This window comes from Lycium barbarum, chromosome 7 (assembly GCF_019175385.1).
Source record: "Lycium barbarum isolate Lr01 chromosome 7, ASM1917538v2, whole genome shotgun sequence".
Classification (NCBI taxonomy): Eukaryota; Viridiplantae; Streptophyta; class Magnoliopsida; order Solanales; family Solanaceae; genus Lycium; species Lycium barbarum.
In genome coordinates this window covers 107,107,842-107,252,020 of record NC_083343.1, presented here as the reverse complement: position 1 = coordinate 107,252,020, position 144,179 = coordinate 107,107,842, and the positions used below count along the sequence as shown (strand labels likewise).

The window sequence follows — 144,179 nt, the reverse complement described above, 5'->3', positions numbered from 1 at the left end:
TTTGTTATAACATACTTACTCAGGCTGGCTTTGTTGCTTTTCAGGCTGCTGCAAGTTACTGGCTAGCAATCGCGATTCAAAGTCCTAAAATTAGCCATATCATGGTTATTGGTGTCTATACTTCAGTGTCATTAATTAGCGCACTTTTCGTGTATCTCAGATCTCTATTCGCAGCTCTCTTGGGCTTAAAAGCATCTAGAGCCTTCTTTTCTGGTTTCACAAATTCTATTTTCAACGCTCCCATGTTGTTCTTCGACTCTACTCCAGTTGGACGAATATTGACCCGGGTAACATTTTTTTTTTTTTTTGCACTTGTAACTACCACTATTTAAAAAAACACTGGAATTAGTTATAAACTTAGTCACTAAATGCTCGAGGTAACAGAATATTTTGAAAATTCGTTGCTAATCCATCGCTAAATAGGATTAGCGACGGATTTTGTTGTTTAGCTACGGAATTTGTCATGTCTCTAATTCCTTTGTTTTAGTAGTGTACGGAAAACAATGTCGTTTCCTTTGAACAACTTATAGCATGTGACATAAACAGGTCTCACTGATTGCTGCCTACTAATTGAATTTTCAGGCTTCATCAGATTTGAGTGTGTTAGATTTCGACATCCCATTCTCCTATGCATTTGTGATGGCTGCTGGAATAGAATTGCTTGCAACAATCGGCATTATGGCCTCAGTGACATGGCAGGTTCTCCTTGTGGGCATCATTGCTACAGTGGGCTCAAAATATGTCCAGGTGAAAATTAGTTACGGGCGCTGGCCAAAATAAACAACACATATACACTGATTATGTATATTTATACTAAAATCATTTCTTATATTCTGTTGAATTGTATCGAATTAATATACAAAACATATACAATTTGCCGACTATTAATTTTTAGAGCGGTCCAAAAATATAAGTATCCCATTTTTTCCTCTGAATATGTCTACTCCTATCCAAAAGAAAAAACAAGTTACTAATTTGAAATATTTGTTCTTTATCTGAAGGGACATTATCAACCCACTGCCAAGGAGTTGATGAGAATCAATGGGACAACAAAGGCTCCTGTTATGAATTATGCAACTGAGACATCACTTGGAGTTGCCACAATAAGAGCGTTTGGCGCAGTAGACAGATTCTTTCAAAACTACCTAAAACTTGTTGATGCAGATGCAAAAGTCTTTCTTTGTTCCAATGGGGCAATCGAGTGGTTAGTTTTTAGAACCGAAGCACTTCAAAACCTCACCCTATTCATGGCAGCTTTTCTCATAGTTTCGATCCCAAAGGGTTACGTCTCTACAGGTAGTCATTCTGTTTCTTGCTCCAGTTGATTTTAATATATTTAGGTGTTTCGAGATTTTTCTAAGTTCGAGTTGTTGATAGCTTTTTTCTTGTTTTTGTTCAGGGCTTATCGGACTCTCTCTTTCTTATGCATTGGCACTTACGAATACTCAAGTTTTCTTAAGCCGATGGTATAGCAACTTAGCTAACTATGTCATTTCAGCTGAAAGGATCAAACAGTTCATGCGTATACCTCCTGAGCCTCCAGCAATCGTTGAAGACAATAGGCCACCATCGTCGTGGCCTACCAAGGGTAGAATAGAATTGTTGGATCTAAAGGTGGAGTAATTACAACTTGTAATCTTACATACATTTAACATATATCCATATATATGTTAATAATGCACAGTCAAATCTCTCTATAACAGACACATTTGTTTGGATATCTTTTGGCTACTACAGCGAAATGTTGTTACAGAGCTAATGATAAGAAAGATTAGTTCCACATAAAACGTGGTTGTTAAGTGAAATGTTATTATAAAATATGACTGTTATAGAAAGGATTGATTGTATATCCAATTATTAACCCCTCAAGCAAGAGTTATCATCTGATGTCTCTATGCTTACAGTTCCTGAACACTCGTTATAAAACTTTGTAAATATTGTTATATCTAACCACTGTAGTTCTTGTCCAATTGCAGATTAAATATCGTCCAAATGCTCCATTAGTTCTCAAAGGGATAACTTGCACTTTCTGCGAGGGGACTAGAGTAGGAGTTGTAGGAAGGACAGGAAGTGGCAAAACAACACTTATAAGCACTCTATTTCGCCTAGTAGAGCCTTATAGCGGGCAAGTTACCATAGACGACGTTAACATTTGTTCTATAGGTCTCAAGGATTTGAGGTCAAAACTCAGCATCATCTCTCAAGAACCAACGCTTTTCAAGGGGAGCGTTCGAACAAATTTGGACCCTTTAGGTCTCTACTCTGATGAAGAGATATGGAAGGTAAAGTCTCTGGCTCATCGACACAATTCTATCAAACTTCATACTCTTGACAATTCATTATTATATGGTTTACTTTACAGGCTCTAGAGAAATGCCAGCTTAAGGCTACAATTAGTACACTGCCAAACCTACTAGACTCCTCAGGTGAGTTAATTTTCAACAAATGTAACAATTATTTTTCTTTTTTGAATGTGTGATATATCATGTATTATGTTTGAGTTTGCATTTGACAGTGAGTGATGAAGGCGAAAATTGGAGTATGGGGCAACGACAACTCTTCTGTTTAGGCAGGGTCCTTTTGAGGAGGAACAGAATACTAGTGTTGGATGAAGCAACTGCTTCTATCGATTCGGCTACTGATGCAATTCTGCAGAGAATTATTCGAGAAGAATTCTGTAACTGCACAGTAATAACAGTTGCTCACAGAGTTCCTACTGTCATAGACAGTGACATGGTCATGGTCCTCTCTTTTGGTATGTTTATTTAAGGCGGAATACATCGACAACCCTTAAACTTGTCAGTATATTTCATTTAGACATTCTAACTATGACTTGTTCTGATTGATCACATGAACATATGATAAAGTGTTCATATTAGACACTTACGCCTCACATTTTAACTTTGTGCGTGTTTTCAATTACCGCCCGTTACGTAGTCAGATAAAATATGTCACCTTTTTTAATTGTCTACATCGGCCTCAATTGGAACAGACTTGGGTTTTCCACTTATGAAGGCTAATGTGTATAATTAAATGACGTGATGTATTTTAAATTGTTAACCTATCTACGTAATGGATACTTGAGAACCTGCACCAAAGCTTTCCAAAATTTGAGTCAGAAATGTCTAATAAGAACACTTTATCATGTGTTCAGGTGATTAATTGGACATGTCGTAGTTCGAATTTCTAAATGAAATATGCTGGCAAGTTTAAGGGGTCGTCGTCGATGTATTCAACCTTTATTTACCATTGTAAACGTGGAGCATCAGTTTCAGTAACAAGATGTTTAAAGCAAAATTTGGCAATTATTATTGTAGGGGAGCTTGTGGAGTATGATCAGCCCTCAAGACTCATGCAAACCAATTCTTCTTTTGCTAAGCTTGTGGCAGAATATTGGTCCAGCTGCAGAAGAAGTTCTCTTCAGAAACTAGATCGCTACACCATTAGCTAGTTTTTTGGGGGTTTCCTGTTCGGTGTCTAGTATCTGTATTGGGGCCCAATTAAATTTGAAATCACGCCGAAAAGTCTCACATTAGGGGTAAAGTGCTCCCTAACAAAGTCCCACATTGGAAATCTGATGCCTTATAAATGAGGAAAAGGGATGTTTTTATAGCCTAACCTTAAGCAACGCTAATCCGGACTTGACGCCCCACTTCGTTGATCAATTTATGCACGTCTCCCATACGGTTGGTTATCCTTGAGACTTATCTTGACCGGCTAGTCCCATAATCACAGGTCACCTACCCCCGGGTTTTGGCAAGCACACTTTACGAACCTGGGCCCTCGATAAGTACGACATACCTCTTGGTACAGATATGTGGGTCGAGCCCTAGGTCGCCTCTACTGAGTCAAATCTGGTTTCTCTCTATTTTCCACGCGTCGATCTTTGATTCAGACAGCTATTAAAACCGAATTTGCCCATACAAGTATATTAGCTAAATCCTAAACATAGTTAATTCCTTAAACATTCAGTCAAGATGGCAAAAATAGTTCAGTAAGTTTTTTCAACTTTAGTGCCGTATACATGAAGTGGTTTTAAAGTGGATATTAAGAAAAAATTGAAGTTTTTGCAGGGATTGTCCTTCCAACGCACTGATCTTTAATTTTTTTGCCCCTCGTATTTGTGGTCTTTAATATTTGTCCCACATATCTGTGGTCTTTAATTTTTGCACATGTTGCTCGTTTAATGAAAATGTCCAGACTTGCTTCGCTCAGTAAGTTCTGTAAGATTTATCTATAGAAACAGAACTTTTGCTTCGCTCGGCAGAAGTTATGTAGGAACTAAATTATGTGGCATAAGTTATATAGTATTTTTCAGATTTTATTGAGTGTTGAAAGTTTTGCCCTGTCCAGCATAACTACTGGGATATTATGATACATATGTTGGACGAAATCTAAACTTCTGTCGAGCGAAATCTAAACTTCTGCCTAGCGAAGTCTAAATATATGCGAGCGAAATCCAATCTTATGCCGAAAAGTGCTGAAAGGCAAAAGTTAGACCACAAATTTGAGGGACGAATATTAAAAATCACCCTGAAATTGGGACACTTGTGCGAATGACCCAAAAAAAAATCATTTTTTTGTGCGGAGTGCCCTTCAAATGCACTGGTCTTTAATTTTTGTCCCTTAAATTGTTGGTCTTTAATTTTTGTCATTCGCCTAAAACTCTTAGGTTCCGGGTTCGAACCCCCGCTCAATCAAAAATTTAAAAAAAATGTCAAGTCTTAAGGCAAAATTTCGCATGCAAAACTCCTTCAAAATTCTGCGTGAAGGTAAAATTTTGTAGGCAAAGGTAGAGTTTGAAACTCTTCCTGACGCAGGCAAAATTCTGCCTGCAGGCCTAATTTTGGCCCGAATAGGTCTAAGTTTGCTATAAAATTCTGTCTTGCGAATATTTTTTTATTTTTTTACTGAACCGGGGTTCGAACCTCAAACCTCATGATATTAAGCGAAGGACAAAAATTAAAGACCATCTAAAATAACGGCATTCCTGCGGATTGCCCTAATTAGCTTCGGCTACCACTTAAATGACAGGTCCCAAAATTGAGTATTTGTGCACTTCGCCCCTTGCTAGTGTATGAAGTCGGATATGAGTAACTTTACTTTGATTTAGCTGACATTGCAAAGCCAATATTTTAGTCATTTTCTTTTGCAAATAATAAAATAATTAGTCTTCTAGTAAGTTGTAATTTTCAGGATGACTTAACGATGGCAACTTGGATCTAGAGGAAGTATTATTCAATTGGAAAGATAACCTTTTCCCCACCTTTTAGTTTTTTATATATTAAGTTTCTCTCCCCTTTTTCAGTCGATTTGTTGAATATTAAATTAATCCACTTTTAAAATTAAGTAGTCGTTTGGCCATAAAAATCACATATTTTTTTACTTTATTTGTTTGAATGTAAGTTGTTGTGTTTGGTTATAGTTTTTGCAAAGAATATTTTATTATTTGAATGTATTGAAAGTGAAACAGTGAAAATAAGATTTTTAGGTGTTTTTCAAATTTCAAATACAACTTGAAGGTGTATTGAAATTTTCATGGTCAAACATATTTTCAAATAAAGTGAAATAATTTTTCGGAAGTGAAAAATTCTCATGACCAAACGGGTCCTAAATTTATAAAAATTTTGCCATTATCTACTATGACATATGTCCAAGTGGGATAAAAAAGTAGTTAGTTAAACTGTACAATTTATATAACTTTTGGTACAAATTTTCATTGTTATTGTTCGTCCTCTCCAATAAATACATTCTAATCAAAATTGGCAATTTTCAAGAACATTTATTACTACGGGTAAGATGGGAAAGATGTAATTAATTTTATCTTGATTTTGTAAATGAACAAGTAATTTGAACATATATTTTTAGTAATGTGGTCAAGTAATATGGGAAGAGAAATTTTTGTTCTTATTATTAATTTTACCCTTCACATAATTACTCATTTTCAAAGGCTATTGAGACTTACACCAATAAATATTAATATTATGGTAAAATATATACTCCCTTCGTCCCATATTACTTGTCATTTTTCCTTTTGCACGCCTCTTAAGAAATCATAAATAAAAGATGTATTTTACTATCTTACCACTATCTCTCCAATAAATACATTCTAATCAAAATTGACTATTTTCAAGAATATTTATTACTAAAGGTAAGATGAGAAAGATTTAATTAATTTTATCTTGGTTTTGTAAATGAACAAGTAATTTGGACATATATATATTTTAGTAATGTTAAGTACTTTATTTATGAACAAGTAAAAGTGCACGAAGGGAATAAATATGTGTCAGAGAATTAAAATTAAAGGGCATATGTGTATACATGAGAAGAGAAAAAATATTCAGTACTATGTCATATGTCCACGTGGATAAAAAAGTAGTTGGTTAAGAACAAATAAAAGTGCACCGAGGAAATAAATATATATCGGAGAATTAAATTTGGGGTGCATACGTATATACATGAGGATAGAATAAATATTCAGTACAATGACATATGTCTACGTGCCATAAAAGTACAATTTATATAGCTTATGGTATAAGCATTCATTGCGGGTACAATTTTTAAAGCTTTTGGTACAAGCAAATGTTAAGTACTTCATTTATGAATAAGTAAAAGTGCACGGAGGAAATAAATATGTGTCAGAGAATTAAAATTAAAGTGCATATGTGTATACATGAGGAGGGAATAAATATTCAAAAAGTAACGTTGAGTACTTCATTTACGAACAAATAAAAGTACACGGAGAAAATAAATATGTCGGAGAATTAAATTTGAGGTGCATACATGTATACATAAGGATAGAATAAATATTCAGTACAATGACATATGTCCACGTGGGATAAAAAAGTAATTGGTTAGATTGTACAATTTATATAGCTTATGGTACAAGCATTCATTGCGGGTACATTTTTTAAAGCTTTTGGTACAAGCAGGGGTAGCTATGTTCTTACCCCCACCGCACTTATATATATTAGAAATTTGTCCAAAAATATAAACACAATTATATAAAATATTATTTTGAAAAAAGTTTGTCTCTGTTTAGTTAGATAGTGCAGATATTTTTTGAAAAAATATATTTGTTGAGATCAATGATAATGTTAGTAAATTAGATAGCGACTTGATGAAGTTTTTTAATATTAAAAACTGCTAATAATGTCTAGAGCCCGTTTGGACGGGCTTATGCTTATAAGCTGCGAACAGCTTATAAGCTAAAAAAAATAAGTTAGGGTAGTCTAACTTTTTTTTTTTTTTTGGCTTATAAGCTGTTTTCAGCTTATAAGCTACTTTAGATAAGCTAAGTCAAATAGGCTCAATTATTTTTTTGAGCTTAGTTTAAGCACAAAATGACTTTAAGCTGGCCAGCCAAACACTCAAAAAAACTGAAAGCAACTTATAAGTCGATCCAAACGGGCTCTAAGTGTTGGTTTGAGCAGTAATATAAAGTTAAAATTGATATAATTGTGAAGAAAATGACTTTTGACTAAAAATAAGAGAAATCATTTTCCTTCATTTGGTAAAAAAGGTTTTCCTTAAAAAAACTCTATCCACCAATCAAATAATATGATTAATTTCTTAGAAAATATTTACTCAAAAAGAGAATCAAACGCACAAAGATAAAGATAAGAAAGCATTCATTGTGCTTGTAATTACCATACGGAAGTAAATCAAGGCTTTGATATATTATTCTGTGATTTCATTCCACTATTTAATTAATTTCATGTCAAATAGTTGCATATGCTAATATTTTCAAGTAATAAAAGAAACTACCAAAAGGCATTTGGAGTTTGTAGTAAGACTAGGATTGGTTCGAAAACGTAACAATCTCTTCATTCCAAAATACTTGTTATGTTTCTTTTCCTCAAAATCAATTTAACTAATCTTTGGAGCTAAATTGAATTAGATTAATTAAATATTTCAAAATTAAAATGTAGATATTCAAAAACTATACGAAAATATTGTAAGTTGTAATTTTTCTCATTTCAATAAGATGAAAAAACATATTTTAAAATATTTGATCAAAGATCATATAATTTGAATCTCGCGAAACGAAAATGACAAATATTTGGAATGCAAGGAATATCATTCAATCTTATTTAGTCTACTCAATTTATCAAGGCATTTTAGATGTGGAGTGACTTCTAGCTAAGTGGTAGAGCTCTCAGTCTCCACATTATTGAAACCTCGATTTTATTATTTAAGCAAATGTTCATTATTAACAAAATTGAAAGTCGCAATTGTAATGCACCAGAACCTAGCTACACCAAAGTCAATTTCTACAATGTGGTTACAGATCCATGAGAGATTATAACTCGCTGCAGATAGGCTGATAAGTTGGGCATGTCAGTTGAACCTTTATGTAGCTTATGCAAACAGTTACCTGAAATTAGAAGGCTAAAGTCATAAACAGACCCTCAAACTTGTCCATATTTTCCACTTGGACCCCTCAACAGCGTACCGTACGAACCCTTCAAGACAACCTTTATTGTGTCACTTGGACACGTCGGGCCAGCTTGGCACAACGCGTGCACTTGATGATTTTTGGACGCGTGAGCCTCTTAAACACGCTGAGTTGGACTAAATATAACGGCCAAATGGACCCTTCAACGGTAATATTTTCCCCACCCACTTTTAAATATATCTTCTTCTTCCAAAATTATTAATTTTCAGTCAAATTAATTGTTGTGTCACTATTTTTTCTACTCTATCTCTCTTGTTTGCTTTTAATCTTGCTTCAACAATGGCTAACACTTCAAGAATTGAGTTTTGTCGATGTGGGCGTATTTGCGAATTAAAAATTTCATGGAGTCCAAATAATCCCGGAAGGAGATTTTTTTTCGTGCCCAATTGATGAGGTAAGCGTATACTATTTATGGGTTATTTCATTACTTAATTCTTCCTCTAATTGATTCAAAAAGCTTCTTCTTTTTATTCTTTGAAGACTAGAGGTGGATGTAATTACTTTTGGTACGAACCAAGGCATCCCAAGCAAGCAAATAAAGTCATTTATGGGTTGTTGAAGAGGGTTAAAGCTTTTGAGGAAGAAAAAGGCTTGTGCAAGACGAACTAGGAAAAAGTTGGTGTTTGGTCTAATGTTGTTGTTTGCAATTTGGTTCCAATTTTGGAATTGTACTCGATGATGTTTAGTTTTAGTAATTATAGTAGGTTAAATTGTACTGCTTTTTGACTGTTTTAAGTAGTATATTTGATTGTTTTAGGTAGTATATTATGGTATAGGTTAGTCTCACAAAGTAGGCCAAATTTTGTGATTTTGTGTAATTGTAAATGGCCACACTTTTATGAATCGAATGAATATATATTGGTTAAAATGCACTGCATATTGTGTCTATTTTTTTTGTTCAATATTCTGGGAAAAGTATAAAGTACTAAAATTTGGATACTAACATAAATCAAAACCATACTTTATTAAGTAAACAAAAACAAAACAAACCAAACCAAACCAAACATCATTTTTCATAAATAAAAAGACACGACTTAATCAATATCTATGATCTCCGTCTTCTCCACTTTAGTAACAATGAAGTGGAGGCGATTCTCTAGATCACAAACTTGAAAACGCAACTCATCCCCTTCCCTTAGGCCTTTTGCATCAACAAACTCTTTCCATCCGTTGTTAAGGCGCGCCTTTCAACCGATCTTGTATTTCATGAAGAAAGCGCCTTTGTCGTATAAAACAACGGCTTCTTTGTCAACTTGTGGAAGAACATCCATAGTTGGAAGAATCTGTACAAACACATCCATAGTTGGAAGAATCTGTACAAACAAGTAGTATTAGAAGCAATAACAAAACAATGATAAACAAAAACTAAGAATTAAAGACTTACGAAATCATCGTCTTGTATATAGGATTTGGTCAATGTTTTCTCAAACCAAGCAATAGTGTAATGTTGGATAGGTGGCATTTTGTTTGAGAGACTATTGAGTGAAGTCGTTTGTGAGCATGTGATAAAATAAAATGGAAGACTATGGGGATTTATATAGGTGATAATACAACCATCCAACTACTCTTATTTAATTCATTCAACTCATCTCTTTAATTTATTCAACCATTCAATTACTCTTCATTCAACCATTCAACTCATCTATTTAATTCATACAACCATTCAACCACTCTAATTAATCCATTCAACCATTCTCCTTCCCCATCCAACTACCATTTAACTAATCAAAATAACAGTTATATTCAATAGAAGTACTTGGTTACAACTGCCAAATCGTTACTAATCAAAATAGGCTGGCCGTCAAAATAACAGTTACATGCAAAGGACATAAAACACATAAAAGTACTTGGCTACAACTGCCAAGTTGTTTCACAATACATTCAGAACTGCCAAATTATTTCAAAAGACATTCAGAACTGCCAAATTGGCTTCTTCCTTGCTTCTGGTTTCTTGCCAAAGGATGCATGGGCTGGACCTATAGTGGAACTGTTGCCTGCTGCTGATGGAGTTGATTGGGTAGAAGGCTTGTTGGTGATTATATTTCTCCTGTTTCTAGACTGCTGTTGTAGCTGTGCAGTTGTGACAGCACTTTTACCTTTGAACTTCAGACCAGGAGGTTTAAATCCAAGATCAATATTGACTGCACTGGTGTCCCTCGTAGTCCCATGCCTCACAACTCTCTCACTTGAACTACCAGGCTATAATTGACATAAAAATAAATTAGATTAACTTAACAAAGTGCTAAATGCTAGATTGTAAACTTTGAATCCTTACATTAATGACAGTTCTTCCAGTTGTTGGGTTTATGTAGCATCGAAGGCCTAAATTTTTAGGCCTTTTCTGTGCAGAACTTGATTGACCACTTCCTCTACCCTTTTTCAACCCAACTGATTCACCACTTCCTCTAGGCCTTTTCTGTGCAGAGCTTGATTCACCACTTCCTCTACCACTTCCACCCTAGAAGTAAAATCAAATGTTAGGAGCCGTTCTCAATAATAATGTATTAAAACTGAAATAATCAACAAAAGCATACCCTTGTTACTGGACAAGACTTTTTGTTATGGCCTAGTTGGTGACATGTTGAACATGTCATCTTCACACCTTTTTTGGACACCTTGCCATACTTCTTTCTTGGTTCATCTTTATCCTTTCTTCTTTTTTTCTTTGGTCTGCCAGGCATTACTTTTGGTGCTGGAAGTTCAATCTTCATGTTATTAGTCTTAGGCCATATCTTCATATTGGGCAGTGCGTCAAGAAAGTATGAATATGCCTTCATAAATGTCTCCTTTCTATACCAATGTTCCACATGATTATATGGTTCATCCCCTAGATGGTAGAATGCACATATTGCATGTTGGCAGGGGATTCCTGTTAACTGCCACAGCCTACAAGTGCATGTTTTGTTCCATAAGTGTACAATGAACCTATATTCATATTCCGTAATCTAAAACCCTTTTTGCCCATTCCACAACACTTCACATTTGTTAGACAGCTTCTTGTTTTCTTCCAACATCACCCATGCCATAGGTGAAATATCAGTAATTCATGTCTCAACAAATCTTCTCATTGCAACATGCCTAGTCATTACTTTATGCCTAATCTCTTCTAGCATGGTAATGATAGACTTATGCCTAGCTGCTAATATCCAGGAATTAAAGGTCTCACACATATTGTATTCAACTATATCACACTTAGAGTGTTCCCTAAAATAGGCTCTACACCAGTGCTCTTTGTTAAATTACAATAAATCTTCACAGATGTCTTTTCCAAGTCTATCTAATTTTGTAAGTTCTTCTCTCAACTTTACCTCAAATGATGCTTTAGAGACCCTCCAGAACTGTTTTCTTCTTTCTTCACTTTTCCAATATTTCTGCCAATAAGCCCATATGTGTCTAGCACACTTCCTATGCTCAGCATTTGGCAAAAGATTTAGAAGGGCGCTCAACAATCTCTACAATATAACACAACAAGTGCAGTTAGTATATATGCAAAAAAAAAAAAAAAAGGTAAACAATGCAAAAACAGTTAGTAAAATTACCTTTTACATGTCTGACATTACTGTAATTCCATCTCCAATTCCCAACCCCAAATCATTGATTAAGTTCTGAATAAACCATGTCCATGACTCTTTTGACTCATTGTCAATGACAACCCAAGTAATGGGAAACATCTGTTGATTCCCATTTTTTCCAACAGCCACCAGAAGTTCACCCTTACATGCACCTTTTAGGAAGCAACCATCAAACCCAATAATTTTCATGCATCCCTCCAACCAGCCCCTTTTCATTGCATCAAAACAAATATAAAAATACTTAAACAAATTCACTCCAGGCTGACTTTCTCTGTCTGTTTTCACTATGCAAATGTTGCCAGGATTACTCAAAATGATTTGTTCTGCATAATCATATAGTCTTGCAAACTCCTCCCTCCAATCCCCCATAAACTTATTAAGCACTATTTGTTTTGCCCTATAACATATAGTTCTACCAACATACAACCCTCAATGGTCTCTAACCAAGTCCTGAATTTCCCAAATTCTAATATTAGGTTGAGAAGTGATCATATCCCTAAATCTGTTGGATATGAACTTAGCATTGCATATCTTATTCTTGTTAAGTGGAGTGCACTTGTGAATTGGATGGTAAGTTTTCACCATAAAATCCCCTGATTTTTTATCAACACTAGCATACAACCTCTAATTACAAATCTTGGACTTACACCTACACCTCACCTTCTTGTGCTCATTTGGTTTAAGTTTTAACTGAACATGGTATTCAACAGCATAATTAGCTACTGCCTTTCTAGATACTTCAATATTCTCAAATACCATGCCTAGCTCAAAAATACTAACCACACAATCTGGATCATACCTTAATTTGTTGCTCTTCCTTCTACTTGGCAAGTCAACACCCGGTTCAGCATCCACATCCAGCTTATCATCTGAATCTTCACTATACTCTTCAGTAGAACTATCAATATACTGCTCATCTCCTACTAAGCATCCATTGTATTTGGAGGCCTTGTTCTTTCCAATATCTTCAAAACCCCATTCTATTTTTCCCTCACCTAGGGGTACCTCAATAGTGACAGTAAGTTCCTTTCTCCTTGGTATTTGCTTCTTCAATTTACTTCTCCTTTCATTCCTCAAAGAAATTAACTCTTCATCAGCTTCACTATCATCTTTATCTGGTATTTTATCCAGATCTGACTCTCTACTAGCCAAAAATAAGTCTCTATCATCATTCACTTCCTATTCAACTTCAACAGTTGACCCTCTCTCTTCAACATTAGGAACATTTACAGACCCTCTCTCTTCAACCTCTTCAACACTAGGAGCATTTACAACAGCTTTTTCTCTTTCTTTAAGGTTTTCTATGTTTTCTCCAACCCCAGTATTTACATCAGTGTCAAAAGCCACATCTGTGTCCCTAGATGCATCATTTTCCTCTAACCCACAAATAAGACTAGTAGGGACCACATCTTCCACCACCTCAGGGTTTTCACACATATGTGAAATATAAAAATGTAACAAATCACCAAGTTTCAAACCACTCACAACATTAACCAATTCTCCATCAGTCATCACTTGGACAAAAGTTTTACTTATCAAGTCTTGGTAAAAGAAACCACCCACTAAATTATATCCAAATTTTTTTATATAAAACAGTAGCTCGAATAAAGAGAAATGGTCTTTATCAATATCAGCAATTGCAACATCCCCCTCATCTACATATTTGGGGTTAGGGCCCATTGTAAAGTTACCACCATGTGAAAATGGACCTCAATAATATCTGATATATCTACTATTTAATATTGCAAATCGTTTAAACAAAACCCTAATTTTGCACGAAATAACAATAATACCATCCACTAAATATTTCGACAATAATAAAAGGCTAAAGCAAAAATTACCTTTTTAAAGAAATGGAATGAACAGAATACACAGAATAACCTTCAAAACCCACAGAAAACTAAGACACCAACACACAAAATCAACCAACTAAAAAGAATGAATTTAGGGTTTATTTTGGGGGTAACTAACAATGTATGCGTTAGAATTGGGTGGAAGTTTAAACACTATGAAGATTTCTATAGTGGTAATAGATAAATTTAGGGTTTGAATTAGGATGAATTTAGGGTGTGATAATGTTTGGAAGAGAAATGGATTTTGACCGAGGGACTATGATCGGGTATTGATATGTTTGGGTAAAAAAATAAACGGGTTCAATGGGTTCAAAACGGGTTAGCCCGTGCGTATGTGGCGTATTAATTGACGTGGCAAAATGTAATTAGAAGGCTTATACACGTAGACGGCACATACTAACACGCATAATTCTTATTTTAACGAATTGGCCCGATGTGTCCAAGTGGCACAATAAAGGTTGTCTTGAAGGGTTCATATGGTACGGCGCTCAGTTAAGGGGTCCAAGTGGAAAATATGGACATGTTTGAGAGTCTATCTATGACTTTAGCCAAACCAGAAACTAGAGTTTTGCAGAATGTATCTTCACTAGGCAACAATGGGCAAGGATTAGTTTCTGGCTTCAAATATGTCACTACCCAACTTGTTAGTCGAGCAGGCACCCACACTAACCCTCCTGGTGGGTGAGTCCTTCCCTTTACTTAACCGTTTTTAGTTATCGCATGGGAAGTTAACTAATAAAAAGAAGTCTCAATATCATAGATAAACGCTAAGTACGAAAATACAACGATACCCCAAAGATCTAGTCAAGGCGTAGTAAAAGAGCCACTACAAAACTACATAAGTCTAAAATGATAAAGTACATTAGTGTCTGAAGTACTGTCACGAAACAGAAAGACAGATATCATAAGAGAAGAGTTTTTCGAGCCACGAATTTGGAACATGGCTCACCCTGAAAACTCGAATAAGAAGCCGCGGGAATCACCCACGGGTAGGGGTGGGCATAGTACTGTATGGTATGGTATTTGAAACTTCGGTACGATAATTTCAGTTTTCTGTTTCTAAAAATACTATACCATTACCGTACCAAATTAATTTGGTATGGTTCGGTATTTTACAGTACAGTAAATCGTTACCATAATTTGTCCGACTTCAACTTAATTTGGTACGGTTCGGTATTTTACAGTACAGTAAATCGTTACCATAATTTGTCCGACTTCAACTTACATATACTCATATCATGGAGAATTATAACTTCCGCTACTCAAGAAACGTCTCAATTATTACGTACTAAACACCTTACACATGTAAAAATATTCAAAAGAAAGTACAAGAAATCCCTTTTGTAAATCAATTACACAAAATATACATTTAAACCAAGATAGAGTAGTCAAAGTTTCAACATTTAAACAATTAGTTTTCTAATAATACTAGTTTACATATTTGTTGGTATTATAATACTAAGATATATGAATTGTATATGTAATTATATACATCGGTATGATATTCGGTATTTCGGTAATTTCTTTATGAATACCGAATACCGTACCTGTCATAACCCAAACGGATGAGCCGTGATGGGAGTCTGACCTCTAGCGACCAAACACCCCTAAACACTTATCTGAAACATACTGAACATCAAAGGCCCATAAATGGCATAAACTGATCTCATAGGAAGGAAACATCAGAACTCTGTACAATCAACATACACATACGCAACATGCAGAAGAACAGTGAAAGCAAGCTAGGCTGCTACATAAACTGTACACAAAAGAATAGAAGCCGATAAGGCTACATCGTCTGACTACTACATACAACTGTCTACAGACCTCTACTGGAATAAAAGCTTTAGAAAAGACGGGACAGGGCCTCGTCATACCCATATGCATACACATCTCAAAAGGGGCATACCAAAACTGACTGTAGCTCGGAATCAAATGGAGCGTACTGACCACTGCTAGATCTAGAGGTCCTACTGAGCTGGACCACATGTCTGTCTCCCTGTACCTGCGGGTATGAATGCAACCCCCCGAGAAACGGGGAGTCAGTACGGATAATGTACCGAGTATGTAAGGCATAAGAACAACATATATATACACATGAGAATCATGGATAAGATCTGAACTCATAACCTGAAATGACTGACTGCATGTACTTGTATGAACTTGTATCTGCATAAATATGCGTAACTGACAATGCCTCTGTGGGCACATAATATGCATGCTCATACATATAAATGATGGTCGTGCATCTATATGAGTGCGTATATAACACCTGATGTATGTGCGTATATAACAGTTGTAAGCCTCTATGTGCGTATGTAACGGTTGTAAGCCTCTATGGCATCTCGTCATATCATATTGGCTCCTCTGTGGCCATAATCAATATCATCATCATAGTAGTAATGTGTATATAACGTCTGATATATGTGCGTATATAACGCTTTCTAGTCACGGGTCAATGTACATAAATATATAATGAATGTAATGCATGACTAAGTTGTATGCACAGAACTGGCTACATAAGACCGGACCCATGAACAAAAGGATTACTCATAAATGGGGTACATGAACATCAAAGACCGAGGTACTCCTAATACTTCTAAGAGTAGAGTAGTATGGAAAATCGCTTACTCGCTTGCTGGATCATATCATAGAATCATGCCAAAAAGAAGGAAGGAATGGCCTTAACATACCTTGGAGTATACGCAATCGCCTAACTTCTACCTCTTGAACTTGTAAATCTACAATTTAGGTAACATAGGGCTTAATTAGGCTATTTACTTCGCTTACTAACCATCCTCAAATGCGTATAAAGCTTAACGAACTATAGACAATAATTTCCTTTGTAAGCTTACAACTCTCCAACTTCTCATTCGATCCCACATCAACTACAATACTCACATCAACAATGACAACACACACACACACACACACACACACACACACACACATATATATATATCAAAATATACGTAAACCTGTTTCCAATCATCTATTAAAATAACCCTAAGTCACTATCTTGTCTTTCATCCACTCACCACTTCCACAATTATCCCCTCTTTACTTAGAATCACTAAAACTCTTGATACTCAACTTAAATATAAGGGTAGAAATCATTTAAATACCTTGAGGGATCAAGAATCACTTCAACTTCAACTCCCTAAACTCCACAACTTGAAGAAACCCTAGAAGCAACCTTCTTCTTTACTATCTCAGGTTTACGGGGTCCGGGTCTTGTCAAATCTTCACTAATATGATGAAAAATATTGGGAGAGAATATCTTAGGGTTTTTCTGATTTTGGAAGGAGGAAAATATGAAATAGGGTCGTGGACCACCTATTTATACTTGGAATTAAAAAGGCTACAACGGTCCGGTTCGACGAGCGGGTCGATGGCCTGTCGACATGTCGACGGTCCGTTGACTTGCTCCGTTGACCTACGCCTGCTGATCCATGGCTGCGGGATCCTGTCGACGCCGCACGTCGACGGTCTGTCGAACAGGTCGACGACCCGTCGACGATGACTGGTGTTCTGCAGATTTTTCTGATCCAGCTCAGATCGCGTCGATTCGATTCATTCAACTTCTGACTCTATAAATTGCCAGGAATATCTGCTAGTACCCTCGTACACGGGGTAAGGCACTTTCTACCTCCAAACTCGGGCTCGGATCTCTATTCTAAGGGCATACCCGACTAGGAAACCATAGGTTCTACTACTATGAACATGAGGGGTGTAACAGTACTGAAAGCCAAACTTTTTAAAAATGCATACCAAATACCATAACAAATAAACCGCGGTATAAAATTTTTTAGTTTCGGTATGGTAATCGGTATCTACCATACCATGTCCACCCCTACCCACGAGGTGCTGACATGGATCCTGTGATGAACTCTGCACTCAAAAAAGAGTACAGCAAGGTAGTATCAGTAAAAACACTATGTACTGGTAAATATTATAGGCCGACAATAATTAATTTACATATATAAATGACGTAAATTAATGAGTAGGCAGATAAGCAATCGAGCATAATCACTAAGGAATAGGAACCACAATATATCTCTATAATCTCAAGTCATAGCCTAGAAGAAAGTCCCTAATCCTCGAGTTCCCACTAGTCTCTAAGTAACACCTTACAAGCAAGCATCAACTCAATGAATTACCAACCAAGAAATTAATGCGGAAACGTACCATGCAATGATATAAATGAAAATAACAGAATCCATGATATGAGTGGATGTAATATGGATGCATGTGCGATACAATTCATTGCACTGGCCAACTGTCTCATACCGTACACACATGCTACAGATGGATGTCCTCCACTCTCGATAGTCATGACCCATAGGGGACCCGTGAAGTCCAAGTACCAGTCACTCCGCACATAGCCCAGAGGTGACTTCCACAATACTAGTCATTCCGCACACAGCCCAGAGGTGACTTCCACAATACTAGCCACTCCGCACACAGCCCAAAGGTGACTTTCATCTTTCATTTTCTTATCATACGTTTCCATAATATTTTTCCATCAATTTTCTCCATTGGAACCACATCACATTATCATGAGAAATGCAAGATGAAATGCATGCAAGAATGTCGAATTCAACAATAATCATGGGGGTGAATAACCATAACTACATCCGTAAATTAACTGCCAATACACAATTATTCCCAACCCTGTGCAATGCCACGTCCGGAACAATTTCCCTTCGGACTACATAGGTAACATCAAATAATATATGCATGAGATGCCATATGAAATATGCATGTAGCAAACACCACCATAAGAAGCCTCCGATATTTTACTTCCTCACTTCTCATCATTAGTATCAATCGCAGTTCATATCCATGTATCATGTAAAAATGGGTATGAATGCTATGCATGATATCAATAGCAAGTTTAATCATATCAAACGTCATTCGTGCCTCTACATGAGTATACATCACAATAACAATATTGAATCCAGTTCTTCCTTTATCAATGATAAATGACAAGATAAGTGAGAGACGAATGTATCACAACCACAACATAGCAAATAAGCAACAAGCCCAACACCACACACATGGCAACAAGACAAATAACAATAAACGAGGCGACAAGCCCATAAAGTTATTAACAATACCAACTTAAGAATATCCATCCCAACTTCATACCCGAAGGTTTAACATGTCTTCTCTGTCAATAACTAACTTCTACATATGCTTCGCTAACTAAAGTCTAACCGAAAGGTAAGCCGTAACCTACCTCGATGCCGAGCTGGTGCCACGAACCTTCAAATGTGAGCCTTTCCCTTCTGAAGAGCTTCTGAGTACTCAAAAGTCTAGTCATTATCGGAATCTAAGTGAGAAACGGGAATAACGATACCCATATTTCTATACATTCATTCAAACCATATTTCTATACATTCATTCAAATCCAACTCAACTACGGAAAATAGGGAAAACGGGCCCACAAGGGTAAAACGGGTATTTCAAGATTGGAAATGGTAACCCAATGTTCTAGAAATTCAATTCTACTCTCCAATTGCTAATTAAGCTCAATTATTGATCAATTTCATCATTCAAGAGAAAACCCTCAATTTAGGACAAACCCTAATTTTCCATGATCAATTGCTCAACCCAAGTTAGAGATTTAAGCTTATTATTTACTAACTGAAAAGATTCCATGATTAGAATAGCAATATTCATCAATTAAACTCATATTCATTGCTTAAAATTCAATTAACAAACTTAAGGTTAGGACTCATCCTCTCCAACTAGCCTTTCTAGATTCCACCATAGATTTAAGTTTAAGAGGATAGATAATAATAATAATAATAATAATAATAATAATAATAATAATAATAATAATAATAATAATAATAATAATAATAATAATAAGCTAAGATAAAAGAGCTTACCCCCCAAGATGAAACAACTTCAAAGACTCTTCAATTCGTCCTTAATGCTCTCTAGACCAAAGATTTAGTGAATACGAGGGATGGGTTCGAAGTTAGAAATAAAAAGGGATTTCTGATTCAGCGTCCCCGCTCCTGCAAGCAAAGGACCGGCTACAGCGATCTCGCATCGGTGGAGAATCGTCCGTTGGGACGGACCTCATTAACAAACCAAGAACTCGCCACAGCAGGCCAGGATCCACTGAAGCGAACCCGCTGCGACTTAAATAGTCTCACTGGGGCGAGACAACAGAATCAGCAGAATTATATTCTAGTTTTTCACCAAGTTTCACCCTAAATCTCGACCTCCACCCGAGACCTCCTAGATACAAACAGATATGCATATATACGTAAAAACAGGCTACAAACTCACTCATGGCCTCGAAATTCTCATCAGAGGTTTATTTGACCGGGTCAACCCCCAAACGGCCAAAATCAACTTTCCAACCAATGGTACAAAACGATCCCGAATGCCTAGAGAACCAAACTGAATACCCCACCAAGTCATACTCAACCCTTCGGACCTCACGAAGTCGACGAATTTCTGAAAAGAGTCTGTTTACCCAAAAGTCAACTATTGGTCAAAGGTTTTTCACTTTAAAGTTTTCATTCTCGCAAGTCACAATAAAACTCGCCCGATTACCCCGGGAACCACGCCGCTCATAGCCGCAGATTAAAATCATACCAACAGGGCTGGGGGAAGGTTCAACGGGGGTAAATGGGTCAAAAGTGCAATAACTACCAAACGGGTCGTTACGAAATACCTACTTCACCTGCCAGATCTTGGAATGAAATGTGCCAGTAGATCATCAGTTCAACCAAAGCTAGGATCTTTCAGGATAAACTGTACAAATTCACATATGCTGAGTTCATTCACACTGTGTGGCTTCAGAGAAATGCGAGACTTTTTTAGAAGGAGTCATCTGTAGAGGTGTTGGCAAGACAAGTAGCATATTTCAGCAATATCAGGGAAGAAGGTTACTTGAAGGTGCTGCTTAGTAAATGTAAATTCTAGTACATGTGCTAGCTTTAGTTTTCTGAGTAAAGATTAGCTTTGATTTGTCTGTTTGTAGTCATTAGCCCAGGAGAGATAGTTTGGTATGAGATCAAGCAGATTGAGTTGAATCTTCTTTGCTTTATAATTATTCCACTTTGGTGATTAATGAAATGGTTACTTAATTACCAAAAACAAATTGCAATTAACAATTACAGCTCCATGGATATGCTAAAATTCATAAGTTTAAGTTATGTGTCAATGTAAAATATATTAGGAATTTAGGATGCAACTTTAAAAAAAATGGGGGTAGGGAAAGGGGAAATGGGGTAAGAGATTACAAGGTGGGGAATCGAACCCACATTAACAAGGTGAAAATTCAAGTAGTCAACTAACTGAGTTACTAAGATCCCCTTTAAGATGCAACTTGCAACCCTTATAGGGAGAGGGAGCGGATAAATAAAAACAAACATATCATATTGTTATTTATAGTATGGGAAGCGGATATTATTATTTGACCTTTGCACAGACAACCACTGAAACTTGACACCACTTTTTATATTGACACTCCAACTTAGCCTTGTTTCTATCAGACCCTTTAACCTCATAAAAATGTGCCTATTAAGCACAATATGTTGACATGGTAAGAAAGTGTTTCTCACTTTCCTTGAGTATGAATCCAATATAATACTTTTTTTTTGTTACTCCCGTTAAAGTTTCATATTTTCTCTCCCTATTGTTGGCACCATTTATTCGCCACTGCCACTGGCCCATCATTATTGTTTGGCCATTGCCATCACATCTTTTTTTTCAAATCTAGCCATTACCATCACCAACTTCTCCTTCAATTTCGACTGTAGCGGCAACATTTCGATCAGACCAATAGATTTTTGCCGCAGTTCAATAGGAGGCATTGATGATGATGGAGTGTCAAAAATGATCGAGCTTAGGGTGTCTGTCAGGTCCCTGAGAAATTCGAATAATAGAAAATTTTGGCATCTTAAGGCCATGTTTGATATATTTTGTAAAAATGATTTTTAAGAAGATGAAAAAAAAATTAAGGGATGATTAAGGAAAACCTTAACATCTTCATATTGGTTGGCTTGAAAATCGATTTAATTAGTTGATTCTTCTTAAGCATCTTTATTTGTGATTGTATTTCAAGTGACCTTTGTTATCAAAAGATGGGCATTATTCCATCACTATTTTTTTCCTTTCAGTTTTTGTTTCTTTTTTTCCAAAGCTTGTTTTTAATTCTTTTTGTTGAAGTTGGACTTTTTCTCATTGACTGTTTTAGTCACAATGTTGGGTACTTGTTTGTTGTTGCAGAATTATTGTTGTTGTTACTTCTCTCCCATCCCAGCTCTCTCGTGTGAACTATTGGCTATATCTATTATCCATGTTTTCTTAAATTTATTGGTTTTAATCGTACAAATATGATATGGAAAATAATTACTTTTAGTCCTGTTATCCGTGTGTCCTTAAAATTATTGATTTTAAGCTTACAAATATGATATGAAAAAGAATTGTAAGACTTAAGAGTCCACTTTGAATTTCTTATCTGTAAAAAAAAAAAAAATCCCATAGCAAATTGGAATACGTAGTCAATTGATTGAAAAAGCTATGTGGTTGCCAACTAATTTGAATAGCTTAGAATATTGAGAATATATGTTTCAATACAATAAGGAATGAACAAAGTTTATTTAGAGAAAAATTATATGATAAAACTTACTTAGAAGATTTGGGGAGCTCTCTGAGTATTAGGCTAACTTACACTACTACAATTTTATCCAACGTATAATTACTTCTTTCAATATAATTTAGCTTTTGAAGGATATCAAAGTCGTTCACTATTTGAAGGATATGTTTTTCAACCAATATTTATATTCATAATTTTATAATAATATAAAAATAAATATAGAGATAGATAAGTCAATCTCTTCTAGGTTATAATTGTTCTATCTAATAAGTTAAACAATGTTCAATAATTTTGAGTTTAACTATCAAGTCGCAACAATATATATGTAAGTTTCTTTAGAATGTTTACACATTGAAACGGGCTGCAGTGTGACGCACGAGATGCACGTGTAACGCACGGAATGCACGTGTCACGCACGAGATGCATGTGCAACGCGCAGAATGCACATGTCACGCACGAGATGCATGTGTAACGAGCAGAATGCACATGTCATGCACTGGATGAATGATATGCACGTGAGAGGCACGCGGAAGCTAATTTAAGTTTTATGTCTTAATTTCTATCTTATATTACTTTTCACTTACGTTGGATATGAGAAAATTCTAACTTGTTTTCTGTCTTAATTTCTATCTTATAATACTTTTTTTGGTAAAGATGATAGTAGTATAAATAATCCTAATGCATCTGCGTAGGTTCCCATAAACTAATTGAAGTTTCCTTACTTGTTGATTTCTCCTGTCAAGTCTTGCAATATGGTGACCAGAAATTTTGTATCTCATAGCCACCTTTCGCTGTCATTCGTCTGTGTTGAGAAACTACCCCAATAAGAAATTCCTCCTAATGCTAATTCAACTGATCTTATTGTTTAAGAATTCACTTTAACATTCAAGAACAATTTTGCTATATACGACCCAATGATCTTCAGCACATACTCGTTTGTAGAGAATAACGATGTCCAACCAAGTCGTCCCATATCCTTCCCTTTGTCCCATGAGAGATTGTATTGCGCTATCTCAGAGATGATTAGAAATTTGAATGACAAATTTGAAGATCGTGATCACACTATAGTTGAAGATACGATTTTTCAATTGCTTGGAATCACTAAGAAGGAATCTAACAAGGTTGCAAAATCTCGTAGCTATCTGTGGATGTAACATTAGTGATTGATAACATTTGTGATGAGAGAACTCTGTCAGCATCAGACGGGATGGTGCCGATTAGTAAATCATCAATAAAGTTTCTAGAGCCGATGAAAAATTGATGAAAGAAATATCACGGATGAGTGTATGGTATGTTTAGATGAGATATGGAAGGAAACTGAAGTACCGTGCTTGCGTTGCTTTCATAACAAGAGGCTCGCTTTCACATTCAAAATGAAGAGAAGTAAGAATTAAAGAGAGAGATATTTGACCATTCCCACCTTTTTTATCCCCGAGTGAAAATATTTATGTTTTTATTCAGAATTTCAATCTCAGTTATTATTACAATTATTTGTATTGATATGCGTTTAAAAGAGAGAATACAAAAGCGCAAACAAGTCCTGAAGTTGCTTCAACAGCTTCCTCAGCTGTGGGGAAAAATAAAAATAAAGAACATATTTCCAAGTTGTTACAACAATTCAAACGACTTCATCTGTTGTTTGGAATAATTTGTTACGATAAGCTCAGCAACTGTTTGATTTTGTCAAACAAGTGCAACTGCTTCCTCAGCTGTTGGAAAAAATCAAAACAAGTGCAAGCCCCTTTTTCCTTAACCATAGGACAAGAAGAACAAGAACAACAGTAAAAACGTAAATTTCACTACTAGTTTATGCTATTTAAAAACACACAACCACAACAAGAACAACATATACTCCAAATAAGGGTTTCTTATGCATGCAACAACAAGAGAAACACTTTGAAGACAAAATCATGTTTTCTTCTTCTTCTTTAACCAAAATCATCATTTTTAGTAATTGGTTTCAAAATCCTAGTTGTTCAACGGAGTTGTTTGACAGAAGTAAAAGAAAAAAAACTACCTGAGATGTAATCTTTTTAAAAGAATTACTCCCTCCGCCCCAAAAAAGATTGTCTTAGTTTGACTTAGCACGAAATTTAAGAAATAAAGAAAGACTTTTGAAATGTGCGGTCCAAAACAAGCCTTAGATATTTTTGTGGCTGTAATCATCTCATAAAGTTAAATTATTTCTAGATATAGAAAAGAGTCAATCTTTTTGGGACAAACTAATAAGGAAAGTAAGACAATCTTTTTGGGACAAAGGAAATACTAATTAATATGGACTGCACATGTGACGCACGAGATGCACATGTCATACATGGGATGCACGTGTGACACGTAGAATGCATGTATCATGCATAGGATGCACGTATCATGCATAGGATGCACGTATCACGCACGGGGTGACCGAAATGTGCGTGCTATGCATGCAAAAGCTAATTTTATTGTATGCATCATGAAATTGACTAGTTTACGTTGGCAACGAATCGATCACAATCCTCCTTTTTTATTGGGACTTGAGACCAACAATGTAATTAAGCTTACACATGCAGAGGTATAGTTCAATTAGTGATAAATAAATAAATACTACATACGATTACAATCTTTTATAGTAAATATAATCTAAATCCAAAAAGGGATAAAAGACAAACATGAAAAACGATAAATGAGAAATTCTACACAAATATAGTGATGTTATCTTTGTTTTTAATATATTTAAAAAACCCTTATAAAATGAAAATCATACACAAAATAACGTCCATCTAAGCACACAAAAATAAAGTGATAAATTCTTATATTTATTTTTTAAAATTTATTCACATTATTATATACGAATATTTTACTCGTGACTTTAATTTATCTTTTATTAGTTATATATATATATATTCTAATATAGTTATTATTTAGTTGTATATAAACCTCATGTTTTCTTTAAAATTAAACACTTAACATCCTAGTAAAATGAAACGTTACTCTAAATTAGTATACTTATGTAGAATTTTTAAAGTTTAAATAGTGTCAGTGTTTACTTTCTACTATCTTTTAGGAGGGGATAACTAGGCAGCAGGTCAACATGTCTGCTTAATATATTTGGGGCATTTTGGTCATTTCAGTTAATTCTTATGCAGTGTCTGATTGTTGCCAAGCCTGTCCCACGTATGGGCCTAGAAGGATATTTCTGTAAATATGTTATAATAGAGCAGTATCATTGGCCCAAAAACTGCATAGCTATTGTATAAATGTTTTGGTACATTAACCAATTTAGCCCTTTACTCATGTCATCAACAATCAGCTCCTGATTTCCAGATTGACATATTAGCTTTATTTTACATCCAACAAAATAGATATTAAGTTTCTTGCCTTTTAGCTCTTTTGGAACTCCTATGTTAGGATAAGCTAATGATTAAAAAAATAAACGAGTAGAAAACAGACCCAAAAGATTGTTAAAGATGCAGACCAAATTCTCTTGTTTAACTTGAATTTACAGTAGAAATTTATAAAGTTGAAATGCAGCTAACAAATTCGCATGATCCAAATTACAACTCTAAACACACATTTATTTAGAAAAGGGATAATCATATTTTTCATCTCTCAATTATTGATAAACTTTTATTTCATTATTGTGATATTTGATTAAACATATTGACCTTCAATCAATTGAAAGGTGTAGTTTGATTTTTTTTTTTTTTTGGCTTGTGATATCACAATTTTATCATGATTGTTATTTGTTCTACCACTTAATTTATCTATGTGTATCATGTTAAGCTTGTATCGTTACTCCATATCTAACAGTAATATAATATAGATGTAAAATAGTTTAAATATGTCATATTTTCTACATAAAAGGATAAAAACATGCATTTCAATATACTCAAATAGGTATCACAAGTATTAAATTCGAGATATACCAAGAGACCAAAATATTAACCCTTGAGAAAATATGAAGGAAACCCTTTTCACTTATATTGCTAAGAAAAAATAATGAAATTTTCATATTAGTTCTGCAAAGTTCATATATGAATTGAAATTTGTAATCGTCATGCTCGTGCTGAGCACGGTTGCTGCCCCATGTAGTAGTTTTAATATAAGAGGACGTCTTTGAAATTAATGTTGAATGTGATTTAGAGCCTGTTTGGCATAGCGACTTAAAACTGCTTATTTTGAGAAGTGCTTTTTTAAAAAGTGTTTTTCAAAATAGTACTTGTGTTGAAAAGTAGTTTGTATTTGGCTAATTCATTTGAAAAAAGGTTTTTGGCTGCTTTTAATAAGCTCATTGTGTTTGACTAATCTTCTTAAAAAAGTGTTTTTGAGTGTCAAATTAAGAAAAAAGACAAGTATCAATGAACGGTTACTATCAAGATTATTTTACAGAGAGAAATTATTTTAAATATCTATTATGAAAAACATTAATTAAGTTTTACTTTTATTTAATTAAAATTTAAAAGTATATGTTAAAATTTTCAACTAATATAATACATAGATAAATTAAAAAATATTAAATATTGATATAATATCAACACGATGATTTAAATATACTAAAAAATAAAATAAATTTCAAAATCATTCCAAAAATTAAAATTCGACACAAAAAATTATTAATTAGAAATTAATGAATTAATGAGGGATATAGTCGGTAAATATGTATTTATGGTAGGGATATTTTGGTCTTGAAAAAAAAAAATCTGCTTCTGTTTTTTTCAAGACACCCCAACCGCAAATAAACTGCTTCTGCTTCTACTTAAAATCAGTTTTACTAATTGGTCAAACACCTCAAATATTTAAAAAAAAAAGTGTTTTTTTTCTTAGGAAAAAAATGCTTTGGGCCTCAAAACCGCTAGGCCAAACTAGGCTTGTGCACAAATCAGTTCAATCCGAATTTTGGAACCGATTCGAAACAATTCAGATAATTCAATTTGGATAATACAATTCGATTTCGATTTATAAATGCAATTGTAAATTATTACGGTTTAACAGTTCGGATACGATTGACTTCGATTATCAACTGAACCGACCCGAACAAACTGAATTTGTATGCCACTAATGACTAATATGACCAATACTCTAACTATATATACGCTTAATACTTAATACTGAAGTAATATTTATTTAACTTCAGAAGTGGTGCAAATGAATGTGTGCATGCACACCTTGCATTGGATATTAATGGCCTTCTTGTTGGCCTCAAGCTGACTTCCCTTTTGGTCATTCATCTTTTCAGCGTTCTTCTCACGAGCCATCTTTGCCTTTTCGCCATTGCCTCCATCCATGGCTTTGTGTTCTTTGATCTTAGCCTGTACAAATTAGAGTTTTTTTGTTTTTTTGGAGGATGCAAACTGAGTTATTATGCTTGTCTGCTTGCAAGTTGCAAGATGCTGAATTATTAATTTGGTATACGTAATATGGTATTGGCGGATTTGTATGCTTGCACAAGTTGTCAAGCTCTTTTTTTGCTATTTATATGATATTATGTTTGCAAGTTTATAGTTTTTTCTTGGTTAATGTCTTGGTTATAAGGCTGCAAATTTAGGATTTATTATTTTTGGCTATGTTTACTCTAAAACTGAAATGAAAATAGTTGTTTGTTTAAATTTCGAACAAATCGATTTGTGTAACCGAACCGAAATAATAAAAAATGAATTGAATTGAACCTAGAATGGATCGAGTTTGGTAGAGAATTTTAGAAAGTCAAAATTCAAAATTTCAACTAGATAATGGCCAAAACCGAACCAAACCGATTCGTGCGCAGGCCTAGGCCAAACATGCTCTTACTCTTTGTTATTTTTTTTAATAAAAAAGCAGATAAAGCCGAGGACATAAACGTCAATTCAATAATTCAGACAACCTTTATCTTCGTGTCCTTCAATAGCATAACTTCCCAATTACCTCTTTTTTTTTTTTTTTTTTTACTATTCTCACCTCCTCATCACGGCCACTTAGACAATTGATAGAACTTCAACCAATTAAAAATACTATTTCACCAAATTATATCACCACATGTAAGATTAACATGGCTTCTGCAAAAATATAAAATGAAGAGAGAGAAAGAGAAAAATGGACTACACAGAGAAAATGACAAAAATGGTCCCTTATGTTTGAGGGTATGTTGAAAACAATCCCTAAGTATGCACTTAACAGTTTTGGTCAGTTAAGTTTACTAAAAGATAACACTTTTAGTCTCCATCAAATATTTATAGAACTTTGTCGGTTAGATTTGACAAAAAAATGAAAAAAAAAGGATTTAATTATGCACCAAGAAATGCAACAATGACAACAAACTGCACTAGACATTAAAAGATACTGCATCTGTTTCAATTTATTTATCTTACTTTCCATTTTAGTTCGTTTAAAAAGTACGAGTCTTTCCTTATTTGAGAATACTTTAATTATGACATGATTAAATATATTTTGATACATTTTATGTAACTTTGTTATTAAATGTTTTTCTTTACTTTCTCAAACTTATTGCCAAGTCAAATCCAGATAAACACATCGAAATGAAGGGAGTATAACAAATTACATCTCAAAAAGTTGCACAATAAATAAATATTTAACCTGAGACTAAAAGGATCCAAACTGTCCAGGACTATTCTGAACTTACTGTCGAACATAAGGGACCATTTTTGTGATTTTGTCATTATAGATAGAACATAGAGAAAAAAGAATGCATATTTGTTATTCCGATGGCAAAAAACGGTTCACTACTACTCCATTAGAGAGAGAATCTCAAATCTCAATCTGTGTTTAAGGCTTATATAAATATATACGTCGTCGTTTTATAATGGTTGATGAATCTGAATCCAACATGTTCTTCTTCTTTGAACCTTTTCCGATCTTCTTCTGACATCGGCGATTCTTCTAGAACCTTCTACCGGAGATCGCTTCTCATGAATTGACCATTTTGTCCTTCTATTCTAGAATCTTCGATTTGATCGCCGATTTTTTTTCACTTATTTATTTGATTTATTTATTGGGAAGAAGAAAATAAAAAAGAAATTCGATGAAAGGTGGTGGAGAAGTTACGGCGGGTCCGTTAGAGTGGAAATTTTCACAGGTTTTTGGTGAACGGACAGCTGGCGAAGAAGTACAGGAAGGTAATCCTGTTACCGCGAACACTGGATCCATGCTCATTTTTGTGATAGTGTAATTAATTAGGGTTTTCGTATGGGATATTGATGTTTTATTTGGTTAATTTGTGAGGAATTTAAGTTATTAAATTGCAAGTAGGACAAGAATGAAAAAAAAAACTGAATTTTATTTTATCCATGGATCCATACTCATTTTAGTGTCAATTAGGGTTTTCGTGATGTTTTATTTGGTTAATTTGCGAGAAATTGAAGTTATTAAATTGCGAGTAGGACGAATCTGTTGCTTTTTTCGATACTGGATCTGATTGATTGATTGATTTGCATGTTGTTTTTGGTCAATTGACTGTATGGAAGTGAAGTGTAACAAGTATATGGAACTGTAGTGTGTTGTGTATTCTTTTGTGAACTTTACTCGCAAGCATCAGATGAAATGTTAATCTTGGTCATGTATTGCTATAGAGCAAATGTGTTGAAGCATGTCTACCCAAATGTGTATCATAAGGGTGTAATTGCTTGTTTGGCCAAGCTTTTGGGAGGCCAAAAGTGTTTTTTTTTTCCCTTCTGAAAAGTGCTTATTTTAAAAAAAGCGAGGTGTTTGGCCAAGGAAGGGGAGCCTTGGTGTAACGGGTAGAGTTGCTGACTTGTGACCAGGAGGTTACGGGTTCGAGCCGTGGAAACAACCTCTTGCTGAAATGCAAGGTAAGGCTGCGTATATTAAACCTTTGTGGTCCGGACTTTCCTCGGATCCCGCACATCGTGGGAGCTTAGTGCACCGGGTTGCTCTTTTTAGGTGTTTGGCAAGCTTTTAGGAGAAAAAAGTGTTTTTGTAGAGTAGCAGAAGCTGTTTTTCAGAAGCTAAAAAAGTAGTTTTTCCCCAAAAGCACTTCTATGAAAAGCACTTTTGAGAAAATACACTAAGAAGCACTTTCTAAAAGTTTAGCCAAACATTAACTGCTGCTCAAAAAGTGCTTTTCAAATTATTTGGCCAAATATAGACTGCTTCTCACCAAAAGCACTTTTTTGGAAAGTAGTTTTGAAAAAGCACTTTTCAAAATAAGTTGATTTTACAAGCTTGGCCAAACAGGCTATAAGTCTCTATGCGAGACTAGATTTTCTTTGTGCATTTGTATGTAATGTTACTTCCTACTTCTATTTTGGCAAAGGCCGTTATTGACGTTCACTGGACATTCTATAGTTCCATGCCTTGAGCTTCTTGAGATTGAGAGGGATGTTGCAAAAAAGGATGATTGGAAACCAATTTGTATCGTCTAAGGTGGGAGTTGAAGTCGGGACCGATAATGGTCAAGGTCGGACTAACACCTTGTGTGACTTGTGAAAAGACTCAAGATTTCCGTGGAGATGTAGGCTTGAGTAGGCCAAGTTATTCATTATAAGCTGCACTATTTGTGAAGAAGATTTGGGTTTTCTGTTCTGCTGTAAATAAGATTATCCTTTTCACAAGAAGCACTTAAAATTTGTTCAGTGGAGTATTGTAGCATGTTATATAGGCTCCCGCATAAGTACTTCTCACCAAACTAGAGTGCTAAAGTTAAGGTTGTCCAACTGTGAACTCGGTTGAAGAAGGCTCCCGGCTAAGTAGGAAAGGCTGAATGCTTCTTGCTCAATTATTGCTAGCATTGTGTAGAAAATTTCTGATTTTATTGCCAAAGGACTAGTATCAGTATGAAGGTATGACCTTCACTGTAAGGCTAAAATAGGGCGTAGGATTAATGTAATTCAATTATGTATTAGTACTAAAACCACATGAAGTACAAGCTCTTAGGAAGTTTTGGTTTTAATTGATGTGTTATTGCTAATTTGCTTAGACGAGGCTTGAATTATAGTCTGCCGGAGGATGAAATTGAATTTAGGATTTTACTTGTGAACTAATAGAACTTGTCATAGAATAGTGTCATCCAAGTCCATCTACTAAAGTTTAAATTGCACTTAAAGATGGTTTTATTTGTTTACATTTTCTTCCTTCTCTTTTGCCTCATGGTTTTATTGGTTACATATATCGAGACTGTGGTCACTGCTATTAAAGGAGGTATGAATACTAAACAGATTGCTGAGGTTTTCCAAAGAGTGTTAAATATCAACACCGACCGCAAGTCAGAGAAGTCCTTGTACATGAAATTAGTTTTCTTGACTCGTGGGCGTCTTCTTTTTGTGTCTACAGCCTTGTTCATCTATAATATGTGCTTATAGTATGTGTGGCTTTCTGGATAGCCATGTCTGTGGCAACACCAAATTCAGATTCACTGTAGTTCTTACTAACTCTGTTCCAATATAGGCGTTGTATTTTCCTTTTAGTCTCTTGAAAAAGAGTGCCACTTTCTATATTTAGTAATTCTTTAATTTAAAATGTCCTACATGCCATGTTCAAAGCACAAGAAAACAACAGATACAGAAATCAAAGGACAACAAACTACAAGAGTAATACTATCACTACCAGTGCTATCAAAAGCGAAAAGCGCAAAGCGCAAAAAAGCTGCAAGGTCAGCAGGGGCTTTAAGCGCTAAGCACAAATAATGCGTGGGCTTTAATGGAAAAAGGCGCAATGGTGCAAAAATAAAAAACATATATATGTTTAGCCCAAGACTAATAATAATAAGCATGAATAACAAATATATAGACAAACAAATTGTAAAAACATAACAATAAAGTGAAATATCAATTAAACCTTAATGGAAAAAGGCGCAATGGTGCAAAAATAAAAAACATATATATGTTTAGCCCAAGACTAATAATAATAAGCATGAATAACAAATATATAGACAAACAAATTGTAAAAACATAACAATAAAGTGAAATATCAATTAAACCCTCAGGGGTTGGCCTGGTGGTAATTGGCTTGAGCCTTGGGGTTTGCTCCCTTTCAAGGTCTCAAGTTCGAAACCCATTGGGTGCAAACAATTTCTGAGGGCCATCGGACTGGGGTAAAACCCTGAATTACCCGTGGTGCACTTGCGGGAAACTCCTTGCCGAGGGCCTGTGCACCCCCGGGATTAGTCGGGGCTCAAAGAGACCCGGACACCCGGTGCTTAATCAAAAAAAATAAAGTGAAATATCAATTATCTAGTGTCATCTTTTCAAGAGAGGCTCATTGGCAAGGAAAAGTATGTCTTAGAGCGTTGATGATGACACTGAAGCTCACATAAAGCGAGGCGAAGCGCTCAACATGTTTTGAGCATCGGTTCAGGGCTTAAGCGCGCCTTTGACAACACTCACTACTAGTATGAAGAATAAGTAGAACGACGCTACCTACCTACTAACCTTCTACCCTAATCCGTGTCCTCCATAACCTCCTATCTAAGGTCATGTCCTCGGTAAGCTGGACGATATGTAGATGGCTCATATAAAAAAACTGCATTAGAAATGCAATTAATGTTCTTGAATTTATACAGGGTTCCACAGTTGTGGAAGGCTCACTATATTTAGATGCTTTATGACCCCCTTCTTTGACTCTCAGGATGTATGTATTTGTCTTCGTGATTGCAGTTGATATAATCTCAGCCATTGAGTTTGATAGAACTGGTGACCATCTTGCCACTGGGGATCGTGGGGGTAGGGTGGTATTATTTGAAAGGACCGATACCAAGGAGGTAGGTTTCTTCTGTTTACTTTTAGAATATTTAATTACTTTAAAATTGATTGTTTTCATGATCATGTATTTTGTGTGCATTGTTTTCATTAGCATGGTGGAAGTCAACGAGAGTTAGAGAGAGTGGACTATCCAGTTGGTCGGCATCCAGAGTTCCGCTACAAGACAGAATTTCAAAGCCACGAGCCTGAGGTACGCACCTCTTCTCTGCTCTTTGCACTTCCTTTTCTCCCGATCCTTCTTTTCTGGTGTAATTTCTCTCTAGGAACTCATGAATGATGAACTTTCCTGGAAACATACAAAAGAACATCAGGATGATGTTATTATTCTACCTTCATGACTTTTGGACAGAAAGGGTCCTTTGAGCTGCCTGATCCTCTATCAAAATGCAACTATAGACTTAGGATTGATTGCCTCGGCCTCTATGCTATGCCGCATTCCTCCATCTGCTGTGCTTTCTGTCTTTTTATGGCTTCAAAAAGAAGTATAATTTCTTCTGCCGTATCTTTCCATTCAGTTTGATTATTTGAAGAGTTTGGAGATTGAGGAGAAAATCAACAAGATCCGGTGGTGCCAAACAGCAAATGGTGCCCTCTTTCTTCTATCTACTAATGACAAAACTATTAAGTATTGGAAGGTAAGTTATTTTTTTGACTCACTTCTCCATTGATTCTTTGGGGTAATAATGCATTGTAGATGATTGACCCATAAAAAATGCATTGTGGAAGATTGGTTGCTTGCACAGTTTATTTAGTTAAATAAAAATGAGTTCTAATCTTTTCTAAATTATTTTCCTAGGCTTAAGATACATAACAGTTTTTTATGAAGTAGATTATTATTAACAAAAGTATCAAGATGCATAAATTACAAAAGAGAGGAAATACCAGTTCAGAGATGCAACCGCTTTATTGGGGAGCGATATTAATAGTTATTTCAGGGTTGTAGTGTGACATGATCTCCTCTTTAAACGTTGTGGTATTGTTGTGGTAAATGGAATGTTGATACTGGATATGAATTTGTTTTTTGGTTGGAATGCGATTGAACAGTTTGCACGAATTGCTTGCAAAACATCTTTTTGTCTCATAGTTTTATATCAGCCATGTATCAACTCTTCCATTTGTAATAGTCAAGATATGATGTATTTCTTAAACTATCTACTTCTGAATGTGGCTATCTTATGTCATGGCTGTGTATCAATTTACTTGATTTCCTTTCAAATCGCTTTTGCCTTAATATTTCAGGTCCAAGAGAAGAAAGTTAAGAAAATATCTGAAATGAATATTGACTATTCCAAAGCTGCTGGAAATGGCAGTGTAGCCAATTCGAGTTTATGTTCCAGCCCAAAGCAGTGTCTTGCAAATGGGGGCTATGGAGATAAAGCTTACAGTTCTTTGAGCAATGATTTGTCATTTCCACCTGAAGGGATTTCCTCACTACGTCTGCCTGTGGTAGCTGTTCTTGCTTAACCTATTATGTTATGTTTGTTTATGATGTTGATGATATGTCAAGTTTGTCAATCTATAGCCTATCGATGATGTGCACTTGTGCCCTTTGATTTCTTTGAACTCTATCTAATCTTACCTGTCAAAAACGATTTGTTCAGTTTTATAAAATACATGTTGGGGACTGCAGTAGTTTAGATAAAAAGTTGGACTGCAGTTCAAGTGGATTGATGTAATGATCATTTTATAATCCTGGTCGTTTGAAAGATATTTTGTATTATGTCTGTAACAGTGTAACTTAGTTAATAAGTTTCTTTTAACATTTGAGGCCGAGTGCAACAGAAAGACTAGGTATTTGTGTATATGTCTATTCATTAAAAGTTCGAATTGAACATACAAGCTAGCCTTTATCTGCATATGCCTTTACATGACTTGTACATGCCACTATGAGCTTGCATGAATATTGGCCCGCACTTAGGTGCTATAATTCTTGACATGTCTGGCTTGGATTATCTAAACATTCACCTGACTTGTGCCTTGAATTTTTTCTTCGAGGGTATTAGGAATTTCCAATGAATGTAGCCTGCTTCATCCTCCCTAGGACTAATGTCGTTTGATAAATTTGACTTGAATCTCTTTTTAAATCTTGCATTATGTGAACTTTAGGTGACGAGCAATGAGACCAGCCTTCTTGCACGGTGTAGAAGAGTGTATGCACATGCTCATGACTACCATATTAATTCTATATCAAATAACAGGTGAAGATCCTGGTTACAGTTGTAAATATGCTTCACCATCTTTTGAGTTCTAGTCTATGAGAGCTTATGAAAATTTCTCTCCTCTTTTCCACTTAGTGATGGTGAAACGTTCATATCAGCCGATGATCTTCGAATAAACCTTTGGAACTTGGAAATAAGTAATCAAAGTTTCAATATTGTCGATGTCAAGCCAACAAACATGGAAGATCTTACTGGTACATTTTTCGTGCAATGATTTCAATTTAGGTCATAGCGCCCCCGCCCCCCCTGCCCCACCCCGACTTTTACTACTATAAAATATGCTTGTGCTTTCCGATAGATACTAAGCTTTAACTAGATACTATTTGATACTGCAGAGGTGATAACATCAGCAGAATTCCATCCTACACATTGTAACACATTAGCTTATAGTAGTTCAAAAGGATCAGTTCGTCTAATAGATTTGCGGCAGTCAGCTTTGTGCGATTCACATTCTAAATTGTGAGTATCGCATTAATAGCTTTTATTATTTCTGTTCTCATGTTATTTCTTCTTATGTTGGCTCTACATTGAAGCAAACTCTTAACTGTGCATGATAATATCCGGGAAGATGTAGGTGCTATCAGCGGGGAACACTGGAAATGTATTTTTCAAGTTCGAAGTTTGTATTTTAAATTACTTTTTCATAACTTTAATAAATTGGGAATTCTGGCGTTCCCTGTATGCAGGTTTGAGGAACAGGAAGCACCTGGTTCAAGATCTTTTTTCACTGAGATAATTGCTTCAATTTCAGATATTAAATTTGCGAAGGATGGAAGATACATACTTAGTCGTGACTACATGACCCTTAAGGTTGGTTTACTTTGTTTGTCTATGCTGGATCTGCATATTTCAGTTGCTTGATTGGAGAGGCGCACATCATAATTTTTTTGTACTTCACGTTCATATTATTAAATCAGTAGAAGGGCATGCCTTGTTCTGTAAAAGGTGCATATGTGAAACCGAGTGCTGAGAAGGTGATGTCAGAATGGGTCATGTCCGTCCTTCCTTGGACACATTACCCGCAACCCCCCCCCCCCCCCCCCCCCCTCTTTGAAGCTATCACTTTTTTGCAAATGTCATACTCAAACTATCCTTGTTTCCATTACCCCCGAACTATAACTTTATAGGGTTACCCCCCCTCCCCCGGCTCAATATTTGTTGGTGCGTGTATTTCATGCTCCTATATGCTTAAAAAAAATGTACCAAGTGGTGCAATATCACTGTTTTGCAAGTTTTAAAAACTATCGATGTTTCTGTTACCCCCTGAACTATATTTTTTGAAGGTTAAAAACCCCCGGAAGAATATTGTTCAATGCACCTAGTGGCACTACACGTGGCATTATATTTTCAGTTCAAATGAAAACTTCATTAAAGTTAATACAGAAAATCAGATAAACTAGTTAATTATTAAAAGTGAAAACCCGAATAAAAGAACCAAAAAAAGAAAGGGATTGGTCGTTGGTTTTGCCGTAAGGTTGAAGAACACTAGCTCTTTACTGTATTCTCTCTCTTTTTTTTTTTTTGTGTGTGTGTGGGGGGGGGGGGGGGGGGGGGTTGAAATTAGGGATTGTCAAAAAAGTAGGACCTTCTTTTGGAGGGGTTTCAATTAGGGTTTTTTCTTTCAAAAATTAATATTTTCCTAGGTTTGAGCGGGCTGCCCACAACCTCGTTTTTCAAGAAGATATGAAATCAAGGAATGGAGTGTTGAAGAAGGTGTTCTTTCAATAATATGGGGAAAAATGGAAGAAGAAAGGGATAAGTAAATCAAGATGAAACCCAAATACACAAATCCAGATCAATTCGGTTAAAGAAGATGAAGAATAACTAAAGAATATATAGGAAATAAAGAAGAGGAAAAATAATAAAAACTGTAAAAAATATTAATCTTCAGCTTAATTAGCCGTTAAAACCAGCGTGGCATCATTTTCTCATCTCCAAACGTGCCATTCAGAAAGTCGTTACAAACTCTTTGCTATCTGTCCCTTCGGGGGTTTAATGTTCAAAAATTATAGTTCGGCAGTAACAGAAACACCCAGTAGTTCAAGTATGAAACTTGTGAAACGATGATAATTTTGTGGTTTTTTTTAGCCATTCACTCTTTATTTATGACACTCATGATTAAAACTCCATAAAACTTCAATTGCATTTAAAATGCAAATATACTCTGTGCTTTTGGAGGTTTTCTTGGGGTACTATTTTAAATGAATGTCTCTGGGGTTTCCGGAGAGATTGAATTACGTCCTGGTGGATGTTTTTCTGTTCTTCCGCTTATTTTAATAAGATGACACATTATGCATATCTATGATGCTTGAGTTTACCTTTGCAAATTGCTGCATAAAGCTTAAACTCAGTATTTCTGCGGTCTGGTTTAAGATCTGTTAAGTTTCAGTGTTTTATGCATAGATTTTGGTTCATGAGGAGAAATGCTCTTTTCATATTAATGATATTAACAATTGTGGTGATGAATAAGACCGCCTGGCTTGCAAAATGTACCATTCCTGCTGCTTCCATTTTGCAATTATATGCGACTAATCTATCCCAATCCACTTGCTTTAGTTCTTCCTGATTGAAGATGTCGAAAGCTTTTGTATATCATCAGAAGATTTGAATTTATTTTATAATATAATTTTGGGTTAGTTGAACTTCCACGGGTACATTTCATCTTTACGTATCAATGAAATTTCAACAACAACCACCCAGTGTGATCCCACAAGTCGGGTATCAATGAAAATTCAACGAGTATTTTTGCTTTCATACTGTTGTCGTTATGACTTGAAATCTCACCCTCTTTACTCAAACAATTCTTGCAAAAGGTAATTTTCTATCGATTGTTGTCCGTGGTAAGAGATGGAGACTGCAAAAAAAATTCATACTAATTTGATTGCAGAGATGTCCCGAAGCTGCAGTCAAATGTATTGAATGTGTTATCTGGCATGGGTCTATCTCTAAAACAGGTGAAGTAGTCTTGAGTTTGATGAAGATAAAGGAGGGATCTGATTGATTATTCGAATTGTTCCATAGATATAATTGGCTGGTTTTGTGGAGTCATTGCACATTGAAGAATTGAATTAGGGTTTAATCTTTATGGTTTGTCTTATCTTAGGAACTACTCCGCCTGTATTTTTACTTTTTGATAAGTAAATGTTTACTGCATAAAAAGGGGAGCGTTGAATGAGGTTTATTTTAAACAATAGGTTATTTTGGTTTAAAAGCACTTGACAAAAACAATTTTGATGTTTTGCAAGCACTAAACTAGCCAAAAAATGCTTTTAAGCTCGTTTGACTAGCTTTAAGGCAATCTAAACACCCTCTTAAAAGCAGTCTCTGCTGTTTGTGCGCATGTAGCACACCTACTCGGACATACAGACTCTTTCTCTATCCGGCACAACTCGAACTTCCAAATTCCTGCTAGGTCTAGTTTTTTCCAGCGCGATATAGGAAGTTTATATTCTTTCCATGTTGTCAGTGAAATTTCTTTTTCTGCCAACAAAAGAATTGTTCCTTTTGTTACTGAACAAAGCTTCACTTTTTCAGCTATGGGACATAAACATGGATTCTGGTCCAGTTTCAACATTCCAGGTTCATGAATATTTAAGACCAAAGGTGAATTACTCTTGCTATCAGAGTGTTATGTGAACTTGGTTATCCTTTTGCGTGTTGAGCTGATCAGCAATGCATTTTCCATCTTCTGCAGCTTTGTGACTTGTACGAGAATGATTCCATCTTTGATAAATTCGAGTGTTGCCTTAGTGGTGATGGTACGCGAGTAGCAACGGGATCTTACAGGTCTGTAGAGTTTCTTTTCAGCTTTTGTTTTACATATTATTTCTCCACCTCTTCTTCATTTTCAACAAATGATTACTATCATATCAGCAATCTTTTCCGCGTGTTTGGTTGTGCTGCGGGGAGCACTGAAGCAACTACCTTGGAAGCAAGCAAAAACCCTATGAGGTACATAATCAAAATATTTTTGGCATGTAAACACATTTTGAGTGTGTTGTAATATGCCTTAGTCTGATGACTTTGATTGTGCTCCTCCAGAAGGCAAGTCCAGACTCCTTCAAGGCCTTCCAGGTCCCTGAGCAGCAGTATAACACGTGTTGTCAGGAGAGGTCTGCATTTTCACACATTATATTCATGTATTTTATGTAAATAATATTTTATGCATGAACATTTTGCCCACTGATCTTAATTATACTGTCGTATGTGGTGGTACACATTGCAGGAGCAGATAGTTCAGGTGTTGATGCAAATGGAAACTCATTCGATTTCACAACAAAACTGCTTCATCTGGCATGGCATCCGACTGAAAATTCCATAGCCTGTGCTGCCGCAAACAGCTTGTATATGTATTACGCATAAGTCATAAGAGGAGATTTGTAGTTTTCTTGGTTAGCATTTTTGGGTTGCTTTTCGGGAAAGGCTTTCTTTCGGAGCAACTTGAGGGTTCTACAATTTCTCCCTTCCAGGTGCCTCAAAAAGGTGTATTCCATGCTTTTGACGTCAGGGTCCACATGTCGCTGAAAGGATCACCAATTGAGCGACTTAGTCGTTCGTGAGTAGACAGATGGCCTGGGATTCTTGCTCCCTTCTCCCTGTTTCCGCTTCACCCTTTCCCAAATCTCCTATTTTATTGGGTTGAAGTCAGGAAAGAATGTCATTGTTGGTTCCCTACAGGAAAAACTGTTGGATGTGCTAATTTGCCACTAGTGCTGAGGTAAATGTAGCTTTACTCGGAATCTTGCTGAAAAGGAGCAGCTGCTAACTGGCAATGGCGTTAAGCTTATTTTCTTGGATAGCATTATTTTTTGTAGGATAACTTAGTGTGCTTTTTGTTATAGATTATTAACTAAAGTGATTTTTTTTTTTCTGTAAAAGAAGTTGAAGAGCACCTGTATTTGTTGACCTGTATTTTTTCCTTCGGTAAAGTCTGGCTGGTACTGAACTTCTGTCACTTCATAATCTCAGGTTTTAATAGTTTGTTGGATAAAAATTTGCTAGTTTTACTTTGCTTCTGGACCAATGTAATGGAATAAATTCTGGGAAAACATTTTCTGACTATTGGGAAGAGATATTTGTATTCATGTGATGTGCATATAGCTCGTGTTTTTTTACTTCTTAAGTGTATCAAAAGCTCAATATGACATTCTTATTCTTTTGCAAGATCATTGTGGATAAGGAAAAAAATTTAGAGATTCAAACTTGTGAAATACTTCCTGATTTTTACTCTTGAGTGGAATCAAATTGGCTTTAGAAATTAGACACAAGCATAAAGAAGCTCTTTGGGGGAGAGAGGAAAAGGTTTTATCGTAGCATCACTGCAGTATAGTTTAACTAAAAGACTTGAGAGTTCATGGTCAAAAACACGTTTGAGCTATTATTTCTTCGCTAGTTTCACACCTCAACTATCAGCTGTTTCTTTTTCCTACCTGAACTATTGCCATCTATGTATTAAAACACGCCTCAATTATCAGATGTTCCTTTTTTCTATTTGAAATATGGTGATAGTTCAGGTTAGAAAGGGAACAACTGATAGTTGAGGTGTGTTTTTATACATAGATGGTGATAGTTCAGGTAGGAAAAAGGAACGGAAAAGGATCAAATATACCCCTGTACTATCAGAAAAGGGTTAAATGTATCCCTCGTTATACTTTGAGTCCAAATATACCCCTCTCATTATACTTTGTGCTCAAATATACCCCTCTATTATACTTTGGGTCCAAATATACCCCTCCTCCGTTAAAATTGTTCATGGTGGACATGAGATATGACGTGGCACTGACAACTCGATGAGCTGGACACCACATGGCATGCCACCTCACCACCCCAACCCATTACCCCTCTCTTCCCTTTCTTCTTCCACCACTACCATCTCCTCCCTTCCACAACCTTTGCCACCATTAGCACCGCCACACCACCATCTCCACTTTCATCATATTTCAGTTTGACATGATATTATGCTACAGTATACTTTCTAATTCGCTTTTAAAGCACTACAGCACCACTACCCCTAAAATAGCTTCTCATGATTTATCACATTGAGGGTCGTTCAAACTTACCTAATCTAATCATCAAAAGCAAAGTATTCAAAATGGAGAAAAGAAACTTTTTAACAATGCAACGGTGTAACAATGCATGTGTATGATTTTAAACATAAATACTGCAACAAGATGAGCTGAAACCTAAAACAAATAGGCCCAGCCCAGTATTATCAATAAAGTCTTTATAGCAAGATTTAAATCGTTGCAGTCAATGAAGGACTGAACTAGATGAATTTTCCCTCTTAAGCAATTGTGTGAATAAATGAACCAACTTTACACACGATTTCAATGCCCACAACAACGAGATATTCTGGTTCATTCAACCCACATAATTTTGCCCGCATTGTATTTCCATAATCTTTCATCAGTTGGACCAATTCTCTGCCCATTACTTATGAATCGTTCAGTTTGACATGATATTATGCTACAATATTACTTTCTAATTGTGGTGTGGTGGTGCTAATGGTGGCAAAGTTTGTGAAGGGGAGGAGATGGTAGTGGTGTAAGAAGAAAGGGAAAAGAAGGGTAATGGGTTGGGGTGGTGAGGTGGCATGCCATGTGGTGTCCACCTCACCAAGTTGTCAGTGTCATGTCATATCTCATGTCTACCATGGACAATTTTAACGGAGGAGGGGTATATTTTGATCCAAAGTATAACAGAGGGGTATATTTGAACTCAAAGTATAACGGGAAGGGTATATTTGGACCCAAAGTATAACGGGAAGGGTATATTTAACCTTTTTCTGAAAGTACAGGGGTATATTTGACCCTTTTCCGAAAAAGGAATAACTGATAGTTGAGGTGTGAAACTAGTAAAAAAGATCATTATCTCAAAGACTTATGGTCAATTGCGTAAAATGTTCACACAATAAGGTAGAAACTGTAGCCCACGCAAAAGACTAGAATGCTCAATATGTTTGATATCATTTCCTTTAAATATAAATTTTTTGATAATTCAAATTTTGAATTTCAAATACATTAAGCTATTCAAATGTATGCCTTAATCTAATGTTATGTCTATCAATTTAACTTTTCAGCTGTCAGAATTTAGTTATTCTCGCAATCATATTAACATTTAAATGTCCGTATCAAGCTAAATAAGGTCATATGAGATGAAAAGAATGGAGTAGTAGTTTAGATACTTAGAAAATTGAATCTCACTGCTTAAAAGCGCAAATAAATATATCTTCACAACTTCGAGCTAAATGTGATCCAGGAAGCAATTAATTCAGACTCTTTCAAAGAGTTGGTTTCGAATATTCTGATACTCATCGTAGTTGAATGAAACTAGAAATTTGTTTTTTTGTTACATTTACAACTATTTAATAGTGAGTAATAAAGTTCTTTAGGCGTTTTACAAGTAAAAATAGGGGATTAATTACAAATATATATATTTATGATTTTGGCGATCTTTTGAGCTATTTACTAAGTTCTAACTTTACATCAAGATCCACGTGTAAGTATTGAAGCCAATGTAGTTAAAACACACGTAGCATTGGTGTCTAGTTAAGGCATTGAGCGAAAAAATATATACATATAAGGTACTCCCTCCGGATAAGTGTCTACTTAGCTATTTACATACCCCTTAAAAAAATACTAACTCCTAGAAAAAAATAAGTAATTTGACTAAATTGCCCCTAATTAAATAGGTATTTGAATTTGATCACATAGCACTTAATATGGGCAAATCTGAAAAATAAGAAAAATTCTTTCTTGATTTGATAAGTGAACACTCTTTTTGACCCGAGAAAAAAAGGCTAATTGAACTTTTTTTTTTTATCCGAAGGGAGTACTACTTTATTTAGCTTATTTTCCATTAAACTTCTGAGAGACACAACAGACCAAGTGTCTTTTTGGCTTTTTCAAATAGAGATACAAGAACTGAATGGGTGAGGAATAACGTTTACTATATTTATTTATTTTTCGAGGGTTTACTATTTTTATATAATGTGTAAATATAGAAACCCTACTATATTTACGTTAATGTATAAATATAGTAAACTCTATTCCTCTTCCATCCAATTTCTTATTTATTTTTACCAAAACGTCCTCATCCATCACAAACTAACAAACAAATTTCATGTATAAAATACCTCCAATCACCCTTTCACTTTCCAATTAAAAGCATCCAAAACCTTTTGAGTTTTGGCCAAAACACATAAAAGTTCAAAACGTAATTCTCCAAGAAAATGATGAAAACTTACAAGCCTTCATATTTCATATCAACTCTTCTATTTACTATAATAATAACAACTTCAAGTACAAGTTTTGTGCATGGATTTAACGTGATTGATAAATGTTGGAGGACAGATCCAAATTGGAGGAGTCATAGGCAACAATTAGCTAAATGTTCTGTTGGTTATGCTGGAAAGATGACTAATAATATTGGACCCGATGTCGTTAAATACAAGGTTACAGATAATAGTGACGACCCCTTAAACCCTAAACCCGGAACCCTAAGATATGCGATGACGCATATTAAAGGAAAGATTTGGGTAACGTTTGAAAGAGACATGAAAATTAGGCTCCAAAAACCCCTTTTAGTTAGCAGCTTTACCACCATTGATGGCCGTGGAGTTAATGTTAACATTGCTGATGGTGCTTGTCTAATGCTCCAAAGGGTATGTAACACTAACACAATTTTTCTAAGAGTTTAACTTTTAATTTTTGCACCTGAAAAATAAGATAGAATACAACATGTTAAGATATACTAATAGTACAACCAAATTACACTGTCAGGTATATATGTTGCGTCAATCATTTTCCTAATAGATTACACATGCGAATCTAGCCCTTCCGAGTGGATCCTACTACTTTTATCTCGAATTTACGCACACTTGGATACCTACAATATTATATACCTCTGATCCATTTTAAATGTCATTTTATAAAATTGAAAAAAAAAAAAAAACTATTGGTCTAAAAAAGTGTAAGATAATAATTGGATACATATCCTACCTCCAATCCATTTGAAATGTCGTATTAGCCAAACAAATGTGGTCCAAAATAAGTACCATCACTTTCAGAAACCAAGAAGGCTATAGTTATCGATCTTTTATCACATCTATCCTAGCTCCAGTAAATCTATACAATTTTCTTAGTCTCAACGATAATTATTTATTTTGAGGAGAGATAAAGGGTGATTTAATCAAACGACCCTTATGATATAATGCTACTAAGTGATTTTCATGATGGGAGAGTCAAAACTTTAAATGACATTTAAAATGGACTGAAGGGACTAATAAATTGGACGCACTCTAAACTTACAATGCAACTTCTATATCCAGGATCCACTTCTGACTACTAGACATTTCCTTCGTCTCAAATTATCTGTCGTGTTTTTTAAAAATAGTTATCTAAAATTATTTGTCATTTTAGAAGTTCAAGACAAAATTCATAATTCTTTTTTCATTTTACCCTTAGTAGAAATCGTTCGTGAAGACCACAAATACCTCAATTATGGGGAAATGACACATAGAATAAATATGAAATGAAGAGTGATTATATATTTAGACATAGGTAAAATAGTCAAAACTCCCTAATTGATATTTTCTTAAGGGGTGCGTAAGAGAGAAACACGACAAATAATTTGAGACAAAGGGAGTATGTATCTATAGTTAACTATCATGTTTTTTTTAATTAAATAATAATGACTTTGGACATGATATTTTAGGTGACAAATGTGATTATTCATGGACTAAGAATCCACCATTGCAAGGCACAAACAGCATCAACAGTCTTGGGACCTGATAGAAAAATTGTAAATGTTGGTCCAGTTGATGGAGATGCAATTAGAATGTTGACTTCTTCCAAGATTTGGATTGATCACAACACCCTTTTTGAGAGTGAAGATGGTTTGATTGATGTCACTCGTGGTTCTACAGATATTACTATTTCCAACAATTGGTTTAGGACACAAGACAAGGTTATGTTGTTAGGTCATGATGATGGATTCCTTCGAGACAAGAACATGAAAGTTACTGTGGCATTCAACTATTTTGGTCCTAATTGCAACCAGAGAATGCCAAGGTACTTTACAAATCACTCCCTCCGTCCATTTTTATTTATCCTATATACTTAAAATAGTTGTCCGTTTTTATTTGTTTAGTTTGAAAAAACAAGAGATAATTTACCATTTCATACTTATTTTACCCTTATTATTAATTATTGGGTTGAAAAGTTCAAGGATTTCTTAGTGGCTGCACAACTTTTAAAGTATGTTTATTTCAATCATTAGATGACTTACTAATAATTAGTGTGATATAGTAAAATTGTCATTCAATTTTAGGCTCCTTAATAAGCGTGTCAAGTCAATACATGGCAAGTAAATATAGACGGAGGGAGTAATTAATTGCATTGAATTCGGAGATTTTTTAGCTTTTCGAAACTTCAAAATAAATTACTACATGATGTGCTACTCACGGATTATTGTGGGCAACTTAAGAGACATCTTTATTTTTCTTCTAACCTTTTCCCTTAGAATTAGCATTGTTTAACTTTTAATTCGTTTCTAACTATCAAATGAAATGTGAACAACCCGTCTATTTCTTTCAACTCTTTTCTACTGGAAAAAGGGGTTCGGAAACTCAGTAGCTTTTGCTCATATCCTGTATATTTATAAAAAAAATCATTCAAATATTTGATTGTGAACTCAGTTATCATTATAAATTAATTTGAGATTACTATAAGAACTTATAAACTTCAAATCTTGAATCCACTTCTGAATGGACTATAGTGTAGGAACTAAGGAAAGAAGAATTTATGCATATATATAGTACGCAGTTTTTCCCCCTTATATTTTACTAACTAAAATATTATTTCACGCCTCAAATCCGTAACCTATACTTGACCAAATGCAACTCAACCATTTTAATCCCTGGTCTACATGAACTTTTGTTTTTATTTTTGAATTTCCATTGATTAATTATCTTGCAGGGTTCGTCATGGATATGCCCATGTAGTTAACAATAAATACAAGGGATGGGGTAACTATGCAATAGGAGGAAGCATGAACCCAAGCATTAAGAGCCAGGCCAATTATTTCTTTGCACCAACAGAAGGAAAGAAAGAGGTAAATACTTTAACATGTTTTCCTCATTCTCTTGTCATTGTCTCGAATCTTGAAGGGTTTGTTATTAATTGATTCACTTAAACGTTATATATAAATCGAAAATGATGGTACATTTAGTAATAATTCATGCATGTTCGAAACGTGAATCATAGTATTCATTCTTATAAAAATGAAAATGAAACTCAAGATATGATTTTTCTCAAAAATTGAATTGAGGAAGAAACACTTCATAAAAATAAAGCATCCAAAAATTTGATTAGTTCGTTTATTCCATCCTTTTACATATGGAGGAAGACAACTCTTTCTTGGGCCTAATTATACTAATAAAAGATTTAGCTTGTATCAATTGTTATTGTACCACACACCTATGGTGTATTTAGGCTATTACAAGGACAACTCGTTATATTCATTTATAATGAAAACTTATTTGATATCAGGGTTGTACCCAACTCTAATAACTTAATCTTTCAGATAAGACTGTTATGCTTGTTTATTTATGAAATGAGTCTGAATAGCACGAAACACATTCAAACGGTTGTTTAGAAATGAGTGGTAATTCATTGACTGGATAAAAATGATATATGGTACAGATTACATGGACAAAGGAGGGTGCAGTTGGTGAAGTGATAGGGAATTTCCAGTCAGTTGAAGATGTATTTGCGAACGGAGCGTCTTTCGTTGGATCGGGTTCTGGTCGTGAGGCTGTGAAGCCAAACTATACGCCGGGGCAAGCTTTTCAGGTTGAAGATGGAAATAAAGTCAAGGACTTGACAAGAAATGCAGGTGCTTTAAAATGTTCTAGCTCTTCTACCTGCTGAACATGAATGGCTAATTGGAGATAAATGATGATCAATACTATACTATACTGGAAAATGGACATGCTTGCTCCATATAACATCTCTTTCTAAGAATAATGAAGGGAAAATTGATGTTGCAGTTATAGTAGTAGTATAGCCTGAATGTAGTAATAATATGCAAGTCATAAGCTATGTTGCGTGGTTCTATTTACCAATATGTACTTGTTACAGAGTGATAGTTTGTAGTGACCCGGCAATTTCCGACCAACAAAGGCGTGGGGCTTTTGAGCATTGGGTCGAGTTAGGCTACCTAGTGATCTATAAGTACCCTAACCGCACACTTATTACATATCTGTATCCATCCAATCAAAGACGTCCATGCCCTAGAAAATCAGATCGGCAAAAACAAGACTAGGGACCATGCTCCCTAGTTTCTTCCTGTTATTACTATTAGAACACAAGCAAAGTAGCGACCCACTAAGAAAGAGCTCCCCTTTATGTTTGGGGGAGCACTCAAATGCAATTTCGATTAGATGCGGGTATCAAATCCTGCCATTAATTTAATGAATAGATTAAAATATTTAAAATAAATTGATACATTTCATGCAGTTTTTTCATAATACACGAAAAGTAGCAAAAACTTTTCCTTCTATTATTTTTTCTCCGAAAGGGACCTACTTCGCTCTCGCTTTTCCATAAAAGGACATCTCCGCAGCCAAAAATATGTTTTGTATCATAATATATGTGAAGTAAACATCCAAGCTTCACGAATCTGACACATTTATATACTAGGCAAGGAAGAGTTCTGTGTAAAAAATCCGGCAGAGAACAGTAAGCTAAAATAACAAAAGTCAGAGAAGTAATAATATATTCACCAGACAGAAAACTTCCAAAACTCATATTTAAAGAAAAGGTTTTCTATACTCCTAAAATGTAAGTTTTGTAACATGGTAAATCTGTTTATCTACACAAATTTAGATTTAACAGTTAGTCTGCCATAGCCCATTTATATAAACAGGCGAACACCGTATAGCTGCCCAAAAATGTGATCATGAACCTAAGACCCCATTAGGATTTGTTTTACATTTAGTTTGTCAAAATTATTTTTACAGCAATTTCAGGAAAGCACCAATAACCAACAAAGCATCTTGAAGAACTAAAGCACTTTTATCAGAGAAAGTAGTGAGATGTAACAGTCTATATTGTGTATAAATCCACCATTCAGTAAGCCTGGAAAGTTCTCCTGCTGAATTTCCAAGGCAGCTCCAGTGCAACTCAATTCTAAATGTAATAAATTACATTTAAAGTAAAAGTAACAGAATAATCATGTGTAACGTGACCAACTCAAAACACATCAATGTCAATGAGTGAAACAAACCCAACGAACTAACTTAAATCACATGGGAACAACACGGGCCTTGTACATGCAAATATAAGCCATATGCCAATCACCTGAAACCAAATAAGGCACTTTTATCAATGAACTGGCAAAAAGATCAACACATTCAGGCTGCATAAGCAACTAAATATTCCGTCTGGTATATATCTTTGACGTTACAAGAACAGATACGCTTGCTAGGCATAGCAAAATTCAACAATGGCCTGCTAATGAACAAGTAATTCACTTACCGCCTCCTGAAAGTTTAGTGATGTCCTCTTCTCGCTGCGGGATTGGATTGTCATCATCGAATTGAACCCACTTTCCTGTTGTTTACAATGAGATTTTCAACATATTATATCAGACAGCAGTCCAAAGCAACGATTTCTAGAAGAAAATATCTTCCTAGTGAACTGACCATTTTCTTGCTTGACCCAGGCAACATAATGCCCTGAGTCGGCACTTCTTCCCTTGTGAGTCAGCACAGCCACCAAATCATATATTCCAGTCAACTGGTGTTCCTTCTCAGGCAGAACACCTGAAATGGAGTTTATGTAATTGGAGCATCATTTGACAAAAAAGAACTAATCACTGCACTTCCTCATTCATAACTGAATTCCAAAATTAAGCTATTAGACTAGCTTCCCTTCTATATTAGATACACTAAATTGTTGATAAAAGGGATCACTCACAGCTACTGAGTCCCAACCTGGAACTAGTGAGTCACTTGCATAAACCCTCGATATTTATTCTGCTCCATTTGGGCCTATTTCATTCCAACACTCAGAGATTTGTCTTTTAAGAAAAGTTATGGGGTTGCCTATTGCTAGAACTTCTCTACATTTTCCACATACAAATAAATGTATAAACATTCTAAAGCACTCCAAGAAAACACCAATTTAATATTAGGCATACCAACAGAGCTAAACCTTAAGGGTCTTTCATGGCTCTAAAAATTCAAAGGTGTCCCCTTCAAAGAAACTTGTGAAAACGCCCTAAGACATCAAGGCCTCAAGGGACATATAGTAATTCAAAAAGGAACAAATCTGATCCAGTTAATAATCTTTATCGGATCCCAAATTATTAATGGAAAGTCGCTTGCTCGAAATCAAAGATATTAATAGTGACCGTGCAAAAAGAAGTTTGCATACCCAAGGCTGAACATTGTTGTCATAAGAACCACGAAACCTTACTAAAACTCTAACATTACTGCAGGATTATAACCGACAATTAACGAATAGAGTTTTCTTCAAAGCAATGAACAGACTATGTGAGTTGGAAGAGATCATGATAATGATTGCTCCCCAAAATACTACAGTTTTTACATCAGCCATTGTTACCAATTTAAATACAGCAGCACCATATGTTTATTACATCATCAAATTATTATGGAAAGAAAGTGTTTCTTCTACCTTCTTGGGATGCAGATTTAGATGCTTCTCCACTTCCACTAGATGATTCCTGTATAAACAATAGAAAAGAAAAAGAAGCAGAAGTTACTTCTAGACATTCCAAGTACCTCGTTTAAGACATCTTGTAAAGCCCGCCATAAGAGGGCCCAAAAGGTCCCCCGTTATCCGCTTGAGTCATTCCTACAGTAGAAAGATCAATTTCATACCTCAGCCTCGGTCATCTTAGTGTCGCCGTCAATTGAAACTGAAGTTTTCGCACTAGTTTTTAAACCAGCCTTCTTACCTTCTGCATCCCTCAAAACCTAGCAGCAAATTTAGAGTCAACAGGGCAAGAGAGAGAAAGAGGGGCCCAAGAGGGTCTTTCCCTCATTTCTTAAAGACAAATGATCAATATTGGGCAAAAGGCAATACCTTGCGAGGACCTTCCAGTTTCTTGCGAAGGTTATCCGAACAAAGATCATATACATCCAATGACAATGGGTAATCCACTTTCTGATCGGAATAGACATAATTTAAGATTACCATTTCTTAGATCTTAGAGCAATAAGAGATCCAATACATGCAAAATCTATAAACGAAAAATCTATAAACGATTTTGAAATATTAGCAAACTTATAATACTAAAGAAAGCAAAAACTACTGAGTTTTAACATGAGACATGACTATTGTTTGAAGCGTAGATAAATTTTAGTTTTCTAGATTGTCATTCTTTTTCAAAGTGCTTCCTACATTATCACTTAAGTTCCTGATATCACTAAAAGCAATCATGTACCATTTACAACTCTTTGTTGTCACGTAACTACTACCGCAGTGGGTGGAAATGGAATATATTTGTGCACAAAGATATATGTGTGGTCTAGGTTGGATATGGGTGGGATTAACACGAACCTTAATTAATACATCCTCTATTACCTTTCTCCCAAAAAAATAAAAATTAGCCAGAACCCATCCCAGCCAATATTGGCTAAAAATGGTTGTGATCTATCATCCAATGCTTTCCTCCTTTTCTTTTTTTGACCCATCCCATATTCAATGTATTCTTAATATCGTCTTCCTGAAAGCATTACCCAAGGAAGTTTTTTAGCTGTTTATATAAGTTATAAGGAAATGACCCTACTGCTCAATGCATCCGCTACCAAGAAAAGGAGAGACAATAAAAAAAATACCATCAGGTGAGATTCCATGCTTAAATATAGCACTCTCTCCGTTTCATTTTATGTGACCCCTTTTGACAGGGCATGGAGTTTAAGAAAGAAAATGAATAAACTTAAGGCTTTAAATATGCCATAACATTTGTGTAGCTATATAAGACTTGTGAAACTTGTGGTTTTAAACATGCCATTACATATGTAAGGCTATAAAAACTTGTCATTAAGCACCCAAAGGTGCGGCCTAATGGTCAATGAGGTGGGTTGAGAAACCTAAGGTCATTACTTTCCTATCAACCATTTAATGAGTAAAGATAAAGGGCAGTACATCGCAATATATGCATACAAAAGGTCAGGACATATCAGAATTCAGATGGAGAAAAACGTGGAACATGACAAATCCATACCTCGAACTCTACTCCATAAGTATTATCCCACTAGAATACCAAAGGCATTAATATCACATCCTTGAGCCCGTTTGGATTGGCTTATAAGTTGCTTATAAGATGTTTTCAGCTTTTTTGAGTGTTTGGCTGGCCAACTTAAAGTCATTTTGTGCTTAAAATAAGCTCAAAAAAATAATTGGGCCCATTTGACTTAGCTTATCTAAAGCAGCTTATAAGCTGAAAACAGCTTATAAGCCAAAAAAAATAAGTTGGCCTACCCCAACTTATTTTTTTTAGCTTATAAGCTGTTTGCAGCTTATAGGCATAAGCCCATCCAAACAGGCTCCTTGTCTTACTTCTTATTTCTAGTTGCTGAAATGTAGTCATTGAAGCATAAAATCTCTTCTTACACCTACTCCAAGATCAAAACATAAACTTAATAGAGGTTTCAGTTATTTTTCCATTGGAAGGGCAATTATAATCAAGGCTCCCACACCTACACCACCGCAAACAAGTCTAAAGTTAAAATATACAGTTCAGAATTGGCAATCCAGAGATCAGGCAAGACTTGAAAGCACTAAACGCGACAGAACTGATCACCCTCACATAACAAAGTAAAACATGGAACTTCCTCTTCCCAGTTTATGCCATGGTAAATATGATCTTTTTCCCTCTTCCACCTACTTGTTGATTATTTTCAAGGAGGAGACCAACTATCTGAACAATGTGAAACCGAAGACGAGCAAGTCAACATACCCGTAAAATCTTTGCCTTTTGATTTGATTCCCTTTTCCAGAAAAAACGGACGAACTGAATGGTCAAGTATCTATTCATCAAAAGAAATATACCAGTCAATAATGAGCACTAAATAGTAAAGAAAATATCCAGAAAAGTGTGAGCATGAAAAGGCCCCCCAAGAAAGGAGAATGTGAAAGAATATTATGCAAGAAATAAGAACTACTTCGACACATCAGAAGACATTTTTGTAAGGTGAAGGACGTGGATTCAGATAGCCTAAGGATCATACCTAAGTTGCTACATGCAATGGAATTTAATCAAGCCAGCTTATACCTTGGCAAGCCATTGATTCGGGAGTCTTTCACATAAACTGCACTACGTCCAAGTGAAGGAGACGCCTTCTCCAGTTCCGATTTCAGACCCTGTTCAGATAAAGCAATGACCATATGAGTGCCAATCAAATCATTTCAGAGGGGAAAATACCAGATTTCCAGTTTTCCACTATAAACATCATCAAAGATTGGTAGCACCAACTTAAACAAAATCTCCAAAGCATCTTTTCCCACCCTAGAGCATTATGAGTAGGCATGGTACTGAAATTTTGCTCTCTCCAATGGTTCAGCCCATATCCGACATGAAACTATTGAATGAACCTCAACATGCAGGCCCCACAACGGGATAAGAGGGCGGTAAAAAATTCTAAAGGCAATCCTTGCCGGTTACAGATACCAAATAAATTTCTATGAATTAGATATGGCATCTTTCACTTGGGGACTGTGCTCTCGTTCAACTTGAATGAAGACCACATTGGCACAATGGAAAAACTTGAGACAGAACTTAGCAGTAATATGAAACGCTAATTAACAAGACTAAGTTAGAGATTAGAGCATACAAAGAAGGAAAGAACCAAACTTACACGTTTCAAACCCTCATGCAAATGGTTCACTTCCTGTGAAATGTGGCATTTAAGGGAATATACGGTTTCTGTTTCTGTGCTTTCTTCACCACTTTCAGCACAATGAATCCTGGTCCATATCAGTGCCATAAGAATAAGGGACAGAGTCAGCCATTTTCTTCTGTATCTAGCACAATTAATATCAGATATGCAGCATAGGTGCATGCAAGAGTGGCCACTAGCACACACCAAAATCCCAATCAAAACCGTAGAGTAAAGACACCACAGGTTAGATATGAAACATAAACAGCTTCTGTACTAATTGAAATTAAATTTTGTATATCGGTTAGATGAGTTAGAACACGTGATATCTCTTGGACGGGCATTCAGATCTTTCCCAACTTCACTGCAGTGGGTAAGAGCCTGTCAAGAGATATTAGCCCACAGGTCTAAGCAACAGCAGAAAAGCGTAGCTTACTGAAAATACCCTAGAATGGTATAGACCAGCCAGACCTTTAATTATTATTATTAATACAATACAACTATACACACTAGAACTGCTAATTTGAGTGTCGGAATGTGTAAATATACAAGTCAACAAAGATCTCCTATCGGTGGCATGCCTCTTGGGTCGAGGCTTGTACTTCCTGTAGATCTCATAGAGGCCAAAAGATTTAGATCGTAAAAAATACACTGCAGTAACTTAACCCGGTGGTGCAAAACACTTTATATTAATGAAACATGATATTATACAAGGATTGGTAGATGTCTGTACACTGACAAAAATCTCAATTGTTTCGGTGTTATTATACTTAATAGTAGTAAAAGAGGATGTTTAGTATATTTAATATTAGTAAATACGGTCACAAAGCATCTAAGAGTTGCACCCAAGGTGCGACCTATAGGTTCATGAATTATCCTAAAACCTTCTCTCTAGTCTTTAGAACATTTGGTCATAATTCAAGCTTTTGGTTTACACGTTGATGATTCCATCAATTAGTACATTATCTTCAAAAAGGCATACACCATCGGATCTCATCTTGTATTGTGTATGTTAGTGCAACCATAACTAGGGTAAACAAATGCGGGCTCTGTGTCGATCCCTAGTGTAATCTCACGGTTACTTTGTATCTTCTATTATTCTCATACTCACGATGGCTCCTTTAAACATATTTATTACGGCATTTTATATATTTAATATGGATTCCCTTCTTCTTCAACACCCACCAAAAGATCTTTTTAGGAAATCCAGCATATGCTTTATTTAGATCAATGAACACCATATGTGGATCTTTCTTCCTCTTGCGATAGACCTCCATCAATCTTCTTAACAGGACTATAACCTCTGTTGTAAATCTATTATGCATGAACCTAAATCCATTCTCTGTCACTCTTGTAATGTCACGAAATCAACGCCCTCGCATGCTTTAGTGCCATGATGGGTCGCACAACTTTGGGTCTCTCTGTTGTTTTTATATATTGGAATTAGGGTATTCTTTCTCCACTCTTTCGACATCCACCACTTCTTTGCATAGCATCAAACAACTTAGTAAGTCATCTTTACCTTTCCAAAACATTTACAAACCTCTATGGAAAACTATCTAAATCACAAGCTTTTTTACTCTTCACAATTTACACGACATCTTTTACATCTGTCAGCCTAATTATACGAGTGTAACTGAAGTTTATATTATTCACAAATGTATGAGATCTATAAAACTATTCTCATCGTTCGAGTTGAAAATACTTGTTCAAAATAGTCTTCAATACACTTCACTTTGTTTAAGTCCTTAATTCTCCTCCCTCAAGCATGCTAGTTCATACATTAGATTATGTTGGGGGACTACAATAAAAAACAATCAGTTAGTTGTCGATATATACTTTACGCCACCGAGCAGAGTCTGCAGAGTCTTTCACTACATTGGCTTTGCTCTGCATTCGTTCCATATCACTGTTTATTGTTAAGATCTACTCATACTTCTGCTTGTGAAAAATCATGCAAGATCTCTCATCCTTGTAGCCATATCAGGTGTCATTGAACACAGTGCAGGGAAAGCATCTACTCATAGTGATAGTGATCCATCGCCTTGACTTGAGTCTCCACTTAATCTATTTCCTATCCTTGCCTTGCCACTTGACCTCCTTTCCCATGTGACTAGGAATGCTCAATGAAAACTTCTCAATTGTACTGGATGGCCTCTCACACACCACCTATCTTTGTTTTAGGGAAATCCTAGCACGTAGCTTCTCGCTAAGAGCCAAGAATCACGATCTACTTTCGAGGCACTGGATTGTGACGAATGTTTGCTTATCGAAAGGTTTAAGTGAAATTAAAGTGGGCGATACGTAGTTTAGTGAAGTCAAGCTTTGGCTCCCTAAAGACACTAGGGTAGGTAAGGGACTGAAGCAGCTTTCTCATTGTCTGCTCCTTCTCGTGTCCCTAGCTTTATTTTACAAGTCATCTAAGACTTCTTCTCGAGCTTTGCTAATAGCCCTTTTAGTTTCCCTCTTAGCCCTCTTATGCTTTTCAAAAAAATTCCATCCTCTGCTTTTCTCGAGGAAATGATGAATATAAAAATAAATTATATGCCTTACACATTTTATCCAAGTATCTCATACTCCTTGAGTAGAAGGTTCCCTTTATGAGAACTGCAAACTAGAAACAACCTCAATTTTAACCTTTTCAGTCAGCAGTGGCACTATAGTGCACTTAACAAGCAGTAGGAGTAACTAAAAGCAGTTGAATGAACATGATTTTTAGCTTCAAGTTCCAATGCAACTTCAGTAATTCATCTCTCATTATCAACTCTATGAAAATATGACAAGAGTAAAAGTTGAGGATGTTGATTCTCATCAGGATTGCTCAAGAAGATAATCAGAACAAAGAACATCCTAGGAACACTAGCTGCATTCCTTCAATCTCAATACATATACACCAAGTTCACCGGCCTCTTCTTATATTTAGGTGCATGACTCATTCCATGCACAGAGAAGGTAAGAAAATAACCCGAAGCAGCTTTAATATCAAAAACTAATGCCTGAACACATTCCCGTTAAATAGAAGGTAACAACATCTGAATGCAGAAATACCTGTTGTCAAACTCAATACCGAAGAGAGCCTTCACAATATCCGGACCTTCACTGCAAGTATCAAGATGAAGTGCAGTCATAACCATGATATAAAGAACAATGTAAGGATAGTTTTCCTTCACGTTTTTCCAAAAAAAAACAAAAAAAAAGACCATATGTCCCAACCTGAAGCAAGGAAAACAACTAGCGAAACAAAACACAAAAATTATTAAAAAGGGGACTTTTATATGCAAGAATATCCAGAGAGGAGATATAGTACCTCGAACTCGGTGATTTAAGAGACTGGGAAAGGGTGTAAAGTAGTTGGGTCCAACATTCTTCAGCATCCTGTGATTATCCATGAAGTGTCAGAAGGAGATGCATCTTTTTTTTAATGATAAGGAAGCATTGCGGTAGGCTTAGTGTTTTTTTTTTGGGAGAAGGTATTATATTTGTATATTTATATAAGGACTACACAAAAAGCTACGTCGTCCCTCTTGATTACAGCTTACAAAAGTATAAAGCATCTGATCTAGTGTCACCTCACAGGGAGTCTAGTACATCCAAGACAGATTCATGATTTTCTAAACCTATTCCTTTACACCAAAATTAGAAGAACCCTAAACAATTCATTGAATCTGCTGGAGATGCTTAGATATTTTGGAACCTGTTGCATGAAAGCTCCATTGCTCTGCTGGCCAAATTGAGGATATTTCTTCCGCAAAACCTGTGGATATAAACATAATCAAATGCTAAGAGAAGAGCAGCTAACATGAAGAATACACTAAAACGGCGAACAAGATGAACATTAGCCACCTATAATCTCATATAAATTCAACTAGCCCAAGGCAAGAATGAACGATGCACATTGCACAAAGCTCTGATCAAGTAGATAACAGCGCCCCCCCCCCCACCCCCACCCCCACCCCCCTCTTCCAAAGTAACTCTAGTCACATAAAAAAGGGCAGCCCAGTGCACTAAGCTCCCGCTATGCGCGGGGTCCGGGGAAGGGCCGGACCACAAGGGTCTATTGTACGCAGCCTTACCTTGCATTTCTGCAAGAGGCTGTTTTCACGGCTCGAACTCTAGTCACATCCAACCAATATATTTTACATTTGCACACAAAAGTTATGACACAATATATCAAGTTCAACCCCAAAGCGTGTAAAATTTAACAGGGATTTATTGGCAAATAGTGCCTACTCAGCATGCATAACCTTCTGGAGTATAAGACTGTCTGGAATCCAAACAGATCTTGCAAGGTTACAAGGTCATCACCAAAGAAAAAATTAAGGAAAATAATGTAAGTACCATCCAGAATTGCATTGGTGCCACTGGCTTCACATTTTTATCAAGGTCGTTAAATAGATCTCTTGTTGCAGTTGTCAAGAGATGAGATGAGTGATCCAGATCATTGCTTTTAGCCAGCTGATTATATCTAGCAGGGAGAATAAATAAAGTCAAAATCTCAGGCACACATGAGAATTCCAATCAATCGTGTATGAAAAGCACGTGAGAGATCAGTTCTTAATGGAGTTTTTTCAAAACTCTGATACTCTGTATTTAATAGGAGCCAATTTGATCTTATTGTCTTCTTGGAAATGATAAGATTTTTTGAAAATGGTAACTATAATGATAAGATTTTATTAAAGAACTAATCAATAAGAGAGTGCAGTAATATATACAGTGTACAGGAATGGCCTTGGAGGAAATATATGAATTCTAAAACAGATTCTGCCTCACGTAAAATTTCTGCCAACATAAAAGAGGCAAATTAATACAGTTAAACTTAATTTTCTGAGCTGAGTTGGCATTGTCTTCAAAACATCTCAAATTTCTGTGTCCAAATTGTCCACCATATACAAGCAAGGATGGTAGATTTTGATCTTATTGTCTTATCATATTCGGGGTGAAATTCAACTGCTTTGGAATTCTAAATTGATTCAAGTCGGGTTAAACTTGGATTATTTTAATTCAAAGGAGCATGTACCACAAAACCAGTCCACATTTGAATAGGGGAGGTTGGGTAGGCATAGGCATTATTTCAACAATTTTTTCTCTATTAATTACTGGTTTTTCCTCATTTCCTTTGTAAATACTAAATACACACTCTTTGGGCAATATACCATACAACGTATTACACAAGAAAAATTAGGATTTATTGATTTGACTAACATATACAGTAAAATATTGATTATTTACAACTATTAGCAAAATTAGGAACTAAGGATAAAGTGAAAATACATCAAATGACCTAACCAAAGAAAGTGCAAATGATTCAAGCTAGACCTAAATCTTTTCCGATCTAGAAGTAAAAATGACCACATTGAATTGGATCAAGTTTTGGGAACTCAAGCCTAAAGCAAAAGACTCATCAAAAAAAGGGGGAAGGAAAGGATTGCACAAAAGGGTGTCGTCTGGTAGTCAATGAAGTGGGTGCAGACCATGGAGACCAAGGTTCAAACCCTAGCAGAGACAAAAAACACTCAAATGATTTATTTGCAATGGCTCAAGCCATGGTAGAACAGTAGACAGAGTTATCCGGCACTTGTACTAGTCGGAGGTAGCAAGTATGGGTGCACACAAGCTGGATTGGCCACCACCATTATCAAAATGAAACAAAAAAAAAAAAAAAAAAAAAAGGAACGGTGGAAGAAGGAAATGCTCACTCAGTCAGAGCAGACTTCAGTTCCGGAACTGAATGCAAGCACTGCACTGTGGAGTTCATGTAGCATGTGTTTCCAAGATTAAATAATCCAGCAGAATGACCCTGGAGCAAACAAAATTATAAAAACAACATCACTCAGTTACTGATTAAAAGGAAAAAATTAAAGCCTTGGCATTATGAAAGCTAGCAGTTCTTTTAGTCTGGACTCTCAAACACACAGTAATCCGATACAAAATGCGCAAACAAAGAAATCACGCATCTGATCAGCACTAGGAATCCACCAAATTACTTGTGCTCGCGGAACGATAACAGATAATTACACATTAGCAAGGCTTAATTTCATGTCGAGAAGTTGGACAAAGTAACTGCTTTTCAATGGAAGATCTACATGCAAAAAGGTAGGTGCTTAAGCACCCCTTATCTTTGATCCACGCACCTATAACTTATCCAGTAAACTAGTAAATATTTACATAAAAGTTACTGAACACCCAATCTCAGAAAATGGCAATGAGTGCACAGCTAAAAGAAGTGGATGAAAGAAAATATTACTCCCATGACTTTAAAATCCTAGGTCCGCTACTACTGCTTTTGAAACATAAATGAACAAAACAAGTTCTGTAAAGTTCTACCTTGAATGAAATAGTGTGTATCTGCTGGTATAAATATGCCACAAGACGAATTATGTAAACAATAAACATGAATATCACATTTCTGAAACTTCCTATTTGATGCAACGATAGCTGTGTCAAAAATACTTACTAAATTAACCACTTGCTCTTCTTCAGGCATATCTTCAACAAAAACAGGACCCTTCTCAGGGGCCTTCACAATTTCATCTGCAGTTCCCATCATCATCAGCCTCTGACCCTAGAAATACACATGCTTATTAATAACTGACACTTCATTGCATAAAAAATAGAGAGTAATGCAATAAGTAGCCATGTACCTCTTTTACTCCTACTTTAGACCAATCAGCGTCGTCCTGAATAAGCATGAAAATCATCCAAGAGTTACCAATAAAATAAACAAGTGAAGCATTACATGCAGAGAATTTCAGCACTTCTCAAAACACAAATGACTTTGTGCTTCATCTGCAAAGTGAATGGAGTATAGAAAACCAAGGGCAACACATGATTTAATACCTTGAGTAAACCACCTTTGACCATTATCTTTTGCCTTTCAGGTGGTACCCCTGTTAGATCATACAGCTGGCATTTGAAAACATACGGAGGCTGGCTAGTGTCAATTTCCACAGCAGGATAGACTTCTTTTTGCCACTTTACACTTACTGCAACCAATCACCAGATTTACAAGAAGAAAATTAGAACCTCTTATAGTCCAAGCGCGAAAGTAAACGGGGGCACAATCTAAAAGAGAACGAAAGAAGGGTTTCTGAATGGGAGGAAAACAGGTTCCTCCAGTGAGTTGCTCGTGTAACGCAAACAAATAATAAATTTTCAAAAGGAAGCCGGCTTCCTTAACAGCTCTTTTAGTTTGATATCCTAGACCAGATAAGTTTGACCTAAACAACTTTGCCATTACTAAGTTAGACTTGAGATTACAAGAACAAAAAAGGAATTATAAGTACAAGAACCATTAAAGGTAGCAAGAACAAATCCCTGAAGCTTCAATAGAATTGAAGAATATATCTGTCTCATTGAAGGAAGCAAACAAAGCTTCTTCCTTCATTTTTTTTTTCCTTTGAGATGTTCAAAGAACAAACAAAAGCTTAATTACCCATCAAAAAAAAAAAAAACGCAAGTAGTCATTTTGAAATGTGGAACAAGAGTGAAGGTGAAGTTAGTTCTCGATAAATGATGTGTCTTAAATTAGTTACAGTTAGGAGGCTACAATCTAGTAGGCTAATGCGACAAAATACTGCACATCGATACATTTTCTGTTTTTAATTACTGATACTTGTCTTTACACTGTGCATGAGTAATGTTATTCTGTATGGTAGTGAAGAGTGAGCCCATTATACTTTTGTTTTTCTCCAATAACCCTTACTTTAAAAAACAAAACCCAAATTAACATCAACAGCATAACATGAATGGTGCTGTCTGAACGAACCACCATGACTTAAACAAAACAAACATTAAACTAATACAGTGATGATACCTAACTGAAACACCAATGGTATTTCTCAAACATTCATCAATTAACTTATCTATAATATAAAAAATCAGCTCCTAAAAAAAACGATAAATGATGTTTTACCTAAACACCCCACCCCCCCCCCCCCCCAAAAAAAACCAATTTAATCTTGTTATCAACTATTTTGAGGGGAGATCTTTTCGAAAAAAAAAAAATTGAGTACACTCTCAAACCACAACTTCAAAATACAGCTCTTGCAAAAAAAAAAAAAAAACTCTTTTGCCAAAGAAAAGAAAACTTGAAAAACTTAAAAACAATCACCAACTTGAAAAGTTGTAGCATGTTCTGGAGAAAAAAAAGGCGACCTTCATATTCTAACCCTACAAGAAACCATTAAGAAAATTTGATTCCAGCTGGGCCTGTATAAACTCCACCATCATCTCCAACGGCTCTTTTTACTCAAGATTATCAATCAACACCACCTCAATCTCAAACTAGTTGGGGTCAGCTACGTAATTCCTCTTGTATCATCCACAATATTCAGGTCCATTTCATTACAAATAGAGTTAATGGTCAAAAACACACCTGAACTATCGCTTTTTCGCGAGCTTTCACACCCTAACTATCAGTTTTTCCCTTTTCCTACTACCTGAACTATCACCATCTATGTAATAAAACACACCTCAACTATCGGACGGTCCCTTTTCCCACTTGATAGGGCTTCGGGTTTTCAGGTAGAAAAAGAGAACAACTCATAGTTTTAATACATAAATGGTGATAGTTCAGGTAGTAGGAAAAGGGAATAACTCATAGTTAGGGTGTGAAACTCGCAAAAAAGCGATAGTTCAATATATATCTTACATATACTATAAAAACCGCCTCCATATTCTAACCCTAGAAGAAACTCAACTTCATCTCCAAAGGCTCTTGTTACTCGAGATTATCAATCAATGAATCAACTATACCTCAATCTCAAACTAGTGTAATTCCTCTATACCGTCGACAACATTGAGGTACATTTCATAACAAATACTACTAAGTAGATAATATGAGTTGTTAATACAAATTAGGATCTGTTAAACTAAAAGGTTCAGCATAAATTACAAGTTTCTCTAATACTTCAAATCAAAGGATGAATAACGAATCGAAAATTGAGACCGAAGTGTGAGAGTTTTCGCATTAATGTGGGATTACAGTTCAAATACAAAGTAATAATAAACTGATATGAAGAAGTTTTTCTGACCTGTAGGCATGGCTATCGTTAGCTTCGGCGTAGGCAGGATCGGGACTTGGAAGAGGTTTCTTCGCTCGGTATGGGAATTTTGGGGGTGTGAAGTTTGCTTGTGGAGAAGGGCAAATGCCACCCGAGTGACTTTATTTATAGGGAAACCCCTTAATTTAGATATTATCTAGCTACGGTCAAAATGTGAAAATACGTATTATATGGCCTCATTTTCCTCAAAAATAATTGGAATTCTTATTTTATTTTATTTTGGTGTAATTTACTGCTCCCTCTGTGTCAATTTGTATGGCATTTTTTTCTTTTTAGTGTGATATATTTTTATATTTAATAACAATCTTGCATTTTATATAACTTAGAAAGACACTACGCTGGTGGTGGGGGTGGGGGTGGGGTGGAGGTGTGGGGTGTTGAAGGGTGAGGACTGAGGAGTAGAGAATTAATATCAAATGACATTTCTAAAATTTATTTTCTCTATTTTCCTTTGGGACATTCTTTTCCTCATTTTTAAGGTTTTCTAGAGAAAATATTTTATAAAAATTTTGACCAATTAAACATGAGAAAAATTGAAGAAAAAAAATTGGAAAATGTTTTCTCCATGCCAACACATTCTTAACGAAGATGTTAGGGTGTGTTCGGTATGGAGGAAAATATTTTCCTGAAAAATGTGCTCTTGAAAAATATGTGAATTTCTACTTATTTTCTCATGTTCGTTTGAATAGTGGAAAATAAGTGAATTTCTTACTTATTTCTCATGTTCATTTGGTTGGTAGAAAACATTTTCAGGAAAATACCCACCTGTAACACCTCGTATCCCTAACCAGTTGATGTTCATGATTCGGGGACTTAGAAACCAAGACAAAAGTGTTAGAATTGGAAAATTTGGCCTCAGGACGTCAATTGTACGAGTTACGTCCAAAGTACGGCCCATACATTGATGTACGGGACGTACAATGGAGGGCGTACATCGAGGGGAGTTGTCAGAGAGCACTGAGAGTTTACAACCGAAGTATGGGCAGCAAGGTACGGCCCGTACTTTGAAGTGCAGGGCGTACCTTGAGCCCGTACTTCCCCCGTCGAAATTAATTAGCACTAGAATTTAGCATCCAAGTACGAGCTAAAAAGTACGGCCCGTACTTCAAAGTACGAGACGTACCTTAGACCATACATTGCGCGCGTCCATTAGAAACTATAAATACCAGGGCTTCAGTTCTAAATCCACTTTTCACCAGTTTATAAGCCCTAGAACGAACAACTCTCATTCTCCACCACCAAGAACATTAAGGTAAGCAATCCCAATCTATTTCAATTGGATTCTAACATATGTTAATGATCATTAAGCAAGAATTCATCATTTTTAACCTAGGGTTTTCAAGAAAACCCAATTAGAGAGATTCAAGCTTAAGCTTTGGGATTCTTCTTCAAAGTTCAAATTTTTACTACAAGTTAGAGCATTACCAGGTATGTAAGGTTTCTATCTACGTGTGGGAACATCATTGTCTTCCCCACGTCATGTTCTTCCATGATTATGCCAGAAACCATCAAAAATAGGGTTTTAACCATGTCCATGATAACCTTAGGTCCATGTACCATGTTATACAATGTCTTGATTTATTATTAATCAGTTATTGTGTTCTTGATTCATCATTTTGATTATTGAGAATCTGTTCATAATCCATGAAAACACATACTTTGCATTCCATGGGTTCTTACATGCAAGTTATTAATTACTATGTTTATTTTCATGAAACACTTTACATGTTTACATGTTTTCATGCAAGTATATTCTGTAACTATATCCATGTATAACGCAAGTCATGTTTTATGAAAAACCATGAGTTCAGATGCCACCTATTTTCATGTTCATGTTTTGGGAGTTGCATAGATTACCGAGAAGGCTTTAATAGCCGGAAACTACATTAGCCACCGTAGGATAAGGATTGTTTCGCCCATGTTTAGGAAGATTCCTTCATGCTTTATTGATTGGATCCTTTCATGCTATATTTATATTTTATACCCCTGGCAAGGTATGAGAGCTCTGTTGGTCGGGTCAAGTACCAGACTCCACGTACCCATGTGGTGATTCATGTTGTCGGTTATACTTATGCGCTCCCCACTTAAAATGATTCATATATATATATATATGTATTCATGTTCATGACCAGGTTTCAGTTTCAGTTTCAGCCCTCATCATGTTATTTCATGTGCTATGTTTATTTCATTCAGTTGTTTTACATACCAGTACATTCAATGTGCTGACGTCCCCTTTCTATTGCCCGGGGGCCTGCATTTCATGATGCAGGTACAGATTTACAGGACGACGCATCTGCTCAGTAGGATCATCCACATATCAGCTTTTGGTGAGCCCTATCTTCTTCGGGGTTTAGTCAATTATCTATGTCCTATTAGTTATGCATTAAAGGTATGTTGGGGGCCTTGTCCCAGCAGTTATGTTTAGCAGACTCATGTTCATATTAGAGGTTTCATAGACTAGTCATTTATGTTATGTTAGATATTCAGAGTCGTCTAGCCTTATTGGCTCGTCGTTATTGTGTTTATTTAGACTATTCCGCACTATGATAATTTGATATTTTAAGACTTATGATTTATGGTCCTATGCTTTACTTAAATTATGTATGTTCATAAGTTATTCCGCATCAGTTCATGCCCATGTTGAGTCAGCAAGCCATGTGGTTCGCTCGTTCACATTTAGTCAGGCATCGAGTGTCGTGTTACGCCCAGGCCATGGTTCGGGCCGTGACACCACCCAAACCCCACAACTCCCCCCCAACCCCACCACCCCAACCCCAACCCCACCCCCACTCCACCCCCACCCCCCGACACCCCCACCACCCCACCCTCCGACACCCTACCACCCCCTCTAATAATTTTAATTTTTAATCACATAAAATTTCAATTATTATAACTTTTTAGTAAAGGTAAAATTAATAGGAAGTAGAAATTCGGGAGGGGATAGGGGGGTGCGTGCGAGGGGTGGGTGTAGGGAATCAAAAAGGAAAACTTTTCAAAACTTTTTTTTCAAAACAATTTTTTTGTGAGGGGGGTGGGTCACGGGGGGAGGGGGTGGGGGTTTGGTGGTTGGGGGTGGGTTGGGTGGTGGTAGGGTGGTTGGTGCAATATACTTGTGGACTTGTTTTCCTTACTTTTGTTAGGAAAGTCATTTTTCCGATTTTTGAGGAACTTAATGTTTTCCAAAAATTTTGACTAAACAAACATGAGAAAATTGGAAAACATTTTTCGGAAAATGTTTTCCTCCATATCGAACACACCCTTAATCTTTAATCATTTTGATCCCAGTCATTAAGTATGTTTGTTTTTAGGTCATAATCTTAATTATTCAAATTTTAGTCATTAAACACGTTTGTTTTTTTTCTTCGCAATTTAAAATTACTTGATGGGTCGAAATAAATCTGAATGATTAAGATCTACAAACCAAAACTCAAAATTTAATTAAGATATCTATTTTAGATTTCTACAAAAATCCACGGTTCACCACTACTCTATTCACTTTCACTTTAACCGACGTCGCCGTCCATCATTATCAACTATCACCGTCCACCACCCACAAGGCCACATCCCACCCTCTTCATCCACAATCATCACCGTCACTCATCATTGCCATTAGCACTTTTAATAATCATAGCCACCAATCACCATTACACCCACCAATTACTACCGATGATACCACCACCAGTGTTACACCTCGGAAAATTTTCCGTTGATGCACAGTGAATAGACTGATTAAGAGCACGAGTATACGGTATTTCAATAAGTAAGGAATGACATTTGATGACCCTAATTAAGATTTCAAAGACGTTCGAAATAGGGGAAGAAAGTTCGCCAAGAGAAGGCAGGGCATACGAGTAACAAGTTAACGAGGATTTAATAATGCTTTGGAGAAGAGTTATAACGCCCCTTAGATTATTAATGAGGTGATAAACAAGTGCTAAGAAAGTTCCATAAGGATTGGAGATCAAACGAGAACGAACTTCGGAAAACTAGGCATTATACGGCCAAACATACTGGTCGTATAAAACATACGGACCGTATGTTTCACCGTATAATCAGTCCAGAATAGCACCCCTCTCTGGACCAAATCTACGGCCAGACATATGGTTAGTATAATTTATACGGACCGTATGTTGGTCCGTAGAAACTGGTCGGGTCAGATTTGTGTATTAATAAGGGACCAAGTTTCATTTTATTTCATTTCCCTTTCACACCCCTTCTCTCTAAAACATCTCTATATACTTCTCCCACAAGAATTCAAGGGATATTAGTGATCAACAACATCAAACTAAGTGAATCAAGTGTAAGAAACCCATTAAAGTTCGTCCGAGGCAAGGAATCCAAGTGAAGGTGAAATTAGGGTTTTGCTCAAGTGAGGTGTTTTCACCCAAGGTTCATCCCTACACCATCTAAGGTAAGATTTATGGTATTTCCATGTCGTTTAAGGTATTTGAAAGTTGAAACACTTGGATTGTAGAAGGATATAGAAAAATGGGTCATGAATGTGAGAATAGTATCATTGTGAGTAATAGCTTGAATTGAGTCATGATTCTTGATGTGTTGTGATATGGTTATGTTATAAATGATGTTAAGAACACGGGATAGGCATTGTATATGAATGAATGTAGTCGTGTGTTATGACCATGGATATGGATGATTGGAAGTGAAATGAGAAATATAGATAATGTGGATGAATAAAGACTATTGTTATGATATTGTGAGTGTATTATTGACGTTTGGGAGTTGATTTACGATATGGAGGAATGTCGTATAAATAAAGGAGACGTTGTCCAATTTTCTCTAGCTTTAGTCATGTATGTTAGCTATCGGTTTTCTAATGATAGTATAACTCTAATGAAGGTAGAAACGTGAGCATTGAAGGAGAACGTGCGAGTGATAAAATAGTTGAACGGAAAGGTATGTAAGGCTAACCCTTCTTTCATAAGGCATGGTTCTTTGGCCAAATATCTATTCTTCTATGAGCCTATGATGCTCTCCAAATGATTCTATCTTCAAAAAGCTACAAAGCTTATAATTCTTAATATGTATTACGATTGTACTAAATTCCTCATATGACAAATAATCCTATAAGGATATATGTAATGAACGACGATAATGATGACGACGATAGTAATGATAACGATAATGGCGACGATGATAATGGTGATGATGATAATGATGACGATGATAATAGTAACGATGCTAAAGATGCCTATGAGCTTATATGTATGTGTGTCTATGTATGGTTATTATGAAACCCCGAGCTTACATGGCCGGGTAGAATATATAGATGCATATATATATATATATATATATATATATATATGACGATGCGCGCGCACCACTACAGTTGGGTACAGATAACACTGAGCCTTGGTAGGGCCAGGTATGTGTAACACTGAGCCTTGGTTGGCCAGATATGTATGATAACCGAGCCTAACCATGGTCGGGTACATGAAACACCGAACGTTCGTGGTCGGGTATGCTATGTAAATGATATGTATATGATATGGATATGTACATGACATAGATACGAGTATGAATACGAATATGATACGAATACGAATAAGAATACGTATGTGAATACGACTATGGATACGAAATGTAAATGAGTCCGGATATGAATACGGATACGGATATGGATGTATGTACACAATCACGCATTAGAAATGGAAAGTCCCTATGAAAGGCAAGTAAGTGCTTATGACGATGATACTACTATCTTCCATATTATGCTATCTCTTATGTTGCTTATTATGCTTCTATAATGATATTGATCATGCTTTACATACTCAGTACATTCTTCGTAATAACGTCCTTTTGTTTGTGGACGCTGCATCATGCCCGCAGGTGGCCAGGGAGACAGGCTTGATCCATAGCTATATTTCTCAGGGACTACATAGCGGAGCTCCATTTCATTCGGAGCTATAGCTTTTGGTATTGATTCTTTTGTGTACATATTTTTGGGCATAGCGGGGTCCTGTCTCGCCTATATGATATGACATACTCTTCTTAGAGGCTCGTAGACATGTGTATATGGTTAGATGGGTGTGGCCTTGTCGGCTTATATTTTGGATATCATTTTGTTAGCCTCGTCGGTTTATGTACATTGATATGGGCATAGTTGCTAATGATGATATAAATGTATTGATTGTCCAATGGGATTAGTATGATTGATGGATAGAATGTATGATTTAATATGTGGCTCACCTAGATGTAAAATGTAAAGGTATATTAAGAGGTGCCCGGGTGGGCTAGCACCGGGTGCCCGTCGCGGCCCTCCGGTTGGGTCGTGACAACCAGCCATCACTATATATCGCCAAAATATGTTATCATCCACAATCACCATTAGTTATCATTATCGCTTACTATAATTATTAGTTGTCACAATCAATTACCTCGATTAACGATCTTTACTAATTACTACTGACCTCCATCAACACCACAAGCTATTACCCATAACCACTATCATCACCCAACAAAATGTTCGATCGGCATCCACAACTACCACTACAAATCATAAGCATCACCCACTACCACATGATTTTTTGAAAATAATTTTATGTTTATTATTTTAATTGAGAACCATTAGAACTTCAGACCTGAAAATTTAAAGTTGTCAAAATGAAAATTTCAGACCGAAGGTCTGAAGCTAGGCTATGCCAAAGTCTAAATTTGAATTGTATTGGCGATTTAAACTTCTATTTGAAGTTTAATTCTGATACACAAACTTTAAAAACTTTACTCCCTTCGTCTCAATTTATGTGGCACCTTTCGAATATCTAGATTCAAATAAGTCCTTTTTTTACCGTAATTTTTTCATGTATCTTTTAAATATTTTAAATTGTCAATTATTGTGACTTATAGTACTTCCTGCATAATTTCTAAATATGTAAATTTTATTTAAAAACTTGAAGATTCGATACCCGAATTTACGATAAAAATTAAAGTGTTTTGACTCTCGAAATTCGAACTGTACCACATAAATTGAAACTTCTGAAGTATAATTATTGTAAAATTCAACTATTTTACATACGAGTCCTAAATCGGCTATTTGTACATTTTCCCCATGGAAGACTACTCTAAAACCTTATGTGGTCCATTTGAAGAAATTGCAACCCTTTAAATGGGTTAGTCTTTTAATTTTGGGGAAATAACCCATATTACATCTTGCACATCTAGTTTACAGTCGATGTAACCCACTATATTATCGTTGTATAGATAATGTATTTGTTCTTTATAACTATATATAAACATTACAAATATAGTTTGTATATATAATGTATATACTTTGTATAATCATGTATAAGCATACAAAACCAACTCAAAGTGTAGTGTATAAATAATATAATTGTCTTGTATAGCTATATATAAATTGTCAACTTCTTTTGTAACTTTTGCATATGCTTGATGCCTTTTCAATGAAACTACTTCTTCATAAAAAATAAAAAATAAAAAACAGTTATGTAGACATGATACGCAATTGAATTTCAGGAAATAAGAATCCTAACAGACTATGAAACAAAGTGTAACGACCCCTTAGCTCGTGTTGGTTGCTTTTGTACTTCTGCCTGTTTTGCCCTTGTGAAACCACCCTTTTGCTTGTTTTCGATATTCGCTAAGTTGGGTAACCTTTAAGTGTTAGGTTGACTTTAGGCATCTTCGTGGGTAATTTCGTCTTTTGGGATTTTTGTGGGTTCCATTAGCTTCGGAACATCGAATATATGTTGTTTGAGTGTTTGGTTCGGTTTCCGAGAGTCTTGGGGGCATTTTGGTCATTTGGTTGGAAAGTAGGTTTTTGCCCGTTCGGGGTTGACTTGGTCAACAAAACCTCATTTGGGAATTCCGAGTGCTCAGATAAGTTCGTAGCGCGTTTTTACATGCGTCTGCATATTTGGTTTGTCTCGCGGAGATTCCGGGAGAGTCTCGGGATTTCGGGGGTTAAGAGTCAAAAATCAGATTTTCCTGATTTCTGGTGTATGCACAGGTACGAGAGGGTCCCACACCAGTGGATACGCTCCAGCGAGTGGAGGCTTGCAGGAGCGAGACTCAGTGGATTGGTCACTCTCCTCCTCTACGCAGAACCTCTCACAGGAGCACTTACGCCCCACCGAACCTGGTTCCGCAGGTACGAGCCAGGATATTTTGTGAGGACTTCGCCAAGGCGAGGAATTGTCCGCCGATGAGTGTGCACAGGGCGAAATTAACTTAGCAGGAGCGTGAATCGCTGTACAGAATGTAGCCTTTAGTGTGTTCTTTCTTTAGAATCCCATTCTAAAACCCCAAAATTTGAGAGCATTATTGGAGGAGAATTGAAGGCAATTCAAGGAGGAATCATTGGGTAAGTGTCCTAACTTGGTTTTATTATTATTTCAATGATTTAGATCCTTAATCCATGCTTAGAATGTTGAGATTTAGAGATTTGTGGAAGGGTTTTGGGAACCCAAATTGAGAATTGGAATTGATCAATTGAGCATGAATTCATAGTTGTTTGTGGATGATTTTGGTATTTAAGTCATATAAAGCACGGGGATCATGATTTTAGGCTCAATTTACTATTTTGACCTTTTGGGTTCGGAATCCTAATTATAGGGCTTATTTTGGGGATCATGAATTATTGAGCAATATGGATATTGTTGGACTCGTGCTCTAATTTATATTATGTATTTGATTAGACTTTGTTCATTTGGAGACTTCTCGGAGTGGCAAGGGGCGTTATGACTCGAGACTCATCTTCTCAGGCATGTTGAGACATAGAACTCTTTTTTGAATGTGTGTGTTGGCTAAAATAAACCTAATAAAGGAGTAACTGGGCGAATTAAGGGGGTTCCGATACTTGTGAGGTGATGAGCTTTAGTATCGGATACCGGTCATCATGTTATGGGTACTTGTGCAATTTCAATTGTATAGTTGGTCTGAATGCCATGTTTGGGCACTAGCTGATAGAATAGTACGATCCTTTGGAACTGTGATTGGGGTCCGATGCACGTACTTTATGTCTCTTATCATTATTATTTGCCTATCTTATCTATTCGTGTGCATATCACTCATACATATATCCTTGTTGGAATGAAAATAAGTAAAAAGGTGAAGCCTTTATGGTATTACGAATATGAGAATAGATTCCATGCTTTTATACTTGTTTTTGACTTGATACATGCCATATTCATGCTTTACATGCATTCATGCATACGATTGAGGATATGATTGTGAGTCCGATGGGACCTTGTTCCGGACGACTAATGATGTTGGCACGTTATATTGGCACTTGAGCCCGGTTGGCTATGAGACAGGTTAATAAGATATGATATGATTGAGGCCGTGATTTGAGAAAACTACCGGAGTGGCGATATATGGGCCTCATGAGCCCCCCATGGGTCACAATTCGTTAATATTCGAACGTGTGTATATCGGGAAGCGGAAACAAAGGCCTTGCATTGCATTTGCATATCATTCATCCATTTTCTACATTGTTGTTGTGATTATTGGAAATTGTTTGGCCTTATCTTGAAATCTATTTATTATGTGGGTTTAGCTGTTATTATGATTATCTTATACTCGGACTAATAGTGGACACATGTGGTTATGGCGTCTTATACCAACCCTCGTCTCCATTCCGGAAAGGGTCGATCAACGTTGCATGCTGAGTACCCGTTGTTTATTGTACTCACGCTACACTTGCTGCACCTTTATTTGTGTACAGATTCAATCCCTATCACTAGTGGAGGCTGCGACTACTAGGTTCCCCGTTAGAGCTGTTCGTGAGATTCAGGGTGAGCTCCATGGCTTCTAGATGGCTCCGGCTCCTTGTCTTTATTTCACTGTCTTTCATATTTCTAGATAGATTATGATGTATTAGACTCTTATCACTCTTAGTTGGTCCTTGTATTATGGTGACATATGATTTTGGTGATTTATTGTAATAATTACTTAGTATTTTATTTGAAATTTCTTAAGACTTGTATGCTTTATATTCCGCACTTAGATTTTTTTTTAATTATGGTTGTGTTGGCTTACTAGTATGGTGGGACTAGTGCCATCGCGACTTGGGATTTTGGGTCGTGACACAAAGTGGTAGCAGAATCCATCAGAAGAGCTCCAGCGAAGAAGATCGTGGCTGCCATATACGACAACTTGACTTCTAGACACATATTGACTTACACATAGACGGGTTGGAGGAATTGGAGCGAAAATTAAAGAGTTTGAGGGTTTTAGAGTGCAAAAATCTTGTTTTTATAAGTGAGTCTAATATATATGCTATAGCAGAGTCGTTTCCGTCTTTGGAACAACTAAACATTGGATATTCAAGTGTGGGCAATAATCACTATACTGAAGATCCAAACCCTAACGATTTTGTCGTGACTGATCCAGGGATTGAGGTTTTATCTGTTAATTTGAGGAGTTTGTGTAGAAGAAGATGGAGAAGCCATAGGATAGAGATAAAAAAAATAGAGGACTTGCAAACTAAATTGCCGAAGATTTAATTGGGTAAGAAGTGAATGGTTGGGCCAAAATTGGCAAACAAGATGCCCCAGTGGACACTCAGCTTAATTTTCCCTTTAGTTTTGCCCTTCAAATGGATTGGTCTTTAACTTTTTCCCTTAGCAATCGAATTTATGCCTAACGTGACATAAGTTGTTTAAGGGCGTGAGACATAACTTGTGAATATTATGATGCAAAAGTATCCCGCAAAAAGGTTACTCCCTTTGTCCTAATTTATACGACATAGTTCGAATTTCGAGAGTCAAACTGTTTTATTTTGACCGTGAATTCGAACATGACATCTTTAATCTTTTTTGAAATAAAATTTACATATTTAAAAACTACATAAAAGTACTGCAAGTCACAATAATTGACAATTCAAAATATTTAAAGGACATATGAAAAAATTCTAGTCAAAGAAAAATTTATTTGAATCTCGAAATAAAAAAAGGTTGAGAACAGAGGGTGTATTTGTTAGAGTAACTCTCACAAATGACTATATTAGCAGCTTCTAACGAACCGTTGCTAGTTTTTATGTCATTACTTTTCATAGCTAGTTTTTAGGTAATTCGCGTGTATTTTCGTGTATTCGAATACACTGTTTAGTTGTATCCAAATATTTGAGCGAGGTAAAATAGTCTTTAAACATGGATGGAATCTGTTTAAAATAGATGAAATCACCCACAAATCACGCATGGCGATCACATCTTCCTTCATTTCATACGCCTCTCTTTGTTCTTTCATACGTAATGTATTTTGAATTCAAAATCTGAAAAAGAAAAGGAAAAACAGATCGTATACAATCAAAAAGTAATTTGACACAGAGAAAAAAAATTCAAATAAACATAATTGTACTTTTCTCAATTGTTTTGAATACACTTCATGAGTCTTCGTATAAAATAGATTATGTGTGTTTTAAATTAGCTATATACAGATGTATTTGGTTGTATTTACTTTGTTGGTATGGTTTATGCTGTATTTGGCTAGTGTGTGTTTCTGATGTATTTGGCTACTATGTATTTCTGATGTATTTGGCTACATAATTTGTTGATATGATACAAAATTTTAGAAATACAGACAGATACAGTGTATATTTGACTGAAAATTGACAAATACAAACTGTTTATGTATGAAATACAATTACTTTTTAAAGACCACATGTGATCCTCAAAATATGAATAGTGTATTGATAATAAGAGTGACAACAAGATGTAGCTACTAAACACCAAAAAAAAAAAGTGTAGATACTAGAACATACATGTGTTTTTCAACCAAAATACACATCGCTAAAGATTTTAAACTGTTATAATTTGTATTACGATCCAAAACACAAAAAGCCTAATTAACATTGATTGTTTCGAATGTATCAAAATCTATAGTTAGCCTAACTGGCTTTGGTGTTGTCTCGTTATCACCTATCGCCTCGGCTTCTATCTTTCGCTCAACGAGTCCCATAGAAGTGCACCGGTTCCACACCATAAAATTTAGTTTCCTGCGTACAATTCCACAAAAATCATATTAACACTCATTTACGGCCAGAAAACACATATGTAATTATATCTGTCAAAGTCACATAAGTCAAACTTGCCAAAAGTTATAATTAGCTAAAATACATCTATCAAAACACAAATACAGTCAAATACTTTGGCTTATAAAAAATACAAGCAATAAATTTATGTGTATATAACTCAACCAAACCAAGAATACATTCAAAATACAACTCAGTTGCCAAAATATACAATAAGGTACATCAACTTTGTTATATGTTTAACTGTATGAAAAGGCTCACACGTACATTGTATATATAAAAAAAAACATAAATTACAGTAGAATACAATCACAACACTTAAATATACACATTGTATAAAAAAATATTTAAGGTTAGTTAGAAGGCTCGTTCATGCATTGGGTAAACTCTTAATATACAAGACAAAAAATAAAGTCATATCAAGCATAATTCATACAATGTATCTAAAAGTTCTTAAATCTATATAAATACACAAATATAGAGTATTTATGAGGAAAAACTCAAATACACTATCTCCTCCTCCATTAAAATCACTGAAATTGAAGAAGATAAAATGATCAAATACAAGTATACATCCACGAAAAAACCATCCAAAGCACTTACCTATTTTAATGCATACACGATTTAGGTTAATCAAATCGTGCAGAGATTATGGGCAAAGAAAATCACGAGAAAAAAAGTGATGATTGAGGGAGAATGAGAGAGAAAACTGATTGAATACGGAAGATTTGGAGATACAGGCCGTATCTTTTGCATGATATAGGACAGTAATCGATATGTTACTGCCATAGCTGCGAGTTGTAAATTAAAAATACACATCAACTACGGATGTTAATAATATATATATATTTTTAAAAAAAAATTGTTTTATTACATAGGGGGTAGGGGAAGGGAAAATGGGGGAGGGGATTACAACGTGGGGATTCGAACCCTCGCCAACAAGGTGAAAGTTCAGGTAGCCAACCAACTAAGCTACTAGATCCCTACGGATGTTAATAATATTAAAGTGTAGTTATTATACTTAAATATCTCTTTATTTTAACTACTCCCTTTGACCCATAATGAGTGTCACCTTAACTAAAAACACACGTATTAAGAAACCAATAATGCAATGTGAAGTTTACTAAATTACCCCTATATAATAAAAAGAAATTATTTTTTCTTCTTGATTAGAGTATGCACAAGTAGTAAACCTTTTGACATTGGGAATCCAACAATACCAAGTTATTATATGGCTTTTCCAATCATCATTTAGATGTTACTGTGACACCCCGTACTTTGCGTTAGGATGTGTCGTAAGTAAACCAAGATGAACTCAGAGGATTGAGGACATTTTTCATGATAGTGATGGTTTAAAATCAATGTTATGTAAGACCCCGTAAGTTTGAACCCTTGGAACTAATTTGTATGTATGTATATATGTGTATATATATATATATATATATATATATATATATATATATATATATATATATACACACACATATACACATACATACACGATAAGTATTTTCTTCTAAGTTCGATTTTTATAAGAATTTCATAAATATGATTTTAGCTAGTTCTTGTGTTATTATTTTTCGGATATCCCATAAAGTAAAACATGACATGAGGAAGTTTATAAATGTGATTTTATTTGTTATAAGAAGAGAAATTATTTCTCATAAAAAAATTATCTTTTCCGTTTTGAGAATTAATAGTACAAAAATTTGTATTCGTGAGATTAGGTTGGAAAAATTAGGATGTAATGAAAAATATTTTCTAGATATCTCAATATTTATGAAATGTTAGTACGTGTGTAAATTTTTATGAGATATCTTGAATTTATTACTATTTTTAATTTTAATTATATGAGATAAATGGTTAATTGTTGACCTTAGTGGAGAATAATGAATTAATTGTGGATTTATTTAGTGGATAAATAGTAAATGGTTTCCCTTCCACGTGGGACCATGTTATTAAAGGAGGAGTGACTCATGAGTCATGAATATGTATATGGATAATGTGGCCATCTTAGGAGAGATTTGCAATTCATGTAATTTAAAGGTGGGCCCCCTTTCCAAATAAAGAAAGAAAATAGATGTTTCATTGAGAAGGCACTCTTTGAAAGTTAGCTAATTTCCTTTACATAACAAGCAGCAATGTTACCCTTTCCTAGCAGCCACCTTATTCCAGTATTTAGCAACACTTTCACTTTAGGAAATCCTCTTGAAGAAGCAAAAAAATAGAAAAAACGTTCCAGCAATCTTTTCTTGGATATTCATTTTGAAGGAGCTACTCTTGGCCAAATTTTCATTTTGAGGTAAGAATTTCGTCCTAGCTTCGTCTATAAGTTTTAGTAAAAACTCACTGGACAGTGATTAGAAGCCGTGAGTTTGCTTGTTGGAGTTGTTATAGGTTGAATATGGGATGTTCTTGATGTGTTAGAATTCTGGACATGTTGGTATAGTGGTGTTTATGTATTGTCGTTGTTATGGAGCTTAGAAGGAAGGAGGGCACGGATAAACGACGTATAATTGTTGTAAAGCGAGCTTGTCGCCCGTCGTTGGGTCTTCATGTTTGTTTGTAAGTTGATATTAGCATTATCATGTTTCTTGTAGATTAACTTGTAAGAGAGGATGGATTCATCCTGGTTGCCAGAGGATCGAAAATAAAGGTATGTAAAGGCTATTTTTTGTTTTGGCATGATTCCATAATCAAAAGAGTCAATTGATCGTATAGTAAAGAAGTATATCACAGAATCCTTACTTTTCCTACATTTGTTATACGTCGGCAGAAAGAGTAGAAGAATTATGTTTACAAGTTATGCAGTACCACCATTATATATTTACAAATACGCCCGGCTTATTAGTCGGAGAGATATGTCCGGCTTATTAGTCGGAGAGATACGTCCGGCTTATTAGTCGGAGAGATACGTCCGGCTTATCAGTCGGAGAGATACGTCCGGCTTATCAGTCGGAGAGATACGCCCGGCTTATCAGTCGGAGAGATACGCCCGGCTTATCAGTCGGAGAGATACGCCTGGCTTATTAGTCGGAGAGATACGCCTGGCTTGTTTGCTGGAGAGATATGCCCAACTTGTTAGCTGGAGAGATATGCTCGACTTATTAGCTGGAGAGATATACCCGGTCTTATGGTTGGAGAGATACACCGAGCCTTAAATGCGGCCGGCTAGGTAGATTACTCTATTATTTATGTCAAGGATAAGTCAAAGCAGGTAAGTATACCTTCAGAGTATTCTTGGTTTCAGTTGATTTCGTTTATCAGTTCCTTTACATAAGTCAGAGCAGGTAAGTATACCTTCAGAGTATTCTTGATTTCGTTTATCAGTTTCAGGTCATAAAGCGAGCTTGTCGCCCGTCGTTAGGTCGTCATGTTTGCTTGTAAGTTGATATTAGCATTATCGTGTTTCTTGTAGTTTAACTTGTAAGAAAGGATGGATTCATTGTCGTTGACAGAGGATTGGAAGTAAAGGTATGTAAAGGCTATCTCTTTTCTTTATTGGCGTGATTCCATAACCAAAAGAGTTGATCGACCGTATAGTAAAGAAGTCTATCACAGAATCCTTACTTATACTACGTTTGTTATACGTCAACCGAAAGAGTTGAAGAGTTATGTTTACAAGTTATGTAGTACCACCATTATATATTTACAGTTATGCCCAACTTATAAGTCGGAGAGTTAATGCCCTGCTTATTATACGCCCGACTTATTAGTCGGAGAGATATGCCCGGCTTATTAGTCGGAGAGATATGCCTAACTTGTTAGTTGGAGAGATATACCCAGCTTGTTAGCTGGAGAAATATACCCGATCTTATGGTTGGAGAGATACACTGAGCCCTATATGTGGCCGACTAGCTAGATTACTATATTATGTAAAGGATAAGTCAGAGCAGGTAAGTATACCTTCAGAGTATTCTTGATTTTAGTTGATTTCGTTTATCAGTTTTAGTTATTCAGTTGCTTTACATACTCGGTGCATTATTTCGTACTGACGTCCCTTTTGCCGGGGGCGCTGCATTTCTGCATTTCATGCCTGCAGGTTTGGATAGACAGGCAGAGAAGCCTTCCCAGTAGACAGTGCAGAGTATCAGCTTGATTGGTAAGCTCTATCTCATCCGGAGTTACCAGGTCCAGAGTTGGTATTATTTTTGTGTATATAAAGATGGTGGGTCAGCCGGGGCCCTGTCCTGACCACAGTACAGTTCTATTATCCTTAGAGACTTGTAGACGAGTTCTGTATATTTGGTATGTCGGTGTAGTGGTCTTGCCGACCCTTGCATATGATCATTTTGGGATTACTGTTTGTAGACGTTCATGGCGGGCTCGTCGGCCTGCACTTTTATGTATACATGTTTTTAGGTGTGTTTACCCTTCAGATGATGGCCTTGTCGGCCTAGATTGGTATTGTCTGCTTGCAGGGAGGCCTTGTCGGCCTAAGTGGAGGGTTACCTCCAGAGTTTATAGTTATAGAGTGGTACGCTCGGGGATAAGTAAGGCACCAGGTGCCGGCCACTCCTCCTCGTGTTTTGGGCGTGACAGTTACTTTAACTTGTCAATTTTTGTGGATAAAGTTGGAAAAACTAGCTAATTTATGTCTTAGTTTCTTAAGATGACACTTATTATGAGACAATTTTTTGGTTGTTAAGGTGACACTTATTATGGGACAGAAGAGTACACCATAGAAAAGTTCTTACTACCTCTGTCCCGTATTAGTTGTCCACATTACTATGACCCCGTTTGGATTAGCTGAAAAAATGGCTTTTAAGCATAAGTTCTTAAAGTACTTTTAAGTTCTGAAAGTTATTTTATAAATAAGCAACTATGTGTTTAGATAAAAGTGCTTAAAAGGTTTTTAGATTTAAGGGTAGTATTGGAATTGACAGAAAATATAAGGGATAAAAGGGTAAAGTTGTTGGTCAAACAAAAAAAAAAACTGGGGTTGAGCAACTTTTTGGTTTTGGCTTATTTTAAGCACTTTATAACTTAATTTAAGCTGTTTTCTATTTTTGCCAAACACTCAAATAAGTTAAAAATGCTGTAGAAATATTCGTCCCAAAATACTTGTCCATTTACAAAATCAAGATAGAATTAATTAAGTTTTTCCTACTTTGCCCTCAACATTAATTGCGTTTCAAGTAACCAATATTAATTAAAGTGCAATTAATTGGAGAGAGATAATGGTAATGTAGTAAATCTATACAGTTATTTATAAGTTTTTAAAGGGCGCGTAGAGGAGAAAGTGGACAAGTAATATGAGACGGAGGGAGTACAAAATATGGGAAAAGTTGAAATGACCCGGTCCATTTCCATGACGGCCCAATGGAAACACTACCATCTCACTCACAACTTGGGTTCTCTAATTTCCCTCTAACGGGAGTCGGTTTGAATAAGTAATGGGGCGGAGAATATTGAATGATGCATTGCGTACAGTTGTGAATGCTGAAAAGAGAGGCTTTGCTTCAACTCAACTCCAATGTCATTTCTAATTTTCTCCATATTATGAAATATCGAGGTACCTAAATACTCCTGCAAATACGACATTTTTTCTGTAATGCTATTTATGTTATGTGAGCTTCCAATGGTGGAGTAATTCATTGTAAAATGATTCCGCAGATTACTCCGTCCCAGAAAGAATGATGGGTTTGTAATGGAAGTTTTAGATTGCGTTTGGTATGATGAAAAATGTTTTTTTTCGGAGAATAAGTGATTTTCCTACTCATTTTCTTGAGTTTGGTATGAAAGTTGAAAAATGTCATTTTAAGACATTGAAAGCAAATCACCGTGAGGTTTTTGAATTTGTGGTGCAACTTCTGGTTGTGGGGGTAGGGTCCAGGGCGTGGGGGTTAGATGGGCTAGGGAGGGTAGGTGGGGGTGGTGTGATTTTATCCATCCGGAAAATGTTTTTCCTCAAATTTTTAAGGAAAATATTTTCTTGTATTTTGAGGAAAACATTTTCCATAAGATGGATTCGGACTTTCTTCAGGAAAATTTACCTATTTTAGGATTACATGCTATTAATAACTGTCTGTACAATTAGAAGTATTTGCAATTATTTGAAAAAAAATTCTAAGCAAAGAGAAACCATGTTATGTCATCCAATGCTTAAATTTATGTTTCTTGAGCTTTCCATGATGGAGTAATTCATTTCAGAATGATTTCTCATGATTCATTGGAGTAATTTTCTTTATATTATTCCTTCTGCTCCCACCCCTCTATAAAAAGCCGCAATTTGAATCAGAGGTTAAACTATCTAGTTTTCTGGATGAATCGGATTAACGTTTAAATAGATCAAAATTTTATAATTAAAATATAGACAAACCATTGGAAAAAACTTGTAATAGAAAAGAAAGTATAGTTTTACTTCTCCAAATAGTAATAGTTGTTCTGTAAAATAGGACAGGAGGAGTATTATTTAAAAACTGATTACCGTTCTTGTGTGTATTCAGATTTTTTGACTATGTGGGGGAATAAATTGGTTAGTTTTGCATTATTCTGCTTGCGGATATTTACTGGCATTCAACCTTAAAAGACCGAACTATGCTTTGTGTTGTCGTGTATTAGACCATGAGGCACTTCCACTGTGTGATAAAAAAACATGCTTACAGTCAATGAAGTTATAAAGCTTTGCATGCTGCTTAAATTTTAACTGTTTTTTCAGGTTATATCAAAGACTTTGAAGTGCATGATCCTCATAGAGTTGGTAAGATAACTGTTCAATTGCTTGGAAGGATAAACGATTGTCGTGCTCTCACCTACAGACAAGACATTAAGGCTGCAAGCATGGAGCATTACAAGACACGCACATTGCCAACACGTCAGGTTTGTGCACTCCCTCTAATTTTTTTCCTTTCTTTTTTTCTCATTCAACATGATTGTCATGCTCTCACCTGCAGATTGTCTTGTTAGTGAGTTCTTAATTTTGAGATCTCTGTCTTTGTTAAAAAGATCGTTGTTACTTTATTCCCATTTCGTATCTTTTCTCTGCTTGAATCTGGAAGGTTCACCAATGCCAACATGTTAACCTCTTGATCTTGCATCTTTCTTCTGATTGAATCTGTATTTGGACCCCATCACCCCTTTATTCTAACTTTTTAAAACCACTTTTCTTTCTATATCTTACCTGTCTTTCCCCTAACCTTCCCGCTTCTGTTTTTTTCCCAGGTTTATGTTTATGCTAGTGCATTTCATGATTATATATACCAATAGGGACAGAGTTATGATTCATTGGAAAATTATAAGTACGGGGAGGTGGTTCCTTTATACTCTAATTTGGCCTCCTTTTGTACATTTTGGCATTTCTGAAAATGAAAGCACTAGACCTTATCCTGGAACATATGCCTGGAGAATGGCTTTGGACCAAAATACAGACCAACTATATTCTTTTGGCAGTTGTTATATATGGGTCTTTATTCTAGAGTCTGTTCACCTAGTTTTCCCTGTTTGGCAGTGTTATTAAAAGCTAGCGTTTTGTTGCTTGCTGCGATGAAGCAACGCAAAGCGCAGGTTTTTTATATGGATTGGATATATATGCTGTTAGTAAAAATATTCTTTATCCTTTTCCTTTCCTTTCTCTTAAAGTCTTACATGATTAGTTCATTTACTTTTAACATCCAAGTCAGGTCCACTATTTCTCCCTTTCCTATTTAAAACTTAGAGAACTCATTTCCATTCCTTTTGTTTTCTTCTGTTGAAGGAACTGATTTACTCATGTTTATGCAGTGGGGCTATGTTGTTATTACAACGCCAAATGGAGTTTTGGATCACGAAGAAGCAATGCGGAAAAATGTGGGTGGTCAAGTTATCGGCTACTTTTATTGAACAAGTTTCAGTCATAGTTCAAGGTTCAAGACTGAAAGAGTATTATTGCGATTCCTTTGTTTCTACACTCTGACTTGCTGCTATAGGCACTTATTTCTTTTCTAAGGTCTTAGATGGAAGTTCACTGTCCTCTATATGGCCTATAGGTATAGAAAACTTGATAGCATGTTAGTTTTCCCTATATTAATTGTAGTAAGAGAAATTCTGTTCTGTCTCAAATCAACGCCATCAGAGGTTGTTACTTTGGGTCAAAGATTTCTGTTCTCAATTTTTTTGGAAATGAGTTTTTCTGGTTTGATTTTCTGGTATCTACATCCTTAATGTGTCGTCATGAAAAAAATCATACGATTTGAGTATTGCTGCATGTTTGATTTGATTTGCATATGTAGTTGCCTATTAATTTCAAAATTATGGACAACTACAACACAAGGATATCAGCAATACTAGTTTCTATTATCTCTTTCTTGATGTGGGGGTGCCCCCATTAACTTGGCTCTCAGCAATACTAGTTTCTATTATCTCTTTCGTGATAACTGCGTTGAACTATGTTTTATCTCAGCAGATTAAGGAGTGAATTAGAAGTATCACCCTCCTGTGAGTTTCATACCTAAACTTTTGGATGTTCTTGTTACCCCCAGGCTATAACTCCCTTTAGATTAAAACTCCCGGGTTAAATGTGGCAAAATGTTTGGGATAACTTGGTGAGAGGTGCTTGGGAGATGAAAAAAGTCTTAAAAATGATTCCACGCGTCACAATGAGTTCATGGTATAGTTTTAGGTATTCAGTCAAAAAAAAAAAAATCACGTGTACTGCCACTTGGAACTCTATGGAGGAACTTTTCGAGCGTGATGATCACATAGCATGTTATAGTCCTCCGGGGGTTGTTTAATAGTATGAGTTTATGGTAGGTTTTTTTTTTTTTTTTGGGGGGGGGGGGGGGGGGGGTGTTGTTTGCTGAACACCTAATAGTTTAGGTATAAAACTCACAAATGGTGATAGTTTTTTTTTTTTTTTTTGGCCGGGGGGTGGGGAGGCTACTCATCACTCATTAGAAAAGAAAGAAAATAAAATACCAACCACAGTTGAAATATCCCATTTGTTAATTGAGTTCAAACCACAAATAGAATCATGTCAAAAAACAAATCCGTCTTATTCACAACTCAAAAGAACAATGAGCCTTGTGTCCAACAGTACAAGACAACCAAGAAACGATTGAAAGGAAAACAGAAAAGAAAAATCAAATTCGAAAACTGGCTCAAACAATTCATGCCATAACTCAACTAGACCGACTAAGTACTAGAATTTCCGCTAAACTAATCAAAATCCCTGATCATCCTGGCAAACTTTTCATGATGAGTAGCAGAAGATGAAGGCAAGATGACTTGTTCACGTTGCGCATTGGCAATCCTCTTAAGCCTTTTCTCACCAATTCCAAATGCAGCTGCAAATTCTGGCCCTCTTAAGCTTTGCATCAATGAGTTCTTACCTACCAAGAACTGTTGATGGTTCCTTCTTGCTGATGTAGTGAAGCCGAAGAACTCAAATGGACCATTGGTCGAAGCAATTTGGCAGAAGGGGAAGTAGCGTGGCACCCAAAAGACATCTCCTTCTCGTACTCTAGCGTTCATGGCTAAAGTTCCATTTGGATACACAATTTGGATCCTGCCAGTTCCCTTCAATACTATTCCATACTCTATTGCTGTTGGATTAACATGAGGTGCCACCATGGATCCCTACATTAACAAAGAAAAACATGTAAGAGAATTTTAAGTTTGTGGATGCAAAATGTGTTAACAGGAAAGGGTTTGATTTCTCATCTGGTCACTCAACTAATTGTTACTGTATTATTTCAAAAAGTCACCTTTCTTTGTTGCAGAAAATTGAAATCAAGAAGAAAAGTGTTTTTCTGAGAAAATATTATTAGTTGAGTGACCATCTGAGAAATCAACTTAATAGAAAAGTGATTTTTTCTCCCAAAAAAGAAAGAGATAACACTATGATCTTGAATAAGATGAGGGTCATTACCGGAGATAGATTGACAAGATAAACGCCATTGCTGGATTGTTTTAGAGGAGAATAATCAGACTCATCCACCTTCTTGCTCCATCCATAGTCGTTCTTGAAATTAGGCTTCTTGTTGTAGAGATTGTATGTTGATGGAGCTTTATGATTCACTCTCTCAATAACATCTTCTCTGTTTAACAAAGTAAACAGGAATTTCCTCAATGACCATGTTATTGGTTCCTCCTCTTTGGGGCTAGCTTCTTCCTCAAAATTCACAATCCTTTTCAAATGAGCTAGTCTTTGGTGGGGTTCTTGGGCCAAAAAAGTGGACCAAATGCTGGTGTGATGAGAACCAGATAGATGCACTATTGGCCCGGAAGTTTGTCTGGTCAAGAACGTGCTTAATTCTGTTGTTGAGACCTGCAGTTTGATGTAATCTTGATTCAGTGTTGGGTATAATTACATGTGTGGACTGCTCAACCAGAGAATGTATAGGTTTTGTATACTAAGTAAAAATAGACATATTGTATACACAAAATATTCATACGATATACACAAATATACATAATCAACGTATAGATATTGTATATTTTGGCTAGCACTCATAATTAATTTCGGCCGACAGGCCAAAAATGAAAAAAAGTCTTTTTTGTCCACTAACAAATGTAGCAAGAAAGTTAAGTTCCCTTGAATACTCACATTAAGAGCAGTTGATAATGTGGTATGATCGAATCCAGCAAAAATGGATGCAGGATAAATTCCCCCGCCAATGAAGAAAGGCTGCAAAATATTTTGAGTTACAAAATTTTGAGAATTGGACAATAAACTTAAGACAAGAAATGGATTAAAAGACCAAATTTTTGAGAAATTAGCTTAGGATACCTGGTAAACATTCCATCCCATGGATTCTGAGGTAATATCAATACTACAAATAATGTGAAGTCTCTGGTTTTCAACTATATTCTCCAAATAGAAAGCTGATCCTGCAGGAATTGTGTAAACATCTCCACACTTCAATTTCCTTTCTGCTAGTTCATCCTTATAGAGGTGTCCAACTCTTGCTTCCCCTGTATTCAGTTCATAGAAAACGATTATTATGGCTTATTAAAAAAAAGATCAAACTTATAATCTGTCAGTTTTGTTTTAACACTAGTTATGTATTTTAACTTGTTGTAGCAACAAATCTGCCTTATTTTTCGAGTTATTAACCTCATTTTCTTGATAGATTACATGTAATTTATCGAGTTAATGAAAAAAACAGACCTAAACTATCGCTTTTTCGCAAGTTTCATACCTTAACTATCTATTGATCCCTTTACCTACCTAAACTATTATCCCCTTGTATTAAAACACAATTCTATGCCGAGTTGGCCAAATATTTAAAATCAATCGACAACAGGCATGTGAAGGCCAACTCAACATCGAGGTGTGTTTTATACAAACAGAGTGATAGGTTTAGATAGGTAAATGAACAATGGATAGTTAAGGTGATAGTTTACGTTTAAGTGTGTCGATCATTAACTCTAATTTATTTTTTAGCTGACTTGATAATATAAAAATTTGCATACCCTATCAACATATTAAAGTTAAACCCTATAAATAATCGGGCGAAAGAGAAAAAATGGATTTTACCATGGTGAACAAAGAGGACTAGATTAGAATCAAGGTATTGAGGGATGAAGAGACTATTGGGTTCCATTGAGATGAAACCAATATGCATTGGACTGTGAAGAAATGAACCCCTTCTATAGCCACCTTTCACTAATCTCATAGTCCCAGCATCAGTTTTCACAACATCATGTAAGTGACGCAACAAGAACCATTTTTCTCCTTGAGTCTTTCGCTCACTTTCTTCGTCATCTCTTTCTCTCCTTCCATCGACAGAGGCCAATAGTGTCGAGAAAAGTACCAACACTAGCAACAACAATGTCCTTCTCTTTCCCATTTCAACTCCGAACAATAAAACACTTGTAGTTTCTTTACTTAGTTTTCTTTAATCAGTTTGGTGCATTGGAGAGTTATGAATCTGTAGCAATTTATATAGAGGGAATGGTGAGATGTGAGGGCAGTTGTTGTCAGCCTTGCAAGATTTCTAGGCTTTTTTGGTGTACTTAACATTTAGATCCTGAATAATATTCGCTACACCAAAGAAATATAATTTGTTGAAGCTTGTAAACAGACCAAATGATGAAGCAAAATAGCACTTTGATGACCACTTCAAAGGGCTACTCTAGCGCAATAAAAGAAAGGGTACCAATCAACGTTTACTTACTATTCACGACAAACTTTTAAAGAAAAAAACTCAAATATATCATCGAACTATCAGAATTGGCCTATCCATGCCACTCGTTAATAGTTGGGCATAAAAATACCACCGCCTTGTCACATTTGAGTCAAATGTGTCACGGCAATGGCATGATTGAGCCCAATTATTAATGAGTGGCATGGATGAGCCATTTCTGATAGCTCGATGACATATTTGAGCTTAAAATCCACTTAAAAAATAATGATATAATTAACAATTAAAAAATATTTAACTTTTAAACTTAAAAAAATATAAAGCATTTCTATATTGAAAAAAGCGTTTTGAGAGACAATTTGATAAATTTTAGTATACTTTTTATAAGAATATTTTTATCTTAAAATTAATTTTAAACTTCTGTTTCTACTTGAAAGAAACAGAAATTTGCAATTTCTCCCCGATAACACAAGATATACTTTGTCTGAATCTCAAAAGCACTTTCTTTTGTCAAGCACACAAGCGTTTTTTTTTTTTTTTTTAAATGTAGTTCACCTAAATCTAGGGGTGTCAATGGTACAGTTCGGCTGGTTATTTTATAAAATTTATTTCATACCATTTTTTTGGTTATTTAATTCAACATAATCAAAATTAGACAATTCAAAATCGTCCATCATCTCAGTTTCTCTTCGATATCGGTACGATTCGGTATTTTTTTTTAAAACATCATGTAAGACTCATGTAGAAGTTTGAAAAAGATATTATACATACTTCAGTAGGACTGTGCAAAAATTCTTTAAATATTTTTATTGCTTAAAAGATGATGAATCAACGAAACATGAAAGACGACAAGAATAGAGATTCATTCCACTATTTTACAGCAGTGTAAAATAAAGTTAATTAAAGAGAAAAAATCTAGATCACACGAGTTGAAAGAAATTAATCAACTCAAAGGCAACTTGCTACTCAAGATCACTGGAATACCTTGTAGCTTGTTATTCAAGATGATAGAACTAATTTAGATTTAATAGGAATAGCGTAATAGATTTCAGAGTTGAAACTTTGGGTGTTAATTACGTGTTGACTTGTCACCGCTTCAATCACCTTATACCCAAGGGAAAAAACATATGTTTTATTATTTAAACTTAATATATCAAATATATTTTATACATATAGATGTATTCGATTCGGTTCGTTTTTTTTGTTTTATTTTTGTAAAATTAAAAACCTACTTAATTATTCGGAACGTTTGTAGATTTATATAAAAACCTACGATTTTCTAAAAGAAACCTAATAATCGGTTTGCTTCAGAACGGTTCGGTTAGAAAATTGATTTTATCAAAAAACATTGACACCCCTACCTAAATCAAATTGCATGACATGCTATTAAATTCTGTGTCAAATCAAACTATATCACATAAAAATAGAATGACTGTACTAATAAGAGTTTCGAACAATTATAAAATTTTGCATATAACTTAAAACCTGTTAAAATTTCACTTAAAAATGTACTGAAATATTTGTTTTAGAGTCCCGCCATTTCCTTGTAGGCAGTCATTTTCCGCGCCAAAACTAGCAGGCCAAAGCCCTATAAATAGGACTTGTTCATCACTGAAAGAGCAAGAACAAAAAAAAAAATGGAACCCAACAATGTCACCAAGCTTTCTGATGTTCCTATCACTGTCTCAAACGTCAAACCCAATGCTAAATTTAAAGGTTGATTATGGTGGAAAAACAAAATCATTAAAGAATATGTATATGTGAAATGTGATTGCAAACGAACAAGGACCTATGATGTCACTATTATGGATCTTCCAAGGGCGATGCTGGTGGAAATTCTTTCAAGATTGCCAATTAAGCCAGTGGCGGGATCATAATTTTCATCTATGGGTTTAAAAATATGTACAAGCTAATCTACGAAGAAGCCACATCTACTATATTTACATAAAAAATTAATTTTAACCTTGTATATACACTGTAATTTTTGTCGAGGGAGTTCAGATGACTCCTGGTTCCTACCTAGCTCCACCCTTATCAAGCCCATTTTTCGTTGTAAAAGCGTTTGCAAGCGCTAGTGTAATCTTTTCTCTGACCCTTTATTTCGTAACATGTATCACAAAAGATTGTCTTTTCCTTGCATTTTGCTTTGGAGATCTCAATCTATCGCTTCGCTTCTTGAACATAAAGCAGATTATGATTACTATTCTCGCCCCCAGAACAGACCCATTATGTTGAGCCCTAAGTTCCATTTCCCTCCACTGAAATAAAAAGTGTTTGGCATTAGACCAGAGTTGTTAATTGGTTCATGTAAATATGTAATGGGTTTATTTGGTTGCTGAGTGGTGATACATATGATGATAATCATTCAGTTTACATTAGCCATCCTCTTTTGGGTGAGTATTTCAAGGTTAACTTGCCCGAATGGGAGAAAAGAGTTCGTCGTGTTGCTTATGCGTTCTGCTTTGATGAAAGCTCGAGACAGTAGAAAGTATTGAGATCCATAACTAGAAAGTTCCGGGGTCGTCCTGAAGTATCAGAATTGGAGGTTTATACTCTTGGCGTTGATGAGAGATGGAGAAACGTGGGCGGGGCTCCATACCCTTTATGCGGATCATTTGGTAATGTTAATGTCAATGGTGTTCTTCATTGGCTGGATGATGATGAAAATATTAAAATAGGTGAAGCCCCTGCCAGCATTTACTCTTTTAATATTGGGACAGACGAGGTGAAACCCTTGCCAGCTCCACCTGGTTTGAAAACTCCATCCTGGGGCTTGATGTTAGCAGAGTTGGAGAATTGTCTATGTTTGTCTGATAATGGCTATAGTTAGTATGTTGATATATGGTGGATGAAAGAGTATGGAACAGTTGAATCTTGGACTAAAGATCACATTTTCACGGACTCTATTTCACCAGATATCTGTTATGATAGTTTTATACCAGTCATAATTTGGTAAGATGGAGAAATCTTGATGCAAAGCTATCGTGGCACACAGCTAGTTTCGTACAACCCAAAAGAGAAGAAGTTTAGGGAGGTCCATGTTTATGGTAGTGGTAGTGCAGAGACTAGACACATTCCAAGTTTTTACTCACTCAAGACTGTCATGGGGGAAAATTTCCAAGTCTCAAATGCTTATCCGAAGACTGAGATAGTTTAGATATTTAATTCCTCTAGGATATTATGGGATAATTTTGAATTCTGGTAGTACAGCTCTACCTGTATAAGCATACCTTGTCCATTTTCACATACCTAAGTTATTTGCATTGTAAAGTCTCCAAAGCTGCATTTCTTTTGTTCATTTCGTTCTGCACTTGTCTCAATAGCACGAACTATAAAGGAACAAAATGTTGACCTATGAGTTTGGCTGGCCTTGTTTGGTGTAAACGATACATGAGCTTTTGGGTAAAGTTAATTGGATGCGTCAATTGGGAGTGACGTTTCGATTATGTCCTGATTGTTTAGGTAGTTCTTTCCTTAGTAGATGATTTTCTTGAGTAACAGGCTAGTAGTCAAGTTAGCCATTTTCGTACTATCTAGTAACCTCCGAAAGAGCAAGTAGCTTATTTTCATAATTACATTTTATTTGCGCAAGAATCCCCTTGGTTTAGCTTGAAGCTATGTTCTATTCTAACCTTGCATCAAACTTCAATTTCCACGGTTGTCCTTACTGCCTTTAATTTTATGTACCTCCTTGCTTTCAGGATCAATATGACAGCTTAACTCTTTTGATCTCGTTCAAGATGAAAAAAAGTTGAATTCATTTCACCTCTCTAATTACGACCTTCCGTATAAAGGAATAAGTTTGACTCCCTTGTGCTGGTTCCTCTCCCCTAATTTCCATATAAGCATATTGAGAGGGGACTTCTGTAATCTTTACAGGTTTCTTCAATTTCTGAACATTTTTGTTGCCATTGTCTTATTAGGCTTTCTGTTGAGCATTGATGGCGATGTTCTACTATTTTGAACTATCTTATCTGGTGGTATCTACAATCAGTTTAAATTATATAAGTTTCAGTGATCATGCATACTATCATATTCTTTTATTTCATGTTCTCTTTTACTCATTCTTTGGACTGTGAAAGGAACTACTTATATAAGCTTTCTTAGCGAAGAACAATTCTGAATTTTATTGTTGCTTACTGAGAACTTCATATCTCTTCCTTTGGTTGGTGTAAGCTTATTATTCAGCATCTTTTATCGAATTCAAATATATTTTTGAAAGGTTAGAAAACTTTGGCCATCTTCATTTCAGTGTTTTGATCCAAGGTCCCTGTATTATCTCTATTTGGGCATTTTTTTCTTAATCTCAAAAAATCATCCTGTTTCTGAATCTTGCCTCCATTGATGATCCCTTAGATTGGCCAAAACGTCACCTCTCGGAATAGAACTTAAGGCAGAGGGCAAAGGGATTGTCCTGAGTCTCTCTTCCTTTATGTTGAATCCAACTAATTCGGGTTATTGCGTTAAGACCTGAGTGACTTTATGGTGCCTAGTCGATGAAATAAATCCAAAACCATAGCCAAGGTGCAAGTTTCTCCATATCAGCATATATTTGCTTTTGGTAGAACAACATACTGGTCTAGTATTGGATTGTTAGTAAAGAACAAATCATGATGAAGGGGAAATTCAACTAAACAAATTAATCCTTTGCAAGAGCCTACTGGCAAGAGCTCTTTATTGGGAGATTTGAATTTACTTGGCACCAGTGTGCTTCAAATTTACTTATGTTTTTCTTCAAATTCTAGCAAATAAGAATTTGAGTTTTCTTCTACCAAGTTCTAAAAAGATTGGTAGTCTTGCAAAGATGTCCTTGCAATGGATCATTATTTAGTCTATGCATACAGTTGCATTTGCTCATGCAAAAACTCAGTAAAGTTTGGCCTTCCAGGGCAATATCATATCAGCTGTAATTCGATACTTCGATTCAATCAGCATACATATGCATCTTTTATTACGCATATATAGTTTTTATGAAAGACCTGTCTCAGGTTTTTAGGATGCTTACCGAGTATAGATGACTTATATTCTTGTACAAACACAGAGGCTTATCTTGTTGCAGGCATCTGAGTCTTAGCCCTCTTGCTCCACTTTCACATTGAGCCTTCCACTACTCTGACAGTAGCAGTGGGTTGTGGTTAGCTACTAATTATTTCTAATATTGTACTATATTATATCCATATTGAGCGAGTTATATAATTATGTTCGATCGAGATGTTGGCTTCCTGTCAAAGACTAACATAAAACTACTTACATTATTGAGTCATCCTGTTACCCCTGGATCAGTGGATTATGAGTCCCCATAGATTAATCCCCAACCCCGCCCCTTCCCCCTCCCTCTTCGGTTGGATATGTGGCAAAACGTTTGGGATAACTTGCTGAAAAGAGTCTTAAAAAATGAGTCCACCTGACACAATGAATTCATGGTGGTTCAGGGGGATCCTGTGAGCACCCAATAGTTTAGATATGAATCTTGTAAACGCTAATTGTTTAAGGGGTGTTTTAACCGATTCACTCAAAAAAATTTCCACATATTTTGCCAGAAATCTTTGGAGGACCTTTTGGAGCATGATATCACATAGGTATTTTAAAAGAAGCTCATAGTAGTCCAAGAGGGACTAGAACACCAATTGTCTAGGTATGAAATTCACAAAACAGTAATTGTTTTAGAATTTTTTAAAAGCCTATTCTCACCATGTTGATTACTGATGCTGTTGCAACTACAACGCAGATCTGGCGTCTAAAGATCTGAGAATTTCGTTTAAATATCTTATAATGGTTTTATGGAGTTTGACATACATGAGAGTTATGCCAAAAGCTTTATGACAAGTGAATTTGTACTTGGATCTTGACACGTGGGTGGTGCTTAAGCTTAGCCACATATAAGCACAAAAAAAGTAGCTATGCAGGTAACCCCATTTAAGCACACAGAGAGTAGCCATGCAGGAAAATGTGCTTGCTTTGAGTAGCAAAAAGAGTAGCAGAATTCAAATTTAGGTACTGTTGTCTGTCGCCCTGGATACGCAATACTCGAATAACAGTAGATGCAAGAATACATTTAAGTACAGACGTTGGCACCGTTTAGAAAGAATGCAGCAATAAAAGGCACAAGGAAGAGTATAAACCTAGTCCAACATACCACACCTTCCACAAAATTGAGCAGATCCTTTCTAAATGATCAGTCTATTTAATAATGAACGGGGCAAAGCCCTTAACCATAGCTTTTTGAAAAAAAGATTTCAAATATAAAATTAGAAAACAAAACTTTGGTACTTAATGACTGGAGAACAACAATGCCATTGTAAACAAAATCTAACAATCAATGCAACTCTAGGCCTGTCTGTTCCTCTTCTTCATGCCAGACTTGGCGACCCTGAGGCTCCTGTTCACAACGCTCAACCTCGCGAGGGCTGCCTTCTTCAGATCTGGCCTGTAATAGTTGTCTGCAACCTGAAGACCAATAATTGAACCAAGAATGTAACGTGAGAAGGATCATTACGAAGTTTTTATCAAAGGTGTTGACTGTTGAAGAATTCCTAAAATAAAAACCTAATAAGCTAAGGCAATACATTAAGCAGAACACAAAGTACATGATAAGGAGACAGTGCAAAGAGATAAACAGTGAGAATCTTTCGAAGGAAAAATCGGTAGACGCAGATACGAAAAAAGCATTCACAATTTGGTCAAAAATGGTTTGAATTTTTTCCCATAAGAGTTCATTAATGCTGCTTTCTAAAAGTGAAGTACAAAACCATATTCCACATCTGGATTCTTACGGGCTATATGGTTTGGATTGGTTGACTGATCAATTTCAGTAATACCAGCATTTTGCTTACTATATAAAAGAATAGTTTTCAACCTAATAAAACTCCCTTATTAGAATCAATTTTCAACCAGTCACAAAAGTACTTAAAACGAGTTAGGCCCTTACACTTGATAGAAATTGACCATCCTACGAAGACAACTAAAATTGAGCTTGTAATATAAACCTTGCGTTTGTGTTATTGAGGAATTTCATTAATGTGCAAGATCATCAAGAGCACTATAACTAGTGAGGAAGAAAACAAACAATAACCAACATATTGTCTTTATGAGCAATTCTTTCTAGTTCTGTGGGAAGTAAATTTCACTATTTGGTTACTAAAAATCTCTAGCACACTAAGATCTTAACGCGATTAGGTCATGTTACAAAGAACCCAAGCAATTTTATTTGCCAAATTAGCACGTGAACAACCCAGTTTACGCTATTGCATGATTGACTTTACCATGTTATAAAGTAGCTATAATGCAGTAAATTTGCTCTTGTCCAGTGGTCAAAAAAGGTCAATCAAATGTTTACCTGGTTCGTTACTGCCTTGGCCATGCGGCGGAATTCCTTCTTCATAACAGATTTGTTCAACAAACTTGAAGGCTTGTTCTGTTTCTTGGTCTTTGTTGTAGCAAGCAACACAGATTGATCTTTGCCTCCAGGCTGGATAGTCACAGTTTTCTTGTTTGCTAGGCCTACAAAGTCATTACAACAACAGCTCAATTACATGATAACTTGAGGCATGACAAACCCAAATTTCTAAAGCTTCTAACAAAATTATATTTAAGCACATAAAGCATCCAACATTTTTAGTGCCTACAAGTAGGTTCAAAGCAATATATCAATCAACTATGCTCAACCCCAAACGGGTTTGGGTTATACATTCCGCTATTTTTGGATCCATTTTATTACATTCGGCTGAACACAAAATTAATATGTTAAACTGACTGGTGCATTATATTAGCTATAACAGAAATAATATTAATGGTATCACATCAAAGTTCAAAATTTGAGTAACTAAGGGTGTGTTTGGTATGGAGGATAATTTTTTTCAAATTTTTTATATTTGGTTGGTCGAAATTTTTGGAAAACACTTTTTCTAGGAAAACAAGTTTCTTAAGAAAGAGCAAAATGACTTTCCTAATAGGAGTAGGGAAAACAAGTTCCATAAGTAACCTTCCAAGTTCATAGTCTTCTTCCCGCCTTCCAATGCTCCAAGCCTCCAACCCCCGCCCCACCACCTGCCACCTCCAACCAACCACTCCCCTCTAACCCACCCCACCCCACCCCACCCCAACCACGTAGGGGTCATTTGGTTGCTAGTTAGAGTTGTGCAAGGTTTAGTTATTTATGTATTAGTTATTCCATCTTTTATCCTTCATAAAATAATACATAGATTTTCTCATAACTTGTACATGTATTAGTTAAAGCAAACCAAACACCATATTAGATGTGTTGACTTTTATACATAGCAAAAGAATGCTACTAAACATGTTATTAATTATGTAGGATTTAATACATGAATAGCTCAGCTCATAACCAGCAACCAAATGACCCTAGTGCTGTGTTCCTACTAAATTACATATATACGCTCTTGGGATAGTATTTTCTTGCTTACTCACCAAACACCAGAAAATAAAAAAAAATCCCAAATAAACCTTAAATGAATCTGAAATATTAAAATTTGTGAACTTTGCTTAAAATAATGTCATTAATTTCCATAAAGTTAAACATTTTGCAAGATTCAACAGATCATATAAAATTGGAAGGATGAAGTAATTTGAGGTTCTAGAATACTATGAAAATAAAATCCAGATCTAAACACTCTTAGGGGTCGTTTGGTTCACGGACTAAAGTATAATCTTGGACTACTTTATCCCATCTGGAAGGTCGGATAAAATAATCCCAAGTTTGATGGGATAAAGTGGGATATCCACGATTAAGTCCGGGATTAAATTTATACTGCATTTGGTTGACAGGATAAATTAATACCATCAACCAAACACAATCCCACACTAATTTATTGGGATAAAATAATACCAAGGTTGATGGGATATGCAGCATTACGCCTGACATTAAATTTATACAGTGACGGGATAACTTTAGACCATAAACCAAACACAGCATAAATTTAATCTTAGAAACACCTTACCCCGCGAACCAAACGACCCTTTACAAACTAAATTAAGGAAAGAGTAAATTGCAAAGTATATTAGTAAAGCCTCACTAACCAGAGTGTTTGTAAGAAAAACACTCTTAAGGATAAGAGTAAATAGCAAAGTAAATTACCAGAATGTTTGTAAGAGTGAAGATTGTAAAGATTGTTAGGCTCTTTACTAAACACAACACCAGCACTACCATTACCAAACTCCTTCACCAAAAATGAATTGTTTTTCTTCACTATTTCCCACACTAGTTGCCCTGGAACTGTTGCCATTTTTCACTGTCCATTACCAAAAACAAAACAAAAAAATAAATAAATTAAGCACAATAAGATAAATGAATAATTAAGCACATTTTTGGACTCACCAAATGGGTTTTGCTTTGAGGGCGGCCTGAAGAAGGAGATGCAGCTGTATGAGGAAAAAGAATGTGTGAAAATTTTGTTTATATATTGATGACATCCTAAAACCCTAAAGAAGAGAAGAAACCTCAATTACCGAAATTGCCCTCCCATTTTTACTTTTTGAGGAATTAGGAGTTATTGACTTTGGAGTTTAAAAAAAAAAAAAAAAAGTGGCACTTTCAGACTATGGGTGTGTGCGGCACGGATTTCCAATTTTTTCATGTTCGTTTGGTTAAAAATTTTGAAAAACATTTTCTTTAAAATTGAGGAAAATGACATCCCTAATAAAAGTAGAAAAAATAAGTTCGCAAATTCATTCCACCAACCACCCTATCACTGCTCAACCCAATCCCAACCACTCCCAACCCCCACCCACCACCCCTCGCAGCCAAAAATATTTTTTTTTTGGAAAAGAAGTTTTGACATTATTTTTATTTTTTTCACCCTCCCACGCAAAACTCGTACCCTATGACCCCCCCCCCCCCCACGCAAAACCCATACCCTCCCCCCTGCAAAAAAAATATTTTTTTCGACAAAAAAAAGTTGATTTTTTTTTTTCATCCCACCCCACCCCGCACCCTACCCCCTCCCTACCCCCCGGCAAAAAATTATATTTTTTGAAAAAAAAAAAGTTTTGACTTTTTTTTTGCACCCCACCCTACCCCCCAGCAAAAAAAGTTTTTTTTTCCACCCCCACCCCAACCCCACCCTACCCCTCCCCGCACGCCTGCACCCCTACCCCCGTCACCCCCTCCCACCCCCCCACCCCCCCACGGCAAAAAAAAATTAATATTTTTGAAAAAAAAAATTTGACATTTGTTTTTGGTTTTTTGCACCCCCCAACCCCCGCCCCACCTAGCACCCTACCCCCCCCCCCCCCCCCCCCACAAAAAAAAAAATTTTTTGAATTTTTTTTTTTGACATTTGTTTTGGTTTTTTGCACCCCCTCCCCCCAAAAAAATTGAAAAAAAGTTGACAATTATAAAAACTGAATGTTTGCGTGGTTAAAAATTAAAACTTTTGGAAGGGGTGATGGGGTATTTTGGGTGGGGGGCGTGGGGGTGTCTGGGGGTGTAGAAACCCGCAAAAGACAATAAAAAACTTCAAAAAAAAAATGTTGGGGTTGGGGTTGGGGAGGGGGGGTGTTGGTATGGTATGGGTTCCACGCAAGGGGGGAGGGGGGGGGGTGATGGGGGATGTGGTCATGTAAAAAATTTAGAAAGAAAATTAAAAACTTCAAAAAAAATGTTGTGGGAGGGGGTGGGTTGGTGGGGGGTAGGGTGTGAGGGGAGGGGTGGTGTATGGGTTAAGGGAGTGGTTGGGGGTGGTGGTGCAAAAAATAAAAAAAAATAAAAAATGGAGGGAGGGGGTGGAGGTGTAGGGGTGGGTGAGTGGGAGTGGGTGGGGTGGGGGTATGGGGTTGGGTTGGAGTTGGTGAGGGTTGGGGAGGGGGTGCAAAAAGCAAAAAAAAAAAAAAAATCAAAAGAATTTTTTGTTTTGGAGGGGGTGGGGGGTAGGAGTGGGGTGTGAGTGGGGTTGGGGGTATGGGGTTGGGTTGGAGTTGGTGAGGCTTGGATGAGTATTTTTCCGAAAACGTTTTCTATCAACCAAACGAACATGAGAAAATAAGTAAGAAATTCACTTATTTTCCACCACCCAAACAAATATTAGGAAAACATTTTCCTCCATACCGAACACACCCTATATTTGGAATATTAGCCAATTTAACCACATCTTACTAACTTGGATTACTTATATTTTAGTTGGGTAAATATGAGATTCAAGCCTTTTTCAACCCATCAAAATATGGGTATCTTATATGAACTAAGTAGAAAAATGTTTTCTTTAAATATTTGAGGGAAAACATTTTCCGAATAGATAAAAAACACACCAACGCACTCTTAATCCCTACTGCACCCCACCCACCACCTACACGCACCCCTACCCCTGCCCTACCCACCCTACCCCACCCTTCCTCCCTACCACCCCCACCTACCCCTCCCAACCTACCCCACCCCTCATCCCTACCACCCCCACCTACCCCTCCCAACCTACTCCCACCCCACTATCACCACTTCTATTTCATATATTTTATTTTATTTTTATAACAATTTTATGAAAAATGAGATTTTTTTTTCTTACTCCCACCCCCCACCAATTTCCAATCTTATATATTTTATCTATCTTTTATAAAAGGTGGGAAATTTTTTCTTACCCCACACCCCACCCTACCCCCACCACCCTTGCCCTCACCCCATTTTCTATTTCAGATATTTTATTTTACTGTTATAAGAAATATATAAAAAGATGTAAGAAAATCAAAATTTCTTCCTCCACACATCACCCCACCTCCCCCCCCACCCCTGCCACCACACACACACACATTTTCCATTTCATATATTTTATCTTACTTTTATAAAATACATACATACATATATATATATATATATATATATATATATATATATATATATATATATATATATATATATATATATATAAAGTGGAAAAAAATTTCTTACCCCAAACCCCAGTCTTCCCCCCCCCCCCACCACAAACACACACACACACATTGTCTATTTCATACATTTTATCTTACTTTTATAAAGAATTTATATAAGTGGGAGCTTTTTTCTTACCCCCCACCCAAATTTTATATTTCATAAATTTAATTTTATGAAAAATATATAAATAAATGGAAATAAATTTCTTACCCCACAACCCCTGCTGCACCCCACACCCCGAATTTCTATTTCATATATTTAATTATAAATATGAAAAATTAATATTTTTTGTCATATTAAATTAATTTAATTTGAGAAAAGAAAAAAAATTATAAACACGCAGGTCTATTTATTTTAAATTGAAAAAAGGTAATCAGGTCTAGGACGTTAATTTGAGGTGTATTTTTGAGCCTAAAACAAACACTGGAGTATTTTTAGACCAAAAGGAGAAAGAGGGTTACTTATAAGATATTTCTCTTATACGTTAGGGGTATTTTGATACTTTTCAAAAATAAAATAGTAATTAGTTTTTAAACACGCAGGTTCATGTTAATAATACAAAACTTTGTAAAATCATATAAATAATGGAGTTAATATCTAAAAATCCCTATAAACTATTCATGTCTTGCAAGTTTGATACTTAAAGTATGAAGTGTTGCTCTTACCCCAAAATTATTATTATATTTTATATCTAAAACCCCTGTAATAATGTACCACGATGCAATCCGATAAAACAAAGTTCATTCTATGTTTTGATGATTGACAATTGCTGAAAGAACAGAGAGAGACCTGGTTCGCTATCTGCTCCCTCTGTATGCCGTACATGTTACGGTTCGCTTTTACACCGGTTAAAGCATAAAAGTTACTACGAGATTATTGGTGCTCTAATCGGATTTTAGCATTTTGAGAGTCGCCACCTAATTTATTAAGGGAAATTAGGAAAATCGGGTAAAAGATTTTTCAAGAGAGAAATCTTTTTGGTACCAAAGTTCGAGGTAAGGGTTCCGGTGACCCCTTAGGGAAGGTTTTACGCACCCTAGTATTAAAGATCCGTAGAATACAGTTAACCTACGAGTTTCAATGTGTGATTAATGTATTTATTTGCTTAAAAGTGTTTAGTTTTTCGCAAAAATGTCATTCATTTGTATCATAAACTCGAGAATTTTTTTTTGGCAAAAAGTCCCCTTTAAAAGGGGGTTTTGGGTTTAAAAATCCGCGCAAGTGTTAACTCACTTTATTGACGGACTAGGAAACACCCGAGATTTCTCACGAGTAGAGTCACTACTATTCTAGTCCTAATAAAATGAGGTTAGTTCTTGCGGGTTTTATTATACGTATATACAAAATATGGAGTATATCTCCGATTTTATACATATTTAGATAAAGAAAACCACAAGTTGTTAGTTTAAGTTTGGTTGTAACATTGAAGCCCACCAGGTCAATAATATTCCAGGCCCAAATCCATCTTGCTCTCAAGTTTGGCCCAATAAGTCAATTTTTCGGTCCAAATTCAGTATTGGGTTTCCAGACCCAAAGATCTTTTTCTTTTCCAGAATTATATCCAACTCCATTTCTCAGGCTGTCCAAAACTCATTTCAGGCTCATAATCGTTCTTTAAAGTTTTGAAAATATCCAAATTTGATATCGATTAACCTAGATTTTCAAAGTTATCTCTTATCATTTTTACGACGCATTTTGAAATAAGTTTTTGTGCTATCTCAGATTCAGTTTTTAAAGATCCATTAGGTGGTTCCACTTAATCACTGGCTTAAGGCCCAAAATAGAATATTTATCAAATTACTACTCAGCCATTTTTGAAAATCATTTAACCTGGTCATTAAACCAGTTTAAAACTTAACCATATTAAATTAAGTAATTCAAATCCCATGAGTTTTAAGAGACAGGATTAAGTTTAAAGATGTTTGAGGTGACTTCCTTAAAATATTATGCGTTACCTAAGTTGTAACATTCACATGGGTTTCAATAATTATCAAGTATTTACAAATACATTTTTTCACATGAACATGAATATAAAAGAAGGAATTTAGGCTGGTGGGCCTACCTAAGCCCACCAGCTTGCTATTTTCACCTATAGCTGGGCCTTCAAGACATATTAGCTTCCCTTTTTTGACGGACCCGATCAAATGAATGGGTGTTGCGCCTCAGGCCCATCAGTTTTGATAGATAGGAATGACCCTAGTGGCCAGCGATATTTCACATGCAACAAGAAAGGGGAGAAAGGGAATTTAAGGTTAGAGGGTATCTTAAACTTAAACACTTACTCAAAACAAATTAAACATGACTGCAGGCAACATATATGCTAATTTACACTTAATCAATTTTAACTTATATGGCACAGAAGGCCCAATCCAAATTATAAAGACATAAAAATCAAACAAGGGGCAAATACCTAAATGAACTATGGGGGCGGAAGGCCCAAATGCGAATCAAACAATAGCAGAGGCAAGCAAAAACCCAATACTTAAAGCAAAAACAAAAAAACCAGTCCAAATCAAATTCTTTGAATATATGGGCCCAATTCTGACTATAACCAAAGGATATACCATGTATATGCTGGATATACAAGTTTATATATACCACGAGTATACAGAGCTTTTGTATACACTTAGTACATCTTGGTATATCTTATGTATACACAGCTTGTAATCAAGTAAAACAATCATGTAGACTTTATAGAAAACCTAGTTCTATCCACTTATCATGCCATGGCACATTTAGAAAGGACATAAAGGCAGTTTGAAAGACATGATATAAGTGATATACAATATTCAAGAATCAGATACTAACAAGATGCAGTGACATATAAATAAGACTTAGCATGACTGTATATATACAAGGTATCTGAATTACTCTAGCGAGACAAACATCAATTTTAGCTAAGTATCAACAAGTAGCAAAGGGGAGAAAGAATGATGCAATATTATGTAAACCAAACAAACTAGAGGCATGAATTTTTGATGGCACAGATTTGACATGGTCAAGCTAATATAGGCTGAATCTTAACTATTTTTAGCATATGGCCATACATCAAGAAAGACTGCCTTTTGTATGATTACAAGAAAAGGTAAAGCAGGCATGATTTCACACATAAGGGGGCAAGCAAATACCAAAATTTAGGTTTAAACAGGGTTTCTGGGAAACATATGCACTTTCGGCATGTTCACATGATACTTTAAGGGCAACAACTACCTGTAGAAGTGAGGAATAGGTCCAGATCCAGTAGAGGGTAACATAAGAGCATACAATTAATCATCTTGACACTAGGCAGTAAACACAAAGTCTCAAGGTTATTATGCAAATGACACTCCATATAGTTGACATACAAAGGCTCAGATGGAGCATTCAATTGAGATATGTGAGGATTCATAGTGGTCATACATTTGACCCAGACTCAAAGACTATGTGTAAGGTTCATGGTGATCAAATTGCCAAGTTTAGAGCTCAGGCTGACTTATATTCAGACAATAAGTGAAGGCAAGCAATAATCCTCATGTGACATATTCAGGAAGCAGATAACCAAGTTCACTCAGAGCATCATAACTATTTTTAGACTCAACACAGACTCACACAAAGCAGTAGCATCCAATTGGGATATTTATATCAGCATATGTACACATCTAACAAGTATAGGTGGGATATTATGTTCAAGTGCAGAGACTTATCTCATTATACCATATTTAGCATAGTTCAAACATATATACCAAATTCTCAAGTTAACAACTTCCACATTTAAGCTTAAAACATGCTTATCATACTAGCACATAACCAAATCTAAGCCTTCTTTATTTAAATACTCATAAGGGACACCTAATTAGATATCAAACCCAATCTAGATGACTCAGACCTCACCTCAAGCTAATATTAAGCATACAGGATCATGTTATAGTTTAACATATTATATGTCAGTACCAGTTAACAAACTTTCAGTTTAAAGCTCAAATTAGACAAAGATATAGCATATTTCATCAAGCCAACTGGTCTATTAGTAAAACAGGCCTTAACTGGACACATGATGGCTCACAGTCCCTTTGGCCATCATAAAATCCAACCTGTGTGAGTTATCAGCCATGTGTATACTAATATTAATCATTTAACATGCAGCAACAGTCATTACTAGTGGATTAAAAGAACAAATAGAGTCTAATAGGGGATATTACTACTAATACCATATTCTCAACATAATAGGGATTGAATCATTAAGCACATGTTAGAAAGGTGCAGCTAAACATGATTTAAACTAAGAGCATGTTAAACAGAAGCTAAAGTAGGCATAATATCAATCAAACTAATTATTCAACATGCTGAATCTTTGACTAAACAGGACCTAAGCTAACATATAAGCAGGAATTAAATGCTCATAAACATGATTAAACTTAGCAAATGAGAAAAAACACAACTAAACATAACTAACTTAACATCTACAAGCCTAATTTAATCTAACAAACAACATAACAATACTAACAGCTTCAACATACGTACAAAAATACAAACAAACTACTGAAAAAAAAAGGATTATTAAAGGAAAGAGGTTTACCTTTTGAGAGTGCAGCCTCTGTCGAGAATTGGACTTGGAAGAACCCTTTGCTCCTCAAAATCCAAAAACCTCAGCCGCAGGAACCCAGAAAACAAGAGAAAATAAACTTTAAAATTTTTCTTAACTCAGAAAAGTTAAAGATCTCAAATATTTTGAAACCTTAAGTATTTCAAGTTCTATGAGTATATTGGATTTTCAGTATGCTCAAACTTGTCCAAATAGTAGAGAATAGGGTTCTTTACATAGAAATCCCCAAACCCCCAAACCCTAATTTGATTTCGATGTGGGACAACTTCCAATTCTGAGAATTGACATATCCTCACAACAATCAAAGGTTGAGATTAAACCAAATACGTATTCAAGGGCCAGATCTGGCCCAAAAGTGGTCAATCCACTTGGTTCATCATGAACCAATAAGAACACAGTATTCAAACTGAGTAAAAACTAAAACTATTAAGGATTTTCAGTCATTTTACCGTTGAATAGCCTAAAAAGCAAAAGAAAGTAGCAAGATATACCGTGTTTGGGCTGCGTTTGGTGAAAACTGTTTGGAATAATTAATGCATTTCTTGATTTGGTCATACCAGACCTGGGAGAGGCATCGTACTCCTGTAAGCTTGCCAAAAATGGCGAGTGAGATAGGAGAGAGGTGGCGTCGCCCCATGGTGGCTAGGGTTTACTTGAGAGGAAAAGAGGACAGGGATCGTTTAGAAAGAAAATGAGAAAGGAGAGGGGTATACCCCTCCTTTACTTACCGAGTGCGGGCCGGGTCAGTCCGTGACTAACTGGGCTCGGCCAAGAGAATTGAGGGGGAGGGGATTTGAACTTTGTGTATACACGATATACACATATATAAGTGTATATGCATGTATATATGTGTATACACGTGTATACGCAGGGGCCACACACAATTCTTTCATAAAATGACCATTAAATTAATTTAAACACCCTCAAATATGGCCAAAACATGACTAATTTCCAATTAAACAAACTAACAAGCTTGATTAATCATGTAAGTGGACTCAAATTGCAAACATAGCCTTAAATGAATTTAAACCATGAAATCTGGTCATTTCAATTATGGCCACTTTGGCTCAATTACACAACCAAGGGCTAAATTATAATAATGACCCCCATTGATTTAAACACAAGAATTTGGCTATTTCAAACAAGGCCAGAATTAAACCATCAATTGGTTATTTCAATTGTAGCCACTATTAACCCCCATGGTAAACAATTTATGGAATTTACGCATAATTAAACATGTAATTAATTATGATCAATTCTAGTGAATTGTCTAAATACACGTTGAATGTGCAAAATAAAGAATTGAGGGGTAAAAATGGTTAGTTCATTCAATTAATCAGATTTCTTGAATTAAACAGAGTAAAATGCTTGCTAATTGGTAATTCCAACAATTAAATAAATAATTGTTCCAAAATGATTTTCTTGATTAAAACAAGCGAATGTATCATAATTGTTGCAAATTAATTTCCAAATGATTTATAAGATTATAGAAATTATTTTAACAAATAAGAATAGTAAAATATTATCTAAATAATTTTTTATAAAATCATTTTGACTTCTAAAAATACATATTTCACTTCGCTTAATAGTCAAGAACTCTGGGTATTAAAATAAATTATGGTAGGTCAAAAACTAGGTGTTAACATGCCCCTTCGGTATTCGGGGATGGATGGACCATCCCTGAGCAACAAAATTTGACTAAACCTGATTTTTGACCGACCAACTTATGTTACCTCTCATTTTTATGCAATTTTCAAAATTTATGCCCGGACACCGGTTTCTGGGTTTCCTACATATCTCAGGTTTCATGAGAGTTTAGGCCATTTGTAGTTAGACTCGAGTATGACTTCTAAATGCAAATTTAAGCAAATCTCGAATTTCCAGTTATCAAATTGGGAAGTCCTGGGTGATTGGTCGGAGTGTGACTGACTCTCTGGTATTGAGTCCTCATACATATCCCTATTTTTGGGAATCAAGTCACTTGTAGTTCGACTCGATTGGAGGAAAAGGGTATCCCTTATGTAGGAACGCCTTTGTGTGTGTGCCGGTGTGCATCCGACCGGTTGCAGAATAATAAAAGCAAAGCAAATAAAACATTCTAGTGTGGCTGAGCATGGTGAGGAGTGATCTTCCAAGTCTTGCCCGGAGATCTTGACTCTCATGGGAACCCTATCTCTACTGGCTGCGTAAGAAAAAGTTCCACGTTTGTTCTGCATATCTTTGGATTTAATTTGATCAGCCTGCTTCACCTGGTGGCTGTAAATCTTCTTCCACCTGCTGAGTAAAGTTGGTTGATTCTGATGACGAATACTATGATCATCTGACCAAGTTTATATCGTCTTTATCTTTAGAGAGAATACTGTGGTCATCTGATCGAATTTATATTGCCTTTAGTTTTTGGAGCGAATACTGTAGTCATCTGATCGGATTTACATCCCTTTACCCTCTTGGTTGTACCCAGTAGCTTGTATGAATGGCCTTCTTAGCATTTTGTACGAATACGACCCTCTCGGCATGTTTATATGTATGATCTTCTTGGCATGTTTGTATGAATAGCCCTCTTGGCATGTTTGTATGAATGACCCTCTTTGTATGTTTGTATGAATGGCCTTCTTGATATGTTTGTATAAATGGCCTTCTTGGCATGATTGTATGAATGGCCCTCTTGGCATATTAGTATGAATGACCCTATTGGCAACAGAAAAATAGATATGCAATGACCCTCATGGCAAATAAGAAGAAGTGATGGCCCTCCCAGAAATAGGAAAATAGATATGCAATGGCCCTCATGGCAAATAAGAAGAAGTGATGGCCCTCTCGGCAACAGGAAAATAGATATGCAATGGCCCTTGTGGAAAATAAGAAGAAGTGATGGCCCTCTTGGCAACAGGAAAATAGATATGCAATGGCCCTCACAGCAAATAAGAAGAAGTGATGGGAATGACAGATATGGCCCCTTCTGCTAAATCGGCTTTCTTTCATCCTTTATGCTGGTTGTGACCCTCTTGGTCAGGTATGCTGTGTTGTTTTACTACGACCAGGGCAGGTGATTTTGCCATTATGGCCTTTTGTTCTTTGTGGGACCTTATGGCCAGGTGTTTGCCCTCATGGCGTTTTCATCCTTTTGTAGCCCTTGTGGCTATATATTTGCCCTTAGTGACATTTAAATCTTTTTATAGCCCTCGTGGCTGGGTATTTGCCTTTGTGGCATTCAATTCCCTTTGTAGCCCTCGTGGCTAGATATTTTACCTTGTGGCTTTAAACACGTTGTAGCCCTTGTGGTTGGATATTTTTTCTGAAAACCTGATCTCAGCAGTGGTCTTGACCTTCTTTGGCGAACCATTTTCCTGCACATGAAGCAAAGCTAGAAAAAGGATTGTCTTCCGACGTCCTGGGGACCTGCATCAGCAATGGATTAGTTTTTCCCTATTTAAAGTTGGTTCGTGTTGCCGGCGCTGTCACATCTTCGGCTTTTCGAACTCGAAACCCCTTCGACTCCGATATTTAAAAGATGAATTTATTTTTATTATGCAGAAAATCATTTTTGTAATTTACCATAAAGGTATCTAATTTGTAGGGACATAAATGTGTTGTTCTGAAAGCTATAAAGTTAATTGTCATGACATGTGCTTTGAATGAGGGATATCCCTTATGGGTTTCTTTGCTTTTCTGTGCGAAAGTTTTGAGACCTTTTCTCAAAATTCTGCCCCAATTTAACTCTTGATCGACGAACTCTTATGCCGAATCTTCCGAGTTGCGGGAAAGTTTGAGGTCCTCTCAAAATTTTTGCCCCAGTTTACAGTATTAAATAAATGAGAAATTTTGAGATCTTCTCAAAATTTCTGCCCCATTTTAAAACTCTTGGTTAGCTGACTCTTTGTAGTGGATTGATGGCGCGAAATTTTTGAGATCTTCTTAAAAATTCTGCTCCAGCTGGGCTTGCGTCCTTCGCGAAGTCCTATCTCTGAGGCTTCCTAGGGGTTTCTTGGGGTTTTTCTTTTGGTGCGACTGAACTCAAAGAGCGCCTACGTATCCTGTTGCAGCAGGAATCAGGTCGAACGTAGTTCAGAATAAAAGTAATGCGTTTCTGGATTTTACTAATAATGCGACCGGGTCCCAAATGGACTGCCTACGTATCCCATTGTGGGAAAGTCAAGTCATTGCGTAGTTCATATTACAAAAGTTGTTTTATTTTCCTACCCATTACAAAACGATTACAAGCAAAAAGGAATAGCTAATACAAGCAAATAAGTAGAAGTATTATTACAGATTGAACTTGTCTTCATGCATAGTAGCGCTTGATTGCGTCTGAATTGATTGGCTTTGACCACTCTTGTCCATGCATTTCTGCTAGTACTACCGCTCCTCCGGAGAGTACTTTGCGGACCACATAAGGGCCTTGCCAGTTCACTTTGTATTCATCTTCGTGTGGGAAAATTCTTTTGAGCACCAACTGCCCAATTTGGAAAAGCCGAGTCCTGACTCATTTGTTGAAGGCTTTTGCCATTCGTTGTCGGTATAGTTGACCATTCTTTTCTTATCAATTAAAGCCAATTGCTCATATCGAGCCCAGACCCATTCATCATTGTCCAATTCTGCTTCTTGGATGATCCTTAAGGAAGGTATCTCGACCTCGGCGGGTATAACTGCTTCAGCAGCATAGACCAGCAGGTAAGCCTGTCAAGTGGGTCGGGCTGGGCCGGCTCGGGTCGGGCCATATAAATGCGGGGCACATGGGGCCAGGCTGGGGGCCGGGCCATAGTTAGTAGGCCGGGTTGGAGGAGGGAAAGGGGTGTCCAGCCCAGCCCCCTACCTGGGTTGGGGTACATAGTGGGCTAAGTGGGCCGGGCCAGATTTTAATTATTTTTTTAAAAAATTCTAATACTAAAATTTATTAAGTTTGATACTTTAAAATCTAGTTGTCGTCAACTTTATTTTAACCATCAAGTTCCTTAAATTATATTTTGGCCCTATTTTCAATCTATAAATACCATTCATTCTTCTCCTGTTCTCCATATTATCTCACAATTCCCTACTCTCCTCTTTCCCTAAATTTCCTACTCATCTAAATCTCTCTCTCTCTCTCTCTCTCTCTCTCTCTCTCTCTCTCTCTCTCTCTCTCTCTCTCTCTTCCAACTTCCAACTTCAAATTTTAAAATTTAAATTTAATGGATAATGATAATCCTCCACCTCCTCCTCCAGTCCAAAGATCACAAGTCCGGTGTGGTTGCATTTTGAGCGAGTAGAAGAGGAGCATGTTAAATGTCAACATTGTGGTCAAATATATCTTCATAAGTCCGAATCAATTTTTGGGGGTACCGGTCCGTTACGTAGGCACTTGGACAAAAGGCACAAAATTGAACTTTGAAGTATATCTCTTCTTTAAATTTCTCCATCGATGCTAGCATTTTGAACTTTTCATTTGTAATAAGGTAACCGTTCAAGTTTGAATGTTTTGAATTTGCAATGTTATCAATTTAAGTTTGACGTTTTATTTTAAATTACTTATGTAGTCTTGTATCACATTCTCAATTTTTTAAAATAATTTTTAGCACTTAAATAGCTGTTGGGAGTCTTCATTCCAACAACATATTCATGATACACACAAATATACCATTAACATATACAAGATATACATAAATTAGGAGCTTTTTTTTGCTATAAATAAGCTAATCTTTTTAACTAAAAAAAAAGGTTGAAATGAAATCACACAGTAACTAAATGGGAACAATGCACATGAGTTTTGATACTAAACCAATGCTCTTAATTTAATTATCTCGTCTGATCCTAAGTCCTAATGTCATGTGCAGATTATCACCTCTCCATCATCGACAGAGACATTTCAAATACGCTAAAAATATTTAATTATTATTATATATAAAATATTTGAAACTAATAAGATCTTAGACATTGGTTGTTCTACATTTTCGTACTTCATCACAATCTATCTTCCAATTTCTCTGTGAGTTGATCCTTTTATTTCATTTTAACGATTCTGTAAACTCAACTATCAGTAGGGATGGCTGATGACACAACATTTTGACATAACTATCTTCCTTTTAATTATGCTAATTGATTATTTTTATAATAATATCCATGATGCTCAATAGTGTTATTATATTAATTTGCTCGAATCATGTTCATGAAAAGATATTTTCTCTGCCGCCATAACTTTTGGTGTTACCAACTTATTTTTTACAAAAAATAGGAGAAAAAAGAAGAAATGGTGGAAGTTACGAAATCTGCCATATATATGTAAAAATGCCTATTTATGATTTTTTTTTAAATTAATTCGAAGTGAGCCTGGTCGGGCCCCCGGTGGGCCAGAACTCGGGCTGTTGGTGGGCCTGGCTGCCGGGCTAAATGGCATGTCTTGCCTAGCCCCCTAATTTTTTCCACTAGCCCAACCCATCGCCTTCTTACCGAGTTGGGGGGCCGGGCCGGATATGGGCTGGGTTAGGTGGGTCGGTCCCGGGCCAACCCGGCCCAATTGACAGGCTTACCAGTAGGTATGGAGTTGCTTCTGTGAAAGTTCTGGCCGTGCCACCCTTTGTAAAGCATAAGGCAACTGCTCGTGCCACCCTTTGTAATTGTATGTCATTTTCCTCAATATCCTTTTGATATTCTTGTTCGCTGCTTCTACGGCTCCGTTCATTTGTGGCCAGTAGGCTATCGAGTTTTGGTGAGTGACCTTGAATTGTTCACAAATATCTTTCATCATATGTCTATTTAGGTTGTCCCCATTGTTAGTTATGATGGACTCGGGTATGCCGTATTGACATATGATATTTGTTTCGCACAAAATCGGCTACCACTTTCTTTGTCACTGACTTGTGTGATGTTGCTTCTACTCATTTGGTGAAGTAGTCAATGGCGACTAAAATAAATCGATGCCCGTTTGAGGCTGCGGGTTCGATGGGTCCAATGACGTCCATGCCCTAGGCAACGAAAGGGCACGGTGAGCTCATAGCTTTAAGCTCACTTGGAGGAACCTTGATTAAATCACCGTGGATTTGGCATTGATGGCATCTTTGCACATATTTGCAGTAATCACTTTCTATGGTCATTCAATAATATCCCACTGATTTTTTTTGCTAGTACAAATTCGTTCATATGGGGTCCACATGTCCCAACATGTACTTTCTCTAGAAGTTTGGTGGCTTCGCCGGCATCTACACATCGAACTAGACCCAAATCCGGCGTTCGTTTGTACAACATTTCTTTGTTAAGGAAGAAACCATTTACCATTCTTCTGATGGTCTTCTTTTGTCCACTTGTGACTCCTTCGGGGTATTCCCATTTCTCTAAGTATGTCATTGTACCACGGCTTTCCATCTGGCTCTGCTTCTACGTGGAAATAATGGGCATGCTCTTCTTTTAAGCTTATTTTTAGTGGGTCAATGTGACTACTTTCAGGATGTTGGATCATTGACGTTATTGTGGCAAGCGTGTTAGCAAACTCGTTCTGAGCTCTTGGAGTATGTCGGAACTCAATCTTTCTGAATTTCTTGCACAGTCTTTGTGCCAAGTTCACGTATGTCAAGATTTTTTCATTTTTGGTGTCCCATTTGCCTTGTACTTGGTGAATTAGTAGGTCGGAATCTCCAATGACCAGCAGTTCATCGATGTCCATATCCAGTGCCATTCTGAGGCCTAGAATATAGGTCTCATATTCAGCCATGTTATTGGTACATCAGAACTTGAGTTTCGCGACCATGTGGTAATGTTGCCCATTTTCTGATATTAGAACTACTCCTATTCCAGAGCCTTTGTAGTTAACTGCTCCATCAAAGAACAATTTCCAGCCTGTGTATGGTTCCATTGCTTCCTCTTCTATGGCCAATACCCCTTCTCTGGGAAATGAGTGCGGAGGGGTTCGAGCTCTTCATCCACATGACTTTCAGCTAGCAGGTCGGCCAAGGCTTGTCCTTTAACGACTTTTTGTGCTATGTATACAATGTTGAATTCGTTCAACAACATTTGCCATTTGGCCAACTTCCTAATGGGTATGGGTTGACGACAGATATACCTTAATGGATCCATCAGGTTTTCTCCACTAGCGTATATCTTGTCTCACAGGCAGTGAACATATATATATGACACGTTCCTTTTTCTCTTCTTCATCGTGTTGTCCTAACACGCAACCGAAGGCATTTTCAGCAACCAATAAGTATAGTAACAGTGGGCTCCCGGACCTTGGTGGTACCAAGACTGGTGGATTGGATAGGTATCTCTTGATAGTATCAAATGCCTCTTGGCACTCTTCTATCCATTTTATGGGAGCGTCTTTCTTTAAAAGCTTGAGGATAGGATCCACAATGATGGTGGATATAGCTATGAATCATCTAATATAATTTAACCTTCCCAAGAAACTCATGACTTCTTTCTTGGTTTTGGGAGGAGGTAATTCTTGGATTGCTTTGATCTTCGTTGGGTCTAGCTCTATGCCCCTTCGGCTAACTATGAACCCCAGCAATTTTGGCCAGTACTCCGAATGCATATTTAGCCTGGTTCAATTTTAAGTTGAACTTTCGAAGCTTATCGAAGAATTTCCTCAAATGAGTAGTATGCTCCAAATTTTCCTTTGACTTGATAGTGTCATCGTCCATGTATACTTCAATTTCCCTATGAATCATGGGTGGAAAATGGTACTCATGGCTCTCATATAAGTTGCGCCAGCATTTTTGAGGCCTAAGGGCATTACTCTGTAATGGTACACTCCCATGGAATGATGAAGGCTATTTTCTTTGCGTTCTCTCTATCCATTAGGATTTGATGGTAACCGGCAAAAAAATCCATAAAATAATTGTAGCTCATGCTTGGCACAGTTATCAATGAGTATGTGGATGTTTGGCAGTGGGAAATCGTCCTTTGGACTGGCTTTGTTGAGATCCCAGTAATCCATACAGATTCTTATGTCTCCATCCTTTTTCGGTACTGGAACTATGTTGGCCACCTAGGTGGGGGTATGAAGTTACTTCTACTACCCCAAATTTGATTTCCTTTTCTACCTCGTCCTTGATGCGGATACTAAGGTTTAGCTTGAATTGTCGGGTTTTCTGTTTTACAGGAGTGAATTTTCTGTTTTACAGGAGTGAAACCCATGTTGATAGGTAACTTGTGGGATACTACGCTGGTACTTTGCCCTGGAATGTCGGTGTAATACCACGCGAAGACATCCACGTACTCCTTCAGTAGGTTTATCAATTCTTTTTTTAAAGGTGCTTCTAGGTGCGCCTTATCCTTGTTTCTTTGACATTCTCTTTGTCACCTAGATTTATGGCTTCTGTTTCATCTATGTTTGGTTTCCGCTAACTTTCTAACAGCTCTACCTCTTTCGCTAGAGCCTCGGGTAACATTGTAGTCTCGTTGTATTCCTCGTACTCTTCTTCCTCTAAGCTGCTCGACTCATTCGTTTTGCAACATGTTATGATATTTAGGGTTGTTTTATTATTTTTATTACTGAAAATTAAAGGCAAAGTATGTTAGAATAAAACTTGCATGCGTAAATAATAAATAAAATTATTTTGATTAAACCGAGGCTTTCGCTGATTTAGATTAATAAGAGTACAACTGTGGTCCTGGATTGGATCAACATCAAGCCATTTTCATTTTTCAAAGCATTACGAGGTACATAAAGTGATAAAAAGTGAGTAATCGGGCCTCGACCGATTCTCCTTATTTTCAAAATAAATTTATCTTTCTCTACTGAAGAGCCAGTGGTGGGGAAGAGGTCCAATTGGACAGCTGCTCGCCCGTATCTGCGTCTCTCATGGTGGGCACTTCTGCATATTCTTCTGAGATAACTGAGAAATCTTCTTCTCGGAATAGCATCCCTATCCCTTCTTCAATATCAGCATCATCCGGTATAGTCATTCGGCTAGGGAATGAATGGTACAGGTTTGTAATGGGTTTGTGGAGATCCACAATCTCTTGCCTCTTCTTAGTAGGTATCTCATCTTCCGTTGGGACATATCCGAGTCCAAAATGAAAATTGTCTTGTGGAAAGGGAATTGGCTCAGTGATGCCGTGCAAATTCTTTACCAAGCCTTTCCCGGGTTCGAACCTATTCAAGAGCATAGTTAAAGCAATCATATTATATACTGCCGACATAAGAGTCTCGGGGTATTATGTTTTGTAGGCATCCCCCACTAGTTCCATTACATGGAAATCCGTTCCTTTGGGTGCTGCTTCGATGATAGACATGGAATTATCCGGGTAATTATGCATGCTTGCCTCTCCATGGATTATCACCTCTTGTTCTCCCCGGACGAATTTCAGAGATTGGTGAAGTGAAGATGGTACTGCTCCTGCCATGTGGATCTATGGCCTCCCCAAGAGTAAATTGTAGTTGGCAAGTATTTCCATAACTTGAAATTTGGTAGTGAACTCTGCTGGACCTATTTGCAGGTCCAGGTCGACTGTTCCGGTGGAATCTGATCGGCCTCCGTCAAATGCTCTTATATTAGTGTGGCTTTGATGAATCTTTCCAAGGTCATATCCCAGCTGCGCTAGGGTAGACTTGGGACAAATATTATGTCCTGCTCCGTTATCAATCAGCACACGGGTCACTACTTGATTGCGGCACATGACAATGATGTGCAGTGCTTTGTTGTGATCAGTGCCTTCCTTGGGCAACTCTTTTTTCGTGAAGGTAATTCGGTGTTCCTCCGTAACATGGGCGACCATTTCGGCTAGATTTTCACTACTCATCCCAGTTGGGACGTAGGATTCCTCTAACTCTTTCATTAGAGCCAAGCGATGCTGGGGTGAACTTTGTAAAAGTGCCAACACCGAGATTTGGGCCGGTGTTTTCTTTAGGTGCTCCATAATAGAGAATTCTTTGGGCTGCATCCTGAGCCAGAAATCTTCAGCTTTACCCTCAGTGATCACCCTTTTTTCTGATTTCCTTCTCTTCGAGGTGCCCTTAGGCTAGATCTTCGGGAGTATAACACCTTTCTCGATGTCTTAATTCCATGGGCGGATGCGACTTAGACCGCAAATTCTTTTCGAGGCAGTGTAGGGGTTACTTAGGCCACATGGGCAACAACTGGTGCAAAGATTAACTCTTTGAATCGTGGGCGTTCTTGTTGATAAAGAAATGCCACTGTGCGCTTAAGTTCTTTCACAGGTTCTCAGGTTCTCAGTACTGTGTCCTATGCCATTAGAATGGTAAGCACCTGTCTGGTCAGCTCGGTAAAACAGATTCTTTGGGTCGACGACCTTTGGGGGAAGCATTTGGATCATCCCTGCCGTGCTCAATCTTTTGAGCAAATCAGTCTGTGATTCCATTAATAGAGTGAACACGCGGGCAGACTTCTTTTCAAAGTTCTGTCGTGGCGTATTATAGGTATTTGGTGGTGGCTGATTTTGGTAGGTATTGGATGAGTTATTTTATGGAGGACGGTAAGCAGGTGGGGGAGTTTGATAATTTGGCTGTGGAGCTTGGTAATTCGGGAGAGATGATTGGGAGGTATTTTGTGGGGTTTGATAATTTGGGGGTGGTGTTTGGAATGTCGGCTGCACGTAATAGACAGGCACCATGTTGTAAGGAGCGGGTATGTAAGTGTTTGGGGGAAGTGAAGCGTATGCTTCCATCTTGAATTCTTCCCTTTTTTTGGCCTTTGGGCTAGGAGTATGGGATATGCTCGCCAGATCTTCCTTCTTCTTCCTTATAAATCGGGTTGAGCTTAACCCAACGGACTTTCCGGTCATACTTATGATTCGGCCTGTTTTGACACAATCTTCTATGGCCTCTCCCATTTTGACCAGTTCAGAGAATGGTCTTCCAGTCATTGAAAACATTCTATCATAGAAGTCCATTTCTTGCGAACGGATAAAGACCAACACTAATTCTTCCTCGTCCATTGGCGGTTGTACCCGGGTAGCTTCTGTTCTCTACGTACTGGCATACTTGCGGAAATTATCGGTGGATTTCTCTTTGACCTTTTCCAAATAGTACCTGTTACCGTTTCCATGTTAAAACAGAATCATTCCATGAAGGCCGTAGCTATGTCTTCCCATTTGATCCAACGACGTATGTCTTGCGCCGTGAACTATTCTGAGGCTTCTCGGGTAAAACTTTGGCTGAACAACCTCATAATGAGCGCTTGGTTGTCTCGGACATCAATTAATTGGTCGCAGTAGGCCCGTAGATGCGCTTTTGGATTATCTGTCCCATTAAATAGCTCAAAACGTGGCACCTTGAAGCCTTCGGGTAAATCCAAATTTGGATGCATACACAAAACATAGGTTACCTCCCATGAAGCGCTTGATTTAACGTTGCGACACGACGGTGGTGCCCATTCTTACCCTGGGTCAGGATTCATTCCCAGATGCTTTAACTGGAATCGATCGATAATTCTTTCCCCCTCAATGCGGCCATAGTAGTGCTTCACCCTCTGCCCGTTCACCTTAAATGTCCGAGTTCCATCTTCGGACTTTAATTTAATTGCTCTATGGGGTGAGACACTTATCATTTCAAAGGGACCGGACCACCTTGATTTCAATTTGCCTGGTAGCAGCTTCAATCTAGGATGAAATAGCAGGACTGGATCACCCTTGTAAAATTCCCGCTTTAGGATTTTCTTATCATGATACTGCTTCATCCTCTCTTTGTATAATGCTGCACTTTCGTACGCTTGGTAGCGGAACTCATCAATCTCATTGAGTTGAAACAACCTGAGTTTGGTCATTTCTTCCTAATTCATGTTCAATTTCTTCAAGGCCAACATGGCCTTATGTTCAAGTTCATCTGGTAGATGACATGCTTTACCAAAAACCTTCTCGAAAACAAGTAAAACTTATAGACAAAAAGTATCGAATGTGCCATAATTTTACGGCACATCAACACCCCCAACTTAAAGTCTTTGCTTGTCCTCAAGCAAGTCGTACAACACAATGACTTAATCTAATACCTAGATATCACAGAGTAATAATGTCTACATTGGTTTCGACTCTGAACTACTGGCATGCACGTTTTTCTTCCAAGGACCACCTCATTTTCTATTTTCAAACAATATGCACAACTCAAGAATGCCACGACTAACAATTATGCTTCAATAAATGACATTACATTATCGAACATATTATGATGCACACAAATGCTACTTTAGGCGGTCACTTCATTTTGATCAATTATCATCCTTATGCCCTTACATCGACAAAAGAATATCCCAACACACATTATGTTGACCCACAGTAGATTAAGGCTATGAGGGGTTAGGCGAGGCCCACTACTGTTATTGAGATTCGTTGTTTTGGGGGTTTGGCCAGCTATTACCTTCGCTTTGTGAAGGGTTTTATTGCTATTGCTTTATCTTTGACCAGATTGACTCAGAAGGATGTTCCCTTCCAGTGGTCAGATGATTGCGAGGAGAACTTTCAAAAGCTCAAGCTTCTTTTGACTACAGCCCCGATCTTAGCATTACTCGTGAAGGGTAAGGACTTGGCGATCTATTGTGATGCCTCTCGTATAGGCTTAGGTGCCGTGTTGATGTAGGAGGGTAGAGTGATAGCTTATGCTTCCCGTCAATTGAAGGTTCATGAGAAGAATTACCCTACCCATGATTTGGAGTTGTTTGCCGTGGTCTTCTCTTTGAAGATTTGGAGGCATTATTTGTACGGTGTCCATTGTGAGGTTTTCACCGATCACTGTAGTCTTCAGCATGTGTTTACCCAGAGAGATCTTAATTCCAGGCAACGCCGATGGATGGAGCTCTTGAAGGACTATGACATCTCTATTCTGTACCATCTCGGGATGGCCAATGTGGTAGCTGATGCCTTGAGTCGCAAGGCAGTGAGTATGGGGAGTTTAGCTCGATTGAGCGTCCGTTGGCAATAGAGGTTCAGACTCTGACCAATAGTTTTGTTGTCCTTGATATTTCAGCCCCAGGCAGGATTTTAGCTTGTATAGAGGCGAGGTCGTCTTTATTGGATCGGATCAGGACTCATCAGTTTGAGGATGCTCAGTTGAGCAAGATTCAAGATAGAGTTTTGAGGGGTGATGCCAAGGAGGTTGTCATTGATTTTCAGGGTATTTTGAGGATTAGAGGGCGCGTGTGCGTTCGTCATGTTGGTGATTTGATTCAGTTGATCTTTCCGAGGCTCATAGCTCTTGCTATTCCATTCATCTGGGGGTGACTAAGATCTATCGTGATTTGAGACAACACTATGGGTGGCGTCGGATTAAGAGAGATATAGTTGATTTTGTGGCAAAGTGTGGAAATTGTCAGCAGGTGAAGTATGAGCACCAACCACCAGGTGGTGTGCTTCAGAGGATACCCATTCCCGAGTGGAAGTGGGAGAGGATTACCATGGATGTTGGTACGGGTTTTCTGAAGACCCTTGCAAATTTGACTCTATTTGGGTGATAGTTGATCGGTTGACTAGGTTCACTCATTTTATTCCAGTTTAAATTTCCTATAGCCCGAAGAAGTTAGTCAAGTTGTACATTCGGGATATTATGAGATTGTATGGGGTCCCTATTTCTGTTGTATCTGATCGGGGTACTATTTTCACTTCCCATTTTTGGAGGGCATTTCATGAAGAGTTGGGTACCCGATTGGATCTTAATACAAATTTTCATCCCTAGACCGATGGCCAGTCCGAGCGAACCATCCAGGTTCTCGAGCACATGTTGAGAGCATGTGTTATTGATTTGGGTGGTCATTGGGATCAGCACTTACCATTGGTAGAGTTTACGTATAACAATAGTTATCATTTGAGTATTGGCATGGCGCCTTTTGAGGCTTTATATGGTAGGAGATGTAGATCTCCGGTTGGTTGGTTTGATGGATTCGAGGCTTGACCTTGGAGTATAGATCTATTGAGAGAGTCCCTTGGTAGAGTGAGAGTGATTCAAGCCAGGCTTTTGGCAGCTCAGAGTCGGCAAAAGATGTATGCTGACCAGAAGGTTCGGGATTTGGAGTTTGCTATTGGTGACCAGGTTCTATTGAAGGTTTCACCCATGAAGGGTGTTATTGTTACACCACGTACTTTCGGAGAAGCCTTTAGCAAATTTTAACGTAAGTATGTTGAGCAATGGTGAAGTAAAACAACTTTGGAATACAAGGAGCGGAGCATTACCGAGTATATTCCAGGAGTAAAGGATGCACATAAGGAATACCGGGAGGTCTTATAAGGAAATGAGTTGAAGAAGTTGAGTTAGTATGACTTTGGAAGAAGGTGAGCGTTACCTTGAACGAAAAAGTATGAACCAACTTGGGGAAAGAATATCTTTTAGCATATGAAGAGTTTTGAAGAAAATCAACTTGCTAAGTCGAAGTTCATGAAGTTTAGTTTTCAACGCAACAAACCGCTCGTCGATACGGCATTGGAATAAAGAGTTTTGTACGTTACAAGTCTGGCTGCTAGGCCAGAAGTTTTGTTAGCGCCAACGCGCCAACGCTGGGCGTGAACGCGCAGAAAGGCGTTAGACAACCCAGCGGGTCCGCGCCACTTCCAAGCGCGATCGCGCAGGGTAAATTTTAAGTCGGTGGTAACCGACCTTCAACTACTATATAAGACTAAAATCTAGTCTTTGAACCTCATTTCTCCACTCCTTTCCACCAAAAATCATCTAAGAGACCCAAGGAACATTGAAGGATCATTTTGTGAGCGGATTAAAGCAACGGGACCATATACGAGGCTCGGGAAGCGTATAGGGTTTTGTAGTTCTTTTTCTAAATATCAAATCTTGATGGGACGAAGGAATCTATTGAAGATAAACAAGATTCCAAGCTCTTCCAAAACAAGATTTCAAGCTCTTCCAACCTTGATTGAGGCAAGGATATTCATTACTATTGATATTATGAATTGTATTGTGGAGATTTAGTTGCTAAAGCTTCGTAAAGTCGATTGATTGGTTGAGAAATTGGGTAAACATCGTGTGGGATGTTTTATTGAGTATATTGATGATGATGTTGTTGATATTGATGTTGCTATTGTTGTTGTTTTGTTGGTATTGTGATTTCGGGCTAGGGATATAAACAGAGGAGATGCTGCCCGAATTTTGGCCGATTCTAAGAGGGTTTAATTTGAAGGCTTAAGACAAGCATATGACGATGAGCCTAACAATAGTATGAATGGTTTTATATGTAGATTATGAGACCATGAATGATCTTATGTAGATTGCAAGACAGGAAGTAGGTTGGAATGTCGAGAAGTAAGCTTCAGGTATGTTAAGGCTGTTCATTCTTTTTTTGGCATGATTCCATATATGGTATGAGATAAAGAACCTTATGACTAGAGATTTGTCAGAGTAGAGCTTGTCATATTGTTGCATAGTTTCCAAGTGTTATGTTATTCTTTCTGAGGGGCCATATTCCCTCCCTACGTCCTTGAGTCTATAGAGAAGTAGATAGGACATGTTACAGTATCCGTATTTTTCAGCATATGCATGAGATACCGCATGATATACACATATATATATATATATATATATATATATATATATATATATATATATATATATATATATATATATATATATATTTTTTTTTTCTTTAGCCTGGCCACTTGGTCAGTGAGACATTTTCTTTAGCTTGGCCACTTTGGTCAGTGAGATAGATATGCCTGGCCTACGGGTCAGTGAGACAGATTTCCTGGCCTACGGGTCAGTGAGACAGATTGCCTGGCCTACGGGTCAGTGAGACAGATATGCCTGGCCTACGGGTCAGTGAGACAGATATGCCTGGCCAACGGGTCAGTGAGACAAATTGCCTGGCCGATGGGTCAGTGAGACAGATTGCCTGGCCGACGGGTCAGTGAGATTTTACAATTTCCTGGCCACTTGGTCAGTGAAATATATAACAGTATTATATTGCATTACATATGAGACAGGTCAAGTGAGATATTCAGGGCATTCTTTGGCCTCCAGATTGTATTGCTTTTAGTTCAGTTTCAGTTATCATTGCTTTACATACTCAGTACATTGTTTCGTACTGATGTCCCTTTTGCCGGGGGGCGTTGCGTTCATGCCCGCAGGTTCAAGTAGCCAGACAGGCGATCCAGCTAGGTAGGTCTTCCACTCAGCTGCAGACAGCGCGCTCCACTTGGTTCGGAGCTGCAGTCCCTTTTGGTATGCTATTTTGACATGTATATATGGGTGTGATGGGGCCTTGTCCCATCCTTTTTATAGCTCGTGCTCCATAGAGGTCTGTAGACAGTTGTATGTAGTTGGGATGTTATGTAGCCTTATCGGCTCTTATTTTTGTTCTGCAACACATGTAGCGACCTAGTCGGCTTGCATTGTTATCCTCAGCACGTATGTGTATATATATGCTGGTTGTGAGTCCTTGATGCAGAGTCTATTGTGTTAATCTTATAGGACTTAGTATAGCTCAGTTATAAACTATATATGGGCCACCCCGTTGCTCAGTGAGATCCAGGTCCGAGTTTAGGGGTGCTCGGGTACTCGTCACGACTCATCGGCTTGGGTCGTGACAGTTATGAGGTTTGGTAAGAGGGGAAAGTTGAGCCCCAGGTATATTGGCCTATTTGAGGTGGTTGACCGTGTGGGTGACATAACTTATGAGTTGGCATTGCCGCCTGGCTTGGCGGGAGTTCATCCGATTTTTCATGTTTTGATGCTGAAGAAGTACCATGTCGACGGTACCTATATTATTTGTTGGGATTCTATATTACTCGATGAGAATTTGACTTATGAGAAGGAGCCTATCAGGATATGGGATAGGTAGGTTCGGAAGTTGAGGTCGAAAAAGATTGCTTCTGTGAAGGTGCAATGGAAGCACAGCCCTGTTGAGGAGGCTACTTGGGAGACCGAGTCCGATATGCGTAGGCGATATGCTCAATTATTTATTGATTCAGGTATTTCTCGCTTCTTTTTTTTCTTCGCACGAGGACGAGCGACGGTTCAATTGGTATTTGATGTAACGACAAAACGAGAGACTTTCCGACTTTTTTTACCCTTTTTCAAGCTTAGTTAGCTCACCTTTGACCCGAGAGAATAGTTGGCATGCTTCCCGAAGTGTCTAGATCAGATTTTAACAACTTTTTCGTGAAATTGGGCTTTAAGTGAAATATAGTTGACCCAAAGTTCACTTTTGGGTAAACAAAACTTTTTCAAAAATTCATTGATTTCGAGAGGTCCGGATGTCATTTTGAACTGGTCTGTATATCTATTTCGGTTCCTAATGCACTCGGATGCATTTTGGGACTAGGGTTGGGAAAGTGGATTTAAGGTATCGGGGGTTGGCTCGGTCAACGGGACCTCTGTTGGGAATTTTGAGACCACGAGCGCATTCGTAGCGTGTTTTTATGTGTGTTATATGTGTGGTATGTGAGCAGATGGCTTCAGGAATTAGTCAAAAAATCTGATTGAATTGTGATACTTGGGTGGGTTTTCTGGTGTCTGGTACTGCTGGAGCGTTCCAAGCCAATTGGGCTTGACCACTGAAGCGGTCAAGGGACCGCTGGAGCGTTCCCAGCGTTGCCAAAGCAGGTGACGGGCAGTGGGTATAATTAATGAAGTGTTAAACGCCTTTAGTCCCTCATTTAATACCATTACGAAGTAAAACTCTTAGGACCTGTTCTTGGTGACTTTTAGTGGAGTTTCTTGGTGGTAAGTTCCCCTAATCCTTGTACTAGAGCCTGTTTTGATGGGCTTATGCCTATAAACTGCAAACAACTTATAAGCTAAAAAAAATAAGTTGGGGTGGTCTAACTTATTTTTTTTAGCTTATAAGCTGTTTTTAGCTTATAAGCTGCTTTAGATAAGCTAAGTCAAATGAGCCCAATTTTTTTTTTTTGGGCTTATTTTAAGCACAAAATGACTTTAAGCTGGCCAGCCAAACACTCAAAAAAGCTGAAAACAGCTTATAAGCAACTTATAAGCCAATCCAAACGGGCTCCTAGTCCATTAATCCTAATCATCTTAGGATTCCCCTTCCCTTATCCATTGCTTAGTTATTGAAGATTAAAAGTGGATTTTGATGATATTTCTATCTAGGCTTATCAATATTGAAATTAATGGCGTTTATCCTAGATCTTGATGAATCTAAGGTTGTTAATCATTTATATCCCATTATTGGTGTTGAATTCTTAAATCAAAGAGTTAGGGTTTATACGCAAATTTAGGGTTTTGCTTCAATTTAAAAATTAGGTGATTTCATGAGTTAAATCAACAATTAGTCATTGGGTTATGATCACCTAGTGCTTAATTTGATATTTTTCTTCCGAATTTCTCATTTTGACCTTGTGGGTCCCGTTTCCCCAAATTCTAGGGTTGGATTTGACCTAAATTGAATGGTAGCAATATTAGTATCGTTCTTCGTGATTTCTAATCTAGATTTCGATTATGCCTAGACTACTTTGGTTCTGAGTCTCAACGGAAAGGCAAGGCAAATGAGTGAGTTGTTGGGGTTGCGGTTCGGCCATCCAGGTAGGTTATGACTTGCCCTTGGTGAGACTTCGTGTAGCGAAACATATATTTAGATGATATTTTTGGATACAACATGTAACCTTAGGGTATGAAGTTGGGATAGATATTGCCTTAGGTTGGGCCCTGTTGTGTGTTTGGGGCTAGCCACCCCGTTGTGTTGTGATTTGATTGTTCTATTATGTTGGCTTAATGCCATGTGTTGTTGGATGATATTGGATTCTATTTTACCATCTTGATTACGATGTTGTTGGCCTACCCACTGTTGGTACTTGTGACTCTGATATATTGTTGGCGTACCTACTGCTGGTACTTGTGATTCGGATATATTGTTGGCATGCCCATTGTTGGTAGTTGTGATATTGAGCATGACTATTGATGATGATACATGCACTTCACGCACTCTCATTCTTCATGATATACTATTTAGATATTGATGATCCTTGATGAAACACTGTGATGATCTGGGCTCGATTTTTATTTTAGTGACGTGAGAGTCTGATATCCGATGTTTGTTCCAAAATCGTGGATTGAGTGAGTGCATGGAATCTGCGGGTCCCCCCGGTGATGCCGATAAGAACCTCTTGTGGGCAAAGATCTGACGTCCCGTCTGTCTGTTGGAAAAAGATCCGGGACGGGTGGCACTTAGAATTCGCGAGTCACCATGGATTGTGCTATCGAGATGTCGATATTTTCGTCTAGAGTACATGTGTACACAACATTTGCATGGCATGGCATTGCATCTATACATTGTTGCATTGCATTGCATTCATGACTTACTTTAAAGTGATTTGGTGATAAAGTTATGATGTTGGTTTCAGTTGATATATTGAGACTTGGTGTAATTGGGATTAGATGCTTCACCTAGGCGATGATGTATACTTGGCTTCGATTATGTTTGATTTATACTTGTTGGTTTATTTGCCTATCTGCTTTATTGTCTGAATTATGTTAGCTATGCTTAGTCGGTCGATGATGCCTACCAGTACCGTTGTTTTGTGTTGACCTGCACTTGCTGCATTGCTTTATGAATGCAGAGTATCAGGTTGGGTCTACTTCCATCTCTCATGGGTGATCGTCTCCTTCAGCATTGTTGCGAGTTTCCAGGGTGAGCATGGACGTTCTCTGCCTTGAAGACTCTTCCTATTTTATGTCTTGTTTTGCTATTCTGAGACATAGACAGATTTATGTATTATTATTCCAGACATGTATATTTCATTAGATGCTCTTGTATGACTTAGACTAGGCCCTAGGTGTATTTCTGATTCCGCACTATACTACTATATATATTATTGTGAGACTTATGTATTTATTCTTTCCCTTTGCTTAATTTATTTATTCATGTCTTTATTTATCGTCGGTTCGAGGGTTCGCTTACCGAGGTGGAAAAGGTAAGTGCCCGCATGACTTAGCCAAAATAGGTCATGACAAGTTAGTATAAGATCCCTAGGTTAACCGGTCTAAAATACAAGACCGTGTCTAATAGAGTCTCGTGGATCAGTATGATGAGCTCCGTACTTATCTGCGAGAGCCTATAGGACATTTAGGAAATCTCACCTACTTTCATTCTTTCGTGCTACTTTATTCAAATTGGTATCTGGAAAGATCAAATTAGTATCGTTCTTTGTGATTTCTAATCTAGATTTCGATTATGCCTATACTACTTTGGTTCTGAGGCTCAGCGGAAAGGCAAGGCAAATGAGTGAGTTGTTGGGGTTGCGGTTCGGCCATCCAGGTAGGTTATGGCTTACCCTTGGGGAAACACGATGTTGTTGGCATACCCATTGTTAGTACTTGTGACTTTGATATATTATTGGCGTACCCACTGCTGGTACTTGTGTTTCCGATATATTGTTGGCGTGCCCATTGTTGGTACTTGTGATATTAAGCATGATTATTGATGATGATACATGCATTGCACACACTCTCATTCTTCATGATATGCTGTTAAGATACTGATGATACTTGATGAAACACTGTGATGAGCTGGGCTCGGTTTTTCTTGAGTGAGGTAAGAGTCCGATATTCGATGTTCGTTCCGGAATCGTGGATTGAGTGAGTGCATAGACTCCGAGTGTCCCCCTGGGTGGTACCGGTGAGAAACCCCCGTGGACAAAGATCCGGGGTCCCGACTGTCTGTTGGGCAAAGATTCGGGTCGGGTGGCACTTAGACTTTGCGAGGGTTGTGTTACTGAGATGTCGATATTTCCGTCTGAAGTACATGTGTACATATCATTTGCGTGGCACTGCATTGCATCCATTCATTATTGCATTACATTGCATTCACGGCTTACTTTGAGGTGATTTGGTGATGAACTTGTGATATTGTATTCCGTTGATATATTGAGACTTGGTGCAATTGGGATTAGATGCTTCACCTAGGCGATGATGTATACTTGGCTTCAATTATGTTTGATTTATACTTGTTGGTTTATTTGCCTATTTGCTTTATTGTCTGAATTATGTTAGCTATGCGTAGTCGGCCGATGATGCCTGGCCTGCACTTGCTGCATTCCTTTATGAATGCAGAGTATTAGGTTGGGTGTACTTCCATCTCTCGTGGTTGATCGTCTCCTTTAGCATTGTTGCGAGTTTCCAGGGTGAGCACAGACGTTCGCTGCCTTGAAGACTCTTCCTATTTTATGTCTTGTTTTGCTATTCTGAGACATAAATGGATTTATGTATTATTATTCCAGATATGTATATTTCATTAGATGCTCTTGTATGATTTAGAATAGACCATGGGGTATTTCTTATTCCGCACATTACTACTATATATATTATTGTGAGACTTACGTATTTATTCTTTCCGCTGGCTTAATTTATGTATTCATGTCTTTATTTATCGTCTGTTTAAGGGTTTGCTTACCTAGGTGGGAAAGGTAAGTGCCCGCACGGCTTGGCCGAAATAGGTCGTGACAATCCGCTGCCTTGAAGACTCCTCTTATTTATGTCTTACTTTCCATTATGAGACATATTCAGACTTGATGTATTATTATATTCCAGACTTGTATATTTCTAGCTAGACACTCTTGTAAGGATTGGACCAGACTCTAGGGTGTATTTTCTTATTTCTGCACTTGTTTTTACGTGATTTATTCTCGTCTTCTTATTTAGTTGTTTATTTACGTTTTTACTATCGTTGGGTTGAGGGTGCGCTTACCAAGGTGGGAAAGGTAAGTGCCCGTACGACTTAGCTTAATTGGGTCGTGACAGAATCATCCTAACTGGGAAGAGCGATCCTTATCCTATGCTGGCAACGTAGTTTTAGGCTATCTGAGACTTCTTGGTAAACTGTGCAACTGCCAAAAAGATGAACATGGATATAATTGGCTTAGTAGCCCATGAAGTATATAGACATGATTGTAAATATGATTCGTGATTGTATTATAGCATGAAGATTGATATATAATATAACGTGTATGAAAACATGTAAAAGTTCATGAAAATAAACATAATGGTTCATATCTTGCATAAGAACCCATGGAATAAAAAGTACGGATTTTTATGGATTATGAACAAATTCTCAATAACCAAAATAGACTATCAATAACACAATAACGAATTGTTAATACAACAAGGTATATCATAGTACATGTACGTAGGGTTATCATGAACATGGCTGAAAACCCTAGTTTTGGTGAAATTTAGTATAATCATGGAAAAACATGGCGTGGGAAGAACAATGATGTTTCCATACGTTAATAGAAACCCTACATACCTGTTAATGCTCCAAAACTTGTAACTAATGGTCTGAACTTGAGAAGAATCCCAAAAGCTTTAATCTTGAATCCTTGTGATGGGTTTTCTTGAAAACCCTAGGTTAGGAATGATGATTTCCTTATTATATTACATGAATACATGTTAGAATTGACTTGGAAGGGCTTGGAATGGCTTACCTTAATGTCTTGGATTGATGGGAGAAGAGGAACTTCTTTCTAAGTCTTGAAGAATGTGAAAAGTGGAAATAAAAACTGAAGTCCCGTATTTATACTTTTCACTGAAGCGGGAAAAGTATGGGCACAATGTATGGCCTGTACAATATTGTATGTCCCGTACATTGGTCACGTACCTCATATGGAAATTCCTCAAATGATGGGTCATGGTTAAGAATGGGACTGGACATGGCTTTAGTACATGAATGTGAAGGAAACATGACATGGATCATGGGGACTGAAATCTCATGACATGGTTTCATGAAAACATGAACACTGGGACATGAGACATGAGTAGAGAATACCTGAATGTGAGCGTGAAACATGAGGCATGAATACGTAATGGACATGGGATTGACTTTGAACGCTTTCTACTTGCTCCTCAAACAAATGCGGATATCTGAATTTCATGTCTTTTTCGGCTTCCTATGTAGCTTCTTCAATTTTATGACTTGTGAACGTTTTCTACTTGCTCCTCAAACAAATGCGGATATCTGAATTTCATGTCTTTTTCGGTTTCCTATGTAGCTTCTTCGATTTTATGACTTCTTCATAACACCTTTACTGAGGCTACTTTCTTAGTTCTCAACTTACGAACTTAGCGATCAAGAATAGCCACAAGGATCTCTTCATAGGTCAAACCATCCTTAACCATTATAGTATCAGCAGGAATAACCAACGATATGTCTCCCACACACGTCCTCAACACGGATACATGGAGCACTGGGTGCACAACAACCAACTCTTATGGCAACTCAAGCTCATAAGCTACTTGACCAACCTTCACAGGATTCTATAAGGTCCGATGTATCTGGGACTGAGTTTCCCTTTCTTGCCAAATCTCTTCACACCTTTCATAGGTGAAACCTGTAAGAACACTCAATCATTAACTTGAAACTCCGCACATCTGAGTAGGACTTTTGGATACTCTGAGCCTTCCTCAAATGCTCTTGGATCAACTTGAATTTCCCATAGCCTGATAAACTAAATCTGGTTCCAACAACTCAACACCTGCCAGCTAACCAGAGCACGACACAAGCCTCAAAGGGCATCATAATACACATGACATGACATAGCAGGGTAATTGAAACATGAACGCGACTAACATGAACACTGAACTGGCATGAATACGTGAATAATAACTTTGATGAATCCCGGTATGACATGAACACATAGATATTGAAGTGAATGAGTACATGAATACCATGCACGGTACTTGAGAAAGAATTCGCAGGCACAAATGATGTGAGTACTAAAACATGAACATAGATAGGAAACGATTACATGGACTTGAGGGGAATGACATGGAACATAAATACATGAATACTGGCCGACGTGGATACATATGTGTTGAACTGATATGAGACTTGAATATGTGAATATATGGATATCATAAAATGAAATCTGAATGCTGGAAACATGGATTTTATAATAGGAGATTTGTATGCTGAGTGGAGATGAGATCTGAACACTTAGAGACTTGATCATAACTATTTATATATCACCACGATGGACATATGAGGTAGGAGTACGACTTAGGCTTTGAATGTAGGTGCAACTCGATGCGAATGAGTTGGACATGAGTCATAGAACAAGAATGTGATCCTAGCACAATGCTCTAGCATAGACATGACATGAATACGTCGAATCTGAGAGGAATATTTCTGAAATAAGTAACATAAGGTACCTGAAAATATCTCGTTTTGCAATTGGAATATACCTTACTTCGAACCTTACTGTTACATTTTGCCTTTCGCATATGTTAAGGTTTCATCTTAAGTTGGTTGTCGTAGGCTTGTATTGGGAGTCATTTACGGATTTGTGTATGAGGCTTATGTATGCACCTCAGAGTTATATAATTCCTTAAACATGTTTGAACTATATTACAAAGGTTAGACGTTAAATGAATCGGAAAGAATACGTTCCGTCGAAAAATAAAAAAGAGGGCTATTCCATGGTTGGTTTCATGGTCCAGTAGAATATTCCATGGTTGTGAAAAAGAGGTAGCAACCATCGTGAATTGGTGGCAGTGGGAAGGAGCCACTGGAATAGTTTCGCGGCCACTTTTACGGCCCGTGAAAGGAACCGTGAAATTGAGGTGGTGGAAAATTTTCCTTTTGTTATAAATTACTCCGTGGTTCAAGTATTTCAGAAAAATAGATCCTTATTAACTCAATAAGATCTCTCAAACACCCCAAATCATTCCAAACCAATATAACAAGTTATCAAGCTCTAAATCCGCAACTAGTTCCTAGAAGGTGATTGTTCTTGTTTACACATAGAGTTGTGGTGAATTTGGTCTTGAAGCAAGTTGTGTGAGTTGAAGTTCTTCAAGTATAAGGTATGTTATTTACTCTATTACTTATATTGAGTTTATTTGGAGGTTTAGTAAGTCTTAAAGGTGAAGAGAATCATGGTCGAGAAGTTATAAGGTATTAAGTTGAAGTATTGGTTATGAATTAAATTTGAAAGGAAGTTTTGAATTGATTTGAGCCAAATTTGAATGTAATCTTTTGGCAATTGATTTGAGCCTAATTTGAAAGTAATCTTTTGGCTATGGTATTGTTGATGTTGTTATTGATGTTTGGGAGTTGTTTTGAAGTTTGGTGGAAGTAGATAATATAGGGGAAATGCTGCCCAATTTATGTTAGCCCACCTAATAGTTTAGTTTGACCTTATAAGCGTTTCAATGACTTAACATTAGTGTGAATCCTCTTGAATGTAGATATGGTAGCCTGGGAGGATAGATGTTGAGTGGTTAAGTAGAGGACGAGGTATGTAAGACTATCCCTTTCTTTCTTATGACATGATCATATTGATAAAAACTTATACAAATGTCCTTCATAATGATCCCATTCCTAGAAATATTAGAAGCTTATGTTCTTGAGCTCCTTATAATGTTATTGATATTTGTCTCATGGTTATTGATCTTATGTCATGATTATTGATTGTGTTTATGGTTGTTGATCTCATCTTATGGTCATTGATTCCTTCAAGGTGAGATATATCAATGATGTTAGCTCCATAATGGTAATCAGAGGTATACCGACCTTAAGTCACTCTGATAGAGTCATAATGTTTCCTTGGGCTCTCATGCATGCTTTATATATATATAGCTATTTTCTGACATCAAGCCCCGCTATAGTCCATCGGGTACGACACCTATTATGCACACCACTGCAATTGGGTACGGATAACATCGAGCCTATTATGGCCGGGTACGGATAACACCGAGTCTATTATGGCCGGGTACAGATAACACCGAGCCTATTTTGGCCTGGTATGGATAACACTGAGCCTATTATGGACGGGTACGGTTGACACCGAGCCTATATATATATATATATATATATATATGTATGAAATATTTTTTTTAAAAAAAAGGAAAGCATGCATGTCATCTTCCTTAAGAGGAATTTAGATGTACAGGTTATTCTCTTTTGTCTCATCTTACCTTCATATCTTTATTATGTTGTTTTCCATGCCTTACATGTTTGGTACATTTTTCGTACTGACTTTCTTTTGTTTGTAGACACTGCGTTCATGCCCGCAGGTAGACATGGAGACGATTCAGACTATTAGGCTACCTTCTCAACATTTGTACAGGAGCACTCCACTTGTTCTAGAGTTGCAATTCAGTATGGTATGATTCTTTTGCGAACATACTGGTATGGCGGGGTCCTGTCCCATTCTTATTATGTTATGCACTCCAGTAGAGGTTCGTAGACATATATACATAGTTAGATGTCTTATTTCGGTCTATGTATTGTTGTATCATTATTTTGATAGCCTTGTTGGCTTGTATACTTGAGTTCAGCTTGACGGTATATGTGTATGTGTATCTCTCTCTCTCTCTCTCTCTCTCTCTCTCTCTCTCTCTCTCTCTCTATATATATATATATATATATATATATATATATATATATATATATATATATATATCCATTACTGCTTATGATGTCTTTTAGTTAGCATTATGGCCCACACTCAGGTATGGTTATGAAATGCATATATGTCTTGTGGTGCTCGGCAGGTTAGCTCTGGGCACCCATCATGGCCCTCCGTATGGATCGTGACAAAAGTGGTATCAGAGCAGTTTATCCTAGGGCTGTGTTCGAGCCGTGTCTTGTAGAATCTTGTTTATGGGTATGTAGTGCGCCACACTTAGAGTTCCTATAAACATGAGGCTATAGGGTATTTAGGATGGTTACCCTTCTTTGTATTCTAGATCGTGCCATAGAGTTGAGTCATAGGGTGTAAAATCTTCAACCCTGACCTCTGTTGTTTTACAGTTTGATGGAAACTTCTTTAGAGAGGATTACAGGTGATTTGAGGATTACAATGATGATAGGGGGGGGGGGGGGATTAAGTTACTCCTTGGAGGAAGACCCAAGTGAGGATGTACCCTCCATAGAGACGGACCCATCTGAGATCATGTCTTCTATGGAAAGTTGGGTCTTCCTCCAAAGAGTAACTTACAGGTATTATCGCCTTACATGTATCATCGACTTTGATAAGTGTGGAAAATCCAGGAACAATTCCAATGTTTCTAGTTTGACCTTTGGCCATTGCTGGGCAAGGAAGGGAAAAGTCAATGCTATGAGTTGACCCCCAAGCTTCGTATTATGGCAGACCAGCGGAGAGTGTAGGGTCTTCCAAGAAATCAAGGAGTTTTCAGCCTGAGGATCCTATTAACCAAGACTTGCCGACATCTACAATGCAAGGTTCAAATGAAGGTGTGGCCAGACCAGACAGGTTAGTATAGTTTTTACATTTATAGAAATTTCGGGTGGCAGTGAACAACTGATAGAGGGACAACAAGAAGAGGAATTTTCCCAGCCCATGTTAGAGCGATTCGTGCCAAATCAAGGTTCTAGAGCAGGGTCATGGAGAGGCTCACATCCTTCAGAGTTTCTGGCCAAAGTAACTAATGATAGAAAGGTATACTTGTCGCTTTACTAAAAGTGTTAAAATTAAGCAAGTATGAATTGAAATGTTGTATGTTATGCAACAATGGTAAGTCATAATGACCCAACGATTATAATAAGTAAAGGAAATAGAGTAATATTAAAGAGGAGTCTTAAATGGAATCTGTGGTCAGACTATGGGTTAAAATGGTGAATATGTTGATAGAACGGTGGAAAAAGATATGTTGTCGTAATATGGCAATGGTATAATAAAACAGGAAAGGTATGTGTTGGGAACATAGTTTGATGGAGAGATTATATCTAGAGAATTATGAATGATGGGTATCAAGAGGAATCCGTAAGATATGAATGACTTGTAAGTAAGAGGAGATAGTACAGTATAAGGGGATGAGTGATGACGCCAGATACAATTGGTGTTGTATTAATGTTTATACACCCTTGAGGGTGGTATCAATATATTATATGCAATTCTGTTAAGATAAATTTTGGAGTATTATAGATGGAACTTAAAAAGAAGAAAAGTTTGATGGGATTTTCAGTTAGGCAATAGCAGACGACTGTGGTTATGTTGTGAGTGGTTAGCGACCTTATAAGTGTTTTATTAATAAGACATAAATATGATTAGATGGGAGTTGTAACTTCCCCTCCAGGTAAGATGTGGAAAGGATACGTATGTGTTTAAATATGACCCTTGAGTGTAAATATGCCAATGATTTACAAGTAGAAAGAAGTAAAACAAGAACTACGGAAACGAAATAGAATATCAGTTATAAGGATGATGGTGCTTAATGTCTAAAGGAGATAGGATACGAATGCAAGATTCGCCAAGGATAGTTATTATTTTGAATGTTAAAAAAGAAGAAGATATGATTGGTTAGAAGAGGTTAAAAAACGATGTCTGTTACTTAATAAGCTAGATATTAAAGAGGGCCTTCTTATCGTATATTGGCAAGGATGTTGTACAGAGGTACGAGTATAAGGATATATGAATCATGAGTTGATTCGCAGGATGTATAAGACAAAGGTAGGACCAAGGTCTGGAAAACTTTACTCCAGAAATTTTATTACCACAGGATTATTGAGTTAGTAATACAAGGTTGAATAGCTAATGAAGGAAGAGAGTGATGTTTTGAAAAGAATAAATTATATAATGGACATTGGATGAGTTTGAAGTCGCAAATTGATACAAAATATGCCCTTCATAGATTAGACTTACTTGTAGTCTAAAAAAGACCTGCCTAAAGAATGAGCATATACGTAACGAAGAAAAGGAGGAAATTAACAATAAGGGCAGATTTTTGAGAATAGAAGTTTGTGCTAGGTACCATTACAGTGATGAAATGGGAGAGCGAGTAATAGGAGAAAGATAATTTTTGGCAAGATGGTAAGGAAAATTATGAAGATCCCCTTGATGAAAGATTAGGCCCATTCAGGACCAGTACGTATATGAGAATATGTGACCCATTGCATGTATGTGCAATCGACCAGATAGACTCAGACGATGAATAGTTACAACTAAGATTAGTCGCGGACATTACTGGGAGTATGTACTTGCAGGAAAACGAGAGCTGTATCAGATATCAAATATAAAGTAGGAGTTAACACCTTAAGGGGAAGATGATACGATAAGTATGGGATCAGGAATATGCCTTGTTAGAAGATGGAAAGATACTAACAAAGGAATTAGAAACTACCTCAAAGAGATATTACGTTAGCGGGCCGATAAGTTGTAAGGACGATTTGATGATAAACATAACCAGTCAGTCATATGCATGACTAAATAAATATTGGGAGATAGTATGCTAAGGAAGGAATTACTCGAAGTTTTAAGATAAGGATGCAATAGGAAGTTCAGTAATAAAGCAACAGAAAAGGATTGCGTCTGATGGCACTCCAAGTAAATAATGGAATAAGATAAGAAGTCAAGTGAAATAGTCACCGCGAGCTAATCGTGTGGACACGAAGTTCCAGTATTTTAGAACGGTTAGGAAAGTAATGTTCCTTAAAGGCAAAAGTATTCGAGTTCGAGTCTAGTGACATTTTTGTTGAGGGAAAGATGCAGAGTTATCAATTGAAGAGGCCTAAAATGAAAATGAATTATTTGAAGGAACGCGAGTACTTGACGGTAATAGCCTACTATGAAAAAGAATAAATGTGCATGATTATTGTTACACCTCGAAAAATTTCATGTCGTCGTACAATAGATAGATTAATGCAGGGACAGATGAATACGATGTCTCTATAAGTAAGAAAAGTTACTTAACAATTCTAATTAAGATTTCAAAGATGTTTGAAGCAAGATGTGGATTCCTCAAAAGGTTTGATCGACTCCGGTTAGCTATTACTTACATAGCTATTACCGGTTCACCAACGGGTGTAGATACCTCAAAAGGTTTGATCGACTCCGGTTTGACCCCAAACCAACCCGCAATATATGGAGTAACATATGACAATGTGGAGCCCGGATCTATCAAAGCATATATATCATGAGAAAATATCGATAATATACCTGTGACGACATCGGGGAAAAACTCAAGATCTTGGCGTCCAACCAAAGCATAAATACAGTGCTGAGGACCACTAGAACTAGGAGCTCTCCCTCTACCTCTACCATGGCTGACCGGTGCCCGTGAACCTTGCCCCATAGGGCGTATCGATGATGAAGACCAACTGCCGATCCTGAAGGCTGGACTCTACCCTTCCCACCAACCGAGGGGCAATCACGTATGATATGGCCTGGCTGACCGCATGTATAGAAAACCTCTGAACCTAGTTGACACTGGCCCCAATGTAACTTCCCATATTGGGAACATCGCGGCACGGGTGGCCTAGCCTGACCCGAATCACCCCTGAACTGAGAAAATGAAGCCCTGAAACTCTGACTCGGCTCGAAATAAGTAGATCTCTCAAATCTCTGTCCTGTAAACCGTGGAGGCGCACTAGTCATAGAATGGCCTGAATGCCTAGAAAACTGCTGTCTCTGCCCGCCTCTAAACTCACTCGTCGGACCCGAAAATCTAGCCCTCTTGCTATACCCTCTGTCATGCTCACGCTCACTCCTTTGTTGTTGTTGGCGGCTTTCTTCAAAATTCTGGGCATAGACTTGAATGCGTGAAATATCTATGTTGTCCTGAAGGGACGTAGTCAAGCACTTATCCATCAAATGTGGCCCTAGGCCTCTCACAAATCGGTGCACTCGGTCACCGATATCCGCTACCATAGCCGGAACATACCTAGCCAAAGATTTGAAGCGGAGACTATACTCTAAAGAACTCATACTTCCTTGCCTAAGATTTAATAACTTATCGGCTCTAGCTCGCCGAACCTCTGGAGGCAAGTAGTGTCGGAGGAAGGCATCCACAAATTCTTGCCATACCGGGGAGGTGCATTGACTCCTCGTGAAGCCATCCAAACTGTGTACCAATGTACCGCGACATCCCTCAATCTATAGGATGCTAACTCCACCGATTCGATGTCCGAAGCATGCATTAACCGAAGTGTCCTCAACATCCCATCAATAAAATTCTAGGGGTCCTCATCCGGCTTCGACCCGAAAAATTCGGGAGGGTTCAAGCTAATAAAGTCACGGGCCCTTGTACTAACAACCCTATCACCTTGCCCTGTACCTTGCCGCTGAGTCTAGGCGACAACCAACTGAGTAAGTAAATGAATGGCCTCTTTTACATCTTGGCCCGACGCATCCGGTGGAGGTGCTGGAGCTGGGGCTGAGGCTTCCTCATGCTCCTCAGAAATAGGTACTGAGATTAAGCCGCATTCTGGGACTCACTTTCCTCTACAACCATTGGCGGTGCTCTTTCAGTGCGCTTTCCTACCACTATCTTGCCCTTTTGGGCTGCCGTAGCTTTTCTCTTTACAGGCATTTCTGAAATAGATAATACACGGATAGGGAAAAAGAAATCCTTATATCATGGCTCTATCGCACGATCTTATGAAGAAAGAAGGTCATTCATTCCTAAAATGCCCGCAACGTCCCGTTTATAAGTGTGGCGCGCAACACACCCATAAATAAGACTCTACTGGACACGGCTCGTAGACACACCCTAGGACAGAACTGCTCTGATACCACTTTTATCACGACCCAACCGGAAGTCCAATACGGGCACCGGTGCTAACCCACCCGGGTACCTCTTATCGTACTCTCATATTCACATCTAGGTGAGCCACATGGCTTACTCATAATTTATATGCATCAATAGTGCTAATCTCGTTGGGCAACAACACATTTATATCATCATCAATAACAATGCCCATATCCATATATACAAGCCGACGAGGCTATCAAAATGATATACAAAATATAAGCCGACAAGGCTACAAGACATCTAACCATACATAACTGTCTACGAGCCTCTAAGAAGAGTATGTCACATCATATATACGGGACAGGACCCCTCCATGCCCATAGGTATGTACACAAAAGAATAAATACCAAAAGCTGTATCTCCGGATGAGAATGGAGCTCCTCTATGCAGTCCCTGAACAAGATATCTATGGATCAAGCCTGTCTCCCTGTCCACCTGCGGACATGACGCAACGTCCACAAACAAAAGGACGTCAGAACGAATAATGTACTGAGTATGTAAACCGTAATCAACATCATAATAAGAGCATAAGAGACAGCATAAGAAATAGCATAAGATGGGAGAATCAGGAGATAGTAGCCATCATCGTAATTACTTACTTGTCTTTCATAGGGACCTTCCATTTCTAATGCGTGCTCGTGTACATACATATATACATATACAAATATCCATATCCGTATCCATATCCGTATCCGTATTCCTATACATATTCACATCTATAGCATACCCGACCATGAAGGTTCAGTGGTTTCATATACCCGGCCATGACAAGGCTCGGTGTTATACATACCTGGCCCTACCAAAGCTCAGTGTTATCCGTACCCAACTGCAATGGTGTGCGCGTAATAGGTATCACAACCGACCATATAAGCTCGGTGTTACGTAATGGCCATACATATTTAAATCCGTATACGTAAAAGTCCATAAGTATCATCAACATCAGTGCCATCATCGTTTTCGTTACATTTATCCTTATAGGATTAACTATCATATAAAGGAAGTACTAGTATCGTGAAAGTATCGAGAATCATGAGCTTTGGTACTCTTAGAGGTAGAGTCATTTATAAATCATTATGGAACTCATGAAAGGATATATATATATATATATATATATATATATGGCAAGGGAACCATGCCTTAATGAAAGAAGGGTTAGCCTTACATACCTCTTCGACTTCTTAACTATTTAGCGTTCACCGTTGAAACTTGAATAATCTACATTTAGAAGGATTCATACCATGGTTAAGCCTTAATGATACTCTTCAATTCAAACTAGGATAATTTATATTCTAATGAAAATTGGGCAGCATTTCCCCTATTTTGTCAACTTCCACTATATCACAAAACAACTCCCAAACAACCACAATAATATCCACAATATCATAATCAAGTATTCACATTCAATTTAGCCTTCAAAATTCATCCTTGTGTTAAACTTATGCTAGCAACTTCATACCCATTTTTGCACATTTTCATATAATGCTTCTTAATCACCATTATTGCCTTCCATAGCAAGATTATATCCATATCATACTAAGAATCATTACTCAAGTTATCTTACTACTCAAAAACATCATAAAAACTACATTTAGAACTCATCTTCTACTTCCTCCTTCCACCCAAGTTATTCAACAACTAAACATTCTCGATAATACGTAATAAGTATGAAAACTAACCTTTTATATCATAAGAATGAGCTTTGGAGCAAGCTATCAACTTATATGAAAACCCTAGCTTCAGTATCCAAAGAATTCTTGGGCTCTAATAATCCTAGCAAGGCTTCTAACAAATGGGTATCTTGATTCTTGCCTCTTGATATTTAATCTTCCTTGGATTTTGGCTTGGATTAGTTTATAGAGTGGAAGATAGGGTTTTTGGAGAACTTTTGGATCTGATTTGGTAAAATGAAAAGTCCAAATGAAGTGGAAAGAATTATATAAAGCGGAACTTAAAATCCCGTCGGGCAATTCTGCGCCCATTTTGACGAGCCGTAAAAATTCCTACGGATCGCCAAAATGGTCCGTAGAACTGCCCAGTCAAATATAGTTCCTGTGACCATTTGACACTGGGCTGGTGCAATTTGGCGGACCGCAGAATTTTCTGCGGGGCGTCAAAATTCCTGCGGGCCGTCAAATGGTCCGCAGAAATTTTCTGCTCAGACAGTCTGTCGTAAAACATGCATAACGTTTTACTCAGACGTCACAATGACGAGCGGTTTATTGCATTGGAAACTACACTCGATGAACTCAATTTGGACAAAATAAACACACCAAAACTCCTCATATTCTAGGAGATAGTCCTCACCCAATCTGGACCAAAATCCTGTCCGAAAAGTTTGCAAAGTTTTACCAAAGTTCCCACAAACTCCATTCCTTTATTTGTTTGTTCTTAAATCCTTCCATAGCTAATTTCATGGGCTTAAACCCCCCTAACCATAATATGGGAACATGTAATCTCATATATCCTAAGGTAACTCCCGTTTCCATGATTAGGACAACTAACGCCTAACGAATCTCAACGGACGAAACTACGAGGTATAACATTCTCCCCCTCTTAGAAACATTCGTTCTCGAATGATAGACTCTTGGGGATTCTACAAAAATTTCGTCAGAGTTTCCCCTATAATATGGCACTACCATCCTACACAACAACCCAAAACACATCGCCTGACAGGGCCTATAACAACACGACAATAACCATGGCCACACACGACTAAGAAAACATCAAGAAAAGCATTACATACATGAGGTTAATGGCGTCTCTGCCTGAATATCTTCTGAAGGTGAAAATAAATGCGGGTACCTGGACTTCATGTCCTCTTCAGCTTCTGAACTCATTTCCTCTCTATTATTATTCTTCCATAAAACTTTAACTGAAGCTACCTCTTTGGTTCTGAGCTTTCGTACTTGTCTATCTAGAAGGATCTCCAATACACTTACGGAGCATCGATACATGGAAAACTGGATGGACTGACTCCAAATGAGCAGGTAGGTCTAATTCATAAGCCACTTGGCCTACCTTGCGTACAATCTTATAAGGTCTAATGTACCGGGGACTAAGCTTGCCCTTTTTGCCAAATCTCATGACGCCCTTTATTGGTGACACCTTCAAGAATACCCAATCTTTCACTTGGAATTCTAAGTCTCTTCGACGAATATCTGGGTAGTATTTCTGTCGACCCTGAGCTGTTAATAATCGATCCTGTATAAGCTTGACTTTCTCTATAGCTTGCTGGACCAAGTCTGGCCCTATCAATTTGGTCTCTCCTACTTCGAACCACCCAATTGGAGATCTACACTTTCGCCCATATAAAGCCTCTTACGGGGCCATTTGGATGCTAGAATGATAACTATTGTTATAAGCAAATTCAATAAGTGGTAAGTGATCATCCCAACTACCTCCAAAATACAATACACATGCTCGTAGCATATCCTCAAGTGTTTGAATGGTACGTTCAGCTTGTCCATCCATCTACGGGTGAAATGCCGTGCCAAGGCTCACCTGAGTCCCTAAACCTTCTTGGAAAGATTTCCAAAAATTGGCTGTAAACTGAGTCCCTCTATCGGAGATAATAGAAACTGGAACACCGTGAAGTCGCACTATCTCTTTAACATAAAGCTTTGCATAATCTTCTGCTACATATGTAGTTTTGACTGGTAAGAAATGATCTGACTTCGTGAGTCTATCAACAATCACCCATATAGAATCATACTTACGTCGAGAACGGGGTAAGCCTGCAATAAAGTCCATGTTAATTACTTCCCATTTCCAAGTTGGAATTTCTATAGCTTGCAACAATCCACCCGGCTTTTGGTGCTCAATTTTCACTTGCTGACAGTTAGGACATTGGGCTACGAATTTCGCTATATCTTTCTTCATCCCATTCCACCAATATATAGATTTAAGATCATGATACATTTTCGTTGCTCCTGGGTGAACAGAATAACGGGAACAATGGGCTTCTCTCAATATTTGGTGGCGTAATCCTGCAACATCAGGAACATATAACCTGCCTCGGTATCGAAGAACTCCATCTCCAGAAATCTCAAATGATGACTTCTCCTTCTGAGGGAGCATATTTCTATAATGAATTAGCACGGGATCTTCGTATTGTCGCTGTTTCAATTCCACTACTAGTGACGAGACCACTGCATTTTGAATGATAGCTCCCATACTACCTGAGTCCACTACTCGAACTCCTAGGCTAGCTAACTGCTGGAGCTCACGAGCTATCTCTCTTTTCTCTGGCTGAACATCACATAAACTTCCCATAGATCTACGGCTAAGAGCATCAGCCACTACATTTGCTTTCCCGGGATGATACAGGATGTCAACATCATAGTCTTTCAACAATTCCAACCACCGCCGTTGCCGTAAATTCAATTCTTTCTGCTTGAAGATATACTGAAGGCTTTTATGATATGTATAAATATCAACATGGATGCCATACAAATAATGTCTCTACATCTTCAATGTATGAATAACTACAGCCAAATCAAGATCATGTGTCGAATAATGTTTCTCATGTTTCCGCAATTGTCTTGAAGCATACGCAATCACCTTACCATGTTGCATCAACACACAGCCTAACCCAACGCCTGAAGCATCACAATAGACAACATAACCTTCTGATCCCTCTGAAAGTGTCAGGACTGGGGCAGAAGTTAATCTATCCTTTAGCTCTTGGAAACTACGTTCACAAGCATCTGTCCATTGGAACTTAGCTGACTTCTGGGTCAGCTTCGTGAGTGGTGCAGAAATGGAAGAAAAGCCCTCTAAAAACCTCATGCAATAACCTGCTAAGCCCAGAAAATTATGGACCTCCGTAAGTGTTGTTGGCCTTGGCCAAGTCTTCACCGCTTCAATCTTTTGGGTATCTACCCGAATACCATCGGCTGAAATAATATGCCCCAAAAATGTCACTGAGTTCAACCAAAATTCGCACTTAGAAAATTTGGCAAATAACCCTCGAGTTTGAAGAACTCCAAGAACGGTACGCAAATGATCCGCATGTTCTGCCCCGAACCTAGAATATACCAGGATATCGTCAATGAACACAATCACAAATAAATCTAAGAAGGGCCTGAACACATTGTTCATTAAATCCATCAATACTGCCGGTGCATTAGTTAGCACGAATGACATTACCCGGAACTCAAAATGGCCGTATCCGGTTCTAAAGGCTGTCTTAGGAATATCTTTCTCCCGAACTCACACTTGATGTTGCCCGAATCTCAAATATATCTTTGAGAACTATTTGGCGCCTTGAAATTTGTCAAACAAATCATCAATCCTCGGAAGAGGATATTTATTCTTGATTGTCACCTTATTTAGCTGCCGATAGTCAATGCACATTCGCAAGGAGCCATCTTTCTTTCACATAAACAACACGGGTGCTCCCCATGGGGATGAACTAGGCCTAATAAAGCCTTTCTCAAGCAAGTACTTCAATTGCTCCTTCAATTCTTTCAACTCTGCGGGTAGCACATGGGTATCTTGATTCTTGCCTCTTGATATTTAATCTCCCTTGGATTTTGGCTTGGATTAGTTTATGTAGTGGAAGATAGGGTTTTTGGAGAGCTTTTGGATCAGATTTAGTAAAATGAAATGTCCAAATGAAGTGGAAAGAATTATATAAAGCGGAACTTAAAATCCCGTCGGGCAATTCTGCGCCCATTTTGACGGGCTGTAAAAATTTCTATGGACTGTGAAAATGGTTCGTAGAACTGCCCAGTCAAATATGGTTCATTGCGACCATTTGACGCTAGGCTGGTGCAATTTGGCGGACCGCAGAATTTTCTGCGGGGCGTCAAAATTCCTGCGGGCCGTCAAATGGTCCGCAAAAATTTTCTGCTCAGACAGTCTGTCGTAAAATATGCATAACGTTTTACTCATACGTCACATTGACGAGTGGTTTGTTGCGTTGGAAACTAGACTTGATGAAATTCAATTTGGACAAAATAAACATACAAAAACTCCTCATATTCTAGGAGATATACCTCACTCAATCTTGACCAAAATCCTGTCCGAAAATTTTGCCAAGTTTTACCAAAGTTCCCACAAACTCCATTCCTTTATTTGTTTGTTCTTAAATCCTTCCATAGATCATTTCATGGGCTTAAACCCCCATAACCATAATATGGGAACATGTAATCTCATATATCCTAAGGTAACTCCCGTTTCCACGATTAGGACAACTAACGCCAAGTTCATAGCTTGCATGAAATTGCAACTTGCTCCACTTGCATTTGGTCTCCTTGTTTTCTCCCCATACCAGCATGAGGTTTTGTCCATCCTAGGATAACTTGAAACATATGGTTAAAGTTGCAAGAAGAAATCTTGAGGTCTGTCCAAATTTGTCTGGTTGCATAATTATATGTGTCATTTTGTGAAAGTGATGCTCAGATGTTTAAGTATGTGTTGATCAGTAGATAAAGTTGAAATGGATAGTGATGCTTTACTCTTCTTTGAGAGGAAAATATGTTGTTTCTTGTTCCTATCCAAATCTGCCTACAGGGTTGAATGATTCTGTTAATAAATTGGCACAGATCATGTTGTATGTTGAAACTGATATTCTGAATACTAATTTAATACGCATTTAAGGGATAAAATGGATTTGAGTGGGATTAAAATAATTTGTCCAAGAGGAGACTGATGTGGATAGGTTGTAAATGTGAATTGTCTTTTCATTTTACGCTATTTGGGTTGGTCCAATGAAAGGGTAGGAGGGTCATGTGTATGGGCGCATAAGTTGTAGACCGCTGGGCAATGAGGATAGCCTTTTTAAAGACACCTTAAGAGAAGAAGGATAAGAACCAAGTTTCACTTGGTTCACAATGTTTTGTTCCAAATAAGAGGTTGCCATAGCACACCTCATATGCCTGTGGGGTGAAATTTGTGACATCCACACTCTTGATCCTTCTCTTCCCATTCATTAAATCTAGGGATGCTAAGAATGAATCTATTTTGTTTCCCCTTTCCTATTTCCTAGTTCTGGTTTAAGACAAGCCTGCTAGTGTTTTTGTTCAAGTTAATTCACTTGTTTCTCATGAATTCTATAGCTTTGATAAAAAGTGGGATTAAAAAGAGTTTTGAAGAGTTGGTTTAAAATTCGAAATATGTATCATGTCATTAAGTTTGGATATCTAAAGCAAGTTTACGAATTAGTCTAAGTTTAAGAGGAGATATAAATATGGATATTCATAAGTTTTGGTAAAAAGGGTAGTGTTAAAAAGATGTGTATGTATATGTGCTATATCAGCTGGAATACTATGTATGTATATATGTATATAGGTATATTAGCCACATATAGGGTGTATATCAATATCAAAGGGATAGAATTTCATTAGGCTTCAATACTTGGTCAAGAATTCAGATTTAGTACGTATTTGGGCCTGGCCCATTTCAAGATTAATGTGGAAATCCATGTTCGTACTTAGAGTAAAAACAAAAGGGGAAAAATGGGGTCTCGGGTAGGCCTGCTAGGTTGAAGTGGTGGGCTTCCAGGCCCAATTCCTAGAAATAACTATGTATATGCATCAGCCTTGTCGTATATATATATATATATATATATATATATATATATATATATATATATATATATATGTCATATACATGTATATGCGTGATAAGTACATTAAATATTTTCCAACCGATTTCTTTTTTCCCCTTCCTCCACCACTGCATAGGCCACTTGGGCCAGGTCGTAGCCAACCTGTTGGGCCTTGGCCCAACAGGTCACTTCTTTCAACAAGACAGTCTACAAATATGAAATGAAAGCTAATATTATGTATGTGATTGCATTGAAGGCCCAACCATGGGTAAAAATGGTTAATTAAGGGCTTGATACACCCCTAGCCCATCCCTTCTCTTTAATTATGTCACTTTATTTTCAAACTTTTGTATTTGTAGGTTATTGTAAACAACACCTTATTACTGGAATTGATTATGGTTGGAATTAGCAATCTTAGGACAGCGGTGCTTATGCCGTTTAGTAGACTTTAGGTCCCCAAATGATTTTCAAATTCCCCGATTAAACATAACAATTTTATAATGATTTTAAAATGCGATAATAACAAATGATCTTTTCATAATACAAGTTTTCTTACAAACGAATGATTTCACATTTCTAAATGATAACGAATTACCCCAAAATACACAATCCTGTTTTGCAAATAAGGGATAAAAGATTTTATAAAGGTTGTAATGATTTTGAACTGAAAAAACATTTTTCTGGTCAATAACCCAACTTGAACAAATAAGTGATTTTTGGGCCAAGCTCAACAGGAAAACGAAGACTTTTAAGGCCAAGCCCCACTGACTTTTCAGAAAAAATGCAACGAGAATTTGAGCTAAGCCCACTGAAATACCACTTTGGTAAAATGCATATTTTTAGGACCAAACCCAACTTTAAACCGAAATCAATCTTGTTAATGTACATATACGGACTTACAAGTTAAAACCGGATCACTTTTATAAACCGGACTTATTCAAATAAATGAATCGCACTTGTAAATACAAGGTTCTAGAACGAGGTGTTTCGGAGTATTGTACGCACTTGTAAATAAAAGACATATGTATACTTGTATATATATTCTTAAAAAAGCAAAACCATTATCTGAGCAAATATGCTATCCTTACATATAAAAGGGAGTTTATTTTTTATTTGAATATCATAAATCCAAAACTTAAAATACCTATATATAAAGGGAATATATTCTGATTAGTTTTAGAACCAAACGATATGCCAAATGACAGTCTTTCATAAATGTGGGAAAATAAACACAAAATAAACAGTTCATGCATAATTCACACACTGGAGTTCGAAGGTTAACTGTACAGTAAGGATCCTTAATACTAGGGTACCTAACACCTTTCTGTCACGACCCAAGCCGATGAG

General features: G+C 36.9%; 7 protein-coding genes and 1 pseudogene across 13 annotated transcripts in view; 4 read left to right on the top strand and 4 right to left on the bottom strand.

The window, feature by feature from the left end:
• The window catches only part of LOC132603711 (ABC transporter C family member 8), an 8,298-nt gene extending 4,226 nt beyond the window's left edge, over positions 1-4,072 (top strand). The window contains exons 5-12 of the mRNA XM_060316889.1: positions 1-287; positions 583-747; positions 1,002-1,296; positions 1,400-1,614; positions 1,977-2,282; positions 2,363-2,426; positions 2,516-2,755; positions 3,318-4,072. The exon at positions 1-287 is cut by the window's left edge and continues 328 nt beyond it. Coding sequence (XP_060172872.1) covers positions 1-287; positions 583-747; positions 1,002-1,296; positions 1,400-1,614; positions 1,977-2,282; positions 2,363-2,426; positions 2,516-2,755; positions 3,318-3,451 — 1,706 coding nt within the window. The 3' untranslated portion in view covers positions 3,452-4,072. The remainder of the gene's footprint in view (positions 288-582; positions 748-1,001; positions 1,297-1,399; positions 1,615-1,976; positions 2,283-2,362; positions 2,427-2,515; positions 2,756-3,317) is intronic.
• Positions 4,073-29,165: 25,093 nt separating this feature from the next.
• Positions 29,166-40,500, top strand: LOC132603710 (serine/threonine protein phosphatase 2A 55 kDa regulatory subunit B beta isoform-like). Of its 6 annotated transcripts, none has more exons than XM_060316884.1 (15): positions 29,166-29,597; positions 33,093-33,196; positions 33,289-33,387; positions 33,713-33,832; positions 34,437-34,643; positions 35,304-35,395; positions 35,492-35,610; positions 35,752-35,875; positions 35,985-36,017; positions 36,103-36,226; positions 38,951-39,019; positions 39,111-39,202; positions 39,290-39,367; positions 39,461-39,528; positions 39,642-40,500. In XM_060316884.1, exons 1-15 carry the CDS (start codon positions 29,504-29,506, stop codon positions 39,776-39,778), a joined length of 1,560 nt encoding a protein of 519 aa, XP_060172867.1. In that variant the 5' UTR covers positions 29,166-29,503; the 3' UTR covers positions 39,779-40,500. The 6 variants fall into 6 exon arrangements, with proteins under 6 accessions (XP_060172867.1, XP_060172871.1, XP_060172868.1 ...); XM_060316888.1 differs by having other exon boundaries at positions 29,168-29,597; positions 33,064-33,196; positions 39,458-39,528; XM_060316885.1 differs by having other exon boundaries at positions 29,169-29,597; positions 35,991-36,017; positions 39,458-39,528.
• Positions 40,501-43,814: 3,314 nt separating this feature from the next.
• On the top strand, positions 43,815-47,572 carry LOC132602390 (pectate lyase 1). The gene is made up of 4 exons (XM_060315261.1): positions 43,815-44,078; positions 45,131-45,486; positions 46,393-46,528; positions 47,119-47,572. Exons 1-4 carry the CDS (start codon positions 43,830-43,832, stop codon positions 47,344-47,346), a joined length of 969 nt encoding a protein of 322 aa, XP_060171244.1. The 5' UTR covers positions 43,815-43,829; the 3' UTR covers positions 47,347-47,572.
• A 936-nt stretch (positions 47,573-48,508) lies between these two features.
• On the bottom strand, positions 48,509-62,515 carry LOC132603709 (ubiquitin carboxyl-terminal hydrolase 6-like). Of its 2 annotated transcripts, none has more exons than XM_060316880.1 (18): positions 62,357-62,515; positions 60,162-60,307; positions 59,966-60,001; positions 59,779-59,886; positions 59,021-59,121; positions 57,663-57,789; positions 57,019-57,078; positions 56,632-56,699; positions 56,373-56,423; positions 53,304-53,412; positions 52,721-52,809; positions 52,406-52,475; positions 50,527-50,607; positions 50,322-50,417; positions 50,116-50,164; positions 49,122-49,241; positions 48,955-49,029; positions 48,509-48,777 (listed from the first exon to the last, which is right to left on the bottom strand). In XM_060316880.1, the coding sequence occupies exons 1-18, from the start codon at positions 62,364-62,366 to the stop codon at positions 48,722-48,724; spliced, it is 1,452 nt and encodes a 483-aa protein (XP_060172863.1). In that variant the 5' UTR covers positions 62,367-62,515; the 3' UTR covers positions 48,509-48,721. The 2 variants fall into 2 exon arrangements, with proteins under 2 accessions (XP_060172863.1, XP_060172864.1); XM_060316881.1 differs by having other exon boundaries at positions 59,779-59,880.
• A 16,012-nt stretch (positions 62,516-78,527) lies between these two features.
• Positions 78,528-82,512, top strand: LOC132603708 (small ribosomal subunit protein uS8my-like; annotated as a pseudogene).
• Positions 82,513-83,328: 816 nt separating this feature from the next.
• On the bottom strand, positions 83,329-86,268 carry LOC132602389 (vicilin-like seed storage protein At2g28490). Its single transcript, XM_060315260.1, has 5 exons — positions 85,852-86,268; positions 85,102-85,286; positions 84,919-84,999; positions 84,241-84,639; positions 83,329-83,948 (listed from the first exon to the last, which is right to left on the bottom strand). Exons 1-5 carry the CDS (start codon positions 86,162-86,164, stop codon positions 83,529-83,531), a joined length of 1,398 nt encoding a protein of 465 aa, XP_060171243.1. The 5' UTR covers positions 86,165-86,268; the 3' UTR covers positions 83,329-83,528.
• Positions 86,269-92,581: 6,313 nt separating this feature from the next.
• LOC132603707 (large ribosomal subunit protein eL28z-like) lies at positions 92,582-95,948 on the bottom strand. The gene is made up of 4 exons (XM_060316879.1): positions 95,793-95,948; positions 95,553-95,706; positions 93,795-93,958; positions 92,582-92,905 (listed from the first exon to the last, which is right to left on the bottom strand). Exons 2-4 carry the CDS (start codon positions 95,698-95,700, stop codon positions 92,786-92,788), a joined length of 432 nt encoding a protein of 143 aa, XP_060172862.1. The 5' UTR covers positions 95,701-95,706; positions 95,793-95,948; the 3' UTR covers positions 92,582-92,785.
• A 14,192-nt stretch (positions 95,949-110,140) lies between these two features.
• On the bottom strand, positions 110,141-110,596 carry LOC132601713 (uncharacterized). The gene has a single exon (XM_060314782.1). The coding sequence runs from the start codon at positions 110,594-110,596 to the stop codon at positions 110,141-110,143; it is 456 nt and encodes a 151-aa protein (XP_060170765.1).
• Between the last annotated feature and the right edge of the window lie 33,583 nt (positions 110,597-144,179).

Bases quoted from the DNA above. Each gene is read 5' to 3' on its own strand.
- LOC132603710 (XM_060316883.1), top strand. From the start codon at position 29,504: ATGAAAGGTGGTGGAGAAGTTACGGCGGGTCCGTTAGAGTGGAAATTT. The intron at 35,876-35,984 runs GTGAGTATCGCA...ATATCCGGGAAG, and splicing joins TGCGATTCACATTCTAAATT to ATGTAGGTGCTATCAGCGGG. The intron at 39,020-39,110 runs GTGAATTACTCT...CATCTTCTGCAG, and splicing joins ATGAATATTTAAGACCAAAG to CTTTGTGACTTGTACGAGAA.
- LOC132602390 (XM_060315261.1), top strand. From the start codon at position 43,830: ATGACTAATAATATTGGACCCGATGTCGTTAAATACAAGGTTACAGAT. The intron at 44,079-45,130 runs GTATGTAACACT...ATGATATTTTAG, and splicing joins CTTGTCTAATGCTCCAAAGG to GTGACAAATGTGATTATTCA. The intron at 45,487-46,392 runs GTACTTTACAAA...ATTATCTTGCAG, and splicing joins TGCAACCAGAGAATGCCAAG to GGTTCGTCATGGATATGCCC.
- LOC132603709 (XM_060316880.1), bottom strand. The intron at 50,418-50,526 runs GTATTGCCTTTT...ATTTGCTGCTAG, and splicing joins AACTGGAAGGTCCTCGCAAG to GTTTTGAGGGATGCAGAAGG. The intron at 49,242-50,115 runs GTAGAAGAAACA...ACTCCATTTCAG, and splicing joins TAAATCTGCATCCCAAGAAG to GTGTTCTGCCTGAGAAGGAA.
- LOC132602389 (XM_060315260.1), bottom strand. From the start codon at position 86,164: ATGGGAAAGAGAAGGACATTGTTGTTGCTAGTGTTGGTACTTTTCTCG. The intron at 85,287-85,851 runs GTAAAATCCATT...AACTGAATACAG, and splicing joins AGTCCTCTTTGTTCACCATG to GGGAAGCAAGAGTTGGACAC. The intron at 83,949-84,240 runs GTAATGACCCTC...TTGTTAATGTAG, and splicing joins ATCTTGTCAATCTATCTCCG to GGATCCATGGTGGCACCTCA.
- LOC132603707 (XM_060316879.1), bottom strand. From the start codon at position 95,700: ATGGCAACAGTTCCAGGGCAACTAGTGTGGGAAATAGTGAAGAAAAAC. The intron at 93,959-95,552 runs GTAATTTACTTT...ATGACTTTGTAG, and splicing joins TCACTCTTACAAACATTCTG to GCCTAGCAAACAAGAAAACT. The intron at 92,906-93,794 runs GTAAACATTTGA...ATTGGTCTTCAG, and splicing joins CCAAGGCAGTAACGAACCAG to GTTGCAGACAACTATTACAG.
- LOC132601713 (XM_060314782.1), bottom strand. From the start codon at position 110,596: ATGGCTGAATATGAGACCTATATTCTAGGCCTCAGAATGGCACTGGAT.